General features: G+C 37.0%; 3 protein-coding genes across 9 annotated transcripts; 2 read left to right on the top strand and 1 right to left on the bottom strand.

Annotated features, from left to right (window-relative positions):
- The first annotated feature begins 1,340 nt into the window (after positions 1-1,340).
- CUNH4orf17 (chromosome unknown C4orf17 homolog) lies at positions 1,341-37,358 on the top strand. Of its 2 annotated transcripts, none has more exons than XM_019415665.2 (9): positions 1,341-1,501; positions 8,587-8,805; positions 15,770-15,979; positions 18,522-18,586; positions 24,061-24,204; positions 32,874-32,955; positions 34,356-34,542; positions 35,480-35,523; positions 36,984-37,358. In XM_019415665.2, exons 2-9 carry the CDS (start codon positions 8,679-8,681, stop codon positions 37,184-37,186), a joined length of 1,062 nt encoding a protein of 353 aa, XP_019271210.2. In that variant the 5' UTR covers positions 1,341-1,501; positions 8,587-8,678; the 3' UTR covers positions 37,187-37,358. The 2 variants fall into 2 exon arrangements, with proteins under 2 accessions (XP_019271210.2, XP_019271204.2); XM_019415659.2 differs by lacking the exon at positions 1,341-1,501 and adding an exon at positions 2,368-2,610.
- A 10,646-nt stretch (positions 37,359-48,004) lies between these two features.
- On the bottom strand, positions 48,005-70,507 carry TRMT10A (tRNA methyltransferase 10A). 5 transcript variants are annotated; one of them, XM_019415707.2, is made up of 9 exons: positions 70,374-70,507; positions 67,443-67,504; positions 63,950-64,155; positions 62,944-63,106; positions 61,926-61,997; positions 54,892-54,966; positions 52,817-52,966; positions 50,827-50,932; positions 48,005-49,594 (listed from the first exon to the last, which is right to left on the bottom strand). In XM_019415707.2, exons 3-9 carry the CDS (start codon positions 64,132-64,134, stop codon positions 49,329-49,331), a joined length of 1,017 nt encoding a protein of 338 aa, XP_019271252.1. In that variant the 5' UTR covers positions 64,135-64,155; positions 67,443-67,504; positions 70,374-70,507; the 3' UTR covers positions 48,005-49,328. The 5 variants fall into 5 exon arrangements, with proteins under 5 accessions (XP_019271252.1, XP_019271244.1, XP_019271264.1 ...); XM_019415699.2 differs by lacking the exon at positions 70,374-70,507 and adding an exon at positions 70,062-70,265; XM_019415719.2 differs by lacking the exon at positions 67,443-67,504 and having other exon boundaries at positions 63,950-64,166.
- A 242-nt stretch (positions 70,508-70,749) lies between these two features.
- MTTP (microsomal triglyceride transfer protein) lies at positions 70,750-130,112 on the top strand. 2 transcript variants are annotated; one of them, XM_019415682.2, is made up of 18 exons: positions 70,750-70,884; positions 89,049-89,236; positions 90,543-90,686; positions 96,666-96,773; positions 97,976-98,092; positions 98,421-98,560; positions 100,301-100,451; positions 102,593-102,750; positions 107,335-107,503; positions 108,801-108,908; positions 114,555-114,767; positions 116,252-116,463; positions 118,688-118,785; positions 118,891-119,012; positions 120,652-120,879; positions 124,742-124,866; positions 127,051-127,221; positions 128,730-130,112. In XM_019415682.2, the coding sequence occupies exons 3-18, from the start codon at positions 90,543-90,545 to the stop codon at positions 128,899-128,901; spliced, it is 2,436 nt and encodes an 811-aa protein (XP_019271227.2). In that variant the 5' UTR covers positions 70,750-70,884; positions 89,049-89,236; the 3' UTR covers positions 128,902-130,112. The 2 variants fall into 2 exon arrangements, with proteins under 2 accessions (XP_019271227.2, XP_019271218.2); XM_019415673.2 differs by lacking the exon at positions 70,750-70,884 and adding an exon at positions 82,890-83,052.
- The last annotated feature ends 14,067 nt before the right edge of the window (positions 130,113-144,179 follow it).

Below are 144,179 nucleotides of genomic sequence, written 5' to 3'. Positions count from 1 at the left end.
CCATTCACAGCTCCAAGATGTGGCCACACTGCTTGTCTATGGAGAAAATTCACCTGACGGAGTGTTCTGCATATTCACATGTGTATTAATGTGCTAGGGCTGCCATAACAGAATACCACAGATAGGGTGGCTTACGCAACAGAAGTTCATCTTTTCATAATTCTGGAGGCTGGAATTCCAAGGTCAAGGTTCTGGCAAGGTTGGTTTCAGGTAAAGCCTCTCTTCCTGGCTAGTAGACAGACCCCTCCTTGCTGTGACTTCACATGGCCTTTCTTCCATGTGTGTATGGAGAGAGAGAGAAAGGGAGAGGGAGAGGGAGAGGGAGATGGAGAGGGAGAGGGAGAGGGAAAGGGAGAGGGAGAGAGAGAGAGAGACAGACAGTGTGTGTGTGTGTGTGTGTGTGTGTGTGTGTGTGTGTGTGTGTTCTGGGGTCTCTTTCTCTTCTTAAAAGAACACCTGTCCTGTTAGATTTGGACTCACCCTTAGGACCTCCTTTAGCCTTCATTACCTCCTTAAAGGTCCTATCACCAAATATGGTCACATTGGGGGTTGGGGCTTCAACATATGAATTTAGGGGGACACCATTCAGTCCATAACAATACTCAAAATATCTGTGGACAGTGAACAACCTGGGAGATTTCCTGTTTATGACTACTACAGAAGGTGTTTTTAAATCACTAATCACCATTCAAATATGCACATATTCCAAGAAATCTCTCCATCCATTTTCTGTCTTTGAGTGTCTTGACTAGCAGTTTGTTTCCAAGGCAACAAAGATACATGTGTGCCCTGAGCAAGGGCAGCAGAGCAACCTCTGTCCCTCGGTTCTGACAGAATTACTGCCAACCGTGCCCAAACAAACCAGTTGTATCATTTTTCCCAATAATGAGACAAGGAAGGTCTCATAGGTCTTCCTATAAAGAAAATACAACAGAACCATGGTTACATAGCCAGGGGTATGTCTCCCTCTGATGGACGCTTCACCCTCTCTAATGAAAGGTGCAACTGCGTAGAGTGTCAGAACCTCTTCCACAGGGGTCAGGTATAATGTCAGGATCTGTGGTAGAAACTGTTTATAACCCAATATACCTTATCTCACTCTTCTTTTGGTAACTGAGCCCCTCTTTGAGAAATCAGTGGCAATATGCCCTGTGAAGAAGCTATACTTTCTATCCCCACCTTGCAGCTAGAAGTGATCAAGGCACCTAGATTATTGTCTGGGACTCATGAAAAGGCTTTTATGGAGGGAGCACATAGCCATCATGTCCTTGTCTGTACTCACCCCTCTTTCCTTTTCTTGTCTGCCGGCACTGTGCATTTGATGTCTGTAATATAGTAGCCATTCAGATGACTGGAACTTCAGGAACCATCTTGGATAAGAGTTAGCTTCAAGGAGGGAAGCCACATATCAAGGAAGATGGACCAAAATGTGGAACAAGTCTAGGCTCCAAATGACACCATGGAGCTTCCATACCAACCTTGGACTCTTGGACTCTCTCAAGTGAAGAAGAAATAAGTCTCTACGACTAGCTGTGGAAAGCAAATTCCTGATACAAAATGTAGCATGAACATTTCAAAATGTCAAAATTACATTAGAAAATTGTTTGAATCTTCCATAAAATACAGAAAAATAGTGTGGTACAAGTCCTGAATGGGTTATAGGCAAGAGGAGATATTTAGCCTTTAATTCTTGGGGCCAAACAACAAAAAAAATCCAGACCGAATTAGACTGTATCCTTGCATTGTTTTAAACTAGTATTTGCCCTTTAGAAACTATCTACATTGATTTCAGAGACTGATTTAGAAATTAAAAACCATACGTGGTCTGAAAAGAAAAATATTAGGAAGCACTAGTATGTATAATCCGGAGAGCTGAAGGACACATGTATGTATGTGTATATATGTATGTGCATGTATGGAATTACTATGTATGATTCCACCTTCCTTTTTCACAGGGAACCCTATGACTTTAACTGTATTATTTAATGTTTCTTTATGACTTTTAATTAACATTTCAATTTTTTTTCAATACTATTGAGCAAGTTGTTGCCATGGACATGCTGACTACCAAGCAGAATGACTGGGATATCCTAAAATCACCCACATTTTCTCCCCCTAGTTTTGGGTAGTATGTATTCTTCAAGCAGAATTATGGAGAAAAGTATCAATATCATTAAAATTGCTCTTTCTTTTTTCTCTTTCTCTTTCATTCGATTCAACACTATTATATGTCTGAAACTGAGAAAAGTCACTGCTACCATGTGGTTTTGTCAAGCTGTGGAGCTCTGAGAACATGGGGTGAAGAGGTTCTGGAACTCAGATTTCCCTAAGGAATGTTACCACGTTGCTAAGCTTTGCAGTGTATCTTAACAACCAGGGAGCCTCCTGGGCTCTTTGTAGCAACAGTGGGAGAAACTGGAGGGAGACAGTGATATTCTACTGGATGCATTAGACATTAGGCTGTCTCTGCCAATTAAAAATTCCCAGCTCAAGTGCAAAGATTTAAGGAAATCAGTGACAACTCAGCATAGACCCATTATGAGGCTTGGAGTGTATCAATAGCCTTGAGTTCCCGTGAACAAGATCACCTTCTTTAAAAACTGTCCTCAGGTATAATTTTAAATTCATCATTAAAATAATTTTCAAAAAGTTTAGGTATGATTTAGTTAATGGATCTCAGGTTCATCCTCTTTTCAAGACTATGTGAAGGCCAAATAAATCTGTTTTGTGGTAATGAGGTATTATCTTTTAAAGTAAACCACCTAAAAAAAAAATAAAGTAAACCACCTGTCTTTGAGGAGATCATACAAATAAAATAAGCTAAGTTTGTGGGATAAAGACATTTGTTCTGTGGATAACATTCAACTTCATTTAACAAATACTGAACATATACTATGTGACAGGTATTGGGAATACAGAACTTAGACTAGACCATTGCCTGCTTGATTATGATATCCTATGGAGAGAAGCGGAAAATAAACACAGAAATGAAAAAAAAAAAAAAGCCAGGGAATAACATGCACTTATGGAGATCGCCTAAGTAGAGTTAGGGATAGACAGTGATCCAGGAGGGAAGATGGTGGGAACTACTTTAGAGAAGGGTAAGGAAGCCTTAGCCTTAGGAGAAAGTCTCCTGTAGGCAGAGCAATGAATGCAGTGAAGATCTTAGGGGCATGCCTTTTAGGCGAGGTGACCTGCAAAATGGTTCAGCATTCATCACCTAAATAACAATCTTTACATCTCTAGGAATGCTGTTTGTTGATCAGATGTCGTATCCTCTTGTTTTAAACATACATCTTACATAAGTGTTACTTTGGACTAAGATTATTAATATTTAATACAGATTGGCATATTTTATGTTTGTTAAAATTTTTTTTTAGCATTTATTCATTTTTGAGAGTGAGAGAGACAGAACACAAGCGGAGGAGAGGTAGAGAGAGAGGGAGACACAGAATCCGAAGCAGGCTCCAGGCTCTGAGCTGTCAGCACTGGGCCGGACGCGGGGTTCCAACCCACAGACCGCAAGATCATGACCTAAGCCAAAGTGAATGTTCAACTGACTGAGCTACCCAGGCGCCCCTAGATTTACATATTTTAAAAGTAACGATGACCAGATTTAGAACTACATGATTAATCATACCTCTGAAACTCTAGATTTTGAAGATTTTTTGTCATGTTAGTCTAAATAAAATTCAGTGACTTGCTAATATATAGGTAGATTCAAGAGGCTATAGAAAAGGAAATACTGCTCCCAGAAGTGCTTGCACGATTCCCTGAATGACAAAGGGTAATTTTAATTAGATTTTCCATCAGTTACCACTGTACAGGTTTTTCTCTTCCTCTTCAAGGCAAAAGCAGAATGCTGGCATCACAAGTAGAATAGAATTATAAATGGAACTTGGCTACTTTCACTCAGCACATCTTTTTGGACATAGCCAGGAGGGCTCCACCGAGGTTTTGCAACACAGTGAGGCGAGACCCAATATACTTACTGATAATAACTAAGACGCTCATGTTTAGAAATTGTTTAGCTTTTAAAAGGAATTAATAAAAGAAGGGTAAGTTTTCTAACACACCTGTTGGCGTTTAGTTGCGATGACATGTGCCTACCTGTTTGGAAAGATTGGAGTTAAAACCTGTTTATACAGCTCCTGTGAGCAACAGTTACTGACACACCATAGTTGGGGTGATTGATTTTTTTTTTTTTTTAGTACTTTGCTCTACCACAACTGTGGAATTCATTCTTTAAAATCTGAACATGGGATGGCGATGTCTTTCTTCCGAACATCACCTGTCATGTGCATCAGGTGGGGAAAGAAGGCTGAGAACTGCTGCCCCATATTATACAGCAAATACCTACTAAGCTAAAATAGTGGAAACAGTGTGTGTGTGTGTGTGTGTGTGTGTGTGTGTGTATGTGTGTGTGTGTGTGTGTGTGTGTGTGTGTGTGTGTGTGTTTCTTTGTGGTGTTTTTTGTTTGTTTTGGAGTTAAAAAATACCTATTATTTATCACAAAACTGTAAATAATTCATGGCACATGGCAGAAGTTATTATAACTGATTTCGTCTACAGAGTCCGTCCATGATATGTATTGACCAATTTTGCATTGATGGGATGCTCTAATATTGGTTCAGGAAAATGTTTAGTCACTTCATTATAAAATAAATGAGATTTCTGATTCTCTAACAAAGATTATGCTTGTTTATCAACAAGTAAATTATTTTCTGGTCCTCTATTAATTCCTTATTTTAATAACATGTTCTTTTCATGTTTCTCTTGCCTTTGGGGGGAAAAAATCTAACCTTTTGTAGAAGAATGAATGATTCATTTGTTTAGAGTTTATGTCTTAAAAAAATTATAGCCCCAAATCAATGCTTATAATAAAGAGAAATCTTTAAATAGAGAAATATTATTTTAAGCCAATTCATGAACTTTGGAAAGATATCCACTAAAATCAATGCAAAATGTATTATCAGTCAGTTAAGGAGTGTTAAAATCTATATAGGCAACAAGTGGAAGAGAAAGATGTGGGCCATCATTAATAGCAACTAAAATAGTTTTGCTTTTCTTCAGGCTTGAGTTAGTTTCTTTTTTTGTTTTTTACATTAATAGACTTTATTTTTTACAGTAGTTTTTAAGCTTGCAGAAAAATTAAGCAGAAAGTACAGGGAGTTCCATATATCGCCCCTGCCCAGTCTCCCCTATTATTCACATCTTCACTAGTGTGTTACATTTGTCACAATTTATGAACAAAAACTATACATTATTATTAACTAAAGTCCATAGTTTACATTACCATTCACTCTGTGTTGTACAGTTCTGTAGCTTTCAACAAATGCATGATGTCATATATCCACAACTACAGTATAGAACAGTATACTACAGGCTGGTTTCACTGTGCTAAAAATCCCCTGATCTCCATCTATTCATTATTCCCCCACTGTCCCTCTAGAACTTCTGGCAACCACTGATCTTTTTACTGTCTCCATAGTTTTGCTTCTTCCAGAATGTTATGTAGTGGGAATCACTCAGTGTGTAGGCTTTTCAAACTGGCTTCTAACAACATACATTCTAACAACATACATTCTTCCATGTCTTTTCATGACTTGATAGCTCATTTCTTTTTATTACTGAATAGTATTCCACTGTATGGAGGTACTACAATTTATCCATTCACCTATTGAAGGACACCCTGGTTGCTTCCATTTTTTGACAATTATGAATAAACATTCATGTGTAGGTTTCTCTGTGGACATGAGTTCAAATCCTTTTGGGTAAACACCTAGGAGTACAATTGCTGGATCTATGGTAAGAGTATGTGTAGTTTTGAAAGAAACTTCCAACCTGTCTTCCAAAGTGGCTGTACCATTTTGTGTTCCCACTGGCAATGAGTGAGAGTTCCCGTTGCTCCACATTCCTGCCAGCATTGTCAGTATTTTGGACTTTAGCCATTCTAATAAGTGAGTAGTGCTATGTCATTATTTTAATTTGCAGTTCCCTAATGATAAGTGATGTTGAGTATCTTTTTATATGCGTGCTTATTTTTCATCTGATAATCTTCTTTGATGAGGTGTTTATTCACCTTTTTCACCTAGTTATTAATTTGGCTATTTGTTTTCTTAATGTTGAGTTTTAAGTGTTCTTTGTTACTCTGGATACAAGTCCTTTATCATATATGTGTTTCAGAATATTTTCTCCCAGTCTGTGGGAGACATTGTTTTAAGAACTTTTGCAGGGAAAAATATAGTTTCACTTTTCTTCAGGTTTGAGATAGCTTTATTTTTTCATTATTAGATCACTTGCTAGAACAATTCAAAGTACAACTTTGTCCAGACTTTTCCATTTATCTAATTTCTGAAAACTTAAGTGTAAGTCAGACTTTCAACAGTACATAATGTATATTGGATTTTGTAAAATTTTTAATGATATATGTGGATAAAATATTTACATATTGCCTGAATCCCTTTGACATTATTTCAAAACCTCCAAAAGAAACAATAAAAGCCACAACATCAGGTAATTAAATTTTCTGTAATACAAAAGAAAGCCCTATAGCATATTTTAAAATATAAAAGCAAGATGAATTCCAGACTTCTTGAAGGCACTGTTTTTTTTATAAGAGGAGAAAGAGTTTTCTTCATTGTTTATTGACCTTTAATACCAGAATTTGAAGTATGTCATTACCCTTCAAATTAACCTAAGAAAGGATTAATGAGGGTAAGACACACCCAGTAGAATAGCTGAACATTCTAGCTGATGTCTCAGTCAATCTCATCAGGTTTCAGATGAAAAAATAAAAATCTAGGAAATAAAATAATTGATCCATGGTGACTTAGCTTGTTAATGGAAAAGCTGGGACCATACATCTCATTTTAAAGTTTCAGTTCACTTTAACTTGAAAGTTAACTTGAAAGTTCCACTCTCCAAATTGTCTATTGTACCCTTTTCCTCCAATACAGATAAAAAATGAATTTACTGACTTAATTGTGCAAAAGGTCCCACACAGAAAGAATGAGTAAGGCTAAGTTTGGGTTACACAAAGAGGCTGGAATTAACTCATTATTTATCAGGAACAATAAGAAAATATTTTTTATTGATAGATAATAGTACTTTATGAGTTCAAATATTTTAACATATTTTATTTAGCCTAGAATAGTTTTAGAATTTATGAACGTTAGGTATTTGTGGTAACAGGACTGATAACATATACCATACACTCTGAATGTATACCATGGAAAACTTGAACACAGATTCTTTGGTCTAAAAAGTAGTCAATGAACTAAAAATGTCTGCCCCAACAAAATCTTGAGAGCAATTTCTAGAATATGGACATATTTTGATGCTGAAAATTATTCTGACCAGAAAAACTCCCTGCCATGGTTAGAAATAAAATATGAATTTCCTAGTCCTGCTATCATGAATAAGATAGCTACGTAAGATAGGAAATATACAACAAACACCAGAAAAAAACCCTTCTTTATATTTCAAGATAGCATGCCATTTTTTTAAAGTTTATTTATTTTGAGAGAGAGAGAGAGAGAACATGAGTGGGGAGGGGCAGAGAGAGAGGAAGAGAGAGAATCCCAAGCAGGCTCCAGGTTGTCAGTGCAGAGCCCAATGTAGGGCTCAATCCCACAAACCATGAGATCATGACCTGAGATGAAATCAAGAGTTGGATGCTTAACTGACTGAGACACTCAGGTGCTCTAGTAATATGTTATCTTTAAGAAAGTTTGTTTAACTCTTTCCTATGTTAGTAATCCAGAACTTTCCCCCCACGTAATTGTAAATTCCCTAAGAGCCATAACATTATCTTTGATCCCTTAGGCCTATGACACTTTAGCTATCTAATAAATAATTCCAGAGTGATTGAAAGAAAATCATTAAATAATACTGAAAATTACAAACAACATGTCAAATGTTCTCCAGTTTATCAATTGTAGGTACAATATCATTCTTTTATCAGATTTACCCCCCTTATTTTTAGGTTTTACCATCCTCTCAGAAGATGATACAAATTTAAGAAGGTGGTTTTCTAGGGGTACCTGGGTGGCTCAGTTGGTTAAGCATTGGACTCCTGATCTCAGGGTTGTGAGTTCAAGCTCAGCATTGAGCTCTGTGCTGAGGGTGAAGCCTACTTAAAAAACAAACAAACAAACTGATTTTCTTAAAGTATAATATGAAAGGTCTTCATATGTATATTATATCATAATATGAAAGGTGTATTCATGTAAAGCATATTTGTGGGTATTGTATTTTAAAGCTATCATTTTCATTTACTATATCAAAATTGATAACCTGTTATTTTTATGTTGGTAAGCTAACAAAGTGACCTTAAATGTAACTAAATATAGAGTGTATTTTAAGCTTCTCACAAATGTTTTGAATTTTCCAGGGAAAAATTCTTTGCTTCCACCCATACCCGAATTCATTTCAATGTTTACAAAAATTTAATCTGAAAGTATAATAGCCTCACATTGCTTTGACAAGGGAAACAACTCAGCAGTGCAAGCAATGAAGAAATATTTGATGTGTAAGAAATGTCAAGAACCCCTCATCAGAATGATTGTCATTTTATGATTTCAGGGTCAGAGCACCTCTGGAAGCGAAGTTACCAGGTAGAACCCCAAGACATTTTGTGGCAACAGTGGAGAGGGGCAAACCAACATCCCGAGAACATGAGCCTCAAGTCCCCAATGTCTGCTCCTCAGTTTGAGAGCAAATGCAGCCATATTATGGCTAGAAATGGAGGTTGTTTTCTAGTCCGGCACACCCCTCATCCTAGAAGGGTGTGCCACATCAAAGGTAAGGTGACTCAAGGTCCTAGAATGTTTCCCTTTCTCAACATTTGGGCTACTTGATGATTCTGGTGGGTAAGCACAGGGATACTGTTCAAAATATGTAACCAATAGGGAGGCCCAGGTTTTGAACATTAAGACCAGATGCCAGCATTGGAGTTAGAGCAGAGGCTTACAGGCATCCTCTGTGCCAGGCATTAACCCTTGGTTGGGAAAGGGACTATAAATTTGGTCCCTTCTTGAACTTCCTTCCTCTCCTCTTGCAATACTTCCCTTGATCTCATCACTTTTTTTTCTAAATATTTTGCAAAGTAAGCTACTTCTCCCCATGGCCATGGTTCTAGCTCCATTCTACGCCATTCTTATCCCTTGGTCTGACTACTACTTTTGCAATTTGCAGCCTTCTAACTGCTCTACTTCCACCCCTGCCCTCATCCAATCCACTCTCCTAAGAACAACAAGAAAGATCATATTAAAATGTAAATTTAACTGCTTAAATATCCTACTCAAAATCCTTCAGAGACTTCACATGCACTTAAGATAATGACTATCTTGACATAGACTAAAATGTTTCCTATGATGTATGTGGCCTCTGCCTCTTTTGACTCATTTCCTATCAATACCTACCCACCTGTCTTCACTGTACATAAACCACACTGGACTTGCGTAAGTTCCTTGAACACGTAATAAGACTTTTCCAACCTCTGGATTTTCACTCATACTATTTCCTCTTGCCAAAAATTCCCTTATTACTTGCTGTTTCTCATTTTTCAAGTTTCTTGAAATGTAACTTAAAAGAGACATTCTGGGCTCCATATCCTCAATCTAAATTAAATTTACTTATGTTATATTCTCATAGTATTCTATCACAGCAATTGTCTTAAGTCAGGTTCTCTGGAAATAGACTGTAGTATGGAGAACTGTTTGAAGGAGATTTACTGGGGCTGCTCTCAGGAACAACATGTATAGGAGTCAAGGGAAGCAGGATTTAGCAGAACTTGAGCTGTGATACAGATACAGTAGAGGTCTCAGTCAGCCCCATAAGGAGCCATGGATGGCTTTGTAGAGGTATCTCAACTTGAGGAAAGGGGGTAAGGCCTTTGTAACCCCCACCAAACACTCATTGGTCAAGTTCCCATCGTGCATGAGAACTATCTTCAGCTGGAAGCAATTCCCAGAAGGGACTCAGCATGAGCCATCAGTAGCTGACACATCTGTCAGGTGGACAGATGAGTGTGCACATCCTGAAAGCATGGTTTTGGGTAGATGCCCCTCCACAGTCATTGCAGCTCGTGACTAAATATTTTTATTTGATTATGATCAAATACCTTCCGCTAATTTGTGAGCTCCTTGAAAACAGAAGACATATCTGTTTTACTCACCACTTATTTCAATTTCCCAAAGAGTGGCTGCCACATGGGAGGTGCTGGGTAAATTTTTGTGTAAGGAAAGAAGGGAGCTTAAATTATACCCAGGTAAAATTTAGAGCCTCTCATAGATTTTTAAACAGAGTTCATGTTCTACCTCAGCTATCTAGTTGTGTGTCCTTGAGCAAGTGATTTCATTCTTTAAAAAATCATTCTAGCTGTATTATAGAAAGTGGAAGAGGAGCAGGGGCCTAACGAGGGGTTGGGAGATAAGTTAAAAGATGGACTTAGTCATCAAAGTGAAAGGGATAGAGAATGGGCCAGGGCAGAGTAAGCAGAGAAGTGAAGGCTGAACTTTGGGGCAGAGCAAGAGGAAAAGCTTAGGTGAGCAGCACAGAGGAAAAAAAAAAAAACATCAGAAGGTTATGAGATAAACCAATATTCAATGAGAATGGCTGGGGATGATCATCAAAGACAAATTCCTAGAGAAGATCAGGAAAATGAAAGCCAAGAGAAAGCAAACAGATATTACAATAGAAGTCATAGATGACCTCGAAATCTATTGTTGTGGCAAAATCTGATGAAAGAGTTTTTCAAAATCCACATGAGAAAACCATTGCATTTAATTGGAACTTTTTTTTCTATGAAGGCAAATACTACCAAATTGAGTGTAATATTTTTTCTGACTTTCAGATACTTGATATATAATATATAATTCTTGTATATGTTATTTCACATTCTGCCTTGAATATCTTATACCTATAATTACAGCATAAAACTGTTGGCAGGCAAGGGATGGAGTTTTATGCCTTCAAACACCCTACAATGCCTACCACAAAGCCTTGCTGATAGTAATATATGTTCACATATAAATATATGTTCAATTGAATAGAAAATTTTATTGGAAATCTTTCAAGGATATCCATGCAAATTCTAGAAAGCCTAGTAACTGGAGTTGGATGAGAAAGAGGAGAGCAGCAAACTGCTTTGTTTTGGCCGTTAACAGCCAGTGCTTTGAGCCCATACTGAGTAAAAGGACACTACAACTAGTTTCACTAGTTTGACGCCAAAGATAATTCTTATAGTCCATTTTACCAATATTCAAATGTTCTAGTCTGTTGAGATCTAATGTTATTATCAGTGATAAATCTTTTAAAAATTAAATCATCAGTATGTTTGTTCAGGGACGCCTGGGTGGCTCAGTCGGTTGAGCGACCGACTTTGGCTCAGGTCATGATCTCACGGTTTGTGAGTTCGAGCCCCGTGACGGGCTCTGTGCTGACAGCTTAGAGCCTGGAGCCTGCTTTAGATTCTGTGTCTCCCTTTCTCTCTGCCCCTCCCCCACTCATGCTCTATCTCTGTCTCAGAAATAAATAAACATTTAAAAAATTTTTTTTTAAAAAGTTTGTTCAGTCTAAGAAATGTCAAGTTAAAGTCTCTATTTGTGATACATATAGGCACTCTGCTAACAACACAACACAAGCCAGTTTCTGCTCACAGTGTAGTTTGGAGGAGATATAAATAGAAGGAAATAATTATAATACAGTGTGTTATGTGCAATAATAGAAGTATGGTGAAAGTTGAGGTGTAATACAGAGATAGGAAAATTACTGGAGGAGTATCAAGAATGCATTTCACGGAGATTTGATTGAGAGATACATATGATAAACATTAAGGAGCAACAATTAGTAGGAGTTGGACCTTTATTGGATTTGGGAATGGAATAACAAGTCTAGAATTACTACCAGTTTTTTTAGCTTGGTTGATTGGGTGGATAGTGAACCAACTATTAGTCTTGAGCATAAGGGAGGAAGAACATATATAGGAGGTAAGATTAAAAGCTTCATATCAACCATGTTGTACTCGATGTGCCAATGGAACATTCAGGAGCAAATGACCAAGTAGAGAAACGGATATAAGGACTTGGAGCCTAAGGACTGGATGCGTCTATAAAGTAGATTTGAAAAGCAGGAACATGTAGGTTAAAACTATAATGTTATTGCTCAAGAAAGCAAAGAAATGCCAAAAAACCCTGAAAAACACAGGGATGTATAGACACAGAAAATCCAGAGAAAGAGACTGAAAAGAAAGGGCAGAGATGCTGGGTTGAAAAATGTTGTCTCTGAAAATGGAAAGAAGTGATTTTAAAGAAAGAGGGAACAGTAAATGGGGTCATCCATAGAAAGGTAAATGCATGTAAGAGATGAAAATTTTTCATTTAATTTACAAACTAGTGATCTCTACAACCTCTTCTATCACATAGAATAGAGAAAGTTTGAATTTATAGACCTGAGGATATTAAAATCTTACATTTGCTTGGCAGAGGTTTTTGAGCTGTGTTCTGGAGTCTTAGAAATCTGTGCAGGAGACAAAGATGGAGTAAAATGTGCTTGAACAAAGGACACAACAGCCAAAGAAATTTGAGTGTCACTACTGCATAGAAAAAAAGCATTATATTTAGTCATGGGATTAAATGAGACTTTTCTTGTTTCCAGAACTTTGGCTAAAGCCAAATTTCAAGATCATTTGTGCATGACTTGCTAAGAGGTGATTTAAAAACTGGCTCTACCATGGTAGCTTATCTCCAGGCTCTTTTGCTTTAGAGAAGAGTAAAAGTTCATGAAAAGGAAAGAGAGTGAGGATTTCTTTGACAAGAGTCTTTGGGGTGCTGTGTACTCCCCCTCCCCTCCATGATGAACAGTAGTAGCTGCCTTCACCAGTACCTTCAGGGCTTTCCCAGGGGACCATTTATGGAGAACGGAGGGTCTAGAGAGGAGACTGAGATCTCACTGGCTAGCAAGATCCTTGCCTGTGCTGTTCCTGGTCTGCCCTGTACTGTTTCTGCAGTGGAATATGGGGAGACTATTCTTGGGGTGAACTTGTTCTGTATCTTCTATGCTATGGAAGACAGAGAATGGTGTCTGATTCTCTTCTAAAATCTAAAGACAAGAGCCAACTGGAGCTGCCTGAAGCTAGCTATGTCAGTGGCACAAAGACTGGGATTAAGTTGCTCTCCCACAGAAGACTAGGCAAAGGGCCTTGTTTCCTTTGGGCTAGAGTGGACACTCAGGAGGAAGCTGGTCAAGAACTGTCTTACAGGTACCCAGCCCAAGAGGACTAACCACTATAATAGGACAACTCCAGCCAAAAGAGGCTGGTGACATTTTGCCTGGTGTGAAGGTGGGAAGGAAGAGATGTTAATAATTTTCTGGTAGGTACATTATCCATGACTGAACAGTATCAGAGATTTCCTCAACCAAGGGTCTCCAAAGAACCCACAAAAATGCCTCATGAGAGAAAGAGCCAGCATTTCTTCTCTGTCTCACGGATCCACTTTCATAGATGCCTCAACACTAAATTAAAACCATTCGGCAAGTAAGACTCTGTGTCTCTTTAACCATTCCTTCATCTTCCACCCCAACTCCAGAGGAGCTGGAAGCAGTGAGTGGGGAAGGGAGAGTGGAAGAGCAACGTGGAGGAAAAACAGACCACACCCCCACTCCCCTGCTGGTCTGTGGAGGCTGGGTCATCCTTGGCCTGGAGAGGATGGTGTGAAATGGAATACTAATACTTTTACAACACCAGCTATGCTAATAGTAAATATTTTTGGCATCTTTGGTGGAAAGTTTTGTACACAATAATGATTATTGCAGTTACTTATTATTTTTAAATCAAATTTTAAAATAACAATTCTAAACCTTTTTGTTTTAACATTTAAAATTTAACTTAACCCAATATTAGAGCACACTCATCAACTAAGGAAACAATTACCTTGGACAAAAAGATAAAATGAGAGTATGTTCTCATTAAACTGGGGCTGCATATTAGAAAATTAGATAGGAATGTGATATTTGAATCTTCTGGTGACACTCTCCCACAAGGTGAGTCCCTCATAATTACAAAGGTAACACAAATTTGATGCCCTATAGGGGGAGCTGGTCATTCCTAGGCCCAAAACTCCATAACCTAATTCTCCTGTATATTCAAAGCAGTTAATGAAACTCCCACCAATGTTGTCCTAATCTTCTTCACTGCTGGGTTGAGTTTTACATTTCCCTGACTAGCTTTAAATCATTTAATATTGTCCCATTTGACTCTGAAACCACTTTAGTGCCCTTCCACTTTCTACATTTCTGGGTAGTTCTTTCCCAACTGTTGGATAGATAGAATCTGAATTCTTTCGTATTATGTATCACCATTTTTTAATTAAAGGAGATAGCAGAGAAAATAAGGATTTTCCCCTTGATTTGTCTTCATGTTAATCTTTTATTTATTTCATTTGGTGGGCAGTTTTTCACCATACACCTGGGCCAATCACTATCTCAGGTGTTTAAGATAAAATGGTAAGATGTGATGCTATCTTTAAAAATGTTATTCTCATTTCTATATGGAACCAGTTACTATCAGTAAAGTTCTAAGTATCAGACTAAATAAAAGCTTTATATATGGCTGTGTTATTCATTCATTTGATAAATAATCATAGAGCACCTACTTTGTGCCAGGCACTGTTCTAGACACTGGGAATAGAGTAGCAAACCAAACACACAAAATCCATGCTTTCATGAAGCTTACACTCTAGGACAGCTCAGCCCAGCAATGTGCAAACAGATATGACAAGGGACAAATGCTATGAGAAAAATAAAAAGGCATAACGGAACAGAGTGTGAAGGGGTGCATTTCAGACAGGGGTTTCAGCAAAGATCTTTATGATGTCATTTGAGCAGATAGGTAAGAAGGGGGGACTGATAGTACTAGAAGGAAATTTAGAAGAAAATGGGCACAAAAACCAAAACAAAAAAACAAAAAAACAACACTATCCAGAAGCTTCTTGTGCAACTTCTTGGAAACAAGACAGCTGCCTATTACTATCTCTCATAATTCACGGATTAACATCGAGCAATGTCCTATACACCCTCATTTCCTAAACTGTCCGACACGTCATGACATAGTGTTTATACCGAAAAGAAGATATGTCTATAACTCGATATATGACCCAGAAGCAAATAGCTGTTACAGGAGAGTGAAGGAGCCTAGAAGCCTTGGACATGAGGAAGGAGTTTGCTTTGCACTGCTTTTTCCTTCCTTACCTCGCTCATAATCTACCTCCTCCTGCCTCCTGTTCCTAGCTTATACAGCTGTCTATATCTTTTGCCAGTACGAAAAAAGAGCCAGTGTATGTCTTTTAGGAGGCCTTATTATATTGAGACATTTTGGATGCTTTCAAACATCTAAATGTACTGTTCATGAAAAGGGCTATCATAATCCCGCTTGGTCATTATCAAAACTTGGGAAATGAGGCGTCTGTCTGGGATAGAGGCAGATCTATTCCACTTGACTATCCGACTAAGATCAAAGATGTGAGCCTGGTTCTCAAGGCTAACGAGATGGCAGAACATTTTAAGGAAGCATGTATTGCGAACATAATTTGCTACACTGACTTTCAAAGAATATCCACCTAGCATTCATTCATACGATTTGGAGTCTGACATCTTATATACACTTAATATCGAATTGGGAAATTGCTGATCATTCAGAGAAAACCTGCCAGAAACCTAATCTGGTTTTTTTTTTTTTTTTTTGGTCTTTTTATCCTTACTCAACTAGGTTTGAATAACATTCCCATCTGTACTGTGAATGATGATGAGAACTCACTGGGAACATTGTGGGGTGTTGGCCAGTTCAACCACTTAGAGAAGGATGAGACACCATTTGCCAAATGCGGTTACCCACCCAGCACTGCGACCCTGGAGAGTCCTGTCAGAGAAGTCACACCGGCCCCAAACCATATCAAAATGCCCCCTCGGCCTCATTCTGGTGAGTCCCTTGCGACTAATGAAATCTTTCCTGAGGTCTCCTGCAAACAACCAGAGGTGGTAGGGGGGATAGTCTGTATGATTGCTAATATAACTGCAGCGATTTTAAAATATAGCAGCCAACATAGCTGCAGTGATTTCTCACTGTGAAACAGGTTATTCATTATAAAATTTTTTTATTCTCCTAATCTCATTTCAGTAGCCCAAGACATATTTGGTGTGGTTCTAGTCTCTAATTCCAACAAAAGTAGCTTAAGAGATACTGAAAATGAATGTTTACCCAACATGATAGGGAACCTACTGCGGACAAAAAGTGAGTCAGGGAAATGCAGTAGGGATGGAATTACATGTTTACATTTCTCCCTGCTGGATGGCCAGCTCCTGAAGGTCAGGGACCAGGCTTATTCCCTTCTGTGTTTCTGGTATCCTTGGTATCTCCCCAGGTCCCAGTACAGTGTTTGATCTTCAGTAAAAAAATTTTAATTAAATAATGTTTATTGAATTGAAATGAAAAGGGATTAATCAACAGAATACCATGATGACTACAGTTCACAATACTGTCTTGTATATTTGGAAGTTATGAAAGTAGATGTAAAATTTTTCAGCACAAGAAAAATATTGATAATTTTGCAAGGTGATAGTTAACTACACTTAACTGTGATCATTTTGCAATATATACATATATCAAATCACAGTGTTGTACATCCTGCACTATCATATTTTAAAAAGCACAGCATGGCAAAATCTAAAGGGCTAGGTAAAATAGAAGGAACTCTGGGTATTGGAAATTGCTTCCAGTTCTCCTTCTCTTGTCCTGTACAGTTACCTGCCATTATTAAAAGTTTCAGGGCACCTGAGATTGTTTTGGTATAGTGCGGTAAAATAATATTGTTTTTCAAAAAGCTACAATAAGAGGCATCATTAGTAGAGTACTTCCTATGTGATTCCATTCTAAGGTCTTCGTGCTTGCTAACTCATTTCATCCTTTCAAAGAGTTCCTCTTCCTTTCCACCAGCAGTAGAGGATAAAGCCCACACATTCCACCTACTGTTGGGTGTTCCTTCCTATACCATAAAACCCAGAAACTTAACAGTTAGGTTTGCAAGAGTCCCCTAATGGGAGTTAAGTGTTGCCACCTGATCAGATGTATATTTCAGATGTGGGGCTAAGGTCATCGTTTTGGTTGCTGTCTGCTCTCAAGCATGACTGGAGACATGGGGTTTTCCTGCTACAATATCCCAGTGTTCAGATGCTGGATTTATGGGTGTCAGATGCCAAGTCAGCAAATACGGTGGCTGTCAGATTGCAGCATGTTCCAGTGCCTCATCTTTAGCCTCAGTGATGTGACAGCAACTCAAGTGTCAGTGGCATCCTGACTCCCCTTCCCCCCCGCCCCCCATAAAGGCTGTGCCCCCTGGCGGGCCAGGTGCAAGACGTTCTTGAAGTGATTTGTGAGGGTCAACGCCAGATTTCACTGCTCCAGCCCTTCCAGTGATGTTGCAAATACCGCATTCCCTGTCTTATTTACATTTTTGCTTAAAATAGAGTGGTTTCTGTTTCCCCGAAGTGACCACTACCTTAATAGACCACCACCCATAACTTTGTTCTTCCTACTTCCTGTTCTCTTCTGGAGAGGTAACTTTACAATGGTTTTCTCTCTTCAGCTAGAACTAACGAATTCAGTTACTGTTGGGAATATGCACAAAATCTTTGCATCTTTTAAGAAATTGTTTCTGTTGACTATGTAAAATGATAGCATTATTTACAGAGAATATAGCTTTATTTAAATTAATGCAAAATGAAATTAAGCAAATATTTAAATGGTTTAAAGTGATTTAGTTAGATGATGCTATGAAATGTGTAAGGTTGAGAGACTGATGAAATAAGAAATATAATTAAAAATGTAATTATAACTCAATACACATCCTCTGCTTGTGGCCACAGGGCAAACAGCACACCTATAATCTCTTTAATTAGGAAAAGTGACAGCTATATGGACAGGAAACAGAGAAAAACATGTTTTATATGAAATGTGCACTTTTAAAAATTAGTTTACCCAGATCAAGAAAATTCTTCTAGTCTTTCTTTATATCATCTTCCTGGGCATTGAATTAGTTTTGTAAATATCAATATGCTTTAAAAAAATTTTTATTAGTTTTTTTTTTTTATTTTTGACAGGCAGAGAGAGACAGAGCGCATATGGGGAAGGGGCAGAGAGAGAGGGAGACACAGAATCCAAAGCAGGCTTCAGGTTCTGAGCTGTCATCACAGAGCCTCATGTGGGGCCTGAACTCATGAACCGTGAGATCATGATCTGAGCCGAAGTCGGACACTCAACCGACTGAGCCACCCAGGCGCCCCTTAATATGCTTTTATTATGTTATTCTGGTATAACTCTACCTGCAAGTTTTTCAACAGATCCCTGAGTTGACTTAGTTAAAATCCAGATATACTCTCATTTATTTCAGCAACTGATGTATATGTTATGTGGTAGAATTTTTTTCTGTTTGATCTAAATATATATTTCTGCGTCATCATTTCAGAGCCCTGCAGAAAAATCAGGGAGTGCTTCAAAACTTCCAGTGAGAATCCCTTAGCAATTAAAAAGGTAAAGAAACAACTATTTACAGTTACCTATTTAATTTGACTTCTGTCATTTCCTCTCCTTCTCTTCACATAACTTTCTGAAAAGGCACATTTCATAGTATCTTTAAGCTTTATTTAGGTGTAATTAACACAATATAAAATACACATATTTAGAGTATACAATTTGATGAATTTTGACAAATATATATCCACATCTGGGAAGCCACCACTGAAATCAAGAGAATGAACATACTAACCACTCCCACAAGTTTTCTCAAAACCCCAGCCCTGGCCCTCCCACATGCAAATATTTATCTGCTGTTGCTCAAAATTAGCATGCAATGTTTTAGGCTTTTATATAATGAAATCATATAATGAGTTATTTTTTTAAATATGGTTTCTTCAGACTCTTAACTCTAAAGAAGAAACTGATGGGTGGGGGTTGGTTAAAAAGGAGATGGGGATTAAGGAGTGCATATGTTGTGATAAGTGCCAGGCGATTATGGAAGTGTTGAATCACTATATTGCACACCTGAAACTAATGTTATACCGTATATTAACTAACTGGAATTTAAATAAAGACAAAAAAATGGTTTCTTTAACTCAGCATCAATATTTTAAGATTCATCCATGTTGTTATGTTCATCAGTAATTCATTCCTTTTTATTGCTGAGAAATATTCAACTGTATGGGTATCCCACAATTTGTATACGTGTTCACCCGTTGATGGACATTTAGTTTGTTTCCAATTTTTGCTGAAGCTTGTATGAATATTTGTGTACTCGTCTTTGTATGGATATATATTTTCTTTTCTCTTGGGTAAATACATAGAAGTGGAATGATTGGGTCTTATAGCAGGTGTAGGTTAAAATTTTTAAGAAATTGCCAATGTGTTTTTCCAAAGTGGTTTTACGATTTTACATTCCTGCCAGCAGTGTATGTTTCTTTTCCTCCACATCCTGCCAACACTTAGTATAGTTAGTATTTTATAATTTTAGCCAATCTAGTGGCTAATGGTATCTCATTAGCCAATGGTATCTCATTGTAGTTTTAATTTGCATTTCCCTGATGACTAGTGAGGTTGATATCTTTTCATGTTCTTACTTACCATCCCTATATGGCATTTTTATGAGAAATGTGTGTTCAAATCTTTGCCCACATTGTAAATTGGGTTGCTGGACTTTTTATTATGAAGTTTTAAAGGTTCTTTATATATTTTAGGTAAAAATTCTTTTGTCACATATATATTTTGTAAATGTTTCTTCTAGTCTGATGGTTACTTTTTTTTGTAACAGTGACTTTTGAAGAACCAAAATTTAGAAGTTTGATGAAACCCAAATTTAAAATTTTTCTATCATAGTTTCATTTACTTTTGGGACAGAGAGAGACAGAGCATGAACGGGGGAGGGGCAGAGAGAGAGGGAGACACAGAATCGGAAACAGGCTCCAGGCTCCGAGCCATCAGCCCAGAGCCTGACGCGGGGCTCGAACTCACAGACCGCAAGATCGTGACCTGGCTGAAGTCGGACGCTTAACCGACTGCGCCACCCAGGCGCCCCTATCATAGTTTCAAATCCACATGATGTTTATCTCTCTGTTGTGTCTTATTGCAAAGACTAACCTCTAGCCCAATGTTGAGTAGAAGTGATGAAAGCAGATAACCATGTCTTGCACCTAATCATAGGAGAAAAGCTTATATTTTCACCATTGAATATGATGTCAGTTTACTTTATTTACAGATGCCCTTTATATGGCTGAGGAAGTTCTTTTCCATTTCTAGTGTCCTGAAGCTTTTATCAGAAATAGGAATTGGATTTTGTCAAATGCTTTCTCTGCATCTGTTTGAGATGATCATATTTTTCTTTTTTAATCCGTTAATATGGTGAATTGTTTTGGTTAACTTCCAAATGTTAAACTACCCTGGCATTTCTGGGGGGGGAAAAAACTCAGTTGGCCATGATGTGTTACCTTTTTATATGTTTAATTTCATAAAACATTGTTTAAACATTCTTGTGGCTATGTTCATAAGGAATACAATTTTGTAGTTTACTTGTAATGTCTTTTCTGGTTTTGATAGAGCGTATACTGGCTTCCTAGAATAAGTTGGGAACTTCTCTTTAAAATTCTGGGAGATTTAATGTAGAATTGGTGTTATTTCTTCCTTAGAAGTTTTGTAGAATTCATCAGTGAAGCCATCTGGGCCTGGAGTTTTCTTTGAGTCAAGATTTTTAACTACAAATTCAGTTTCTTATTTTCACAGATTTAGACCATTCAGGTTATCTGTTTCTTTAGTGAGTTTTGGTGGTTTATATTGTTCATAGAATTCGTCCGTTTCATCTAAGTTGTTGAATTTACTGATATGAGGTCATTCATAACATATCCTTTTAATGATTCTATGATCAGTAGAGATGTTTTGTGTCTCATTCCTGACACTGGGAATTTGTGTTTTCTTTTTTTCCTGATGTGTCTAGCTAGATTTGTTAGTTTTATTGATTTTCTTAAAGAAGCTTTTTTACAAAAAGAAAGTTCTTTTCTTAAAGAAGTTTTCTACAAAAAAAAAATTATGAAAAAAAAGGAAGAAACTTTTGGGACACCTAGGTGGCTCAGTCAGTTAGGCGTCTGACTTCAGCTCGGGTTATGATCTCACAGTTTGTGAGTTCGAGCCCCGCGTCGGGCTCTGTGCTGACAGCTCAGAGCCTGGAGCCTGTTTCAGATTCTGTGTCTCCCTCTTTCTCCCCTCCCTCACTCATGCTGTTTCTCTCTCTCAAAAATAAAATAAAACATTTTTAAAAAATTTTTAAAGAGAATAAGCTTTTCATTTTGTTGATGATACTTATTTTGATTTTTTGTTTATTTTATTGATTTTTCATTTGTGTCTTTATATAAGATGAAAGCTTAGGTCATTGATTTCAGACATTTTTCCTTTCTAATATGAGCATGTATTAATATAATTTTTTTTAATAAACAGTGCTTTGGCTGTATACCCCAAATTTTACAATGTTGAGTTTTCATTTTCAATCTGTTTAAAATACTTCCTAATTTCCTTTTTAATTTCTTCCCTATTGGCTACTTAAAATTATGTTATTTAATTTCCAAATATTTGGAGATGTCACAGATATCTTTATGTGATTGATTTCTAATTTAATTCCATTGTGGTGAGAGAGTATACTTTGTATACTTTGAAACTTTTTAAATTTATTGAAACTTGTTATATGGTCAAGAATATGGTCAATCTTGCTCAATTTTCCATGTACCCATAAAAAGAATGCTCACTCTGCTGTTGTTGGGTAGACTGTAATATAAGTATCAGTTATATTGGTTGATACTCTCATTCAGGTCTTCGACAGCCTTGCTGATTTAGCTGTCTGCTTTTCTCTATCACTTATTGAGAAAGAGGTGTTGAAATCCCTGACTATAGTTGTGGATTTCTATATTTCTCTTTTAATGCATATCAGTTTTTTTGGAGTCCCAGTGGCACAATTGGTTAGCACACAGTACTTATATCAGGTTTTAATCCTGTATTTTGAAGCTCTCTTATTAGAAGTATAACTATCTGGGTTTGTTATGTCCTTTTGATCAAATGACACTTTTATCATTATAACATTACTAATTTCAATCCTCATAACATTCTTTGATTTGAAATCTATTTCATTATAGAACTATTCAGGTTTTCTATTTCTTCTTGAAGTGAATTTGGTTATGAAATTATTCATTGCATTGAAACATTCAGATTTATTGATAATGGTATACATAATAACCTTATATTTTAAATATATGCAACATCTGTAAGATGTACCCTTTTACCTTTCAGTTTTGTTAATCTATGTCTTCATTTTTCAACAGAAGTTTATCAATTTTATTAGTATATCAAAGAATTAATTTGGGGGGTTTTGTAGATCCTCTATGTTGTATCTTTCTTTTCCATTTTGTTAATTTATGTTACCTTTTCCTTCTTTCCATACATGTACTTTATTTTATTGTTCTTTATCTGACACCTTTGGTCTTTCTGATATATATATTTTAGCTATAAATTCCTCTCTGAGGACTGCTTTCACTGCTTTTGTAATTTTTGCTATCAGCATTAATTTAAAATTTTTTCTAATTTGCACTATAATTTCTTTTTGCCTCATGACTTAGCTGCTGGATATTATGTATGAAAGTTATTTGTAGGAATCTGAAGCTTATGACAAAAGGACTTTTTTCCAAAGAGAACTTGGTGCTTGCTTCTGTAGGAACCCAGACGCCTTACCACCCTAGACCAACTTAAATGAAGTTCAAAGCTTGATCTCAGGTTGTATTTCTTCAAGGACCATTGCACTTCTAGGTCACCTTTACCTTCAGGGTGTAGTCCTGTGTTGGCCCTTATTTGGGTCCTGAGCTTTGAGTCTTGTCTTTCAGGCTTTCAGGACCTTTTAAGCTGTCACAAGAAAAGTTTTCACTCTTCAGGATCTGACAATGACCTCAGGCCACAAATGGCTACTGTACTCCCTACAGCTCAGGCTTCTCACTTGCCCTTTATGTTGGCCTATTAATTCCTACTTTATTCACTCCTTGACAGCTTTAATTTTTTTTTTATTTTAATCTGCCTTTTTAGTTGTGTCCAGTGGGAGAGTTGAACCAAAAAAAATATATATTGTTATTCCCTAAAACAAGAAGTCTTTTTATATAATAAACTTTAACAGAAGAATGCATCTACATATGGTATAGCTTTACTTTCACTAAAAGTCAATAGTTCAATATTGTTCTATCAATTCCAATCATCACAGTCCCCAGTTGTTGGCATATTCAGCCACTTGCGTCTTTGTGTCTGAAATATCACTCACTTCTGAAGGTTAAAAGCCTTTCTTAGAATAAGCACACAGATCTAAGGCTTCTATAACTCTTCTTGAACTTAAAGCTCTTCTAACCTTTTTAAAAAATTCTAAATTTCAGAGTACATTTACTTCCCAGAACAAGAAAATAGCCTTTCTATTTCCTCTTCCAGTTAATCAAGGGAAGTAATTTAGTTGACCTCTAATTCTCTAGCTCTCAGTTGCTGTTCAGCAGAGCAAGGAGACAGCAGTTCACAACATGTAGTGTCTTCACAGACACTGCATGAAATCTTTTGAGTGTCTTCTTCCTGTCATGAAAGAGAAATCTTCCTAACTTAACGGAAAATCTCATGTGGTATCAGTTTGTTGTTATCTGGAGCAGCTAGATAAATAAAGGTTACACATCAAACATTTAAAAATTATTATCTTGTTGTTTAACCAAGGGTTGAAACCAAGAGTTTAAAATGGCTTCACCAAAAGTAAATAATATCTCACTATGTGTTCTGTATCTAAATGAAAATATTTGATAGTTAGATTTTTAAGGGAAAGTTGAAACTAACCCCTCTTTACTTTTATGTATGCCTCTTATTTAGCTACGATATTTCTCATTCATTTTATATTCAACTTTCATAGAAAATGTGAGTGGATACAAATGCATATTGATTATATTATGCCTTTGATTTAGGAAGAAATTAAGGTAAAAAAGCCACTGTCACCTCCAAAGGCATGCTCTACTGCTGGCTCTTGTTCTTCAGAGGTGATGAGTACCAAGACCGACGTCAAAGAGAACACCATTTGCATACCAAACTATCTGGATCAGGAAATCAAAGTAAGAGGCAGATTTTTTAAATCCATAACTTAGGAACAGCATGAACATACAAAAAGTCACATTACTAACATCCTTAAAACTCTTTAGTGGCTCCCCTTGACAACTGAATTGATTTAAAACCACTTAGCCTGAAATCCAGGGCCTACTTCTATTTTTATTTCCAGTTTTCTCCCTGGAATCCCGTCACTGTTATGGAAACCTAACCTTTGGTTTAGGCATAATGAAGAACTTGGCATTTGCTGAACAAGCTCAGCCCTGTTCTTCCCGTGTTTTTCTTTATCATCTTCCCAATGCTTGAAAGGAACTACTTCTTGCCATTAGCTATATATTTCCTGTATATATTTTAAGGCAGAGATTCCTCCAATCAATATCCATCTCTCTCTTATCTGTGGAAAACTGTTTCCTCAAACCTACTCTGCCTGGGGTTATAAACTTAGTTATATTTATAGTAATATGTCATATCAGACTACTGGAAGGTTCTTTCCAGCCACAATTATCTCTGAGAATGACATATAATCAAGAATAAACCAATCAGCTGGTATCTGTTTTCCTTCTTTAGATCCTTTTGGTAACCTCCACATTGCCTCGCCATAAGACTCACTACAATAAATTAAAGGTGAAAATACTGTAATGATGACTTTGATAGCAGTTATAAATAAGTCTGTAGTAGCAATTACAAATAGCAGAGCATGTTATTAGGGTTATTATTGAATAATCCTGATAAGGAACTATTTTAAAAATAAAGCATAACAGTGGCATTGGGTATAATTATGCTGATGATTAAAATTGGGAAGGAAAATAAAAGGAAGGGAGGAGAAGAGGATAGAGTATCTGAAGACATGCATTGCGGTGATACATGATTTCCTGATGATTCTGGCTAAAGACTTTCTATTTATATAGAGTCTTCAGAATCACTGTCTGTCTACTCACTACCGTCTGGCACCATAGATCCTCTAAAATTCGCTCATTTCCACCCTTAGGGACTTTCCCTCTCCTTGATCCTCTCAGTGGTCACCTTCTACTCATTAAAGTCTCAGTTTAAATATCACTTAAAAATACTTTCCCTGACCATCCAAAGTCACTACCTAGTCACTCTCTATACTATTACTCTTTGTTATTTTTTGCATAATGCATGCCCTATGTGATATGTTTCTATTTATCTGTTTCAGTACTGTCTCTGCTTCCTTGCTCCACTCACACCAAAATTTAAGTCTTATGGATCTCATACTCATCTGTCTTGGTTACTGCTTTATCTTCTGTGCCTAGATAAGTGCTGGGCACCTAGTAATTATTAAGTGAGTATTTATTGAATGTTGAATATAAACATTAAAAAGAAAAGTTCTACCAAGATCAAAGTGGAACTATAGAAAATCAGCTAACTATATAGGTCCTCAACTCAACCAAATGATAAACTGAGTACAGTTTTAGTAAGACTGTCTTCCTTCTTTATGCACATCAAATAATAGACCAGCAACATGATCTTATAGAACTGGGCTTTTGGGCATCTATTTAAAAAGCCTTCCTCTCAAATGCATCTTCTACCTCACAGATTTTGACTTAACTGGACATTAATACAAAATCTACTAAAATGTACTCTTTGAAAGAAGGCATCCTATCTTGTTCACAACTGATTCCTCAGCATTCATCACTTTGCTTGAAAACTATTAACTGGCACACACAGCATGGCATTTTATCTAACAGTTCGTGGCTATTTGTTAAATAAATGAAAAGAGAGGGAGTAAAGTGAGAAAATAGGTCTTACCCAAGTTTTTTGGCTTGTATAAATGAGTCCTAAAAATAAATCTCATCTTGGTGGTATTCCAACCTTCCATGCTTTCAAAAAAAAAAAAAAATCTGAAATATCTTCCAATTTCCTACTATCCAAGCTGGTAACTCTGAATGGCCGTGAAGTCAAGAAATGTTTGTGCAAGCGTGTGTATGAAAGACTGTACGGTTTTACAATTATTACTTTACGGGAAAAGAAAGACAGAACTCTGTGTCTGTTCATATCTTGTTTTTAGATTTCCTTTTCAAAATCTCAAATTTATAGAAATAAGTCTCTTTACTATTGGCACAAAAAGTCTGCCAAACACGTTCATTTACTTTACAAATATCTAATATCAATGACAAAATACTAGAGTTTGGGGATATAGCTCATTCCTTCACTCACATAGGTTATGAGAGAGATTGTGCAGGTGTTGTTAAGAACATATAGGAGGAGATTTTGGAGCTGAGAGAGTCTTCAAGGGGAAAGAAACGTAAAGAATGTTTAAGACATAATTAGAAGATGAATAGAAGTATGGAAGAGATCATTCTCAGATGAGAGACCTTCATATCTAAAGGCTAAGAGGTGAGAGCACTGTTTATTCAAGGAATTAAAAACAATATGGCTGATGCAGAGTGCAGGGAGAAAGCTGCAAGAGATGAGGTTGGAGACTTATGCAGAGACCAGAAATAAAGGCTATTATCAGCCATATTGAAATGTTCAGATTCATCTGAAGTACTATGGGAAGGTAGAGTAAAATTTTAAACACTGAGTTATACTGAAATTACTTTGTAAGTATAAGAATTAAAAGGTCAGATTGTACTTTAGAAAAATCACTCTAGATACAATATGCAGAATTAATTTGGAAGGGGGAGGCAAAATTGCAAGGGAGGTACTGTGCTTCCAAAATGTTAGGTTAATTCCAAGACTTAGCTTCCTGCTGTAAACAACTATATAACTGGGAAAAATACATGAACAAACTATTTTCAAGCATTAGGCAACAGACAGTGTAGATTTATGATGGTTGATAGAAAGAAGGGAAACCATTGAGATGATCTCCACTTTCAACCTAGATTTCAGCCTGGGCTTACTCCTAATCATGGCACAGAGAGGGGGAAGCCTAAACAGAACAATAACAGAAGTAACAGCTTCACTAGGTAGAGAAAAAAGAGTTTAGAGCTTGGGGACTCTGAAGTGGCTGGAATTTACAAATAAGATACTAAAGAGGAGGAATCTGTGGAGAGAATGAGCTCCAGAAATCTGTATACGGTTCCACAAGTCTTTAGTTCAGTATAAGTTACATATGCACAGGATGATATTCTGAGACCTGGAAGAAGAGAGCTAGTGGGAAGTAGGACATTGCTTAGAGACGCTGGCGTTCTGGTCTGCCAGAGTGGAGAGACCTTACTGAACACACCAGGAACTCAACTGAAACCCCAGAAAGTCACACCTGAAAAGAGAGTAGGGTACTCTAGCCCTCAGTAGGGGCTACTCTAGATCTATAACCTCAAATCCTAAAATCAGGATTTAGCAGACCAAATTCACCCACCAATATATTAGGTACCATCGAAAAAAAAACTCAATGAAAAGAAATCAGGAGGATTCCGTAAAGTACATATTCTACTTCCTCTCACTGAAAGCAGAACTATATTCTCTCAAAGTTGACCACTGAGAGATCTATAAATTAGAAGAAGCTGGGAGCAATGTGCAATCACCATATTGATGAAAAACTCATTAGAGGCAGAGTGGCCTAGGGAATACCATAGGGCTTTTTTTCTTTTTTTGCCATGGCCATTGATTTATTGTGAAATTAGGAGCCAATTTATACTCTCTTCTAGTATATTGCATTATTGAGGACAAAAATCTTAATAATATAACAAAGTTCAATATAGGGCAGTGGATTTTTCTGCCCTTTAATTTCAATTCTGTATCTCCAGCATCTAGATCAATAACAAACACAAATATCTGTTGAATTAATAATACTTCAAGAAACATTTCAGTTGATAAACCTTTAGCTAGACTCATCAAGAAAAAAAGAGAAAGGATTCAAATAAGTGAAATCAGAAATGAAAGAGAAGAAATAACAACTGACGCCACAGAAATACAAAAAAATTATATGAGAATACTGTGAAAATTTATACGCCAACAAATTGGATAATGTAGAAGAAATGGATAAATTCCTAGAAACACACAATCTTTCAAAACTGAACCAGGAAGAAAAACAGAAAATTTGAACAGACTGATTACTAGTAACAAAATTGAATCCGTAATAAAAAAATCTCCCCACAAATGAAAAGTCCAAGACCAGATGGCTTCACAGATTAATTCTACCAAACATTTAAAGAAGAGTTAATACCTTTTCTTCTTAAACTATTCCAAAAAATAAAATAGGGAGGAAAATTTCCAAATTCATTTTATGAGGCCAGCATTACCCTGATGCCAAAATCAGACAAAGGCACTACAAAAAAAAAAAAAAAAAAAAAAAAAAAAAATTACAGGCAATATCTTTGGTGAACACATATGTAAAATTCCTCAACAAAATATTAGCAAACAAAATTCAACAACACATCAAAAGGACCATTCACTATGATCAAGTGGGATTTATTCTATAGATGCAAAGGTTGTTCAATATTTGCAAATCAATGCAATATATTACATTAACAAGAGTAAGGATAAAAACCATATGATCATCTCAATAGATTCAGAAAAAGGTTTTGACAAAATACAGCATCAATCTGTGATTAAAAACTCTCAACAAAACTACATTGGGGAACATACCCCAATGTAATTAAGGCCACATATGAAAAACCCACAGCTAACAAAATACTCAATGGTGAAAAACTGAAACTTTTCCTCTAAGATCAAGAATAAGACAAGGATGGCCACTCTCACCGCTTTTACTCAACGTAGTGCTGGAAGTCCTAGTGGCAGCAATCAGCAAGAAGTGAAATAAAACACATCCAGATTGGTAAGGAAAAAGTAAAAGTTCCACTAGTTGCAGATGGCATGATACTATATACCCTTAAACACTCCACCAAAAAACTATTAGAACTAATCATTGAATTCAGTAGAGTCACAGCATACAAAATTGACATACAAAAATCACCCGTGACTCTAATAACAAGGTACAGAAAAAGAAATTAAGAAATCAATCCCATTTATAATTGCACCAAAAATAATAAAATACCTAGGGATAAATTTAACCAAGGAGGTGAAAGAGCTATACTCTGAAACTATAAGACACTGATGAAAGAAATTGACAAAAACAATAGAAAGATATTCTATGCTCATGGATTGGAAGAATTAATATTGCTAAAAATGTCGATAGTACCTAAAGCAATCTACAGATTCATTGCAATCCTTATCAAAATACCAAAAACATTCTTCACAGAACTAGAACAAATAATACTAAAATTTTATGGAACCACAAAAGACCCTGCATAGTCAAAGCAATCTTGGGAAATAACTAATCTGGAGGTATAACACAATCCCAGATTTCAAGACATATCACATAGCTACAGTAATCAAACCAGTATGGTACTGGCACAGAAATAGATACATAGATCAATGGTACAGGATAGAGAGCCAGAAATAAACCCATTCTTATATGGCCAGTTAAGCTATGACCAAGGAGGCAAGAATATACAATGGGAACAAGACAGTCTCTTCAACAAATTGTATTGGGAAAACTGGATAACAACATGAAAAACAGAGAAACGGGGCCACTTTCTTACACCACAGACAAACATATACTCAAAATGGATTAAAAACCAAAATGTGAGACCTGGAATAATAAAACTCCTAAAAGGAAGCATAGGCCGTAATCTCTTGGACATTGGCTTTAGCAATATATTTATGGATATGTCTCCTCACGGAAGGAGGACAAAAGCCAAAGACAAAAGCAAAAATAAGCTATTGGGGCTACACCAAAATAAAAAGCTTTTGCACAGCAATGGAAACCATCCACAAAACAAAAAGGCAACCTAATGAATGGGAAAATATATTTGCAAATGTATATCCAATAAAGGGTTAATATCCAAAATATATAGAGAACATATACAACTCAACATCAAAAAGCCAAACAATGCAATTACAAAACTGACAGAGGAGGGGCACGTGTTAATCATCCAACTCTTGATTTTGGCTCAGGTCAAGATCTCACAGTTGTGAGATCGAGCCCCATGTCAGGCTCCATGTGAAGCCTGCTTGTGATATTCTCTCTCTCTCTCTCTCTCTCTCTGTTTGTGTGTGTGTGTGTCTGTCTCTGTCATTCCCCCACTTTCTCTTTCCCTCTCTCTCAAAAATAAATAAACATTAAAAACAAATGAACAAAAAAACAAAGAGCACATGGCTTAAAAATGTTGGAGAAAAAGTATTATGTAAATGTGTCAGGCACATATTTGGTAACAATATATTATTAAAAAAATGTGCAGAGGGAGGTGCCTGGGTGGCTCAGTTGCTTAAGCATCCGACTTCAGCTCAGGTCATGATCTCACATTCATGAGTTCGAGCCCCCCCATCGGGCTCTGTGCTGACAGCTCAGAGCCTGGAGCCTGCTTCAGATTCTGTCTCCCTCTCTCTCTGCCCCTCCCCTACTCTCTCTCTCTCTCTCTCTCTCTCTCTTTCTCAAAAATAAATAAACATTTAAAAAAATGTCAGAGGATCTGAATTGACATTTTTCCAAAGATGGCCAATAGACACATGGAAATGTGCTCAGTATCACTCATCATCAGTGAAACGCAAATCAAAACCACAATGAGATATCACCTCACACCTGTCAGAATGGCTGGTATCAAAAAGGCAATAATAACAAGTGTTGGTGAGGATGTGGAGAAAAGAGAATGCCTGTACACTGTTAGTGGGAATGCAAATTGGTGCAGCTACTGTGAAGAACAGTATGGAGTTTCCTCAAAAAATTAAAAATTGGAAATACCATATGATCCAGTAATTCCACTACCCAAAGAAAATGAAAACAGTAATTCAAAAAGATGTACGCACCCCTATGTTCATTGCAGCATTATTCACCATAGCAAAGATATGGAAGCCACTCCAGTGTCCATTGATAGATAAATGGATGAAGAAGATACATATATACATACATACACACCATATCTTATACGTACATACATATACATATATACAATGGACTGTTGTTTCATCATAAAAAAGTGTGAGATTGTGCCATTTGTGACAACATGGATGGACCCAGACGGTATTATGCTAAGTGAATAAATCAGACAAAGAAAGAAAATACCATATGATTTCACTTACATATGGAATATGAAAAACAAAACAAATGAACAAACAAAACAGACTCTTTTTTGGTTAAAAATGTTTTAATGTTTATTTACTTTTAAGAGAGAGAGACAGACGGAGTGTGAGTGGGGGAGGGGCAGAGAGAGGGGGAAACACAGAATCTGAATCAGGCTCCAGGCTCTGAGCTGTCAGCACAGAGCCCAACTCGGGGCTCAAATTCAGGAACCGTGAGATCATGACCTGAGCTGAAGTCGGACGCTCAACTGACTGAGCCACCCAGGTGCCCCCAAACAGACTCTGAAATACAGAGAACTAGTAGTTGCCAGGGGGTAAGTGGGTAAGGGGATGGGCAAAATAGGTGACGACGATTAAGAAACACAGACTTCCAGTTATAAAATAAATAAGTCATGGAGATAAAAAGTACAGCATAGGGATTGTAGCCAACAATATTATAATAATGTTGCATAGTGCCTACATTAATTTGGTGAGCATCGAGTAATGTATAGAACTGTCAAATCACTATGTTGTACACCATGTTGTATTGTATGTCAACTATACTTCAATAATAAATTTTAAAAAAAGGAAAGATTTCAGGCACGCTAGGGAAAAGGATGTTGCAGAAGCTCAAGCAAGAATCGATGATAGTTTAGACTGGGCCAAGGGTGTGGAGATAAAAAGAAATGGAGAGATTTGAGAAATATTTAGAAGAAAGAATTTACTGAACTTGTTGTCTGGCAGCATACTGTAGATGCAAGGGAGTCATCCAGGATGAATCTCAGGGTCTGGCTTGGACATATATTCAGTGTATGCCAGAGCTGTCCATCGAGGTAAGGGAACCAGGAGGAACCAAGTGTGGAGCAGGTTTTAGAAAGAAGAAGATGGGTTTAGTTTTAGATAATTTGGGTTCAAAGTATCTATAGTATATCTAGGTGGATACATTTGGTAGGCAGCTGGATACATAGGACTGAATTTCAGATATGTCTAAATTCTAAGAACAGACACAATTTAGAATCAAACTGGAAACATCATTACTTGTGCTTAAAGTTTTGTACTTTAATGCTTATTATAGTCCATTTTTATTAGGATTATTTCATATATTTATCTCCTCTATTTTCCACATTTCAGACCCTAGCTCCAAATTTAAACACACACACACACACACACACACACACACACACACGTCAAGGAAGGATACTGACTGCCAAAAGTGAATTATATTCCTAGCCCATTGGACCAACCACTGTGTTCAGGGAACTGAGGAAAAATGACTCCAGCTAGATTCACCCACTATGGTACAGCAGGGATAGAGTTGTGTGACTGGAAAATCCCAATTAGAACCCCATGGTGCAGTGGGAAAGGATCCATTCCCCAAAAAGAAGGAAAGTGAATTGCCCCTCCAGAAGATGTGGATACTGAGCAGACAAAACAAAAGGAACACTGTATTACCTAACCCAAACTATTACTTGTATTGATTTTTTGTTTGTTTTCTCTTTGAAATCTGGTTCCCAGGCTAAAATCCCAATGGACTTAATTGAGCAGTGGGTACAGAGTGACATTTGGGCGATAAGATTGTGGAGACAGTAAAGGAAATCTTGTAACACTTACACCATTTATTTGCTCACTCTGTAATTCTAATATTCTCTGTCAGATTCTGGCAAAGCTCTGTAACGTTTTACGTACTGATTCCCTGGCGGAAGTTCTACAGTGGCTGGTTCATGCCAGCACAAAAGGTGAGATTAAAATAAGCATTTGCAAACACTGGGCTCAGTTTATTGTCAGAAAGTGTGAATGCGCCAATATGTGAAGTGTTCTACCTGGGATTTGCAAAGATAATGTTGCAATATTATTTCCCTAGTACTTCGGTATCAGAGTCTCTGTAGTCCTCTATAACTCTATAACAGTCCTCTATACTGACTGTATGCAACTGGTCACTCAGTGACCCCAAATTTGGTATGCCCCACATTAAACTGCTTTGGGTGGTGTGAAACACGTGTGTCCAGGGCTGGCTTGTGCTTCTTCTCCTAAGTCCATACACCCAGGTGTCTCCCTGAGTATATTTTTTGGCCTACCGTGAACCGTGAACACAGAGCCTGTTTCCTTTCTCTGGTATGGGTGGCTATTGCACAGCCTTCCAAGTTCTAGATTCTAACAGCTCTGCCAGTTCCCCACCCAAATCATCAACTCAGTCATCTCTCAGCCTCCTTTTGGGCCTGTGTGGCCTGTTCCATGAAAACATATACCAGTCCCATGTGGGCTAGCCATAAATAGCATAGAGTGGCTTCCCTCAAACCTAGCTCGTCATCAGATTGAGGCAAAACTTCTGAGGTGGGCAGAGCCTGAGAATTTGCATTTCTAACAAGTTCCTAGGTGCTGATAATGCTGGTCTGGGGGCTACTTTTTGAGAATCTGCACCAATAAAAGTTAGGAAATATGGATGTGTTAGAGATAGACTAATATCCTTAAATGGGGAGAATTTTGGCAATAGTACTTTACCCAGGAATTCAAGACTACTTGGCAAGCAATTAAGAAGTATTTGGGGGCAAGGAGTCTTTGATTATTATTTTTTCTTTTTAAGAATGTAACTTAAAAATATACACAAGTAATTAAGTACTTATTGTTGAGGGGAAAAACCCAAATGAACCAGAAAAAAAAATATGAGAAAGGAAGAATAATAATCAATAAAATCATCACAGACTACTTTTCAGTGACTACTTTGGTAAATATCTTTATGGACATCTTATAACTATTTACTACTTAACTATTAGTCTGTCATTAATGAAATTATATTGTACTTATTATTTTGTGTAGATATGCTTTCTTTTATTTGGCAGCAGCCTGAAAGGCTGGGTTTTGTACTCAATATTTAAAAAGAATTCCACTGCCATTCAGGGACAAGTGCCTCAGTGAGCTAACAGCTCGGGGCACTCTATAATATCACAGGTCAATAGAAATCAGGTTGATGTGAACCAATTTTTCTGCAGAAACCTTGACTCATGAATAAATGCCTACTTGGAAAACGGATTACCATATCAGCCTTTCACACTAGAGTGCTGGATAAAAGAACCAATCCTGCGTTTCTAGTCAACATGATAATTATAACCTTTATGCCCACCCCTGTTCTTTAAATCAGAAAAAGAGTGGATCTCAGCTTTGATTCATGCTGAAATGGCTGAGATAAATTTGTTGACTCAACGAAGAAACATCTCAGCAGAACTAGCAACAGAGAGTAGGAAGCCACCCAAAGTTAAATCGCCCCCAAATTCACCTGCAAAATCTAAAGTACTGACCAAATCAAGGGAAAGACAGCAACCAACCAGGTAATTAGATATAATGGCTAAGTAGATATGGTACAGAAAGACTTTCAGTTTTCTTTTTGTTACCTTTCAAAACACTAAACATTCTGATGTTTTAAGTCTCCTCTTTATTCAGCAGGGGACCACCATGTGTATTTGTTTTCTTTCATTTTCATAAATGTAATATGAGAATTATTCTAAATCCTATTTTAGCCACCCAGACATCTAAGAAAATGTAGTTTTTTTATTTGCCCTAAAAATGGAAGCAATAAAGAAAACAGAAATTGTATTATTATTGTATATTTTGTTGAATGCATATCACACAAGTATCACTTTTTGTGTGTGTGTGTAGAACAATGCTAGATTAAAATAAATTGCTTCAATTAATTTCTCTGGCACACTCCTGGAGGCTACTAGAGGGAAAAATAACTACTACAGCAACTGTAAATTATTTTAGTAGAAATTTTTCTTAAACCTTATAATTTCAATGACAGAAGAAAATACATATTTATGTGTAATACCATGGTGAAAGAATGTGGTAAGATGTTATTTAAGTCGGGAGAGAAAGTCTTGTTACTTTAAAATTAAAAGTTGGGTAAAACTTAAACTGAGAAAAAATAAATATTCAAAACCCAAGTCACTTTAAAAACGTTTGAGACAGGGGAAAGTTCTGTATTGCAAGTTGTCTCCACTTTAAAGTTTCCATAGAGTTGGAAACTGGGAAATAGGATCAGTCTTTCTAACTTAGTGAATAATATATGATGTACTGTTTAGATATGACTCAAAGTCAGAAGAATTTCTCATTGGAAAGTACCTTTAATACTGTCTCCATTGAAAAACAAAGAATTGGGATAAAATATTTAAGATACATATATACTTAGCTTACTGATCATAGTGCAGTCTATAGAAAATACTTGTTTGTATCTGTGAATTTCATTTTCTATTTCTCCATTTGATTTAGAGTGTCAAGTCAAGGATCTGAAGGAAATAAGGAAGTACCAAAAGGTTAAGTACAGTTTGTGATACTCAGTTGGTATAGAGAAACCAATAAGTATCTATCTATTTAGGGACACAGACAAGGACAGGGACCTATGGTTTTAAAAGCAGTGCAATACCATAATGATTTCCAATTACTCTTAAGGGACAGTGTGTGCTGAATTTCTCATTGAGATAAATTTGACATAAACTTAACTTTGTTTTGAAAGGCAAAGTGCCTCATCAGGGACAGACACTCTAAGAAACAAGACAGCAGGATACATAGGTTTGGTCTGGCCAATCCAGGAGAGGCCCTGCACTGACCTAACAAAAGGACAATGATGTCAGGGTTTTGCTTCTTCATAGGTTAACTGTGAAGCTAAGTGATTTTAACTAGAAACCAAGTCAACCATAGAAAACAGTAAAATGGCAATCAGCCACAAGCAGATGTTTTATGAGACAGCTAAAAAACAATAGAGAGGAGTAGTTCTCTGTCCCAGCCACACCCTACAGTTTGGACCAACAAGAATCAAGAGTTGTAGAATGTCCTACTTCGGTTCAGAATAGCCCAACTGAAACATCCCTGTGGGTTTGGCAGCTCCTAACTTAAAACAAGTGTAGCAACGATGACTATAGAACAAAGACCAGGAGGAGTATGTCTATAAGCCTCGAACAAAAGTCTGTCCTGTTATATCTACAAGTTTCCCTTATACCAAGAATGATATGGTAATCAGAGTTCTTTGAGGTCACTCTAAACCCCAGCAGCTTTTGTTAGGGTTAACACCAAAGAGGGCCAATGTGTTAATAGGCAATAAGAAATAAAACTTAGAAGTTAGAAAATACTCCCTTATACTGACATGCCAAGGATGGTCTATTGTATCTGATTCCTACCAAACTCCTCACCCTAAGACCACAAAGTCATGACAGTGATGGTTTCTATTACTCAGCTTTACGTCTTACCTGTTGGCCCCAAATATATTTTACCCTATCTAGATATTTGGAAAACTTTTGTATAGAAGCCCCAATCATACTTGTCTCCAGGGGTGATAGTCAGCATCTCCCCAAATCCTTATTCTGGCTTGGGTTTGACCATATAGGTCTTGGGAAGCTCTTATGAATACAATTGACTTGTTTTAATCTGCTTATCTATTTTCTTTTTTGTCTTTCAAAACCATAGATCCTTTTCCTTCCTCTCGCTGTTCCCATTCTTACCTATCACCTCTACAGATCACTAATTCTAATTAATTCCTACCAAAATAATGTTTGATTTTAAGAGGATATAACATATCCTGCATGTTACAGAAAATATTACTCATTAAAAATGAGCAGGTAGTAAGAAAGATGAGACTGGGTTCTTTTATGAATGTTGGGTATATTTGATTCGCCTAAATTTCATATAGTTTTTTTTTTTATGTCATTTGCTACTAAAACATGGCAGAAGCTATATTTATGTCTCAATTTTGGCCTTATTTAGACTTTTTCTATTTCAGAGGCTGAACACAGGCCTCCATTTTTTATAAGAAGAAATAAGATGAAAATGCCCATTGCAGAATATTTCAGCAGACCGAAGTCTCCTCCCAGGCCTAAAACTCAGGAAAGCATATCAACAAAACCAATGTCAGCAAGAAGTATACAACAAGGATGCACTCTCTCTCCCCAGAGAGCATTTTATCCTTTAACATTCCAAAGGTAGAAATTCTGGACTGCGCTATTTCTTTCACAAACATGATCTTCACTCCATTACAACATCAAATTATTTTTTTAAAATATTTTGGTATCAAAGCATCAATAACTCCTCTATTTGGTGGCACATGTTCAAAGCACCTGTGTATAATGCTACTAAATAAATATTAATGGAGACAGTATTTCTATTTGTGGTTAATTTTAGCATGATCTGTAAAAGAAGTATGTTTATTTATATACCATATTTCTAGTCTTACACTAACTGCATTAATACATATGCTCAGGGCCCTGATGCTAGAAAAAAGCATCCATAACAGAATTAGGCAGCTTCAATTTGACACATTCTCCGAACTCTTGATAGAGGAAAAACAAAAACAAAACCAGAACTTTAACATCTGAGCTAGTTTTCACAATCTATAGTGTTTCATTGTTGTTGGAGCACTGAATGAATTCCATAGTGATTATGAAAAAATAATGACGTTCTCCCAAAAAAGACATAAAAATTATCACTAATTTATGAGCCAGAAAGGAACTAGTTTCTACTCATTGCTAATTGTGAATGACGTTAACAAATTTACTAATATTTAACTTTTTTACATTTTTAAAATAAACCACTCCTGGGCCATAGCTATTATTCTTTCAGTGTATTACTGGATTCTATCTACCAGTTAGCCAATCTTTTAGAATGCTGCATCGATATTCAAGAGATACTATAAATTTTGTGTATGTGTGCATGTGTTGTGCAATCTTAATGACAACATTTATATCACATTTATTGTGTGTCAGGAATTATTCTAAACACTGTAGATACAGTAACATTTACTTTTCACAATAACTATTTGAGATAGCTACTATTGCTGTTCTCTCTCTTTTTTTACAAGAAAACTGAGGTGCAGAGTTGTACTCATTGGGATAGGGTAAACAGTTGTAATAATTGTCATCTTTAAAATACAGAAGAGGATTATTTCTCACATAAGAGTTCAAAGTGTGTGTTGTTAGGTGACTGCTTTACTTGGTGATTCAAGGGCCCAGGATCCTTCCATCTTGGCTCAACCATCACCCAGGGTTTCACTGCCAAATGCATCCTACTAGCAAAAGAGGAAAAGGAGAGTGGAGGAGAATTTTAATTTCCTACGGCTGCTTTAATAAATTATCACATATGGCATCTGTCTTTCTCTGTAGGTTTTCACTCTTATGTGGATCCTGAGAAACTTAACAGAAGACCATGGGTGAGGGGGAGAAAAAAAGAGAGAGGGAGGGAGCCAAACCATAGGAGACTCTTAAAAACTGAGAACAATCTGAGGGTTGATGGGGGGTGGGAGGCAGGGGAGGGTGGGTGATGGGCATTGAGGAGGGCACCTGTTGGGATGAGCACTGGGTGTTGTATGGAAACCAATTTGACAATAAATTTCATATTAAACTAACTAGCCAACTAAATAAATAAATTACCACAAACTTCGTGGCTTAAATCAATACAAATTTAATCTCTTACAAATCTGGGGGCACAGGTCAGAAATGAATCTCACTGGGCTGAAATCAAGGTGTTGGCAGGGCTATATTCCTTTTGGAGGCTTTAAGGAAGAGTCTGTTTCTTTTTTTCAACTTTTTTAGTGTTTGTTTATTTTTGACAGAGAGAGAGACAGAATGCGAGCAGGGGAGGAGAGAGGGAAGCAGGCTCCAGGTTCTGAGCCGTCAGCACAGAGCCCAATGCGGGGCTCAAACCCACCAGCCATGAGAGGCTGATCTGAGCTGAAGTCAGATGCTCAACCAACTGAGCCACCTAGGCGCCCTGGGGAGAATCTCTTTCTTTGCTTTTTTTCAACTTCTAGAGGTTATCTACATTCCTTGACTCCTGAATCCCTTCTATCTTTAGCACCAGCAATGGCCAGTTGAGTCTTTCTCACAATACATCTCTCTGACACTGATTTTCTGCCCCCTTCTTCTCCTGTTAAGGACCCTGTGATTACATTGGGCCTGCCAGTTATCCAACTTATCCAAGATAATCTTAATTTAAGGTCAAATGATTAGCAATTTAATTTCCCCTTACCGTGTAACTTCGTAGGTTCCAGGGATTAGGATCGTGACGGGACATTATTCTGCCTTGCACAAGGAGAGTACAACTGCTTAAAGTGTTGGCCTTGAAATGGCAAACATCACTTCTAGTCACATCCCATGGTTGGAAAACAGTCTAGCTGAAACAGGGCTGATAAAATTCTTAAGCAGGAATCCTAGTCTAGTTACAACTATATTCTATGGAAAGGAAAGTTGAATTTTGGTGGACAGTTAAATCTCTGACACAAAGGTTTAGTGACTGACTGAGAGTGTGGCTGGAACTTGTATGCTTAACCACTAGGCACTACTGATATGTATCAAAACCATACTCACTTCATAAAATTAATATCAAAGCTTTTTCTCTTTTTCTTGTTATAGAGAGGTTTCAATAGCACTGCACATTCCTTTTCCTTGAAAACGTAGTGAAATTCTCCTATTGGACCTATTAGGTGTTGGGGGATGGTAGCCCTTTAATAATTTTATTCCTTCTATGGTAACTGGTCTGTTTATATTTTCTGTATTTTGGAGGACCAGTTTTGGAAATTTTAATTTTCTTAGAAAATTAAGCATTTCGTCCACATTTCCAAATTTATCTTCATAGAATTGAGGCAGATTTGTCCTAATTCTAAATTCCTTGCTGTGTTTATTCTGAAATCTCATTTTAAAAAAAAAAAAAATTTTTTTAACATTTATTTATTTTTGAGACAGAGAGACAGAGCATGAACAGGGGAGGGGCAGAGAGAGAGGGAGACACAGAATCTGAAACAGGCTCCAGGCTCTGAGCGGTCAGCACAGAGCCTGACGTGGGGCTCGAACTCACGGACCATGAGATCATGACCTGAGCTGAAGTCGGACGCTTAACCGACTGAGCCACCCAGGCGCCCCTGAAATCTCACTTTTATGTATTTGTATTTTTTATTCAGTTAGATAATGACTTTTCACATTTTATTGTCATTTTCAAAAAAAATCAGATGAATTTAGTGCTTTGTTTCACAATGTTCCTATATCTATTTCATTAATATCTCCTTTCATTCTTTTAGTTTCTTTAGGTTAATTACTACTCTAATGTCTTGAGTGGGATGTTATTAATATAGGTGTATTCATTCATTCTCATGTATTAGCATAAGTTTTTAAGATGACAAAACTCAACACCCTTCATGATTAAAATAACAAACCAGGAACAGAAGGAAACTACCTCGACATAAAAAGAGCCATATATTAAAAGCCCACAGCTAACATTGTATTCAATAGGGGAAACACTGAAATATTTTGCTATATGATCAGAAATAAGTCAGGGATGCCCACTCTCACCATACTTCTATTCAAAATAGTATTGGCACTTCTAGTCAGAGCAATCAGATAAGAAAAAGAAATGAAAGGCAAAAAAAAAAAAAAAAAAGAAATGGAAAAGAAGAAAATTAAAATGATCTCTGTTTGCACATGACATGCTATTATTCGTAGAAAACTAAAGATTATACACACACACACACACACACACACACACACACCTATTAGAGCTAATAAACAAATTCAGCAAAGTTGATGATACAAAAATCAATTGCATTCCTGTACACCAATAATGACCAATTCAAAAAGAAAATTTAAAAAACCTATTTACTATCCAATTTCAATCCAATTGAAATTGGATTGAAAAACAATATTGCTAAAAAGTCCACACTATCCAAAAATATCTGCAGATTCAGTGCAATTGCTATCAAAATACCAAAGACAATTCTTGCAGAAATAGAAAAAAAAAATCCTAAAATTCATATGGAATCTCAAGGGACCTTAAATAACCAAAACAATCTTGAAAAAGAAAAAAGTTGTAAGCCTCATATTCCCAGATTTCAAAACATGCTACAAAGCAACAGCAATTAAGATAGGTTCTGAAATAAAGACAGAAATATAGGCCAATGGAACAGAATAGAGAGCTCAGAAATAAACCCTTGCGTTTATGACCAAGTGATTCTCAACACATATGTCAAGACTACACAATTGGGAAAGTACTGTCTTCAACAAAGGGTGTTAGGAAAACTGGATTCCACATACAAAAGAATAAAGTTACTGTATACCATATACAAAATTAACTCAAATTTGATTAAAGACATAAATGTAAGACCTAAAACTATTAAACTCTTAGAAGAAAATACAGGGGGAAAACTTAAGAACATTGGATTGGGCAATGATTTCTTGGATATGATACCAAAAACACAAGCAACAAAATAAAAAAAAAAAAAAAAGATAAATAGGACTTCACTAAACTTTAAAACTTTGTGTCAAAAGAAACAATATAGTGAAAAGGCAACCTCTGGAATTAGGGAAAATATTTGCAAATCATATATTTGATAAGTGGTTAATATCTAAAATATATAAGGAACTTCTATAAATCAATAACAGAAGACAACCCAATTTAAAAATGGGCAAAGGACTTGAATAGACATTTCTCTAATGAAGATATGCAAATTGCCAAGAAGCACATGAAAACATGTTCAACATCATTAGTCATTAAGGAAATGCTATCAAATCCATAATGAGATACCACCTCACATCCATTAGGATGGCTACTATTGAAAGAGAAAATAAATGTTGGCAAGGATGTGGAGAAGTTGGACCCTTAGACATTGTTGATGGGAATGTAAAATAGTACAGCCATTATGGAAAACGCCAGAAACTACTCAAAAACTTTAAAATAGAATTACCGTATGACCCAGCAATCCCACTTCTGTCTATATATCCAAAAGAATGGAAAGCAGAATCTCAAAGAGATATTTGCATACCTGTGTTCATAGCATTATTCAAAATACCCAAGAGGTAGAGGTAATCCAAACGGCAATTGACAGATGACTGGATAAAGAAAATATGGAACATACATACAGTGGAATATTACGCAGTCTTCAAAAAGGGAGATCCTGTCACATGCTACAACATAGATAAGCCTTGAGGACATTATGCTAAGGAAAGTTAGCCAGTCATAAAAGGACAAATACTGTATAATTCCACCATATGAAGTATCTAAAGTAGTCAAAATCACAAAAGTAGAAAGGTATTTACCAAGGGCTGCTGGGAGGATGAAGGTGTAATTGGTTTTTAATGGATATAGAATTTCAGCGCTTCATGATAAATAAGTTCTACAGAGCTGTTGCAAAACAATGAATATACTGAACACTACTAAACTGTACACTTAAAAAGAGTTAAGATGGTAAATGTAATGTTTTATCATAACTAAAAGATATATATATATATATATATATATATATATATATGGAAAATATATGCCTTGAACAGCACAGTTAACAAGCTTCATAAAATGAGCATTCCCTCATTTTTAATTATCTACAAAGAGTCTGTGAGATGTCCAATTTACTGGGAATCCTGGGTGGCTCAGCTGGTTAAGCGTCTGACTCTTGATTTCGGATCAGGTTATGATCTCACCATTTGTGGGATTAAGCCCCATGTTGCTCTCTGTGCTGTTAGCACAGAGCCTGCTTAGGATTCTCTTTCTCGCTCTCTCTATGCCCCTCTCCTGGTCATGCTCTCTCTCTTTTTCAAAATAAATAAACTTAAAAAAAAAGATGACTACTTTGCTTTTGGTATGTCTCACAGATATGCCCATAAAACATTTAGGCCTAGATTTTAAAATACTACACCAGGAGTGCTGATTCATAGGGGCATATGTACCCCAATGTTTATAGCAGCACTATCAACAATAGCCAAATTATAGAAAGAGCACAAATGTCCATGAACTGATAAATGGATAAAGAAGATGTGGTTTATATATACAGTGGAATACTACTTGGTGATGAGAAAGAATGAAATGTTGCCATTTGCAACAGTGTAGATGGAACTGGAGGGTATTATGCTAAGTGAAATAAGTCAGAGAAAGATGACATATGTTTTCACTCATATGGGGAATTTGAGAAACAAAAGAAGACCATGGAGGAAGGGAAGGGGAAAACAATAGTTTCAAACAGAGAGGGAGGCAAACCATAAGACACTCTTAAATACAGAGACCAAACAGGGTTGATGACGGGTTGGGGGGGCAAAAATGGGTGATGAGCATTGAGGAGGGCACTTGTTGGGATGAGCACTGGGTGTCGTATGTAAGCAATGAATCATGGGAATCTACTTCTGAAACCAAGAGCACACTGTATACACTACATGTTAGCTAACTTGACAATAAATTATACTTAGAAGAAAAAAAATTAAAAATAAAATCTTTAAAAAATGAAATACTATGCCAGTTTGAGTTAAAAATTCTTTGGGGTTTTAAAACAGATGTACATAGGGGAAGGGAAAAAGAGAGAGAGAGGGAAGCAAACAATAAGAGACTGAACTGTAGAGAACAGACTGAGGGTTGATGGAGGGAGATGGGCAGGGGATAAGCTAAATGGATGATGGATATTAAGGAGGGCACTTGTAATGAGCACTGGGTGTTGTATGTAAGTGATAAATCACTGAATTCTATACCTGAAACCAATCTTACACTATATGTTAACTAGAATTGAAGTGAAAAACTGAAAACAAAAAAATTCTTTGGAACTTTACTTTTTTTAGGATTATTTTGGTAATTTTAATTTAGAACTTAGTTATTTCATATGAACTTTCAAATGCATTGACATTTAGTATTTTGTAATATCCGTTTCCAATATCCACATTAATTTCTTTATATGTGTCTTCTTGCTCTCCCTCTTAACATTCGGGTTTTTTTGGTTCAATTTTGCCAGAGGTTAACCTTTGCAGGGTTGATTTTTGCCTGGAGCCTCTTTACTGTGTTTATTGCTGCTATCTTTATTTCTTTCAACTTTGAATTTATGCTGCAGTCCTCCTTTAAACTTGTTAAATGCATAGCTCAATAATGCTAGCCTTCCCTTATCTGACTTAAATATTTTAGGCTATAACTTTTCCTCTAAATGTTGCTTTAGTTACATTCCACAAGTTTTAATCCATAGTTTCATTTACTTTTAAATATTTTCTAATTAAATATCTTCTAATTTTCACTTCCTCCTGTAACCAAGTTGTTTATTTTATTTTTTTAATTCTCAAACATACAGTGTTTTTCAAACTTGTTACATATTTAAATGATTTAATTGCATTGTGGTCAGATAATGTGATCTGTAAAAATGACCAGTTGTTTTATTTTTTTTTAAGATGACTTAATCTTTTTGTTTTCTTGGGGGTAGTTTTGAGAGTTAGTACATGGTCAATTCCATAAATATCCCATAAGACTTTAAAAGAATGAGAATTTTAAAATTGTTGAACACAAATGTACAGATATATTCATTAGGACAAACATGTTATTTGTGCTGTTCAAATTTTATATACCCTAATTTTTCTTAGTGTTTCATTTATCAATTATAAAGATGTGTAATAAAATTTTCCAACTATTTTAGAGTATATTTTGTAGTTCTGTTGGTCCTTGTAATTTTTCCATTTTGATTCATATATTTTGAAGTGATGTGTTAACACAGTTTAAAATTTTATAATGAAGTCATGACTATCTCCAACACTAATTTTTACAATAAGAACCATCTAACATTGAAGACAAAGGTACTGGGTGGTAAGGCATTCCTTCTATCTCACAAGTTTATTTCCTACTATAATATATTATGAGAGAAGTTCCTTATTTCTTACATTTGGAACTTATTTTCTTTTGTGCCCTCATATATAAATACTTCTATGAACATTCCATGGGCACTGGAAAACTACCTTCAGCCTGTAGGACTTGATATGTATCAATTATAAGTTTATTAATTATAGCATTTACATCTCCCATATATTTATCTTTTGTCCACTTGAGCTACTGTGGGTTGGAAAACGTGAATTAAAGTCTCCTTATACTAATGTATTTCTCACTATTTCACGTAATTCTCCAAGTCTTTTCTCAATGAATTTTAATACTATGCTACTTAGTGCATATTCATAACCATTAAATCTTCACTAAGGGTTGCATTCTTGAACATTACAACATGACTTTCTGTTCCTTAATTGTAATGTGTTGAACTTAATTCAATGTTAAAATTGTGACTTTTTAAAAAAATTATTAGCCCAATATGCCTTTCTCTATTATTTTCAACACTGCTGAGCAACATTATTTAAATACAACATATATTTAGGTTTGGGGTTTTTTAAAATTCAATTTGGGTGATTTTAGACATTTATACTTGCTGATAGATTTGGTTTTGTGTAGTTACTGTTCTATGTTTGCAGTGTTTTCACTGCTTTTTAAAACATCTCACTAAATGATGTGATATCCATATTTTGTCTAATATGTATACATTCTGATTATTTAGAAAGTTCACATTTAAAAAAATCTTATCTAAGTCTGGGTTCCTTATCAGAGTCTGAAGCAAATACTTACATATTATTGGGGGGGGGGCAGGCAATGACAAAAAGAATGAAAACCAAGGGAAACAAGGCAAGTAATGAAGAAATGTCAATATGAGAAAGATTATGAAATTAACTGCTGCTTGGTTTCAAACCAATTGATTGCTCAACCCTAAGAAACAGGATAAAAGGGATAAAACTCCTGTTTCACAAATGAGGACACAAGGACTATGAAGGCTCGTTAAGTTGCCCAAAGTCACAACAGGTGGCAGTGCCAAAATTTAAGCCTACTCTTCCTACTGATTGCATTATCTCCTCATTCTGACGCTGGTTCTCCCCTTCATGTTTATGAAATGCCTACTCTATGTGTCTGGCTAGGAGGCAGAAAAACAGATAGGGGCGCCGGGGTGGCTCAGTCGGTTGGGCGTCCAACTTCGGCTCAGGTCATGATCTCATGGTCTGTGAGTTCAAGCCCCGTGTCGGGCTCTGTGCTGTCAGTTCAGAGCCCGGAGCCTGCTTCAGATTCTGTGTCTCCCTCTCTCTCTGCCCCTCCCCCGCTCATGCTCTGTTTCTGTCTCAAAAAGAAATTAAAACATTAAGAAAAAAATTGAAAAAAAAAGAAAAACAGATAAACATCTCTAGGTCAACTGAGATCAAAGTTTAATGAGCACCATAGGCTACTGCTGTCATTTAATCTCTGCTTTCTCTTTTGTCTTTTAAATTTTCTTTTTACAACTATTGTCTGTACATGTCCTCAGTGCTCCACGGACAATTCTTGCCTTTTAAACTGTATCATCTATATCCCTATCTATAACATGAAATGATCTTTCACTTTCCTTTGTAATTGGTAGTAATTGATGAGTCTCATCATTGTTCATTCACCTTAACATTTCTTCAGAATTGCTTCCTTTTTTCTTTTCCAATCTCAAGTATTTTCAAATGCTCCAAGATGGCAACACACTGATTTCTGGAGAATCAATCTGAAGAATGCTCCTTCAAGAATGAGCTTGATTTATTAATACTGCAGGGTTTTTAAAGAAGTGAGAGAAAATTTTATTTTAGGAGACGTATCTTCTTTTGATGTGTTTATTTAAGTACTAACTGAATTCCCCACCCTTATTATTTTCCAATACAGGTGACTTCAATATTACTGAAGTTTTAAATAAGGCACCTTCATAAACCAAAACAATGTTGCGAGACAAAAATACATTAAAATAAGAAAAGAGATTACTATTATTTTAAAAAGATTTTTAAATATCTCAGCAATTACTTATTTCTAATTGTAATCTTACCCTTTTTAAATAGAAGGTTTTATCTCCTTCTTGTCATCAACAGCCTGATATGGACTTGTAAGGATAGAATTGTGCGTACATATGAACATATATTGAACGTGTGAACATTGAACATATGTTCAAGTCCTAGTATCTTGTACCTGTGGGTGTGACCTTATTTGGAAATAGGTTCTTTGCAAATGTAATCAATTGACCTCAATATGAGGTCATATTGGATTACAATAAACACTAATCCAATGATTTGTATCCTTATAAGAGGGATACAGACACAGGTAAAGAAGACTGAGGCTAGAAGCCATGTGATGACAAAGCAGATACTGGAGTGATGCAGCTGTAAGAACAGTAAAGATTGCTGGGAACCACTAAAAGCCAAGAGGCTAGGAACAATTCTTCCCTATAGCCTCCAGAGGGAAGCTATGGGGACCCACCTCGATTCTACAGTTTTCGCCTCCATAATTGTAAGAGAAGAGTGTCTGTGTCTTGAGGCACTCGGTTTGTGATAATTTGTTATTGCAGCCCTAGGAAACTAATACAGACCTTTCATAATTACTGAAGATTGTTATATAGTGCCTGCAGGGATTTTTCCCCTTTCAGAATTAACCTGTGCCCCATTCCATATCAAATAATTTAAGTAAAAGGCATAATACAGTTGACCCTTGAACAACATGGGTTTGAACTGCATGGGTCCATTTATATGTGAATTTTTTTTGATATAGGACAGTACTGTAAATGTATTTTCTCTTATGATTTTAACATTTTCTTTTCTCTAGCTCACTATATTGTAAGAATATAGTATAAAATACATATAACATATAAAATATGTGTTAATACACTCTTTGTTATCAGTGAGACTTCTAGTCAACGGTAGGTTATTAAGTTTTGGGGCAAAGTTATACATGGATTTTCAACTGTGTGAGGGGGTTGGTGCCCCTAACCCCCACACTTTTCAAGAGTCAAATGGATTTCATGCTACTAAACCATATTTCCTCAGGAATATGAGCCTTTGAAAAATACAACTTAAGACATAGCTTTGCTCTTCTAGACTAGTAGGGGGTTTTCTTTATTTACATACCTTGCTCGCAGATCTTATTTTAAATGGATGACTACAACAGATTACTAAACTAAAGCAACCAAAAGAGACAGTGAACATCGATACTAAATCCAATGAACTTTCTACCAAATGTGTATATAATTTAAGATGCCAATGGGTGAAAAGAACAGAAACTTAATTTATTCAAATTCAGGGAAGGCTTCCAAAATCTTACTTTAGCTGTGACAAAGAAAAATCACTACTTTGAAAATAACTGCTCTACATTTGCTGGTAGAAAACAAAACATCTCCTTATAGTCCCATCTTCCCTTGCCAATATCCTCATACAAATTTTTAGTTACAGATTTTTGCACTTTCTAAAATTCAAATTCTTAGTGTTGTTCAACACAACCATTCATGCAATTAATATGGATATTTGGCAACTCAGTCCTGTTATCATTAATAACTAAGAATCATACGTGATTGTGGACAGATACATATACATACAATTATATATTTTTTTCATACATGCTTATATGTAGAAACATACAGTTACATTAGATTGCATATTATATGCTAGTAGACAGATGCACATATAAGTTAACTTGTTTCACTTTAAGAACAACAAATATTTTATTTAATAAAAGTACATATAGAAGGGAAGGATAACTAAGAGCTATTTCCTTTTAAATATAAAACAAAATTGAGACTCAACAGCCTTTTAAAATAATCTAGCCTGAAAAATTAAAATTTTCAATTGAAATAATTTACCACCATTATTGAAATTAAGAAAACATATTAAAGAGATTCTTAATTCTTTAGTGATTGCTTTAGAGCCACAAAAAGGCATCACAGAGGAGGAACTCCATAGTACAAAAGAAATAAACTGTTGAGTTTATAAATCTAATAGTTCTTCCTAAATCACTGTATTCCTTTGAAGTAACTGAGTTATTTTTGAAGTACCTTTGAAGTAACTGGATAAAAAAGCTGCAAATAGGAGATAATCTCCCATTTAGAACATTTTGGTAGATTTACAGGAGATTTATAAATATCTATCTCCACAAATAAGTAGACAATAAATCAGAGAGACACTTGATATAAACATAAAAAAAAAAAACTGAAAGGTTTGAAGGCACATTCTAAAGAATATAATCCAGTAAATAAAAGAGAATGAAGGTTTACCAAAAAAGTAAAATTCTCAAGAAACTGTTATTTGAGGCTTAGAAAACTATTTTAAAAATTAAACATTTAAGTTTTATGCAAAAACAAAAAATGCTTTCTTATAAGGGCTTTTTATCATTTAGCTCTAAAGAACGTTTTAAAAATTCACAACAGAAATAAGAGGAAATAAAATTTTCTTCCAATTAGAGTATTCTATGAAGCACCTCATTTTTTCCTAAGTTTTCCTTAAACTAAAAAAACAAAACAAAACAAAACAAAAAACAACAGATGACATTAGTGTGGTATAGAGTTTACTGTAGATTCACTGCTATTTTCTTTATCCTGCTTTTCTTCATATTGTGAATCTAGTTCATTTCTGCTATTTTCCTCGTCACTAGAATCACTGTCTAATCCACCTTCAACACTGGCAGAATTCTTGTCATGCGAAGAACTTGCACAGGCTTTGTCTGTGGGAACAGCTCCTTTCCGTTGGGGTAAGATAGTAAAAAATGCTTCTTGCCAGTCTCTGGTTTCCAGATATTCCAGAATAATCTCAAACACTGCAACAAAGACAAACTCCATACGTTTCTTAGGTGCATCACAATGTTGCATACTGTATTTTAAATACATTGCTTTTGTGTTAAGAGTATTAAAATGTCCTGGTAACTACTTTGTTGGTATCACTTCCTTGCCCCAAGTCTCTCAGGCCTGTTAGCTCTTCTTTAGCTTTTCATTAATTCACTTCATGAACACTCAAAGATTTACCATTATCTTTCATCAATTATAATCAATAGGCAGGAGCCATTTTCATTTCCTTCCTATTCTTCTTAATCCCTTTCACTTCTTTATCCTTTATGTACTAACATAAAAACTAAAACAACAACGAGAAAAGGTCAGCATTAATCTAAATTTCTTCTGTCTTTCCTACAGTCACTCTGGGGAGCACCTTACTTGCTTTCTTTTTTTCTTACCTTTTTTAAAAATTTCACGTTAAAGGTAAAGAATATAAATACTGTCTTCAAGGTACTCTTACTTTAATATATTGCTGAAGGTCTTAATTTGCATTACTTTATGGAAAAGTAATTTCTACTATCTATCAAAGGTCTTAGAAGAAGTTCATTCCTTGAATCAACAAGGCTTGAATCATTTCTAGAATTCCCTAGAGCCTGCTATAGAGAAAGTGTTTAGCACATAAAAAGAGCCTGGTAAGTAGTTGTGTACTAACAAAAATCTCTACTAAACAAAGCTTACAAAGCAAAACTCCAGGCAACGACTCAGGTCCGAGACTACTATAATGTTATTTACAAAAGGAAAAAGGAAAAAAAAAATCAACAATAATAGAATGGTTACATTATTGTATATTCAGATGACAGAATATTACATAGACATGAACAATGATTCAATGACATAGAAAAATATAAATGTGTGTGGGAGGGAACACCCCAAATTTATAGCATTTTATGCAACAGAGTAAAAATCCAATTATGTAATAAATACTATATACGCATAGGAAAAGAACTGGAAGGAAATACACCAAAAAGTTAATACTAAGTATCTCTGGGTAGTGAAATTCTAGCTTATTTTTCTTTCTAGTTTTCTACATTTCCATATGAATGCACATTAATTCAGTTCTATAATATGCATGTATTATTTCTATATTCAAACAAATTATAAATGATTACATTTTACAGTTTTGTCTCTAGCAAAGTGTATATTTTCTACTCATCCAGAGGTAATGTTATTCTTCACATTGTTTACTCAGGTATATTTTCATAATTCCCTTATAGCTTACCATGATTAATTGCCAAAACTTTTCTACTATTCATCTTCACAAAATTTCCAAGGGGGAGCTGTGCATGATCAATTCCATGATCTGATGCTTGTTTATATGTGAGTCCCTAAAACAAAGATACTATAACTTGGACTAGAACATTAGATTATTATAACTTAAAGTCTACAACAAAATAAGTACTTTTTAGAAAAGACTTTAGGTCAGTGAACATTATTTGATGAAGTGTGTGTGTGTGTGTGTGTGTGTTTAGCTTCTAATTTGGAAATGTTCTTTTGACAATAAGTATAATAGGAATGTTTAGGGCATTTGCTTTAACCACTTTACAAATGAGAAAACCAAAGATATTATATTCCCTGCCCATCACAAAGCTCCTCAGTGGCAGAACCATAGGAAGACCTGGCTCATGCTTTCTGACTCAAATAGCTTTTCACTATTCCACACTGCCTTTCTCTCAGTTTAAAATACTGAAATTGAATTCCTAGAGAAGCACCATCACTTTGTGAATGGAAAAGATATAAACATAAAACTTTGTTTCAATTACATAACATTAAGGGGCACAAACGGTGGGGCACCTGGGTGGCTCAGTCGGTTAAGCATCCGACTCTTGATTTCAGCTTACATCATGACCTACAGGTTTGTGAGTTCGAGCCCCAGGTTTGTGGGATTCTCTCTCCTCTCTCTGCCCCTCTGCCACTACGTATCTCTCTCAAAACAAATAAGTAAACTTAAAAAAAGGAAGAGGTACAAATGGTAAAGACAAAGTAAATGAAAACCTGAATGGAAAAAAAATTTTAATTGCCTATAAATTTTATTTTTCCTGTCAATTAAAAAAATGTTGAATATAAATTTTCTCCTCAAAATTAAAATCCTTAAAAGCTTGGTTCTAAACAGAACTCAAGTAGCCAAAAGTACAGGAGAAAGAAGAGCTAAATTTCTTAACCAGTAGTTTGCATATTTTGGGACAAATAAAAGCACCTGAGGTAGGTGTTTTTTAAAACAAAATCATTGTAGTTCAGAGAAACATACAACATCAAAGAAAAAAATATGGTTGTACACAAATAACAAAATGGAATTTTTCCACTAAGAAAAAAATTTAAAAAGCTAAAGATCATTCTGATAAAAACTCCCTGTAATGCTATAGAGCTGCACTGCCCTGCTGTGGCCACAACTGTGACTACTTAAGTTTAAATTGATTAGTTTCTCAATCATTCTACGCACAGGCTCTCTGCTCAACAGCCACATAGCTACCATACTGGACAAGATGATATAAACTATTCCAACGTTGCAGACAGTTCTACCTCAGAGTGATACTATAGAAGAATGATGAATTACTTCATATTATCCTGCTGACAGTATTTCACCTGACACTTGGTGGACATGTCTTTTCTGGAGATGGGCTGAATTTAGCATGCGGCAAAGTAGCTGGCAAAGTACAACATGATGTTTTCTTTTAGAAAGTATATTTCTGATTTTTCATCCAAATGAGGGTAAGGAGGTGGTGGAAGAGACAAAAGTACAAATATAAGAGAAAAGAAAACACAGCCCATTAAAATTATATATTAAAAAACTCGTATTACCATTTTGGTATACATTTTGGTGTAAATTGTTATAAATTTTACCAGTGGCCTAGAAATTGATCAGTAGCAGCATCTACTATCAATACAACATATTGTTTAAGCATGTGGGCTCTGGAACAATCTGTCTGGTTTCAAATATCTGCTTTATCACCTACTATTGATTTTAGACTTAGTTTCTCTGGGCCTCCAGTTCCTTATCTGTAAAATGTAGAGAATAGCACTGACCTCACTGTGTTGTAGGGAGGATTAAACAAACTAGTCATATATGTGAAATGATTTCTTTGCGAAAGACGACTGAAATGTATAGTAGGCAGTCAATAATGATCAGTCATCATCAGTACTATTGTTACTATCAAGAATTGGTGTATCAATTTTAAGTATAAGCAAACACAAAAATAAAAACTTAACAGTACCTTGTGATGGTTGTGATCTACTAACCCTCCAATCACATAGGCCTTTGATTCATCTAATTCCTTCAGTACATTAGGTGAGTCTGATGTAAGATAAATTAGGTCTTCTTTCCTTATAAATTCACTATAATGCTCTGGTTTGATGTGGATATCCTTTAAGATGTAAGGATAAAGATATTAATTAATAGGATTTTGTGAAAATGGGCTAAAAGAGATTATTTTCTTTTCCTTAGACAAAGTCACCCAAAAGCATATGAAGTATAAAACAATATTTTACAATGTATTATTGAAAACCTACCACTTCCATTCCTTACCACCTTACATCTCAATTATTTAAGGTGGCTCCTACTGTTCCCTGTCTCTAGCTTCAGATCCCTCTGATTCACTTCCATAAGTGAGTGATGGCAGACTCACTTCCTAAAAACCCTACTTTCAATGTTTTATCATTACCTATAGGATAAAACTTAAATCCCTTTACCTAGTGATGCTTTCCTGAATATGGCACTAACCTAGCTTTCTCAATTTATTTCTGTTCCAAAAAAACAAATGCATTTTTTTGGTCACATATCTGCTCAACCTGTTCTCCAACCAAAAAATGCCTTTTCCAATTACTTCCTCTCCATCTGCATGAATCATCAAAAGGAAATGGCTAATAGATTTAATAAATTCCATGCATCTGTTTCTACAAAGATACATAGTAGAAATCTTCTTCACCAAAATTATCAGGTCAGAAGTACAAGACTGAACTACAGTTGGCAGTCAAAATTTTGCGAACTACATTCATGGAATAAGGGATGATGCATCACCAAATTCAGATGCAGATGGCATTTTGAAATTTTTAAAGAAAAAATGAAGGAGACTTCTCACCTAAAATTTATATCCTGCTAGGTAATAAATAGCCACTTTTCTGGAAAATGGTATTATAAATTTGATCGCTATGCTTAATAAGGGCCCCTAGAGAGACCTCAGTAGAGACCAGTGATCTCCCAGGTCTCTAGAAAACCGATGGTGTATATAATAATCTTAACAAGCCACAAAATAAGTGAAAGTATGCCTATTTCAATTATCTTATTTCTTAGGAAAATAGGCATGAATATAATAAAACTTGGTAAATATATTGTACTTTAAAACTTAAGAAAGCTTCTGAAAATGTTTTACACTATAGGCTATTATCAAAATAAATAGTCATTATGGGATCAGTGAGTGTGAGAGGGAAAGTTTTTCACAGTAAAAACTGGTTTTGAGAAAGAAAAAAAAATAGGAATAACCTAGTACTTCTCTGAATAGGGCAAGGTTCCTCAAGGATTGGTACTAAAGCCAATCTATTAGTCATCTTTGCAAATGAGAATGGTTTAGTCCAATAGAAAAAACAAATGTGAGCCACATATGTAATTTTAAATCTTCTAGTAGCCACATTAAAAAAAACAAAAATAGGTGAAATTAATTTTAATACATTGCACCTAACATAATATAGCCAATATGTTATTGCTTCGAGATATAAATATATATATACAAATATAATATTTATAAATTATACAAATATAATATACATATATATATTAATTTTGAGCAGGTATTTTAATTCTCTTTTTTGTACTGTCTTTTAAATCCAATGTATATTTCACATTTACAGTACATCTCAATTCAGACCAGTCACATTTCAAGAGCTCAATATCCACATGTGTATGGTGGACACCATATGGGATGGCACAGAGTTAGAAGAAACAGAATACAAGTACATTCCCAAATTTTAAAGTTACTTCACTCATAAATAATGTATAGCCAGTTTGCTAGGTAGAGATTGTACAAAGAACTTTAAAATTCTTCCTGCTTTAAAAATTCGTTTTAAAGTTGGCGGTAAAATAAGTGAGATTTAATGAGAACAGATACGAACAGGCATTTCAGTTTCTTTAGCTTCTCTCATTAGTAACATTAGACTTAGCAACAGTGATATACAGCTTTTGGAGACTTGTTGACTCCTATATTTGCTGAATAATATTTAGAATTTAGAATTTAGGTAAAAATGTAGACCTTTAAGCATAAAAATACTTAGAATTATGTTAATCTATTTTAATCACCTTCCAGTTGACCCATCCTTTGTCATTTTCATCCATGTTCTTTTTCAACTGGCCTCCATGGCTTGTCAAGTAAAACTGATAGATTGGTAGACACAGAAAGAAAGAGCAAATGACTATTGAAGTCCAATATTTTATTTCTCTTCTATACCCATCTGATCATCGATGAAACATAAAATATATTCATTCTAGAAAAAAAATTAGCTCGTGACATGCTTTTAAACATATAAGAATAAATGTCTGCTACAAGTGACATGTTTTATGTTTCTCATAACCCACTACTTTAAGTATTCCACCTACATTTTTATCCCATTTTCCAACCACTATCTTTGGACTCTCCCTTAATGATCACCTTTCTGCAAACTCCCTGTTTCCATGTCAAGTTTTCATTCACTTTCTTTTGCCACCACTGTTTTTTTCATGAGTCCAAAGTCTTCATAGTTTCCCTTTGATTCTAAACCCTGACACCTATTTCAAGTCTAATCAAGGGTGTGAAAAATATAAAATGTAAAAATATAAAAACACTATCATTTGATAGAAAGAAAATATCTAACCAAAAATAGATTAAGAGTTTCTGGTTCTTAATATCAGTGAGCCAGTGTTAATATTTAGGTCACCTGGAGTTCAAATCAAGAGTAGATAGGGTAAGAAAAAGACCCTATCTACTCTTAACAGCAGCCAATTAGCCTAAGGAAGTACCTTTCAAAACAATCACTGACTCAAAATCCTTCAGGTAGAAGCAACTTCCCCAACAGGTACCATGGTACACATCAACCCGGACAGTTCCCTCACTTCCTGAGAGGGAAGGAATTGAGAGTGGAGAAACAGGTATGAAAAAAATATATATATCCTTTAATGAAGATGTTCAACTACATAGGAATGAGGTCAATGTGTAGAAAACACCATCACTGTGCGTCGTGTGACTAAGACTGACATGTGGAAAAATGTTTAAACTATTTTAGTTTTGTAGAAAATTAAAACATTTTTCAAATAGGCATTTTGTTCTCTAATGAAAAGTATCTGTAAGATTTTTTGAAAAGGCAATTGGGATTATCTATGCCTTTTCCCAAGACGTTATAAAAGGAAACTGGAGGGATCCTGGGAAGATGGCGGTGTAGGAGGACGCTGGGCTCACTGCGTGTCCTGCTGATCACTTAGATTCCACCTACACCTGCCTAAATAACCCAGAAAACCACCAGAAGACTAGCAGAACGGAGTCTCTGGAGCCAAGTGCATACGAGAGGCCCACAGAAGAGGGTAGGAAGGGCGGAGAGGCGGTGCGTGGTACACAGACTGGCGCACGGAGCCAGGGCGGAGGGGCAGCCTGCCAGCAAAACAGAGCCCCCGAGTCTGGCTTGCAAAAGCGGAGGGGCCGGACGGAGTGTGTTCCGACAGCAAGCGGGACTTGACATCTGGAAGGTTATAAGCTAACAGCTCTGCTCAGAGAACAGGAGGGCTGGAGGACAACGGGAGGGAGAGCTGTTGAGCCCCGGATGACAGAGCGCAGCTTGGCGGGGAACAAAGGTGCTCGCCAGCGCCATCTCCCCCGCCCATCCCCCAGCCAAAATCCCAAAGGGAGCCAGTTCCTGCCAGGGAACTTGCTTGCTCCGCACAAACACCCAATGCTGTGATTCTGAGGATCCATCCCTCCGGCGGGTCTGACTCCCTCCCGGTGCCACAGGGCCCCTCCAGAAGCGGATCTCCAAAGGAAAAGCAAGCTGAGCCTGCCCCTCCAACCCCTGTGCACCTTGTCTATCCACCCCAGCTAATACACCAGATCCCCAGCACCACAAGCCCGGCAGTGTGCAAGTAGCCCAGACGGGCCACACCACCCCACAGTGAATCCCGCCCCTAGCAGAGGGGAAGAGAAGGCACACACCAGTCTGACTATGGCCCCAGCGGTGGGCTGGGGGCAGACATCAGGTCTGACTTCGGCCCCGTCCACCAACGCAAGTTATTCAAGACACCACAGGGGAAGTGCCCAGCAGTCCCACACCACTCCAGGGACTATCCAAAATGACGAAACGGAAGAATTCCCCTCAGAAAAACGTCCAGGAAATAACAACAGCTAACGAACTGATCAAATATGATTTAAACAATATAACAGAAAGTGAATTTAGAATAATAGTCATAAAATTAATCGCTGGGCTTGAAAACAGTATAAAGGACAGCAGAGAATCTATTGCTACAGAGATCAAGGGACTAAGAACAGCCAGGAGGAGCTAAAAAATGCTATCAATGAGCTGCAAAATAAAATGGACACAACCACGGCTCAGGTTAAAGAGGCAGAGGAGAGAATAGGCGAACTAGAAGATAAAATTATGGAAAAGGAAGAAGCTGAGAAAAAGAGAGATAAAAAAATGTGAGAGTATGAGGGGAAAATTAGAGAACTAAGTGATGCACTAAAGAGAAATAATCTACGCATAATTGGTATTCCAGAGGAGGAAGAGAGAGGGAAAGGTGCTGAAGGGTACTTGAAGAAATCATAGCTGAGAACTTCCCTGATCTGGGGAAGGAAAAAGGCATTGAAATCCAAGAGGCACAGAGAACTCCCTTCAGACGTAACTTGAATCGATCTTCTGCATGACATATCAAGGTGAAACTGGCAAAATACAAGGATAAAGAGAAAATTCTGAAAGCAGCTAGAGATAAACGTGCTCTAACATATAAAGGGAGACCTATAAGACTCGTGAGCGATCTCTCTACTGAAACTTGGCAGGCCAGAAAGGAAAGGCAGGAGATCTTCAATGTGATGAACAGAAAAAATATGCAGCCAAGAATCCTTTATCCAGCAAGTCTGTCATTTAGAATAGGAGAGATAAAGGTCTTCCCAAAAAACAAAAACTGAAGGAATTCGTCACCACTAAACCAGCCCTACAAGAGATCCTAAGGGGGATCCTGTGAGACAAAGTACCAGAGACATCGCTATAAGCATGAAACCTATGGACATCACAGTGACTCTAAACCCATATCTTTCTATAATAACACTGAATGTAAATGGACTAAATGCTCCAACCAAAAGACATAGGGTATCAGAATGGATAAACACAAGACCCATCTATTTGCTGTGTACAAGAGACTCATTTTAGACCTGAGGACACCTTCAGATTGAGAGTGAGGGGATGGAGAACTATTTATCATGCCACTGGAAGTCAAAAGAAAGCTGGAGTAGCCACACTTATATCAGACAAACTAGACTTTAAATTAAAGGCTGTAACAAGACATGAAGAAGGGCATTATATAATAATCACAGGGTCTATCCATCAGGAAGAGCTAACAATTATAAATGTCTATGCACTGAATACAGGAGCCCCCAAATATATAAAACAATTACACACAGAAGCAACCTTATTGATAAGAATATGGTAATTTCCAGGGACTTTAACACTCCACTTACAGAAATGGATAGATCATCTAGACACACGGTCAATAAAGAAACAAGGGCCCTGAATTGATACATTGGATCAGATGGACTTGACAGATATATTTAGAACTCTGCATCCCAAAGCAACAGAATATACTTTCTTCTCGAGTGCACATGGAACATTCTCCAGGATAGATCATATACTGGGTCACAAAACAGCCCTTCATAAGTATACAAGAATTGAAATCATACCATGCATACTTTCAGACCACAATGCTATGAAGCTTGAAATCAACCACAGGAAAAAGTCTGGAAAACCTCCAAAAGCATGGAGGTTAAAGAACACCCTACTAAAGAATGAACGGGTCAACCAGGTAATTAGAGAAGAAACTAAAAAATTTATGGAAACAAACGAAAATGAAAATACAACAATCCAAACGCTTTGGGATGCAGCGAAGGCAGTCCTGAGAGGAAAATACATTGCAATCCAGGCCTATCTCAAGAAACAAGAAAAATCCCAAATACCTAAAAAATTAGAACACACCTAAAAGGAAATAGAAGCAGAACAGCAAAGACAGCCTAAACCCAGCAGAAGAAGAGAAATAATAAAGAGCAGAGCAGAAATAAACAATATAGAATGTAAAAAAAAAACTGTAGAGCAGATCAACGAAACCAAGAGTTGGTTTTTTCAAAAAATAAACAAAATTGATAAACCTCTAGCCAGGCTTCTCAAAAAGAAAAGGGAGATGACCCAAATAGATAAAATCATGAATGAAAATGAATTATTACAACCAATCCCTCAGAGATACAAACAATTATCAGGGAATACTATGAAAAATTACATGCCAACAAACTGGACAACCTGGAAGAAATGACAAATTCCTAAACACCCACACGCTTCCAAAACTCAATCAGCAGGAAATAGAAAGCTGGAACAGACCCATAACCAGAAAAGAAATTGAATCAGTCATCAAAAATCTCCCAACAAATAAGAGTCCAGGACCAGATGGCTTCCCAGGGGAGTTCTACCAGACGTTTAAAGCAGAGATAATACCTATCCTTCTCAAGCTATTCCAAAAAATAGAAAGGGAAGGAAAACTTCCAGCCTCATTCTATGAAGCCAGCATTACTTTGATTCCTAAACCAGACAGAGACCCAGTAAAAAAAGAGAACTACAGGCCAATATCCCTGATGAATATGGATGCAAAAATTCTCAATAAGATAACTAGCAAATCGAATTCAACAGCATATAAAAAGAATTATTCACCATGATCAAGTGGGATTCATTCCTGGGATGCAGGGCTGGTTCAACATTCACAAATCAATCAACGTGATACATCACATTAATAAAAGAAAAGATAAGAACCATATGATCCTGTCAATCGATGCAAAAAAAGGCATTTGACAAAATTCAGCAACCTTTCTTAATAGAAACCCTCAAGAAAGTCGGGATAGAAGGAACATACTTAAAGATCATAAAAGCCATTTATGAAAAGCCCACAGCTAACATCATCCTCCATGGGGAAAAACTGAGAGCTTTCTCCCTGAGATCAGGAACACGACAGGGATGTCCACTCTCACCGCTGTTGTTTAACATAGTGTTGGAAGTGCTAGCATCAGCCATCAGACAACAAAAGGAAATCAAAGGCATCAAAGTTGGCAAAGATGAAGTTAAGCTTTCACTCTTTGCAGATGACATGATATTATACATGGAAAATCCAATAGACTCCACCAAAAGTCTGCTAGAACTGATACATGAATTTAGCAAAGTTGCAGGATACAAAATCAATGTACAGAAATCAGTTGCATTCTTATACACTAATAATGAAGCAACAGAAAGACAAAGAAACTGATCCCATTCACAATTGCACCAAGAAGCATAAAATACCTAGGAATAAATCTAACCAAAGATGTAAAAATCTGTATGCTAAAAACTATAGAAAGCTTATGAAGGAAATTGAAGAAGATATAAAGAAATGGAAAACCATTCCATGCTCATGGATTGGAAGAATAAATATTGTCAAAATGTCAATACTACCCAAAGCTATCTACACATTCAATGTAATCCCAATCAAAATTGCACCAGCATTCTTCTCGAAACTAGAACAAGCAATCCTAAAATTCATATGGAACCACAAAAGGCCCCGAATAGCCAAAGTAATTTTGAAGAAGAAGACCAAAGCAGGAGGCATCACAATCCCAGACTTTAGCCTCTACTACAAAGCTGTCATCATCAAGACAGCATGGTATTGGCACAAAAACAGACACATAGACCAATGGAATAGAATAGAAACCCCAGAATTAGACCCACAAACATATGGCCAACTAATCTTTGACAAAGCAGGAAAGAACATCCAATGGAAAAAAGACAGTCTCTTTAACAAATGGTGCTGGGAGAACTGGACAGCAACATGCAGAAGATTGAAACTAGACCACTTTCTCACACCGTTCACAATAATAAACTCAAAATGGATAAAGGACCTGAATATGAGACAGGAAACCATCAAAACCCTCGAGGAGAAAGCAGGAAAAGACCTCTCTGACCTCAGCCGTAGCAATTTCTTACTTGACACATCTCCAAAGGCAAGAGAATTAAAAGCAAAAATGAACTACTGGGACCTTATAAAGATAAAAAGCTTCTGCACAGCAAAGGAAACAACCAACAAAACTAAAAGGCAACCAACGGAATGGGAAAAGATATTTGCAAATGACATATCGGACAAAGGGCTAGTATCCAAAATCTATAAAGAGCTCACCGAACTCCACACCCGAAAAACAAATAACCCAGTGAAGAAATGGGCAGAAAACATGAATAGACACTTCTCAATAGAAGACATCCGGATGGCCAAGAGGCACATGAAAAGATGCTCAACGTCACTCCTCATCAGGGAAATACAAATCAAAACCACACTCAGATATCACCTCACGCCAGTCAGAGTGGCCAAAATGAACAAGTCAGGAGACTATAGATGCTGGCGAGGATGTGGAGAAACGGGAACCCTCTTGCACTGTTGGTGGGAATGCAAATTGGTCCAGCCGCTCTGGAAAACAGTGTGGAGGTTCCTCAAAAAATTAAAAATAGACCTACCCTATGACCCAGCAATAGCACTGCTAGGAATTTACCCAAGGGATACAGGAGTGCTGATGCATAGGGGCACTTGTACCCCAATGTTTATAGCAGCACTCTCAACAATAGCCAAATTATGGAAAGAGCCTAAAGGTCCATCAACTGATGAATGGATAAAGAAATTGTGGTTTATATACACAATGGAGTACTACGTGGCAATGAGAAAGAATGAAATATGGCCTTTTGTAGCAACATGGATGGAACTAGAGAGTGTTATGCTAAGTGAAATAAGCCATACAGAGAAAGACAGATACCATATGTTTTCACTCTTATGTGGATCCTGAGAAACTTAACAGAAACCCATGGGGGAGGGGAAGGAAAAAATTAAAAAAATGAGGTTAGAGTGGGAGAGAGCCAAAGCATAAGAGACTCTTAAAAACTGAGAACAAACTGAGGGTTGATGGGGGGTGGGTGATGGGTTTTGAGGAGGGCACCTTTTGGGATGAGCACTGGGTGTTGTATGGAAACCAATTTGACAATAAACTTCATATATTGAAAAAAAAAAAAAAAGGAAACTGGAATCTGTTTTAAATTCTTCAAACATACCTGCACAGGATGCAGTGCTCGTCGATTTTCTGCATAACACCGTTGAATCTGCTTATGAAGTTTCTTAATGTCCTATAAGAAAGTGCCATTTTTAAAGCAGCATTTTGAAAATCATCTATGGCCACACCACAATCTTAGTGGAATAGAATAAGCCGAAGAGATGACTCGATAGGTACGTTTTTTTTCTCTTGAAATACAGGTCCTTTCTGATCTTTTCTACTCAATTTCTGTATATACTAACAAAATAATTACTATGAAGTAAATACCCTATAAGTGACCAATAATTTCAATTCTGTATCCACTTAAAATGCTAATTCATGATGACATTTACTCTTCTTAAGAGACAACAAAAGGAAAAAAAAACTGGTAGAGCAATACTACTGCTATTTGCATAACTTACTAATGGTTTGGAAAGTAAGTAAAGCATTCACTAGCATTGTTCAGACAACCAGTTTTCTCAAACTATTATATAAGAAATAATTCTATTTACCAATCACATTTCTTACTTTCTTCTTCTGATTACAAGTAACAAAAACACTCCTGGATCTATGATTTATATGCAGTTAGTGAGTCTTGTAATCTAATGATGGTGTCTCTGTTCTATACATATAAATGAGAATAATTTTATTAGCTTAGTTTAACTTAGGGAGGCACGATCTTGAAAAACTTTATTTAAGATGCATTTTAACGGGTGCCTGGGTAGCTCAGTCAGTTAAGCATCCGGCTCTTGATTTCAGCTCAGGTCATGATCTTGCAGTTGAGGGACCGGGCCCCATGTCAGGCTCTAAGCTGATAGTGCAAAGCCTGCCTGGGATTCTCTCTCTCTCTCTTCCCTCCTCTGCTCACGCTCTCTCTCTCTCTCTCTCTCAAAATAAAGTTAAAAAAAAAGAAAAAAAATTAAAAAGAAAAAAGATGCATTTTAATATATAAATTTATAGCCAAGTGATATGCCCTATTAAAACAAGAATTATTCAGCCTACTTTACCTACAAGATTTTTCTGACAATGATTCATGATACCTTTAATACCATCAAGCTGTCAAAACTGCAGTCAATGATAAGGCGGAGTGTGCTGTGAACAACATCTCTTCGAATACGTTTTCTGTCGTTTCCATCTGAGTTTGATTCCAGTTGACATTGTCGCTCTAATTGTTTTCTCTTGCGTTTTTCCTTCCGTTTTTGTCTAAAATTAGGAATTGAAACTTTTTGTTGTTATTCGTATATTCAGACATTTACAAGACTCTTCTAACTGACAAAGAAACAACTATTTTTTAAATTAGCAGGTTGAACCACATGAAACAGCCATTTCTGTGGATCAAATATCCGCAATTTTACATAGTCCATCTAAAAGCTTTAGATAGAAAATGAATTTGCGAAGACAATGTAATATTTTCTACACAAACTCTTACTACTAATAATTCACTTATTATTGTGACTTTTATGTAAGACTTTATAAAATACTGAACTTTAGGCCTATAATGAATTTTTACTTTTATCATTCTTCTCCTACATAATTTTCAAGGAACATTAACAGAATATAGAGAAAAAAGCAAAGTAAAATTGTTTAAAAAAAAAAATTTACAAAGCTTTTTCTATAATCTATATCAACTATAGTTTATTCTCTCTCAATAAATTTTGGCATTCTACAATAACAGCTTCAGTTCAACTGCTCTTACCCAAACCTACAATGGCTTTTCTAGCAAAATCAATGTTAGGCCCAAATTTGATCTTTCTGAGGTGGCTATTTTTGTTCTATATCTAGGACATGGATGCTAACTATATCCCTCATCTAAGTCAGTTATTTCAGAAACTGTGCTGCTACTCACAATAGGTTCTGGGTGAGAAAAATTATAGTGTAAATTCATCAAGACTGAAACACATACAGTTTTAACAGCCAGTGGACAGTGCTGGGTAACAACATGCACAGCCCCAATGTTAATTAACACAATTACTTTTGATGTGTCACAGGACTGTGCAAAGTCCAACATTCCTGAATGGGGTTGCATATGTGCATTTTGAAACATACTTGCGGAGTTCTCGTTGCTCTTCCCATTGTTTCTGTTTAATTAGCTTCTTCATTTGTCGTTTAGATATTGGTTCAAATCCTTCACCTAATCTTGGCTTCTGGCTCTTCTCTTGTTCTTCACTTAAGCTTTGCTTTCTTTCAACATTAGAAGACTCAATAAATGCTGGCAATGTTTCAGAGGACATTATGTGATGCCTCTGAAAAAACTGAAAAGCAACTTTTGACATGAATAGGTGATTTACACACACACACACACACACACACACACACACACACACACACAAAGTAAAAAAAAAAAAAATGACCAATAGATGTGATTAAAATTAAGTCATATCAACAATGAATAAAAATATAAATTTAGACAATTGAATGTCATTTACTGGCAAAGATCATTTGATGAAATGGGGTGTTTGCATTTACTATTTGTGGTCACAGCACAATTTTTCCAGAAGGTACACAGATCTGACTTTAAAATGCCATGATACCCTTTGACCTGGTAATTTATTTCCTTAGAATAAATCTCTGTAAATAGATCAGAAATATACACAAAATTAATGCAAAAGGGTATGTAATTTTTAACAATGAAATACTAGAAATTACTTCAATGTTAGCAAAAGGTGGCTGTAAATAAATTACAGTTCATCTATAACATGGGCTGGGAATACTAAGCATGTTTCCCAAAATTATTTAGTGATAAAAGGAAATGGCTAAGTAAAAAAATAGAAACAATATGTACATTATGTCCAACTTTGTTTTAAAGAGAATACACACAAATATGTTTAATTCTTACCAATGGTTTTTTGCATTTTCTGTATTTTATATAATAAAAATATATTGTTTTATAAAAGAAAAAATGTTTTTAAAAAAGAGATTGGAAGCACTCCTTTTAGTTGTCATTAATGCTACAGTGCAAGGGACATGTTACTTTCATTATCTGGGTGTACACTCACATGATTTTTGACAAAAGATATGCTATAGATTTATATACTTTGGACAGTGCAGAAAACAAATTTGGTTGCCTCTCAGTATATTTCATTGTAAATATGTAATTATAGATATCCATATTAGTTATGGCTAAAACAATATGTAAGATGATCCTATAATCAGTCATGGAATACTTAGAACCATCTCAAACATTTTTAATTGGATTAACAACCCACATCTTTATATTTATGTCTAGAAATGAACTTACCTTTAGATTAGGAAAGGGCTAAAAGTACTGAGATTTCTTTTCTTTAATAGATTACGAACGCCACAGCTTAAAAGTTTATTTACTTGTCCCTACCAAAGACTAAGCATGAGGCTTGCAAATGTTCTCTTGGCCTTAAAGAAAATTCTATGATTATTCTTTCTTAAAGAGACAGCTAACAAGTCTGTGCAGAAAAGCTAGTATCTAAGAGAAAAATCCTGACAATTCAGAAAATGGAAAGGACTAAACCTTTGCAGAACATAATATGAATAGTAGCTTTATTATATGGTTCTTGCTTTCTTTAAAAGTACAATGTTGTAACAGGATACCTGGGGATAATTAAGCAAACACAAAGTTTACCAACTTTTGACTGAAAGATGAATTTTAAGATGTGTGCTTTAGGGGCTACAGCAAAAGCCCTAACATTTTGCTAGGTCACAAATCACTAAAGGTAAAGAATCATCTGGTAATCCAAGTGAGAGTTCACAAGTTTTCCTTATACCACGAACCAAACAGTATCCTTAGTTTGGGGGAAGTATCTCCTAGAAATGACAACCCAAATTCGATTTTACACTGGAAACTGCCTATGGGCATGGATGATGTCTGCTTTTACCTAACATTACATTGCCACATTAATTACATTACTAACACAGTGCCTGGCACTTAGTAGATGCTTATTATAAATTTGTGGAATAAATAAATGAGTGACTATATCACAAAGGATTTTAAAAATTAATGAAAGTGGTTATGATGAACATTTATTAATTAAATACTGTGCTAAGTAAAGAATGTATTATCTAATTTAATCCTTAAACCAGTGAAGTAGATAGTATCATGCCTACTTTACAAAGAAAGAATTACAAATTACAAAGAAAGAATGCCCCAAATTACAAAACTACTAAATAATTCCCAAGAAATAAGGCACCTAGAACAAATCTAGGACAAAGCATGTTCTCAAAATACTTGCTGAATGAATAGACAATGAATAGACAAATGAAATGATGGAGATAAGATCCAAACCCACATCCAACTCTACTCTCCCAGAAATCCAAAATCTTATTTAGAAAATGAGGGTTTCCGAGGAATGTAAAAGAGCTGTGTTGTTTCAACCCTGCTGTGGGAGGGCTCTGAGAACACTGTGTCACTGAAAGAAGACAAAAAATAGCTCTAGTTCTATTCCTATGCCACTGAATATAAAAATGGGACAGACTTCCTAGAGATAGTTGCCAGAAGTTCATGTTTTAAGATACCCCGTCTCTCAATCTTGAAATACATGACAATATTAGATAAAATATAAAAAGGGGAGACAAAAAAGGTATAGCCTCTCTCAAAACCAAAAACAAGAACTAGAACAGATACTGTTCCTGCTGGGTCTGCTGTGTAAAGGCAACTGGGAGTTTTCCTAGATTTAAAGAAGATGGGAGAAAGACAGGAGCTAGTTGAAGATGAACCCTTAAACTAGTGTCGGGGGTGGGGTTCCTCTTTCCATGAAAAAGTCTGAAAACAGGTGAAATTTAGACTATTAATGGCTTATACCACACTGAATACTTGGCGGAAATCTGACGGAAGTAGACACGGCTTCTTGGCTACAACAAGGGCCAAACCATGCGATGACATATAAACTCAGAACCCTACAGGATTAGGGGGTGCCTGGGTGGCTCAGTTGGTTAAGCATCTGACTTTGGTTCAGGTTATGATCTCACGGCTCATGAGTTCGAGCCCGCATCAGGCTCCACACTGACAGTGTGGAGCCTGCTTGGGATTCTCTCTCTCCTTCTCTCTCTGCCCCTTCCCAGTGCACACTTAATCTCTCTCTCTCAAAATCAATAAATTAAATAAATAAATAAAAAAAACAGAACACTACAGGATCGGAATTCTAACCCACCTATGTAAGCTGTGCTGTGGAATGAAGCACTGAACAGGGCCATGGGTAGAAGCAACCACAGAATCACCAGTAGATAGAGAGATGGTTGGGAGAGAAGTGATAATTCCATTCAAGAGAACTATGCAAAGTTAGAAAAAGAGAGAAATGATGAGGAAAAAAAACAATAAAATCAACATCAGGAGACAAATTCACTCTTCACAAATTGAAAATAATAGCACAATATGAAAATGACTTTAAAATAAGTCTGGTTGGAATCTTTCAGAGGTCAGATGAATAAGAATCATAAAAACAATACAGGAAATTGGGACACAAAAGCAGGCATAAAAAAATCAAAACCAAAATCCATGAAAAAGAACCTATTTGGAAACTAGGAAATGAAGATATAAAAATTTCAACAGATGAGATAAACTCCAGATTACCTGGAATCCAAGAGGTAATGGATGAATTAGAAGACATCATGACAATCTCAGAATTCAGAGAACTAGAATGACAAAATATGTCAGAACAGTTAAAAGACTTGAATAACAGGATGAGAGAAATACAAGCAAAAAGTTAACTGAAAATAAATGTATAACCTTGAGTGCGTTCATTGAAGTGTTTTTAAAAAGCTGTAAAATAAGCATTCAGCTTAAGAAACAGGAGACAGGGGAAACTCGGTAAGCTCAAAAAAATTAGAAGAAAATTTTAGAATATATATTGTGATTCCCAGAATCATTTTTACTTCCTTTCCATACACAGTGCATTAAATAAAAGCCAGCAATGCATATATGCAAAACAATACATGGTAGAGAAAACGTAAGCTAGACCTGCCCAGTAAGCTAAACCTGTAAACTTAAAAGCACAATTAAAATCCACAGGAGACAAATTGCTTTCTTCATGAAACAATGATTAATATTACAAAGGAGGGGACACATGGGTGGCTCGGTTGGTTAAGCATCTAACTTCAGCTCAGGTCAGGATCTTGCAGTTCATGAGTTTGAGCCCCGCATCAGGCTCTGTGCTGACAGCTCAGAGCCTGGAGCCTGCTTCAGATTCTGTGTCCTTCTCTCTCTCTGCCCCTCCCCCACCCACACTCCATGTCTCTCTCTCTCTCTCTCTCTCTCTCTCTCTCTCTCGCGCGCGCGCGCGCGCGCGCGCGCTCGCTCTCAAAAATAAGTAAACATTAACATTTAAAAAAAAATATTCCAAAGGAGAACATTTCTGTTCATAGTGGCATTGTGTTTTGTGCTAGTTCTTTATTCTGTTAAAAAGCTGCAAGTGGGGGCGCCTGGGTGGCTCAGTCGGTTAAGCGTCGACTTTGGCTCAGGTCATGATCTCACGGTCCCTGAGTTCGAGCCCCGCGTCGGGCTCTGTGCTGACAGCTCAGAGCCTGGAGCCTGTTTCGGATTCTGTGTCTCCCTCTCTCTGACCCTCCCCCGTTCATGCTTTGTCTCTCTCTGTCTCAAAAATAAAAACGTTAAAAAAAAAGAAAAAAAAAAAAAGCTGCAAGTGTAGATTGGCTCTATAATGTGAAAATTTTTAAAAATCAATATATAGATAACAATGTTTTACAGCTCGCACGTACACCAGGGGGAGCTTTTGCCCTTTCTATCTAAGAAGTCTAAGTTAATTTTAACTTGGCCTATCATTGCATACTAATCTTTTTAAACAGGCTATCATATGCAAAGAAAGGTCATGAACTGGTCGACTTTATCATCATTATTTTTAAAGCTATTCGCAATTAAGAAAATGCACTGCAGCAAGTGAATTTTTTTAAGCTTTGATAAGCTACATATAGAGAGGCACAAAATAAAAAAATAATGATGCTAGCTTAAGGTCCAATATATTACTGCTTACATCACACTTTACATACAAAGATGTGTACCAACTCCCACTTCCCATACAATAAGCATTTCACTATGTACTAGCTTGTTCAGGTTAGCTGATAAAATATGGCATTTTACTACGTATACCCGCTTTTTAAAGTTTTTTTGCTCGTTTAGAAGCCTCACACCAGTTTTGTGTTCTTCCCTCCAGAGAAGTGACACTCACAGCACATTTTCGTTTATTCGTTCAACAAATATGTAAGAACAATATATTGTAGCCATTATAGAAATATTTGTGTGAACGTTAGTTTAACACAGAAGTTGTAAAAGGTTGGTTCATTTAGTCACAGAAATAGGTTACCAGGTGATCTGATAAAACTAAGAACTGGATAAAGATGACTAAGCCCATTTGGTGTGAAACAAAGAAGCAAAAAAAAAAAAAAAAAAAAAAAAAAGAAAGAAAGAAAGAAAAAGAAAAACGTCTCAATCTTCCTTGTATTTCCACTTCTTAGCACGGCTTCCAGCAGGGAACACAGATATCACACATCAGTGAATTGCCAAAATAAAAAATAAAAATAAAAAATAAAAAACCCCACCAACTTTCATGGATTGGGCTAAATACAATCTTCATAGTTTATGACACTGCCTCCCTTCCTGAAAGATATGGAAGAACTGCAAAATGAAATTAACTGACCTGACAGTGACAGGGAAAGAAAGAATACCCTTTTTAAAATGCGCCAGCCTGATGGGCAGTATCGAAAGCGCTTGGTTCAGCTCTCAGGCCCCTTGGGAGGATTTGGCTGGGATAGGGACTGGGGAAGAAATTACAAAACAACCCAAACAAAAAGTGAGAAAGTCATCTGATGCTATCCTCTTTATATCTCCAGAAAAATTCCCGCATTTTAACACTGAAAATATTTCACTGAAATCAAGTTAACACAGTCTTCTTAAAAACCATCCTCGGCCCACCACCATGGGCTTAAGAGCACTTGCAGCAACTCTGTCCTGGGCTCTCAACATTTCAGAGCGCTCCGCCACGTCAGCCCCTCGCTGGAGAAATGAGGTAAGGCCGATTTAAACAGGTAAAGCGACGGCTCACGGTCTCTAGCCACCAAGTGGCAGAAGCACAACTCGTTTTCCAGCCCTTCAGAGTCCAGATTTCCCTCTCCCTTCATTCTTTGGGAGCTCACACTCTTCCCGTACTAAGGACCCGATCTCGACCCCCAAACAAACCTCGGCCGTAGGTGGCCCTACTGGGGGTGGGCAGAACCTCACCCCACTCTCCCTCTCTAGACCACCCGCCTTCGGCCGCACTCGAGGAGGGATTAAACTGCAACCAGCGAATCAGGGAGCTGCTTGGCGCCGGGGACGCGCTCTGACATCACTTCCTTCGGGAATTGGGTCCAGGCGCGGCTTCCACAGCCCCACTCCCCTCTCTGCCGGAAGCTCTGATGCTAGTCGAGGATGGCACTTACCAGAGCCCCTTTTGCGCCCAAAGGAGACCAGAGGGGAGGCAAGGGCCAGCCGCAGTACCAGGAGACTTACCGAGCTCAGGAGTTGTCAGGGAACCGGGAACACCAACACAAAGCCTTCTCTTAATGATCTTGATACAGCTCGCGAGTCTTCCCCGGGAAACTTCAACTCCCAGAGGCAGGGACGGTCGCTACGCGTAGGAGGCTGCGCGCTTACGTTTTAGCGTCATCGAACTGCGCCAATTTTGGACCCGCAGTGGACGACAGGGGGAGGGAGTTTTATGTTGGGCGGGGTCTAGAGTTAGGGTTTTTGGAGAGGGACATGCTTATAGTGGTGTCTGTTTTTCCACCTCAAGGCAAATGTGTACTTGGCGGGCATGTATCCATTTATGTATTCCTATGGGGATGGAGGGGTGTTAAGGCATACCTAGTGTTACAAATTTTAAATGCGAAAACACTGATGGAGGGCTCTTAATTCTCTGCTGGAGATGAAAGGAAAGCGTAGCTCGCCTCAGCCATAATTTGTACGGAAGAAGGTTGCATCACATAATTTCACACAACTCATGGAAAATCACATTTAAAGAGTGAGTCAAATTCCCAGTAAGATGCGTTTAATCTAGAATGTTTAAACTTTTTTTCATCATTGTAGCCATAAATCTTAGGCTCCATTCATTCCTTGAGCTATTTTTCCTACGCTATTTTGCAAAACATCATGTGGCATTTCATTGTTTATAATACGTGACCTTATATGATCTTCTTTGCTATAAATAGACCCAGTCAACAGAGGGAGAACTGAAACATAATCTAATAGACTCATTTTCTATTTAGTTTTGCTTTTGGCCTACTTCTCATAGGTGATAATTGCAGAATTTGAAGATAAGAATGAAGTTTGAATTGATGAATAGAAGACTGCCAAATTGGTATGGAAAGAATTGTGAAGTGAATAATTTTTGATATTTGAAAGCATATTTGAACATGTTTAAAGGTTTTAATGACCAGAAAATTAAATTCAGAATTTGAGTTTTCTAGTCACAAAACTGAAGTCATACTTGCTTTCAACCTTCAAATTTTACTTGAAAAACTATGTCAGCTGCAACACTGTTGTGGGTCATTCCTTGTTTGTTCCTCATCTTAAATCGAAAAGATCTTTTAACTGAACATTGACAACAAAGTCTGGATCCATTTCTGATGTTAGTAGGGCATCTTTTTTCAGCTGCCTCTGTATCAGGGCAAAGAGTAGCTGAGGAAGGATTAGTAATCGGATATGTAGCCCTTCACATGTAGGTCATTAAACTCAGGCTGGCATAGTGATGTGCCAAATTTTTCAACAGCTGTTCAGTGCCCCTCAGGATTCTGTTTATGAGTAATTATATATTTTTTTCAGTGTTAATACCTGGCATCCTTAGCTATTTAAAGCATAACTTTTAAGTTACCTTAAAATCCCTTATATTGTCATGGTGGAGTCAATAAGTTTTCTTTTGATACAGCCATTTAACGTTACAATCATATGGTGCACAGTTTTAAATGATTCTGTTAATCCAAAGCAAGCCCCCAAAAAAGTACCAGCAAGAAAAAGGGGGGAGGGGGCAATTTAACCAAAGATTGAAACATAATATAGAAAGTACAGGAAGGTAAATTCATGACATGGAATAATCTCATTTTCATTGATTTGTAAGATTCATGTATTTGTTTTTTGACACATTTATTGAGTTCCATGTTTTTGTCTTAGTACTGTTGATACAGAGATAACTAAATCATAATCGCTGCCCTGGTAAGGACTCCATAGACTACTGGGAGAGTAAATAAATACCATACAACATATAATGTACTTGAGATGGCTATACATGGAAAAGAGCAACTAGATGCTCCTGGACACAGGGGATGCAGTTTTAGAAATTGGATAATTTTGCTTCGTCTTGGAAAGTAAGTGGTTTTCCCAGATATAAAGAAGGGAAAGGTATTTAAAATATTGGGAGCTATAAAAGCAAAGATATGTCATAATTTGGCATATGATTGAGAAGCTGTGGGTAGGATGAGGAAAAAGGATGAAAGAATAACCCTAAGGGTTTTTTAATTTGGACAACTGTAGGAATATAATTATGTTAACTGGGTCATTTAAAGAATAGTGGAAGGAAATTACATTTTGAAAAAAAATAGTTTGATATTGAATATGTGGGTTCTGGGGAGTATACAGGATGTCTAAGTAGAAACAGATTTAGAAATCATCAGCACATATCTGGTGGCTTAAGCCAAAATAAGAGTTTGAAATCAAAGAGACGCTAGTTTATGTGTTGCAAATCTATAATGTCTATGAGAACTGGATGGTAGCAAATGAGAGAAACTATCTGGGAGAAAAGTGTCACAAACTGGAGACAATATTCTCTGTTTAGTCAGGGCACAAGTTCTAAGTAGGAATATGGGCTTAATTACACCAGATCTCAATTTTTAAAGAGCAGCCAGGAAACTGGATTTTTATGTGAAATCTGGTTTTTAAGTGTTGGCAACTCTTTTGTTTGTTCATTTTTTAAATAGTGAGCAGGCTAAACAGAACATGTGGACCACAATCAGATAATTGGCAGTTTGTTAAATTGGATTGTATACCATAGAGTGAGAGAGGGGCTACAGATAGAATTTTGTAACAACAATAACAAAATGGTAATAAATACAGCTATGAGCTCCTCCAAATGTTTGGCCTGAAAACATTGGGCAGTCATCACAAATTCCATTATTTTAAGCCTAGTTCTGGTATTTCATTAAGTCTGAGTATTCTTCAGCAAGCTGGAAGTGGGAAGGTATGGGAATAGAGTAACACTCTGGAGTATGTTAATTTCAGGCTAAGAAAGCAAAACAAATTAATTTTTAAATTACTTGAAAGCTATCTAAAAATCAGAATCAACCTATTATAATAATTTCAACTTGTATTTTGATTGATTTTGAAAATATAGAAAAAATTTAAAACAACAACAACAACAAAACAAACAAACGAAAAAAACTTATCCCCTCTCCCCAAGTAATACATGAATAGTGAAACTCTAGGAAGATGACTATGGAGGCATTGTAGTCTGAATTTACTCATAAAAACAGATAGAATGTCTTGGATAGCAAAACAACAACAAATTCAGGTCATGGCAATAACATAACTAAGCGAAAAAGAATCCTTATAAAGCTCAAAATGTGAGCAGGTGGGAACAAACCATCAACTTAGTATCAGCATCTGTGTAGGAGGAAACAGTGGGAAGACCACAGAGCATCTGAAGGCCATGAGAGTGGGAGGACCCCCAAACTACCAACAGCTATTTACTGAAAAGCAAGGGAGACTAGTATGAGATCAGAAGCAAAACTGGTTGACTGTAATTTCAGGATGAGTAACAAAGGGAGGAGCAGGAAAGTCTGAGAATGCTGGAGGGGTATAGAGCTTATGAACTCATCAAACTTAATAAAGCTGAGGTCCATTCTTGGACAAAACCCAACAGTAAGAAATTTCTGGGAGTAAAATCCAAATTGAACAGGACAGGGACAATAGAGGAAAAGAAAAATGCAGGTCAAAATAAAAGTAGAGGGAAGAGACAGAGCTCAGAAATGACAATGATATATAAGTGTCATTTTATGAAAACATGAGAAAAGGAAGCTTTAGAACTATGAGGCTAGAAAAGCTATTATACCTGCCCCTCTTTCTTAAAGGTGAAGAATAATTCACTTAGCTTAAAAACATATGACAAAAGGATTATTATTGAATCCTTTTAAAATTATTATCATAGAATATGAAGTAGAGAAAAGCATATGAAAAATATAACCCAATATTTCAAAACAGGAAAAAAAATTTTAGAGATAAAAAGTAAAACAACATAAAACAAAACAAAAAAACCCTGAGAAATAAAGTGATTGGAGAAGAGATGTGAAGAGTGACAGAACTCAGAAAAGAATACAGAACATTAAAAGTACACATATATATTCAACCATCTTACTGGAAGTCCTAGTTAGTGCAATAAGAAAAAAACTTTTCTTAGAGACTACTAGAACAATTATACCAACAAATTGGAGAACCTAGAAGAAATTGATAGATTCACAGAAATATAGAACCTTGTAAAACTGAATCATGAAGAAATAGAAAAATCTGAATAGACCAATTACAAGTAATGAAATTGAATCAGTAATTTAAAAAATCTTTAAAAAACAAGGACCAGGCAGCTTCACAGTTGAATTCTACCAAACATTTAAAAAAGAGTTAGTATCAATCCTTCTCAAGTTATTCCAAAAAAATTGAAGAGGGAGGAATACTTTCAAACTCATTTTATGATGCCAGCATTACCTTGATACCAAAACCGAAGACACTGTCAAAAAGAATAATAATAATAATAGTAATAATAGTAATACAGGTCAACATTTCTGATCAAAACAGATGCAAAAATTCTCAACAAAGTATTAGTAAACCAAATTCAATAATACATTAAAAGGATCATAATTCATGATCAAGTGGAATTTATTCTAGAGATGCAAGGATAATTTAACATCTACAAACAAATCAATGGAACATACTAGATTAATAAAACAAAAGATAAAATCCTATCATCCCAGTAAATGCAGAAATTAACAAAATTCAATATCAATTTATGATAAAAATGTTTAACAAAGTGGATATAGAAGGAACATGCCTCAATATAATAAAGGCCACATATGACAGACTCACAGCTAACATCATACTTAGTGTGAAAAACTAAAAGTTTTCCCTCTAAGATCAAGAACAAGATAAGGAAGGCCACTCTCACCACTTTTATTCAACATAATATTGGAAGTCCTAGCCACAGCAATTAGACAAGAAAAAGAAAGAAAAGGCATCCAAATTGGTAAGGAAGAAGTAAAACTGTCACAACCTACAGATGTCATGTTACTATATATAGAAAATGCTAGCACTCTCAACAATAGCCAAATTGTGGAAAAAGCCTAAATGTCCATCAACTGATGAATGGATAAGGAAATTGTGGTTTATATACACAATGGAGTACTACGTGGCAATGAGAAAGAATGAAATATGGCCCTTTGTAGCAACAGGGATGGAACTGGAGAGTGTTATGCTAAGTGAAATAAGCCATACAGAGAAAGACAGATACCATATGTTTTAACTCTTATATGGATCCTGAGAAACTTAACAGAAACCCATGGGGGAGGGGGAAGGAAAAAAAAATGAGGTTAGAGTGGGAGAGAGCCAAAGCATAAGAGACTCTTAAAAACTGAGAACAAACTGAGGGTTGATGGGGGGTGGGAGGGAGGGAAGGGTAGGTGATGGGCATTGAAGAGGGCATCTTTTGGGATGAGCACTGGGTGTTGTATGGAAACCAATTTGACAATAAATTTAGTATATTAAAAAAATGCTAAAAGTTTTTTTGAGCAAAAAAAACTTTTAAAACTAATAAATTCAGTAAAGTTACAGGATACAAAATTAATATACAGAAACCTGTTGCATTTTGTACATTAATAACTATGAGAGGAATTAAGAAAATCTCATTATAATTGCATCCAAAAAAAAAAGATACCTAGGCATAAATTTAACCAAGGAGGTGAAAGACCTATACTCTGAACCCTATAAGACATTGATGAAAGAAATTGAAGACGACATGGATAAATGGAGTGATATGCCATGCTCATGGTATGGAAGAATTAATATTGTTAAAATGTTCATACTACCCAAAACAGTCCACAGATTCAATGCAGTCCCCACTGAAATATCAATGGCATTTTTCACAGAACTAGAACAAATAATTCTAAAATTTTTATGGAACCACAAATGATCCTGAATAGCCAAAGCAATCTTGAAAAGGAGAACAAAGGCAGAAGTATCACACTACCTGATACTACAGTACAAAGCTACAATATTCAAAACAGTATGGTATTGACATGGAAACAGATGTATAGATCAATGGAATTTAATATACAGCCTAGAGATAAACCCACACATACATGGTCAATTAATTTATAACAAAGGGGGCAAAAATATTCACTGGGGAAGAGATAGTCTCTTCCATCAATGGTGTTGGGAAAACTGGACCACTATCTTACACTGTATACAAGATAAATTAATAATAGATTAAAAGCTTGAATATAAGCCCTGAAACCATAGAACTCCTAAAAGAAAACATAGGCAAGAAGCTTGTAAACATAAATCTTACCAATACTTTTTTGGGACCATCTCCTGGTCCAAGGACAACAAAAGCTTTAAAAAAAGGGGGGGGGGATTACATTGAACTAAAAACTTTGTAACAGTGAAGGAAACCATCAACACAATGAAATGGCAACCTACTGAGTGGGAGAAGATATTTGCAAGTCAAACATCCAATAAGAGGTTAATACCCAAAATATATAAAGAACACACACAAATTAATATCAAAAAAAAAAAAAAAACAGCCTGTTTAAAAATGAGCAGAAGACTTGAGTAGACATTTTTTTTTTTCCATGAAAACATACAGATGGCCAACAGACACATGAGAAGACCTTTTTCATCACTAATCATCAGGGAGAGGTAAATCCAAACTGGAATGAGATATTGCCTTACAGCTCATGCACAACAAATGCTGTTTGATAGCATTTTACCCACAATAGCACTTCTTTCAAAATTGGAGTCAATCCTCTCAAACCCTGCTGCTTTGTTAACTAAGTTTATGTAATATTCTAAATTTTTTATTGTCATTTCAACAATCTTTACCAGGAGTAGATTCCATTTCAGGAAACCACTTTCTTTGCTCACCCATAAAATGCAACTTTTCACCTGTTATGGTTTTATCATGACATTGCAACAATCCAGTCACAAATCCAGTTATATCTTCAGGCTCCACTTCTAGTTCTCTTGCTGTTTCTACCATATCTGTATTTACTTCCTTCACTGAAGTCTTAAACACTTCAAAGTACTCCCTGAGGATTGGAGTCAACTTCTTCCAAACTCCTTTTGATGTTGATATTTTGACCTCTTCCCATGAATCACAGATGTTCTTAATGCCATCTAGATTGGTGAATACTTTCCAAAAGGTTTTTAATTGGCTTTGTTCAGATCCATCAGAGCTATGGCAGCTATAGCCTTATGAAATGTATTTCTTTTTTTTTTAATGTTTATTTTTGAGAGAGAGAAAGAGAGTGGGGGAGGGGGAGAAAGAGAGGGAGACATAGAACCTGAAGCAGGCTCCAGGCTCTGAGCTGTCAACACAGAGCCTGACGTGGGGTTTGAACCCATGAATCATGAGCTGAGCCAAAGCTGGACGCTCAACTGACTGAGCCACCCAAGTGTCCCTTATGAAATGCATTTCTTAAATAATAAGACTTGAAAGTTGAAATTACTCCTTGATCCATAGGCTGTGGAATAGATATTGTGTTAGTGGTCATTAAAACAACATGAATCTCATTGTACAGCTCCATCAGAGCTCTTGGGTGACCAGGTGCATTGTCAGTGAGCCATAATATTTTGAAAGGAAGTCTTCTGAGCAGTAAGTCACAATAGTGGGCTTAAAGTATTTAGTATACCATGTTTTAAACAGATGTGCTATTATCCAGACTTTGTTGTTTCATTGATAGAGCACAGGCAGAGGAGATTTAGCATGATTCTTTATTTTTTATTTTTATTTTATTTTTTTAGCATGATTCTTAAGGGCCCCAGGATCTTTTGAATGGTAAATGAGCACTGGCTTCAACCTAAAGTCACAAGCTGCATTAGCCCTTAAGAAGACAGTCAGCCTGTCCTTTGAACATTTGAGATGATGATTAATATGGCATATTCTGTTTTTTCTACATTGAGAATCTATTATTTAGTGTAGCCACCTTCATGAATTATCTTAGCTACATCTTCTGGAGAACTTTCTGTAGCTCTACATGAGCACTTGCTGCTTCACCTTGCACTAATGTTATGGAGGTGACTCCTTTCTTTAAACCTCATGAACCAACCTCTGCTAGCTTCAAACTTTTCTTCATATTTTTCTGTTTTAGCTTCAAATTCTGCAGCTTCCTCACCTTTCTCACCCTTCAGAGAATTAAAAAGAGGGCCTTGCCCTGGATTAAGCTTTAGCATGAGGGAATGTTGTGGCTGATTTGATCTTCTATCTAGAACACTCAACCTTTCTTCATATCTGCAAGAAGGCTGTTTCACTTTCTTACCATTCATGTGTTCAGTGAAATAATTTTAATATTAATTTCCTTCAAGAACTTTGCCTTTGCATTCACAAGTTGGCTAATTGTTTGGCACCAGAGTCCTCGCTTTTGGCCTATCTTGACTTTCAACATGCGTTTCTCACTACGCTTAATCATTTTCAGCTTTTTATTTAACATGAGAGACTTGTGATCCTTCCTTTCACTTGAACATTTAGAGGCTATTGTAGGGCTATCATCTGACCTAATTTCAATATTGTGACTCAAGGAATAAGGAGGCCAAAGGAGATGGAAAAGATGGAGGAATGGCCAGTGGAGCATTCAGAACACACACACATATTTATTAAATTCTCCATCTTATATGGATGTGGTTTGTGGTGCCCTAAAACAATTACAAGAGTAACATCAAAGATCACTGGCCACAGATCTCCATAACAAATATAATAATGAAAAAGTTTGAAATATTGCAAGAATTACCAAAATGTGACACAAAGTCACAGAGTGAGCAAATGCTATTGGAAAAATGGCACCAGTTTGATCTTCAAAGCACAGTAAGGTGAAGTGCAATAGAACGAGGTATGCCTGTATGTATTTTAGTTAATAATAATGTATCAATATTGTTTTATTAATTAACAAATCTACCACAATAATGTAAGATAATAATAGGGATGCCTTGGTATAGGCTATATGGGAAATCTCTGGACTGTCTTGGTAATTAAAATCAGTCATCATGATCCAAATTTAAATTTTGTTGTCTTTTGGGGTGCCTGGCTGGCTCAGTCGGTTAAGCGTCCGACTTTGGCTCAGGTCATGATCTCACAGTTTGTAAGTTCGAGCCCCATGTCGGGTTTTGGGCTGACAGCTCAGAGCCTGGAGCCTGCTTCGGGTTCTGTGTCTCCTTCTCTCTCTTCCTTCCTCACTTGTGCTCTGTCTCTCTCTGTCTTTCAAAAATAAATAAAAACGTTAAAAATAATAATAAATTTTGTTGTCTTTATAGTAGTCTACTGAAAGAGAGTCATCAATTCTCTCCTTTAAATGCTAGAAATTCAGGGGTTTTGTGGCTAAAGATAATGTAAAGTTAGATTCCCCTCAGGGTGACTGTTATTGACACTTAAAGATTTTGTTTTTGTTGTCAAATATGTGTGTGTCTGGAGGTGGGGGTGAAGGTAAAGTTTGTTTAATAACTTCATTTTGGAAAAATTGCTATCCTTTTTGGAGATTTCAAATGTTTCAAACCTAAGACTCAAGTTTATTCTTGTTAAAGAAAGGCATTTAGTATTAGGCACTTAGGTTTTTATTTTTTCAAAGAATTCTTAAAGTATACCTTTTAAAATAGTTTATATACTCTCCTATAATTTTGCATTGGTATAAAAGAGATCATCACATCATGAGAGTATTCTCAATCTAACAAAATTATTTTATGCAGGATCTTGAAAATTCTAACTCCCTCACTGAATTGAAAATGCTGTTAGACTTTATTGTGACCACTTTGGGGTATTTGAAGTGTCCTTTTATGTTTTTTTCCCATTAATGCCATGGTTTTTTTCTAAGAACAGAGTAAAGTGTTATAATGTTATAAAGACTTTCCCCCCCTCTAACAGCTTTCATATAGCCTGCCTTACTGTATCTATATCTGGTAGGGTAATACATTTCCTTCCAACCTCTAGCCTGTGAAGTTCATTTATCTTCCAATCTATGAAAATGAGTTAACTCCTAACAACCTCTGATACTCAACAGAAACACAACTGCACTTTGGAATTAGTAATTCATCTTTATGCCATAGTTTCTTATTTATCACTGCAAAATAGGTGTATAGCAGATATTCCAGTGTCAAGCACTACCAATAGAATTTCATTGCAAGAGAATTGTTTTAAAATCTATTGTTTGATTTTTGACCTTGTTAGCACAGATCAGTTTTTTCCCCTGTATGTTCAGCCTGGAACATTTAAACACAACAATCAAGTGCCCTGTTAGCCTCTGTACAAAATTGTGGTGGATTTACCAAAGTTAGTGACAGTCCCAATTAATAATTCTCTGTCATTCTTAAGAAATCAAGTTTTCTACATCCTACCTTTAATATTTTTAAAGTAAAGGAGAATAATGATTAGGTTTTAGGGTTTGTTTTTCCATATTTATTAAGTCATTTTTACCAAATTAATCCAAGCCTCATTTTTCTAATATGTAAATTGATTGTTAGGATGTACAATAAAAAATCTAAAGTGCTCAGCAGAGTTTATTATACATAGTAATTGTTTCATAGATGATAGCTCTTGTTATTTTTATACTGTGCTATGCTCTGGTCCTGCTTCACATGCATGTAAAATAAGAGATGAGTTTGGGGAGATATCTTCCACATATATTATACTATGTTTGCTTTACTTGATCAACCGAGCCATAGAGGAGTGTGCCTCTTCTTCGGTATACAGAATTCACCAAATATGGAAAGAGTTTGGCATTCTTACTTTATTTTTGGTGAAACAACCTTAAGTCTTTCAAATGTCTTTGTACAAAGTAAAAGTTCTAAGCAAAATATAGAACGATGATATTATTTATTACCGACAGAAACAGGCTTCTTTGAACATTCTATGCTGAAATGACTATTTAATAGTGTGATTCATAGAAGCGTTCTAGTCCAAAGCAAAGGCTTAAATGAAACAGCATTTATTTTATTAGGCAATAGTGATGTGTCTTTTATTGGTTGGACTCTGGTAAACATTTGACAACAAATGGTACTTTACCCAAAGAGACACGTATCATGCATCACATAGTCTAACCACGAACATTAAAGGTCTATGTAACTGTGAGCCTCAAATGGAAATACAAAAGACAGTTATCATAGAATCACATATGATTTAAACCAGTCTTTTATTTAAATAAATAAGCATAGCAAGTTTAGGTGAGTCTAAAGGCTGCATATCACTATGTATGTAATGCAGAAATTGTGGAGCACATAGAAATCTATTTAAATGTAAAGCAACAAAGCATTTCCACATTACCTTGTGTTTAGAATTCCTGTCATTCATAAAAACTTTTATTTTTTCAACAAATATTTTTCTAAGAATGGCCTTTTCTGTTTACCCCAGGAAAACTCAATATTTATAATTTTAAGGTGATAGTCACAGCCAAATATTTTATTTTTGAAATGTTTATTTTAAACATTTAGCCATTATTTATATATGAAACTTATGGTAGCAAATAAAATTCTAATCGCAATATATGATAAAGACAAACAATTTTCATCTTTCAGTTCTTTATACAAAAATAGATTTCAAGAGGTAATATGCTTAACTTCAGAGATGTTTAAAGTTTATATTTCATTTTGTGACTCTATTAAGTTGGCTGTCTCTTATCTGAGTTGTCTAAAAGATGTAAGCTTAAGGTTAGAATTCTAGAAAAGGGTTTTGAGAAAGAGGATAGAAACTTTAAGAACCTGTTTTATACTTAAACATGGCTGTATTTTCATATACTTAACAATATTTACTTATTTATAATATTTTCATTCAAATAGCCCTTCACAAGTATTTGATTCCCTGCCAAAACATCCCCACAATGCCTCCCCAAACCACCTCATTTTAGTAGATTTTATTCATAGCAGGTTTCTCACAGGAGTTTTCAAGGACAAGAGATAGTTCAGTTAGTATGGTCATAGCCATACTAGAATATTCACTTTAATTCTAGAAAACTTTCCTAATTAATTTTCTGTAGCAAAAGTGCTAAGGGCTGGAATTCCCCCTCTGAATTTCTTCCTAGAAATGAGATTCAGAAAGCATAGGGGACTCCAGCCAGCCAGTCTGAGGACTTAGACAAGTGTTTCTTGTCACAGAAATAGCTAGATGTCTACTGTAATATCCTCATTTGATAGGCTCGCATGTTAATGATAGACAATGCTGATTTGCTACAACCCCATTAGTTTCACATATAAAAAGAACCATCTAGTTTTCAAAACTGAAAGTTCTATGTACTGTAACATGATTTTTGAAGTGATTGGTGGTGGTACAACCTAAAAATGTTTAAATAAATTATAAAATCCAAAGTGATTTTTAAATAACAGCGTACAAATAGTATAAAAAAATTCCAAGATGACCATGAAAGACATAATAAAATTCAATTAAGTTTAGCTTGGTTTGAGAATCCTTGTCCCCCTCCCACACAATGTGGCCAAATGTACAGATAAGCACTTAATATAGGCATGATGATTATTGTGTATTGAGCCAAAAAGCATCACTACCAGTTGTTCTCAAATGTCCTTAAGCACTTCTGAATTTATAGGAAGGCAGACTGGTTTAGCTCTCAAAAGTGAACATTTTCTTGATTTTCCTTCTTGAGTAAAAAAAAGTAAAAAGAGTGAGAGACTGAAAACTGCAGCCCACCTAAGTTTAATCATTAATAGTGAGTTCTTTGGTGAACTTAGGTCCTCATTTTGGAGTTTGGAATCTGACCTTTCCCCAAAGATAAACACGCTTGTTGCAGGTTCTGAGGAGGGTCACTCCCTCATCGCCACCAGAAGAGTCCACTTCTCAGTGACTCCTGGCTGGGAACTGGATGCATTAGAGGGTAGCTAGTCAATATGATTCTTCTTGCTGTGCTTTTTCTCTGCTTCATTTCCTCATATTCAGCCTCTGTTAAAGGTAAGTTTGTGTCACCTTTTGCTTAACTTTAATTTTAATCACTGAGAGGAAAAAGTGTGTGTGTGTGTGTGTGTGTGTGTGTGTGTATGTGTGTGTGTGTGTGTGTGTGTGTGTGTGTGTGTGTGTGTGAACAGTGAAAGAGTTTCTAACTAAATCGTCTTCAAAACTACAAAACTTTGGAATACTTGTGAAGGCATGACTGGATTGGAATGAAAATCAAATTCAAATTCCTACATACATTAAGGAAACAGAGGTCCCTTTTAGTTTCAGTCCCTTAGACTAATGTGCTCCTTGCTTCAATGTCTCATTCATGGTCTATTTTTAAAAGGGAGAAAAGAAATGCCAGCTATTGTTACCTGCTGCTGTTGGTCACTCACTGAATGCAGCTCCTTCATTTGAATTGTAAAAGAGGATTTTAAAAAATCAGTTTTTAAATTTTCTTCTAGTTGCTTAGCAATGTGACATCAAGAAGCATTAGGCTCAATGAAACAGGCACTTGATTTGCCAAAGAATTATGAATGAAATAGTAAAGTATGTATTTAATTGCATTGCCATTCAAAAGTGAGGATTATCATAAGTGGTGAATTAAAGAAAATAAAACTACATGGTATTGATGTAAGAAATAAGACTTATTGTCTTTGGATTAATAGTGTTGCTAGTTGTAGTTTCTACTTTAAGATAAAGTTGATTTTTAAAAATACATATGAATCGTATACCTTTCAGAACAAACATATTTTATAATGGTTTATCGGATGGTTTATGATGGTTTATGGGATGATTTCTAAAAACTGAATGAAATGTATTATTATGGAATCTTCTTTTAAATCAACCAGAATGTAAACAAACTCCTTGGATTTCTAAATGTTGCACCTGTAAAATAAACACTTTTAGAGTCTCTTACTAGGCTACACTGTCAAAACCAGTTGATCTAACACATCACTTAGCATGCATGCTAGGGTCCAGTTTTAATAACTATGTATCCTAAGTGATACAAAACAATTCACATTAAACTTCTAAAACCCTTTTGGGATAATTAGATTTTCATAAGTGAAATTTGTCTCAAGATTTCTCGTGTGGAAAATTTCCACATGAGGAAAGAAGACAATCTTTGTTATTGAAGCAGAAAAATGCAGGGCTAAATTTAAATTATTTTACCTAAGCAAATAACACTTTAGTTTCTTGAACTAAAGATTTCTTTAGTTTCTTAAAACACCACTTTCTAAAGTGTTTAGTATTTAAAAATACAGTCCTTACTTGCTATTATCTGCCAAATGAATTGTAGAGTGTTTGAAATATGAGGGATTTATACACCATAATATCAAGCCTAATACCCTTATTATTTTGAGAAAAATAATTGAACTATGGTAGTTATTATATACTTCTATTTTTTTCTACTCTATAAAGGAAGAAAATTGGATAACTTGGTGTTTTCAAATGCATGCGGTTATAATGACTGAAACACACACACACACACACACACATACACAACAATGACATACAGGAAATATGGTTTAAAATATGACAGATAGCTACCATGTGTTGTGTACAAACTCAGTGGTGAATCCAGAGTTTTAGAACCTGAAGCTTGTGCAATTTAGGGGGCATCTTGAGAAAAAATTGCAAAAATACCTTACTTTTGCAAATGTTACTGAAAGAAAAGATATGGCATGTGTGCCCATTGCTAGGGTCCCCTTCCAAGATCTTGGAAGGAGCTTGGGCAAGTAGGGCCCCAAAGCTTAAGCATCATTAGCTTCACGGTACAAGCTACCTATACCAAATATCATAAATAAAAAGTATAGAACTTGACAGCTCTCTCTCTACCTGAATGTGATAACTTTTTGTATTACAGTACCATGATTTTATTATAGATTCCTTGCCTTCTGTAATGATTGACATTTAAGAAACAAACTCCTTGTGAAAGTCTATTTTAAAATCAGGCCATGATAAATTTGGGGATCTCATGTATCACCTCAACACCCATGTTATATTTAATTATAAATGCAACTGTTTGGCAAATCCCCAGATCTGGGCAGATATTGAGCAGAGGTTGGACTGAGAGAAGGTGGGTGAGATTCGTACAGATGAGGGTCTATTTAGAAGAGATAGGCTGAGTATGAGTGTCCTAAAGACTCAAGTTTCCCCTACTTTTTCTCAATCATCTTTTGTAATGGTTTATCTATTTTCAGTGCATTCTTCGGGTGTGCTTTTACTTTTGCTAACCTAGGCATGAGCGTTCTGTTTATTAATCTTGTTATCTCCGAACACGACCGATTCCTTTACTTCCAGTCTTGCTCTCAAGTCCCTGGCCTGACCCACGCTTTTCAGTCCATTCACATCAATCACATCTTCCAATCTTTTTCCCTTGTCCTTCATCCTACTCTTTTACATTTTGTCTTAGAGTTTTCTGTTGGAATCCTCAATTCCATTGCCTACCCTTACCACTGTTGCATGCGCCTTTAAGTCTCACCTTGAATTTACCTGTTTCAAAATACATATTTTAAGATATTTCTTTACAGGTTCAAAACCAAGAGTTTTGGTGCTTTTAAGTCACTTAAAATTTTTAAATGCATTTGAAGGGACATGTTGAAGAGGTTTTGTCTAAATTCGGTTTCAAAAAATGCCATCCCGTATACTCTATAGAGTAACATCCTAAGAAAGAAGTAAGTCAGCAGTATAAACAGAACATGCTCCCATTGCCAGTGTTGCCAGATCTCTGAATAACATGAACAGAGGAACACTAATCAAAGAGGAAAGGATAACAGGGACAATATTACAGCATGATCCACTTATTTGAATCATTTGAGGTTTTATCTCTTGTTTCAAGAGGTAGGAAAAAGATCTAGAACAAGGCCTATTCTTTCCTATGCTTTATCATTTCCACATCATAGTCAAGTTCTGATCTGTTATATATTGTCTGCTTTCACATTCTTTTGACTGGTAAAGTAAGAGCAAGGAAAAAATGATCAACATAATACTTTGGAAATCTTTAAAATTTAAGAGAGGCTACCTTCCTACAAACTTTTCATAGTTATTTTAACCAGAAGATATCTTTATGTAGCCCACAAAACTTGGATCTTAGTAAATTTAAACATCAAGTTCTGCATTCTATCTGCTATGTTGGGTTGAGAGCAGAGTCAGCTTTTCTCAGCTGTCTATAATGCTTACCTTTCAGAATTGCTGTGAGGATTAGATAAGACATGTTATTTCCTTTATGCCCTCTGTGGAATTCGATAGGCATGATAAAAAGAAGGCTCTCTGGCCAAAATGTCTTTCCTGATCAGAAAATCAATGTTTGAACCTGTAGCAGTGTCCCCAGTTAAAATGTGGAAGAGGTTGAGGTAGGGGAGGCAAGAGGTAGTCATAGACTTTATCTCCTCCAGGGTTTTTCCTGACGTTTTTTTTCTTATTATCATGAGAGAGAGACAGAGAGAGAGAGAGAGAGAGAGAGAGAGAGAGAGAGAGAGAGAGAGAACATGTGAGCAGGGGAGAGGGACAAAGGGAGAGAGAGGGAGAATTTCTCTTCACAACATGGGCCTTGATCCCACAACCCCAGGATCATGACCTGAGCTGAAATCAAGAGCCAGACACTCAGCCAACTGAGCCACCCAGGTGCTCCTTTCCTGACTTTTTTTTGTCTTCTGTATCTTATACCTGAGGTTCTGCCTGATTTGCTGCTTGGACACAGTGTATGTTTGTATGTATACTCTTGGATACTCCCCTCCCACACTTCCTTCTAGCTTTTCTAGATCCCTGTTCCTTGTCTCTGTATCCCCTTTCTTTGAAGGTTTGTCAAAATATATAACTTCACCACCCAAAACTTTCCTTTTTGACCTCATCTTCTGTAGTGTCTTTCACTGAATTCTGGCCTCTTTGGCCTCCCTGCTGTTCCTCCATTACACCTGCACTGCCCTCTCCTTAGGGCCTTTAAACTTGCTATTCTGTCTATGTGTGTGGAGGACTGGGGCAGGTGTAAGCATGGAGATAGAAGGGATGCCCTTCCCACAGATATCCATGTGGCCTAAAACCTTTGTCCAGACTATTACCTTCTCACAAAGCTCTTTTCCTCAGCATTCCCATTCCCTTTCCTGTTTCATTTTTCTTCATTAGCACTTCTAACATTTCTAATATGCTTATATACTTTTTTATTGCTCATCTCCTCATTTAAATGTAAGCTCCACAAAGGCAGACATTTTGTCTGCTTGTTAATTAGTACAGCCCCAGAGCCTAGAAAAGTGCCTACCACCCAGGTGCTCAGTTCATCCTTGTTGGATGTATGAGTGAATTCCTAGCTCCCTCCCTAGGAATGGAGAAGAGTTCAACCTAAAGGTTTAGTTGTGTGTAGCACAGGCAAGAGCATGGTCTCTAGAGCCAGACAGCCTGGGTTCAAATCCCGACTCTACCACTAACTGTCTGGGTCACCTTGGGGAAAATGTATAATCTCTATGCCCTTCAGTTTCCTTATCTATAAAAGGAGACTAATAATGGTACCTACCCCACTGGGTTTTGTGAGAATTAAAGAAGTTAATGTACATAAAGCACATTGAACAGTTTATTAGAGACAATGTGTTTTTTTAATTAAATTTTTTTGAAATGTTCATTTATCTGAAAGAGAGAGAGGGAGGGAGTGGGGGAGGGGCAGAGAGAGAGGGAGACACAGAATCCAAAGCAGGCTCCAGGCTCTGAGCTGTCAGCACAGAGCCTGACACGGGGCTTGAACTCACTGACTGAGAGATCATGACCTGAGCCCGAAGTCGGACGTTTATCTGACTGAGCCACCCAGATGCCCTGAGACGATGTGTTTTGACCATTTTTTTTCCTCTCAACAGGAGGCACTATAGTAGATGATGGAGACAGTAGACTTCAGAAGTTTTCTTAATTTTTGGCTTTGCAAAGTAACTTTGTTTTCTTTCTCAGCTGCCTCTCTTCTGGCCTACTCATTTGAACTTCCTTTCCTCGCCCTCCCTCCATACGCATATTTCCTGAGGGAAGAAAAACTTATGGTTGCTTATTATAGTTCACTAGGCAATGCAACCCCATTAGCGCTGAGGAAAAATGTATACTGAAATCTTTTTTGACTATGTCCTGTGAGCCATAGATAGAAAATACACAGAGGGTTTGCATGACCATAAACTTCAAATCATCTCTGGTAAAGATTTGATCCTCCTGTGTCACATTTCTTTGGGTTAAGGTAAGCTGAATTAGACAATGTGTAAACTGCTTCATATATCAATTATTTTGGCTCACTATACTATTTGACATTAAGCTGCCGATGCTAAATTAAAACTGGTACTAAAATCTTGTGTAGTAAAACATTATTTTCTTCAGGAATAGCTAATTTAAAATTACATAAGTATAACCTTGAAATGTACCTTTGTACTAAAAGTTTACTATAATTAAATAAACTATAATATTTTTACTGTAATTAGTAGAGTTAATTGCATTGGGGGGGATAGTCTTTAAATATTCAAAATATCCAATTTAAGGAACTGCCTTCTAACCCCTAAAATTACCTTGGCATTGATCTGTTGCATTGAAATGATATATTACTTACAAATAGTTTTTATTAATTTTGTAAAGCAATTCCTGGCTAAACCTCTACCTGGAATCATATTCATTTTACCTCAATAAAGCTGGAGAGAGAAGAGAAATCACATTCATATAATTAAAAGCAATGCAATGACATTTCCTTAAAAAAACTGTTCTATAGTTCAACCAGAGCGATATTTAGATTATCTGATTATTGATAAAGGATACAAATTAATGTCTGTTCTGAAATGGAAGTTTATTTGTTTGTTAGTTGTTCTTTCTGTTGTTGTTCAAGTCAGTGATTTCAGCAAATGGAGAATAGAACCATCTTTCATTTAGCAAATATTACTAAGGTCCCACTAGGCAGCACTATGCTGGACAAGGAATGCATTGATGGCAAGATAGCACACTCCATGGCATGACAAGTACCTTACAACTGAGACTTGACTTGTGTCACAATCTTTATGCAGGTCACACAACCGGTCTCTCATTAAATAATGACCGTCTGTACAAACTCACATATTCCACTGAAGTTCTTCTTGATCGGGGCAAAGGAAAACTCCAAGACAGTGTAGGCTACCGAATTTCATCTAATGTGGACGTCGTCTTACTGTGGAGGAATCCTGATGGCGATGATGACCAACTGATCCAAATCACAGTAGGTATTTTCTACCAGGGATGCAAAGATTAGATGTCAGCAAAGTCTTTGAGAAATGTTATCATTTGAGAGCAATTGTTTTGTGCTCTTGGTTATATATCCCTTTACTTTGTTATCTATCACTAAAATAAATAGATCTACAGTTTTGGAGTTTTTGCCAATAAAAAGTAATCTGGTCTTTCTAAGTTGTTGAAGCAAGCAAAAGAAGGCATATGCTAGTGAGTAACTATGGTATGATGTCCAGGTCTATATTTCTCACTAATAGGCACATTAAACTATAACCCAGTTGAAAAGTTCTAGGAGTGAGGGGTCTAGAATCCATGTCATGTGAAAAACAATTAAGACTACTTTCACTGAAGGAGGAGATAATACTGGAACCTCTCAATTTTCCTGAGTGCCTCCATATAACAGAAGTACCAATGAGGAAGTGAACCCATTCTGTGTTCTTCCTGAGGAAAGAGCCAGGTGCTCTCCTGCATGGCCATATTTGGTCAATTATGACAGTTTAGATTTATGTGTTGAGAAAGGAGGTCAAATCATATGGTCTCTGGGACCTCTTTCAGTTTTAATATATGGTTATTCCATATTTGCTTTCAAAGGCCTAAAGGCAATAGATTTCTCTAGTAAAGTCTGTTATTCTTCTATGTGTTGGTGTGAAGCAGGTACACGGGACCAAGATTTGTTCCATTATAACTGATAAGTAGTTGTTGATAAACTTTATAATGAGGTGTCATTGCAATACATGTATCAAGTGATCTTTGCTTCTTTGGATGTCTCTAATAGCTGTTGTGACTTCCAGGTTGGCTCAAAACTTCATCATCCACCTCTCTAAACCATTTCTCAATAGAACAGTAAACTATTCTGCAGAAAACATTATGTACCTCCTTGTTCAGTAATCAGACTGTTCATCTTTAATTTTGTATATACAAGTGAAATACAATGGGATAGGATTCCTTTCCAAAAAATGGTAAAGAAAGTGAGGAGACCAGGCAGACAGCAATAGTCAAAATGAATAAGGAGAGTGACAGTGACAAAAAAGAGCTACCTTTCAGTCATGATTATTACAAACCTGAATTCACAGATTTATTAAAGTATCAGTATTTTTACCTAATTCAAAAACCTAATTTTCATGTGACTTCTCCATTATTTTAAAGTTAATGGCTAAGTCCTATGAATCATGAATTGAAAAGCAACAGAATAAGTTATGGCCAACCCTGTTTATTGCTTTAGCATTTTATTTTCTAAAAGATTATGATGGAAATAGAGATAGCAAGTTTTTCTAACATGTTTCTTTCCATGCTTCCAGATGAAAGACGTAAATGTTGAAAATGTGAATCAGCAGAGAGGAGAGAAGAGCATTTTCAAAGGAAAAAATCCACCCAAAATCATAAGAAAGGAAAACTTGGAAGCTTTACAAAGACCTGTGCTCCTTCATCTAATCCATGGAAAGGTAAAAATGATTTTGGGGATCCCACATCTTTTTTCTCCTACTTCAAATTTGTCCTTCCTTCTGTAGTTATTACATTGAAATGATCATGATATCACTACTTTTATAGTAAATGGAATTTTTTCAAGAACTAATAAGTAGAGGTTGCAAACTAAATGCTTCAGAAGTCAATCAAGGCGTTGAATTCACTTATATTTTCTAGCCATTTGTTTCTTATTTTTATGAAAATCTTTACAATAGAATCAAGTATTTGTTTATTGAGAGGCACTATTAAAAGGTATATTCCTTATTAGGAAGGATTAGAAAGATATTGTAACACATTAGGTCATCACAGATGATTGTGTACATCATTCAGGAAAGCAGACAAATTGTGAGAATGGAATGATTTAGCTTCATTCGATAAATGATATTAACTCATGAGACTATCAGTATCTGGCTAATGCACAAAATTGAAGCTTTTGAAAGGGCATGTCATTCCTAAGGTAGATTTGGTGTTTTAAAAAAGTACTTAGAGGTTATTTAAAAACGATGACTTTGAAAAGTATTTTTTTATATATTAAAGAATGAATACTATAACATCCATTTGTAAATTTGCTCAGAAAATTCTGTAAGTGTGCATTACTTATGGTTTGATTGTGATTTATTACAATGGTCTTAATATGTTTGTAACTGAGAAGAAACTGTGATCAGTGAAATACTAGGCATGACATATGTGGGTTTATGAAAAGTAGAGATATTATATTGACGTACATAAAAATGTATCTGTAAAGATGTACACTCAGTTTTAGTTACCAAAGTAGAAAAACAGAGGGACCATTATAGTTAAAACTCTACACATCTGCAAAATATCTCTAGATTCAAAAATTTTAAAGGTGAAAACAAATACTTTAAAATAATATAAATTTCAGACATGTGATATATTGCTAATCATGATCTGCATTTTTATATAAAGCAGTTAAAGGAATTCTTATGTTGTCACCTCTCCTACAACCAAATGTGAATCCCCATCTCAAGGATGCTTCTCTTCTCCACTTGTCAAAATACTTGCCATGGCCCAGGCATTGCTCACAGGCCCTTTCTTTTATAAAGTTCATATCTTTCCAGTCAACTGGAAGTAATCACCTCTCTTTAGAACCCTCTTAGCACTTTGTAACTCACTCATGGCCCTTATCACTGTCCTTTTGGTCATTTGTGTCCATTATTAGATTTTGGGTTTTGGTAGAGAAAATTCCCATTCCTCTTTGTATTCTAGCCCCTCATGCTCCCCTTCATGCCCTTCCACTCCCTTCCTCTGCAAAACACCCAGAACCATGCCTTGTACTGACTGACCTGGTATTCTAAGAGACTTTCCCAACATTCTCCCAAACCCCATACTCCTTTAGGCTTATTTCTATTCAAGTGTTTATCATAGATGTTTAAGTCCTCTCTTTGTCTGCAGTCAGCATTCAGAGTAAGCTCATAGGCAGCAATTGTGTCTTTCACTCTGTATTTTCAGTGTCCTGCTCATAGTGGGGTCTCAATGAATGTAAATTAAAGGAATGAACACATATAGTTATATGGGGCTAAAATGAGTTGAACTTTGAGAAAGTCTTGGGCTATTGTTTGCTGAATATTAGCTAAATCATATTGAGCACTTAATGTGCACCAGAGGCCGAAGGCATTACATTAGTGATCTCTTTTATCCTCATGACAGCTCTGGGAAGCAGGTGCTGCTTTATCGTCCTCTTGTAATAGATGAGGAAACCAAAGTTAAGAGCAGTAAAGAAATTTGCCTAGGGTCACACAACTGGCAAGTGGTGGAGCTGGGATTCAAACAGGTCTAATCTCAGAGGCTAGGCTGGAAACCTCCACATTATACTGTTTTCTAATTGTAAAGTATTTGGGGAAGTACCACCTCTTTGGTTGACTTGCAATATTCCTACTTTATCCTTCAGTATATCTATTAACTCATTTGATTTTCATATGGCACAACAACATGAAATACTATTTTCTTCCTCTCTGACCTTCTAATGTGGAAAGACACTTGAGCCCATAAAATATAAGTTGCATTTATAATCTTAATGACAACCTGCCATTTATAGCCCCTTGGGTAGCAGTTGAGTACAAAGTCTTTTGTTACACACACAAAAGAACTCAGTGCCCTCACTGTTCAAAGGCTGGGATGGAGCTGCCACATCATTATTTCAATGACTCCAACCTGCCAATTCTACAGGAGCTGTGATTGTGATGGTTTACGATAGCCTCAGGTTAAAGTGCACTGTGGTATCTATCAATGATATGATAAAGTACCTGTTGGGGGAAAAAAAATGACCCTGGAGACTAAGAAGCCATGTGGAGTTTTCAGCCACATCACTGTCAGAGAGATCATTATTTAAATGATCACCTCAGCCTACCATGAGAGGAATTAGGGAAGCAAGGGCTGAGCTCCTGATTGGCAGTTTTATTGAAAAATATTTTCCACTCCAGGCTCAAATTAAGTTTTACTCCCTGAAATTTCTGTGATTTCAGGGATGCTCAACAGCATGTATTTTTTGTCCTTCCAGAGCCCCCTGTTTTAAGCTCCCATATTTACATGGTAAAGGAGAGCCCATTAAAACACTCAGATGCATATTTATTGCACATCATCCTTTTTCCATGCCCACTCATCTTCCCTATATAAGTGTTTGGGCATGACTCTGGTTTTGTCTACAGATCATAAGTGAAGTTGGACATATGACAGTTTTCTGGTTACGTTGATTAACACTGACAAGCAAAAGATGCCTGAAGTTACAGCATGGATCCTTTTTTGGCCTGAAATGCTAATCCAATTAACTGGATAATTACCAGATTTCCATTTCTGGTTTTTTCTGTCAGTATTGATTAAATGAACCTCATGGCTGCCGAGTTGGCCCTTTATTTTGTGTTGTTTCTGGGCATTGATTTGTTCTCTGAATCTGGCAGTATGGCTCCTTCACACACACTGAACCTCCGAAAGAAATATGACACCTTGAAAACCTTCAATTCCTCAAGTATATCTTCACTTGTCTGTTTTCCATTGTGTCATTCCCTAGCTATACTCTCTGTTAGATATATATCAAAGATATATTTAAAGACATAAATCAGCTAAATAGACTAAACAAAATGATAGTCTGTTTGCTAGGATTCTTTTTGTTTATTTTTGCTGTTTGGCCAGTTAATGGAATTTTGCTTTCTCTTATTATTCAAGAATACATACATTAAGGGGATGGATGGAAGCTTTTTTTTTTCCCTAAGGAAAAAATACAGTGAATCTCGACAGATTCCACGGTGAAATTAGCCCTCAAAATTTAGCAGGAGACTTTCTATTCTATTCTAGAATAGAATCCTTTTCTCCTTTTCTGCAACTCACCTATCTTCTCCTATGTTTGGTTTCCTTGAGTTAAAGACTTAGTTTGTAACTAGGTGGTGTCACTGTTGCTCTCCGGAAGCTATGGGGACTGTGAGTTTAGATAAGAGTCCTGTGCTTGCAGATGTTCAGAGCTCATTTCAGAACTGGATGAAGTAAATCAGCTTTATGGCATGAATATAATAAAACTTACTTGGTTCCTGTTGTGAAATAATGAATTTAAGATTATTGCTGTGACAGCCACACGGATTGAACTGCAAAGTTCTGACTTACTGTTTTGTCAATTATTGAGAGCCTGCTCAATTCTAATAGTTGACATTTAGCTAATATGGATACCAGAGCTGTTTTCACTTTGGCTCACAATGGTCTGCACTTAACAGAATTTAGGCCTCAAAGATAGCTGTCATACAAGTGAGGAAAAACAGATGTGTCCACTTTTCTAATTTTAGGGAAATGATAGAAATTAATGGAAAACTGAAAAATAATCTCTTTTTGTTTTCTGGCTTATTTTGTTCAGCCTATTAGGGAAAAAAAGTTGTGAACACCATTTTCTTAGAGACCTGGTGGTCGAGATCAAAACTTGATCTGTACACATGGGCCATTGATAGATGAGTACTTAATCTTTTGTGTAGTTCAAAGATTAAATTGGAGAACTAGGTTTCCTGAAATTTTAGGTGAAACTTTATAAATAGTTCAGGTACATTTTATAGCATGGAAGGAAAGTGAGGATACTAATGATAATCATACAAGTATTTTTACCACTTAATGAATCCTTTTTGCTTTCTAAAGTACTAAAGCCTTGCCAAAAAGTCACAGACCATAGACATATGTGTATTGCCACTAAATGAGTCCTTCTGACTGTATCTGGGTTCAAGAGACCCACTTATGAACTTTTAAAAGTCATGATATCTAGAGATATACTCCCAAATATTTGAAAAGGAGGTTATGCTGTAATTCCTAAAAGGAAAGAAGACCCAGTTTACAAAATAGAACATCAGAAACTCAGCCTTGGATCTGAGAAATTGCCAGTGATTTGTTTGAGAATATGATACCATGGATTTTCAGACGCTGAGGTCACTATTCCAGTTCCTTTTTAACCTGGACAAATACAATTCCAACATTTATAGGTTCATTTAGTGTAATGACTAAAATTGATTGCTGGATAAAATACCTAGTAAATTTGTCACTAGGCAGAGTATATGCAGAAAATAAAAATAGAGATTTGAGACACTTGTTTGGCTAATCCAGACAAAATAGTCCCTGCTGAGGTATAAACGTTTCCATATAGATCGAACTGTGTTCAGATTGGCATTAATTGAATTCATTGCCAAATTACTGAGCATTCTGTTTTACTTGAGAAATCATGGTTGGTTTTAAAGAGAATAGTAAGACATTCAGGATATTTCCAGTAGGAATGCTCGGCTATAATTAGCATAGACCTTGGGAATTTTGACAGGGAAGCTATATCCATCCTCTAGTTCTATCTTTTTAAAAAATTTTTAGAGAGAGTATGCACACATGTGTGCATGCATGCAAGAGCGTCAGCAGGAGAAGGGCAGAGAGAGAGGGAGAGAGAGAATCTTAAGCAGCCTCCACAGTTAGCACAGAACCGGACGTGGGGCTCGAGCTCAACTGTGAGATCATGACCTGAGCTGAAATTAAGAGTTGGACGCTTAACCGACTGAGCCACCCAGGTGCCCCCAGCCTCTATTTCTCAATTGTGTGATGTGTTTGGAGTTAATACTTGGTGAAAAGTGACACAGGCCTTCCAGGAAATTCCCTTTGCATTTATATTCTTGTTTCTTAAACATGACCTAAATTATCAAAATGGTATGAGACATTGTTATCACCCTTGTGCCTATAAATATCAAGGATAAAACAAAGCTAAGATAAGATGTTTGCTATTTCAGCCAAATCACAGTCATCCCCTCATTTCAACCTCTCTTCCTGCCTTCTAAAGGGACTCAAAGCAGCGCCTGCATCAGGCCATGCCGTGTTAGCAATCTCAACCTCAAATCCTCCAACCTTCTTTATCTCCTTATACCCAATGCCAACATGGATGCTCTGGAGAGCCAGAGAAAGTCACCCCTGTGGAATTTTGTCCATGGGCATTATGGTCATGTCTAGGCCCTTGTCCAGCCCTTAGAGGCTGTGCTAACTCATGACTGTCAAGTATAATTGCCATTCTCTTTTAAGCACCAGTCTCTTTGTCATTTTAAACATTGGTTAATTTTTGTTTCAGGCAGAGTTATAGGTAGAGAACATGTTGATGTGTTCAAAGAGAATATTCCTGATTTCTCTTCCTTGGGCAATCCTTCTTGTTTTCATAGAAATCCCAGTCTAAATCCATGCACTCTTTCCTTCCCTATACTATTCCCATCATGTTCAGAGCCTTAATTATCAGTCTCCCCAAATTTCATGTTCTCATGGTCTAGCTTCTTAGACATTTAAATAGCCTCTTTTCACACACAAAAAAGAAATCCCAGCTTTGGAGAAAACAGATCTCTATTTCCCAGATTGATAAGGGTGAAAATCTGAACTTTCATGCCACTTGTTTAACCAAATCTAATAAATGATGCATTTTTGCTTCATTTATGTTTGTCTTTCTTTCTCCCTAGGTCAAAGAGTTCTACTCATATGCAAATGAGCCGGTGGCCATAGAAAATCTCAAAAGAGGCCTGGCTAGCCTATTTCAGATGCAGTTAAGCTCTGGAACCACCAAAGAGGTACTTACTAATGTTATTAAGGATCCAGAATATTATTTATCAATAGTTAACAAAATTGCTTATATGGATTTCTATTTGTAGAAATTCAGTAAAAAAGTTGCTACTATGGTAATGCTCAGAAAAGGTGAGTAGGGTGGTTAAGTCTCATTTACATGTGAAACAGATTGCTGTTTACCCCAATTTGTACCCAAATACAGGGTAAAGGAAATTAGAATCCATTATACTAAGGGGACATATAGAATGATTGAATGACAGAGATGCAGAAAACCTTGGGGAGCATGTCAGTGGCATCACTGTGCATCACTATCTCATGGGGAGCTTATTTAAGATATAGATTCCCTGGATTCACTGTGAAGATTCTGATTCAATAGATTAGAGAGGACCTGAGCATCTGTATTATAACAGTTTTCTCAGATAATTTGGATACATTATCCGTTTGGAGAACCAGTGGTCTATACCAACAACCCCCTTCATTTTACAAATGAAGAAACTGAGGTTAAAACTAGAGAAGTTAAGTGGTCCTCCCAGTATCATACTTTGAGTCAAAAGCAGAACTGAGTCTAAGTTTCCTGTTCTGAATTCAGCCAACCCACGAATGGGCAAGAAAATCTAATCACAGGGCGGGGCTGAGGGAATATCCGTCAGTTTGCTAGAATAAAAGCTGGGTGTGGTGCTGGCAGAGACTTGGAAGGAAGGCTCAGAGAAGCTAAACAGTCTGTACTGGCATACATTTGCCCACACTCAAATTGTTAATGTGACTTATGAGCTGAATTAATCCCACAGGTTTTTAAGGATTTCTAGTTATATTCATCTAATCAAAGAACACATGTACACACACATTCACATCTAGATACGGCATTAAAAGTCAAATCCCCTTCCCACACAATTACCCCTTTTCCAGAGGTTTTGATTATGACCAGGTCATTTGTCCAATTCTCATTAAACTTTAGAGAAATATAGGAAATCCTTTATTATTCCTGGGGCAATAAGAAGGTGCTAGTAAGACTCAGCAAAAGAGGATGGAAAAGAATCCACATGTTATGGGAAGCATTGAGTTCTTCCTGTCTTACCATCTTGTCAGCTTGGACAAAAGGTAGTCCCCCATGGCATCTCAGGAACCCCAGTTTTCAGGCTACTTCCCACTGGAATTCAAATGGTTCGTGGGAAAATCCCAAACATTGTATTTTTACTTTTCTTTTTAGGTGGATATTTCTGGGGATTGTAAGGTGACATACCAGGCTCATCAAGACAAAGTGATCAAAATTAAGGCCTTGGATTCATGCAAAATAGAGAGGTCTGGATTTACAACCTCAAATCAGGTATGATTGATATCACTCTCTTTAAGGCATTCAAATAATTACATTTTTAGAGATTAATTTAAAATAGTAGAAGAATAAGGTAACAATATAATTTTGGAATATTTATGATTTTTAGTTTAGGGTATTGTTTCATACAATGTCAAATGAAAAGGTTTGTTTTCATATGTTGTAAGTTTGGGCAGTGAAGGGAAGATATTAAGGGGAAGCTCTTTTGAACATCAAAAGACAGTTTGCTACTTGACTTGATTCAAAGATAAAAAGCTTATTTTTACAACTACAAATATGTATGTATGTATCTATCTATCTATCATCTATCTATCTTATTTAGGTCTTGGGTGTCACTTCAAAAGCCACGTCTGTCACTACCTATAAGATAGAAGACAGCTTTGTTATAGCTGTGCTTGCAGAAGAGACACATGCTTTTCGGATGAATTCTCTACAAACCATTGCAGGCAAAATAATATCAAAGTAAGATAATGCTGGAATATAAATTTTCTTTCCTATTCTTTTATATATTATCATATTTGGTTTTTACATATATATGTTAGACATGTTAAATATATATATGTTTTATGTATATTTAGTGCTTCCTCATTTTGACTGTTAGCTTCTTGAAAACTGTGATTACATCTTGTTCATCTTTATTTTTTCACATCATCTATAATAATGGGATATATTAAATACTTACTGTTTATTTAATAGAATTTCATTTAAAAATTGTATCAATTGTTTATTGAATAGAATTTACATTTAAAAAAGGCAAACTACTTGATAAGTTCTGGTTTATTTTCTAATTTCTCTGTCAGAAGTTTACAATGATAAGGTTAAAAAGTGGTGACGTTTGCATGTTCTCTCCTTGAGATTTTTTTTGTTACTGTTGTTAAAAAACACATAAAAAATTCCATAGTAAAGTGATATGACAGAATTTTTGTAGTCTTGATTTATAGTACTTACAAATTCAAGCCTGTTATTTCAATTTAAGAAGATTTCTCTGATCAGAAGTTCTCACAGGCTTAAGAACTAAAATTTTCAGATCTAAGAGTATGTGTTCCTTTAAGATTTTAATTTAGAAAAAGATTTTTCTAGCATTAAATGTATTATATCTTATACCATTGCTTGTCAAATGTTTTCTCTGAAATAGCTCCAATATCAGAGATCAGTGGATGCAAAATCTTGGGAGAAGTGCCTCAAACCATAAACGCTTGAAGTATTTTTGAAGTCTCATCTGGATAGAATTTTGCATTTTACTTTGTACCATATTACTTTCATCTATTCTCGTACAAAATAAATATTTTAAATTACGTACCAGGTCTATCAGATTTCCATTGCTTTATAGCAAACCACTCCAAAGTCAGTGGTGTAAGAAGCAACAATCATTTTATCATTCTGTCATAATTCTGAGTCTTGTGTTGGTTCGACTAAACATGCCTTGTTTGGCATCTATTCTGCGGTTGCAGACAGGCACTGACCAGAGCTGGTTCAAAGGTTGCTCCCTTGCCTATTTGGTACCTGGGCTGGGAAGACAAACTACTGAGGCTCCCCAAGCATTTCTCTTTTATCAATATGTGGCCTCTCAAAATGGTAGCTTTGGGTAGCCAGACTTTGTACATGGCGGCTCAAGTCTCCGAAGGTACAGGCGCTGCTAGCATTCCAGATGAAGGCTGAATTTCCTTTTAAGATTTATCCTTAGAAGTCACACAGTGTCACTTCTACTGTCCCTCTCTTAGTTGGGGAAGTCACAGAGTCCTGCCCAGGCTCAAGGATAAGGATGCAGACTCTACCACTTGACGGGAGAGAGACACGGTTCTGAAAGAGCATGTATCAGGCAAAAATATCTGTGAAACCATTTTTAGTAAAAAAGATTTCTTAACTGTCTTAGTTAATAAGTGGTGTGTGGTTGTACTGATGGTATTATTTGCAGAAAATAGGGCTAAATTCAAAAGAGGTGACATCACATATCTTGTTCAGCATCCAGGCAAGTTTTTTTCCCTGTATTCTCTTAAATCCAGACTTAAATGTTCAAATCTTTGAATAAAATTTTTGCTCCAAAAAGACTTCATAATTAGCTTGAAGTCTGTTACTGAGATATTGCAGTTTGAAAGATATGGACTTCCATAGTGTGAATAAATTGCCAAGAGAATGGTAATTAGTAGCTTGTTCACTCAAAGGAAAACTGCTTATGTGGTATTTCTCTTCCTTGTTGTACAGGCAGAAATTGGAGCTGAAGACCACTGAAGCAGGCCCAAGACTGATGTCTGGAAAGCAGGTTGCAGCCATAATTAAAGCAGTTGATTCAGAGTACAAGGCCCTTCCCATTGTGGGACAGGACTTCCAGAGCAAGTGTAAAAGATGCCCTTCTGTAAGTGTGACAACTGCATTGAGTGGTCGGATAGGGGAATACTCAAGGCTTAAAATTCCGTTTTCTTTTTGTTTCCAATGGAAGCTTCAGTTAATTCTTTGAAGAAAGTTCATAAAGAGCTACCAGCCACCACTGAATTATAATGGCACTATCTTAACAATATGCACCTGAAATGATGTGTAATCCAATGATATTTAACAAATAATTATCATCCACTCATCTCAAGTTAAAAATGTATGACTTAAGTAAGGGCAGCTTCTGAATAGTAGTACCTAGAATACCTGGGGGGATAAAGGCCCTAATGAAGTTAGGGGAAAACATATAGTGTCAAGAGCATGGACAGGATCTGAATCCTGAAAGTTTTCACCACTTAATAGCAATAAGTCCTTAGGTGAAATATTGTGCTGAGCTCAGTGTTCTGAGTATTGCTTTGAGAACTAAAAAAGGATGCCAAGCTCTCTTCTAAATTAGGAAACATTTTTCTACCATGCCCCAAACTCCTCTACAATTATAGGTAAAACGAGATCTCACATCTCCCAGGCAAAGGATAGGTCATCTTATAACATTTTAAAATCAGCAAAGAGAAATTTCATTTATTACACGAGTCAGTTGTGATGATGGCTACAGATGTGACCTTAGGATCTAGCATTTCCTAATACTTAACCTCTTGTCAGGAGAGCAAACCCTGAACATGAACAACAGAGCAACATGCTCCATTGGTAGCTACCAGAAGATTCTGTTCCCTTGGGTTTTATTGGTATTCAGAGAAGTAGAATTATCAAGAACGAATACCATAATTTGCTTAAAGTTCAAGACACTATCCCTTGCTAATTTCAAATTTATCAAAATTGAACTAAAGAAAAAACAGAAAAAATAATTCTCAAATTTTGTTTTTCCTTTTACTTGTTTTTCTTCCATATATCATTTAATATTCTACTGTGATTTTCTAATGTGTCATATGGAGGTGGAAATTATATAGGAAAGTGACTAATGAAACCAATCATCTTTTTTAATACTGCGAATTATTAATTTGTCTCCCCCATGGTTATTAAAAAGAATAAGCTGTTTTAGATTTTTGATAATTACTTCTTCATTATCATAGGAAGCGTTGATGTCTTTGAGCAATTGCTTTTCCAATTTCCATATATTGTCACCATTGCAACCCTTCAAAGAAAAAAACTCTGAATTCACACTAGTGTTCTTTCTGCCCTCAGAAATGACCCAGTAAATACTTAGCTAAGAATAGCTAGAATTTTGCTTTGGAATATCCTCTTAAGATTAGATAACCAAGAGGAGTTTGAAAAAGAGAAAATATGTGTCTATTGCTTATTAGAAGGACTGAATAATTTAAAAAATTGGTAGCATGCTGATTACCTCAGAATTAGAGAGCTGGAGGTGACTAATGGGATTAAACACATTATACAAGTAGGGGAAAAGTGGCAAACTATGAAAAATCAGTTATTTAGCTTATTTCAAAGCCAGAATATGTCACTAGTTAGAATTATTTACTATTTTTAAAACCATAGTAGAATAACAATAGTAGGAGAATTACTTTTATCTAAATAATACTCTACTTAACATTTTAAGTAATGAGCAGTTCAGACCTCAGTGTAGTTAAACATTGCATTTCATAAAAACAATAAAAGAAAGAGTTAGAATGGGGAGCTCACGTTATTACAAATACTGATTTTCAGTGAGTTCCCTGTAAATAATAAACCTGACACAATTATTCAGCAGTTTTGATTTATTCCCCCTCCAACATATCCTGCTGTTAACGAAAATTCTGCATAGTTCTAGTATGGTAGTCAAAGCCCGGCCTCACACAGAATTTCCTTAGGGTAACCATGGAATGACCTTCTAGGCCCAGAAGCCTGATTTCTTTCGAGCTAAAGAGTAATAGATGAAAATGGTGCTCCTGAGAAAGAATCATACACAGGGTCGACAGGCCTCAATATTTGTCTCCGTGAATCCCAGGAATGTGATACTGGCAGGTAGCAATCTGGCATATTGAGGCGATACAAAAAGCTTCTTTTGCTTGTCAGATACAAGGAAAAATTTGTTTCTGGGGAGAACATCCCTTGTCAATGTGGATGTTCAGAATTATGAACGGGGTGCGAGCCTGCAGCCATGTTTTCTTGCAGCTCTCGGAGCACTGGCAGTCTACCAGAAAACACCTGCAGCCTGACAACCTCTCTAAAGCTGAGGCTGTCAGAAGCTTCCTGGCCTTCATTCAGCACCTCAGGACTGCGACTAGAGAAGAGATCCTCCAGATCTTAAAGGCTGAAAACAAGGAAGTATTGTAAGTTCCCGAATACTGTGTGGCATTGTCTGTAGAAAAGCATTTCTTGGTTATTAGCTTTAATTAAGCAAGAAAGATTCCTTTTATTTATTTATTTATTTATTTATTTTTATATTTATTTTAATGCTTTTATTTATTTTTGAGATTGAAAGCCTGAATAGGGGAGGGGCAGAGAGAGAGAGAGAGAGGGGGACAGAGGATCCAAAGCGGTGGCTCTACCTGACAGCACAGAGGGGCTTGAACTCACCAACTGCGAGATCATGACCTGAGCCGAAGTCGGCGCTCGACTGAGCTCCCCAGGCGCCACAAAGAAAGACTCCTTTTTAACTAAGTGCCCAACCTGCAAATCAATTATTGCGTTGTTTTGCATTTTCATCAAACAGTTATGCTTCAATATGGTAATTTAACAGTTACTTGACCAGAAATGTAGTAACAAGGTTTTAACAGTGACTCAGAATGAACATATTTTGAGTGTTTATGAGTTTAAATCAGGTCTAAATTGGTACATACATAAGGGAGGGGAGGGCTTCATCTTGATATGTGCTGCCTCCTGTTTTTGGACCTATTAATTTACATTTGAAGAGATTGCAGAGTTGATTATAAAAACAAAAAAAGAATATGACTTTTTCGATTGGAAAATGAAACATTTTATTAGAGATCCAATGATCATCCCCATCAAAGCCATGTTTTATATAGAAAATTGAAAATGCAGGTAAATAGTCAAAAAATATAGAAAAAGACATCTGTATGCTACTTGAATGTTTGGTGAAAGTATGATTCATTGCACACACATAGTGAAAAGTTGACTTAATTCTCAAATTTATTTTGTAGATGTAAATGTTTTATTATTTTTTTAATTTTTTTAACGTTTTATTTATTTTTGAGACAGGGAGAGACAGAGCATGAACAGGGGAGGGTCAGAGAGAGGGAGACACAGAATCTGAAACAGGCTCCAGGCTCTGAGCTGTCAGCACAGAGCCCGACGCGGGGCTTGAACTCACGGACGGTGAGATCATGACCTGAGCCGAAGTCGGCCGCTTAACTGACTGAGCCACCCAGGCGCCCCGATGTAAATGTTTTTTGTCTGTAATATAGAATTTGTAAATACAAGTTCAACTATATGATACTAATTACCCTCATGATACAGAAAATAGCTTAATTAATTTGACTGTCAAAACTAGCCATTAACATAATCAAAAGTGGAAATTGGCCAACTTACACACACACACACACACACACACACAGCAACAGCAGCAGCAATAGCGGCAACAGTAGTCACTGAGTACAAAGGACTCAACTCAATTCTCTAAGAAGATAATTTAGCTTTTTTTTTTTTTTTTTTTAAAGAATTCTGTTTATTCTTGAGGCACCTGGGTGGCTCAGTTGGTTAAGCGCCCGACTTTAGCTCAGGTCATGATCTTGCGGTTTGTGGGTTTGAGCCTGGCATCAGGCTCTGCACTGGCATTGTGGAGCCTGCTTTGGGATTCTTTCTCTCTCCTCTCTCTGCTCCTTCCTGACTTGTGTGCACCTATGCATGCATGCTCTCTCTCTCTCTCAAAAATAAATAAATAAATAACTTAAAAGTAACAGAGAAGTCTGTTTATTCTTGATTGTATTTATTTACTTGCCTTGAGGACATTTAAAAAAATTGATAGGAACTCCATATGACTAAACAGAGTTGGTTGCTCTCTTCAAAAATAAATATTTAAACCAGAAATTGAAAAATACACGAAATAATAAATTCTCAGACTCATGTTTTAATCATAGAACTTTAAAATATATTTGTAGGGTGATTTTTCTTTATAGGAAAGGCAAAGATACTGACCATAAAAGTTTAAAAATTAGCTATTAATTTAGAATGGAGATTGTATGACACTTTAACCTTATGTGAGTCCTAGAAACCTTCAGGTGGCAACAATTTGGATGATTTCATGATGTATTTTCTAAATCAGATTACAGGTTTCTCCTGCTATCCAAAAGTGGAGACTTCTATGAAACCTTTTGTAACCCGCAATTGTGCAAAGCAACGAATTACCATTAATTTACATGACAAATCTTTTGACCATTTCCAGACCCCCAAAATAACTTTTGAGGTTTTTCTGATACCTTAGGCCATTATCTTGCTAATGGATGTACACAATACATTGAGAGAAAGCACAGATGCTCACAGATACAGTTCTAGGCTATCGTGACTTGATTGTAAGATGCTGAGTGTGCTTCCCAGGGAAGGGGCTTGGTGGGGCTACCCTCACTGCTCAGGGTCCACACTGCCTCTATAACAGGCTTGCTGCAAAACACGTTGAATGCTATTTTGCTTTTCACCTTTTTTTGGTAAAAGCAAAATTCCTCTTCAGGATTTCTTTTGGTTAGCAAAAACAAGTACTAATGTAGGTCTTTTGTAAAAGCAAAGTAGCCTAACACAAACTTTGGAAAAGCAGGAGATACTTGTATTTACATAATATTGTGCCATATCATATGTAGACCACATGTAGCATAGTGTAATGGAAAGGATACTAGGATGAACTAAAATCAGAAAACCTCGTTTCTAATTTTGACTTCCAACAGCATATAACCTTTGAGCAAATTGTTTACATTTAGCTTCTCCAAGTTTCACTTTCAACATCTGTAAAATACAGAGAATAATTCTTTTTGTTTACGGTAGGATAGTGCAAGTCAGGGTGGTAGAATATAACATTTCCCAAAGAGTCCATTGTGTGTATCCTGTAATTTGCAGAATACTAGCAAGTATGGCAAGAGGAAAGGATTCTGTGAGCAACTGAGTTAGAAAAGCGTGGGGTGAAATCAAATCAAGTAGTTTTCTTGGCTGTAGAAATTTTCAGCATATTTAATCATATAATATTAGGTGTAAGTTTCCTTAAACATTTTCTAAACTTAAACAGCCTTGAAGATCCCTTTGCTTACAGCATGTTGTAGGACTAGAACCACATGGACAACACTTTGGGAAACACCAATGTATTTAAAAGATAATGGGGGTACCTGGGTGGCTCAGTCAGTTGAGCATCCGAGTTTGGCTTAGGTCATGATCTCATGGTTTGTGAATTTGAGGCCTGCGTTGGGCTCATTCCTGTCAGTGCAGAGACTGCTTTGGATCCTCTGTCTCCTTTTCTTTCTGCCCCAACAGCCCCCCTCAAAAATAAATAAGCATTTTTTTAAAAAAATTACAAAATAGGGGCGCCTGGGTGGCTCAGTCGGTTGAGCGGCCGACTTCGGCTCAGGTCATGATCTCGCGGTCCGTGAGTTCGAGCCCTGCGTCGGGCTCTGTGCTGACTGCTCAGAGCCTGGAGCCTGTTTCAGATTCTGTGTCTCCCTCTCTCTGACCCTCCCCCGTTCATGCTCTGTCTCTCTCTGTCTCAAAAATAAATAAACGTTAAAAAAAAATTTTAAAAAATTACAAAATAAAAGATCATGGACACCTGAGACACCTCAGGTCAGAAAAACCTTGAGTTCCAACTCCAGCTATACGCTTAACACCTATTAGGGCCTTGAAGTCTGTTTCTTCATATGTAAGGGGGATATTAGTATTAAACTGACAGAGATGTTTAGTCTATTAAATGAAGTAATTGTTAATAGCAGTGTATTTTTATTGAGTATTTACCACATGTCAAACACTATTCTAAGTGCTCTGCATAGATTATGCAGTCCAGTTCTCCCAAAAATTTGAAAGTAACCACTATTTTTAACCCCATCTTACAGACGAAGAAGTGAAAGCAAAAATTGCATATTTAAAATTTATAGTGCAATACTTACATACTAGGCACCTAATAAGTGTTATCTCTCAGTGTCTGCTTCATTCACTAGATTTTTTGTTAGGAACAAAATGATACAGTGCAAGTATATCATTTTTTTTTATAGTATAAAGCACTAAACACATGTACGGTGTGTGTATACAATGTGGAATATACTTACATACATGATATATTCATTAGCATGACAAGTAGTTTCAGAAATTTTACCATCCCAGACTCAACTAACCAAAGATTCTTGATGACTGGTATATCTAATGAGAACTTGCCTATAGGAGTTCCATTCTGCACACACATAATCATTATGGTTGAACATTGGAATATACCATGGTACTTTTTATTTTTAGAAACAATGGGCAAAATCTTCTCCCTTGGATATAAATTAAAGTTAAAAGAATTTCCTAATAGCACCTGAGTTAAATTAGGCATTTAAGAAATGTATATATTTGTCAAGATAATTAGAGAAAGAGAATCAATATTTGAGACTATAACTCTGATGTATTACTCGTAGAGAAAAGAATTTGAACCTAGTGTATAATTTTTTGACATACAAATTTCCAAATTATGTTTGACTTAGGCTATTATGTGAAGTTAGTTTATATATTCTGAGTATACATTGAGCTAGAGAGCGAGGAATTAAATGGGAGGTTTAAAACAAAATTAGGGGGTCTTTTTGAGGGAATTATTCATTTTTTTGTTTATATAAAAATTTCACTTCTTTATGAAACTTAGATCAATGGAGAATCTGTGAATGGTAGAGATTTAAATAATTCCTTAAGCATGCTAAAAATTGATATCAATGACTCCCCCTTTTTTGTAGACCTCAACTGGTGGATGCTGTCACCTCCGCTCAGACTTCAGACTCATTAGACGCCATTTTGGACTTTTTGGATTTCAAAAGTGACAGTAGCATTATCCTCCAGGAGAGGTTTCTCTATGCCTGTGGATTTGCCTCCCATCCCAATGAAGAACTCCTGAGAGGCCTCATTGTAAGTCAAATGAACACTGTGAAAATAAAGTTTGTCAGCTGCTAAAAAGTTCATAAGACTCTAAACAGGAATTGGGCTATCTTCCATCCATTAATCATTAACTATAGTACACTATTTCACATAATGTCTTCTTTGCAATTCCTCTAAAAAACATAAACTATACCATATAGAAATATAAAGATTGTATTCACCCATCATATAATGTGACATGGGATAAAATTTCAGAGGAGATGAGTCTTGGTTATGCTTCAAAATTTTATTTTATTTTATTTGTTTTTTAAGTTTATTTATTTATTTTTGAGAGAAGAAAAAGAAAGCATGAATTGGAGAGGGGCAGAAAGAGAAGGAAAGAGAGAGAATCCCAAGCAGGCTCCACGCTGTCGGGGCAGAGCCCGATGGGGGTTCAAATCGAAGAACTGTGAGATCATGACCTGAGCTGAAGTTGAGTGCTAAACTGACTGAGCCACCCAGGCACCCCCCAAAATTGATTTTAAAAGATTTATTTTGAGTTCAAAAGTCTTCACAGCATTTAATATACAATACATTGAAGAGGTACAATTCTTCCAATATTAAAAAATTTATATTGGAAATAAAACTAGACTTCTCTTGGGTCCAAGATTTAAAAACAAAATGTGCACTTATCTGCTTATGATCTAGTGGAATAACTCATAATCTTTTCGGAAAGTGAGATCGTTTAAGAACCTGATAAAAGCAATGAAACCCCGGGGCACCTGGGTGGCTCAGTTGGTTGAGCATCCAACTCTTGATCTCGGCTCAGGTCATGATCTCACGGTTTGTGGGTGCAAGCCCTGCATTGGGCTCTATGCTGGCAGCAAGGAGCCTGCTTGGGATTCTGTCTCTCCCTCTCTCTGCCCCTCCCCCTCTTGTGGTCTCTCCTTCTCTTTCTCTCTCAAAATAAATAAATAAACTTTAGAAGAAGAAGAAAAAAGCAATGAATCCCCTCTTCACCCATACACAAAATTTTACAGATCTCTTTTCCTTTTTTGTTCACTAACCCAGTGAGCCCAATCCATAAACCTCTCAGGAGTTCATAGACTTCCTGAGTTCATAGTTCATATGTTAATAAGACTTGCATAGGAGAGATTCCATAAACTCTTCCATTCAAAGTTAGGTAGTGAATTTGCAAGTATCCCCAAATCAAAATTTTGAATTTGCTATCTAGGAACATAAAACAGTTCTCTTAGACATTGGTTACTTTGTGTCTTCATTTCTAAAAATGTCCCTCAGAAATGTTTAAATATTTTGATAACCTATTTTATCTCTGTTTGGCTAATAGAGTAAGTTCAAAGGTTCCTTTGCGAGCAATGACATCAGAGAAACTGTTATGATCATCATTGGGGCCCTCGTCAAGAAGTTGTGTCAGAATGAAGGCTGCAAACTCAAAGTAAGTGTGAATCCAATCTTGTGTGTTATATAGTTCCAGACCATTCTATGTCTTACTGAGCTGCCCACCACTGGCCCTCCTATTTCCCCTTACCTTACGCCACTTTCTTTATTTCACAGCAATTATTGTTATCTAACATACCTGATATAATTCCGTTATTCATTACATTTATTGCTTATTTTTGTCTTCTACTGAAATCATAAGCTCCATGCATAAATGGATCTTTGTCTTGTTAACGCCAATTGCTTAAAATATGTGATGCATAATGTTCAACAAATGCTTGCTAAAGAGTAAATAGTCTATTAATCCCTCACCAATTGTATTTATTAAGTGCCCACTATGTATGCAGCCTTCAATGGCATGTATGGTATAGTTCTTATTCTTAGAAAAAATATTAGACTCTAGGGCTATCTCCTAGAGAAGAACTTTATAAGTGTGGTTTGCAGTTTTGAGTTTTGATGGTGTGAATTTAGTTATTTCTAATTACCGAAAACTTTACATTTTATTTTTAATTTCATTTGCTCAAAGTTTATCCATTTGCCAGAGTGGACTATCAACTTTGACACCTTTCTCATAAAAAACCAAAAACTCACTTTGTAAGCTTAACTAGATGTAGAAGATCCAAATAGATTAGTATCCAATGTAGCCTATCTTTCTATAATGCAAATAGATTGAAAATGTTAAATATATAAAAAGTCTTTTTCTGTCCACATTTATTATATAGCCAGCTTATAGTCAGCATTTTTCTTCTATCTCAAAAAAGATGTCACTGTATTATTTTGCTTACAGAATGCTTGCTCTTAAAAATAATATAGAAAACATTCTTGAAACCAAATAGTTCCAAAAGAGGCAACCCATAACTAGAATGTAAGCTAAGTGTGAAAAAGATTACTAAAAAAGAAATGGCATTGAAAATGTTTGAGTATCAGCTTAGTAAGCTCAGGCAGAGATCAAATTTGTACTATTTCTATGACATCAAAGAACTATAACTTCTTATATTTTCCAATTTCCATGATTATTTGAGTAGCCAATTTACCTCAGTAATCCTGTATCAAATATCTTGGCTAAAGACAAAGCTCATACCTGAAAACACCCATTCACATAATTTAATGAACATCTACTCTGTGCTAGATGTGATGTTAATCCCTTAATATAAAAATGCATAAAATATTCTACCATCCTCAAAGATCTTCCACTCCATTTCTCAAATACAAACAAAAAATAATATTGAAATATAAACGAAGTGCTCTGAGAATACGGAATATGTAGCAAACTATTCTGTTTGGGGGTGCTAGGGAAAGTTTCACCAAAATAGTGATATTTGAACTTCATACAGAAAAGCTCTTTAGGTGAAGAGATGGTAGTATGGAATGAAGGACATTCTAGGAGAAATACAACAATGCATGAAAAGGCCCAATGTCAAAATTGGTCTGGTATGCCTGAGAACATGAGAAATTCTGTGGGGCTGGAAAACAAAGTATTCATATTTATGGGGCAGATAGATGAGAGTGGAAATACAGAAAAGAGAAAAGAGGTTGGATGTTTATTAATGAGAAGCTAACAAGTCTGACCTTCATTCCATAGAGAGAAGGGAGAATAGTGCGTTTTTAGGCAGGTGAATGATATGCTCAGATATTTTTTTATTTAGAAAGAAGCAGAGTATATGGACCAGCTGTGGACTGGATTAGAGTCAACAAGATTTGATTGGAAATATTTGCAACAACTGGGCAAGAATAAGTAAAGGTCTGAATTAACATAGAGGCAGCAGGTAGAGAGAAGGGACAGCTTCAAGAGCCATTTAGGAGGTAGAGTTAATAGTACCCAGTGACTGACGGGATGTGGGTGGGTAGTGTGAAAGAGGTAAGAAGATGGGTGACTATTAAGCTTCCAGGGTAGGGTACTAGGTGTGGTGATGTCAACCACTTAAGCACAATTTATAGAACCCGGTTTGGGGGTTGGGAGGAGGGTAGAGCTATGAATTTGTTTTGGTCATGTTAAATTTGAAGTCCTTTGGGCCACCAAGTTGAGTTGTCCAAAAGGCAGATGGCCATATCCACCTGCAGCCCAGAAGAGGAGTTAGGGCCAGGAACAGAGAGTGGCTGCAACCTTGAGAGAGAATAGAATAGCACAAGAAGGAAACTGAACAAAGGATTAAATGTAAAGTTTTGCTGATAACAGGAGAGCCAAGTTCTACTCACATCTTTAGATTTACCTTGTAGGTAGCTCAAAACTATCCACTATCACTGTCATTCAATTCTGTTAATGTTTTTGAGCAACTTTTAAAACAATGCATCTTTGAAGAAAATTAGTCACCAGATAGATTGTTGTAAATGCTCACATTTTCTTTTCAACGTTCTGCTATGGAATATTCATCTATCTCCAGCCCAAATCACAGACATATGAATAGGAAGAAAATGATGTACTCTAAGCAAAAATTTAAGGTATCTCCTTACAAGGCATACAATACTTCTACTGCCCAAATGGTACCTGCCATCTGATAGACTACTAAAGATTTTCCAGCATTTGCTAGCATGAAAGCTCCCACCTGCCCTGTGACAGTCCGAGTGGCAGCTGGTCAAGTTTACTCATTGAGTACAAAGCCCCCTATTTCTTTTTTCTATTAGTTTTTGGCGTATATTTCAACCTCCTTGCCTCCTAATTTTGTTTTTCCTCAAATTTGCACTTGAAAAAATTCAAACCTATAGAAAAGTTGTAAGAATAGCACAATTCCACAAACATCTGTGTGCCCTTCATCTAGATTTGCCAATTTTCAACATCTTGCATGTTTCCATTATGTCATTCTGTTTTATTTCATTTTATTTGTACTTATATTGAACCATTTGAGATTGAGTTGCAGATATCTGGCATTTTACCCCTAAATTCTTTACTTCTAATTACTTGAGTGCTATTGCATCTTGGCCCTTAAGATGGACAAAATACGTATATTTGTATTTATATTTATCATATGGTGAGTGCATACTGCTGTCTTTAATTCCCAGTACAACAAGCTTCTTTCTCTCCTTCCATGCCATAAATTTATCTTCCTTCTCCTATAGTGAGAACCTTGGTGTTCTAGAACATCAACCTGTTGATTCATTTGCTCAGTTCTAAAATGCACACAAAATAGTTTGGGAATTGCTACACCGATACTGCTACAAAAATCAGGCTAAATAAAGGTTAAGACTTCATCACAGTTCTTTTCTTTTGGAATATACTAAAGATAGACAGCCAGATGGGGCACCTGAGTGCCTCAGTTGGTTAAGCGTCCGACTTTGGCTCAGGTCATGATCTCATGGTTTGTGGGTTTGAGCCCCTTGTTGGGCCCTGTGCTGATAGCTCGGAGCCTGGAGCCTGCTTTGGATTCTGTGTCTCCCTCTCTGTCTGCCCCGCCCCTGCTCATGCTCTCTCTCTCTCTTTCTCTCTGTGTCTTTCAAAAATAAATAAATGTAAAAAAAAAAAAAGATAGACAGCCAGGGGTCCATATTCAGAAGTCTCTGTTATTCTTTTTTGTTTAGTTATGTTAGCAGTTTGATACACATATACATTCCCTGCTGTTTGAATTCACTTTTAGCAATCTTCCATCCTTGCTGATTGAGTTGTATTTCTTGAATATGTGAAATATTGACATGTTCAAAAGTCAAAACTGCATTTTAAAAGCATTCTCAAAGGGGTCCTGTTCCCTTTCTTACCCCTTCCACCCATTCTCACCAGCCTCCTCCATGTAACCAGTGTCAGTTTTTGGTGTCTCCTTCCTGTGCTTCCTAAGCAAATGTACACACACATTTTTACTTATTTTTTCTTTCACAAAATATACACTCTTTTGTGTCTTATTTTGTCCTCCTAACAACATACCCGGGAAGTCATCCCATACTGTTCTCAGAGATCTTCCTTGTTCCTTTTAGCAGTGCTTAGAACTGCATGTGTCGGCATACCAGTGTCCTCAGCATCTCCCGCCTGTGTTCAGTAGGTGGTTTCTACCATTTTGCTGTTACAAATAATGCTGAGATGAATAATCGTAGGCACATTTTTTTCTCGTTTTTGGAGGCATAGCCTCAGGGCTAGGGTTGCTGGAACAAAATGCAGATATGTTAGCTTTTGCCAGTTACCTTCCTTACGAATTGTATCATTTTATGCGTCCCCCAGTAATGCACGAGAACGCCTATTTCCCCATAGCCTCAATAGGAAAGTGTCTTATCAAACTTTTGAATCTTTTAATCAATCTGATAGTTGAGAAATGGCATTTCTCTTATTACCTGTGAAATTTAGTGCCTTTCCTTCCATTTAGAGACCTTTTATATCTTCCCCCACTCCTATCCCTCTCTCTCTGTCTCTCCTCTGGTGCGTGTGTGTGTGTGTGTGTGTGTGTGTGTGCGTGCGTGTGCACGTCCCTGTAGCTTAATTTCATAATTTCCAAATCCTACAGATGGATTAGATTTTAGGACTCTTTAAGATGAAACTGAAGCCCCTAAAACATAGATAGTGACAAAAACCAGAATCTAGGTGTCCCTATTTTTACTTTGCTTTTCCATTGACTTACTAACTTATACTCAATCATTTTTTTTCCCTAGGCCAGGAAAAGGGGCCTTTTTGATTAAAGAACATATGTGAAAAGTACCTAGCAAAGTATCTGCCATATAGAAGACATTTTTCTGAAATATTTTTTGAACTGTATGGCAGCATTAATCAAATTTTGATTCAAGTGGAAACAAGCCCTTTTTAAACATTGAGAACAAGACCTTATGGTCAAGTTCTAAGTATTTTCACCAAATTATTACTTAAGAAGAAGTACGTGGCATCATTTAGGTGCCATTTAATTGTTGCTTTAGAAATTCAGTGAGTGGATAGTTTTACGAATAATCGATCACAAAGGAATTTTAAAAATGACTTTATACATTCAGAATGTGTTCAAAAGTAAATATACCTATTTTTTTAAGTGTTTACTTATTTACTTTGAGAGAGAGCAAGTGCACATGTGCACACAAGTAAGGGGCAGAGGGAGAAAGAGAGAATCCCAAGCAGTCTCTGTGCTGTCAGCATAGAGCCTGATGCCAGGCTCAATTCCACAAGCCATGAGATCATGACCTGAGCTGAAATCAAGAGTCGAATGCTTAACTGACTGAACCACCCAGGTGCCCTATATATCTATTATTAGTCGTATAAATTGCTTCTTACGAATATGTTAATTTTTGCATTTCTTAAAAAAAAGAACACCTTTATAAAGTATACTTATTCATTTTTATTGTGTGTCTGAGTCAGGCAACTAGTGCAAAACTTTCTAAAACTTTAGGCTGTTTTTGGAGCGCCTGGGTGGCTCATTCGGTTGGGCATCTGACTTCAGCTCAGGTCATGAGCTCACAGTTTGTGGGTTCAAGCCCCACGTCGGGCTCTGTGCTGACAGCTCAGAGCTTGGCGCCTGGTTCAGATTCTGTGTCTCCCTTCCTCTTTCTGTGCCTCCCCTGCTCATGCTCTGTCTGTCTCTCTCTTTCTCTCTCTCTCTCAAATAAACATAAAAAATAAAATAAAAATTAAAAAAAATAAATAAAACTTTAGGTTGTTTTCTTAGGTCCAAGAGTGAAGCCAGTATTGTCCAAGCCTTGTGTAATTTGTGGTCGTATGTATGTTTGAGGTAGTATGTGATTTTTTTAGGCAGTGGTAGAAGCCAAGAAATTAATCCTAGGAGGACTTGAAAGAGCAGAGAAAAAAGAGGACACCATGATGTACCTATTGGCTCTGAAGAATGCTCTGCTGCCGGAAGGCATCCCACTCCTTCTGAAGTTTGCAGAGGCTGGAGAAGGGCCCGTCAGCCACCTCGCTACCACCGCTCTCCAGAGATACGATGTCTCTTTCATAACTGATGAGGTAAAAGAATATTTGTAACATAAACAAAAGAAAAGAAGCATGCCTAAACTTGAGTCAAATGCAAAGTTCTCTGAAGTCATCCTATTTTTTTTTTTTCCAAACTGAGGATCTCTCTTTCCTGTTTAGAAATAACTCTTAAATTGAATTTAAGGCTATTTTGAAGCAGCCTCACATTTTGAATATATAATGTCCCGTATCCTGAAGCATAAATATTGAAGCACATTCTCTTATTTTAAGAAACAAACTCTTTCCAGAAATATCTTTACTTCCATAAGTTTTAAGATGCTGTTAAATTTTCAACACTGAAATATCCTGGCTTAAGGATTACTGCGGTGGTTCCTATAGCTACATTTTCAGGAAGCCATCTAAATTAAACTTTTCTAAGAGCGGAAAAGTCTATAAGCCTCAAGATAAGCTGTCTGCTGAGAATGATATTTCCGGTTTGCAGCTGAGAACCCTCCCACTGGTTTTGTGTCAAAGTCGGTAGGCTGCAGAGCATGATGGCTAGGGCTACAAGTGTTTGAGACAGACAGACCCACAAATAAATTGACTGTTCCTTCCCAGTTGTTTTGCTCAGGTGAGTCATTTAACTCCTATATACCTGAGAACAAGGCCAAGATTTAGGGGAAATAAAAAAAAGCAGAGGGAAGTGGGAATTGAAAGAACTGTTCAGAAATGCCTAGTACAGAGCACCCCCACCTCACTCCATACCACATAATGCTAGTAACCAATGAAATTATTCGTTGCCACAGAATGCCATTATTTTGGCAAGTTTTCTTTGGTGTTAATATTTTGTTTTAAAAAAAAAGTCCCTAATGTAGCCTGTGGACTCCGGGTGACAACGATGTGGCAGTATGGGTTTTATCAAATGTAGGATGCAGGATGTTGATAGAGGTGAGGTTGTATGTGCTGGGCAGGGAGGAGCCTGGAAGCAAGGGGTATATAGGAATTCTCAGTTTTGCTGTGAACCGAAAATTGCTCTAAAAAATGAAAGTTTTATTAATTTTAAAAAAGGATAAAGGGAAGATCCTGAGAGACTCCACTGTAAGGAAATATCAGCTAATATAGCCATTGCTCCCCAGAGATCTATTGCTATGTCACAGTAGTCTTTAAAAGTCAATATTAGTTGGGTAACACCATGATAAGCTGCAATAACAAATGAGCTACAAAATCTCAGCTTATCAAAAGTTTATTTCTCATTCATGCTATGCCTAGTGTAGGTAAGGAAAATGTGGCTCTAAGCCTACTAAAGTAGTAATAAAAACAGAGGGAGAAGGCACAGCAGCTCTTAACTGTCTCAGTCTAGAAGTTTCCCATGGCCGTTTTCTTCATAGTCCATTAGCTACAATTACGGCCCCAACCTAACTACAAAGAACCTTGGGAAATGTAAGAACACACGTATGTTTTAAGAGCACTAACTGTTCCTGCTACAATATCAATTTAAAAAATCTAGATGTGCACTAAGTTTGAACATCTTTGAACAGGTCAAGAAGACTTTGAACAGGATATACCACCAGAATCGTAAAGTTCATGAAAAGACTGTGCGCACTACTGCAGCTGCTATCATTTTAAATAACAATCCATCCTACATAGAAGTAAAAAACATTCTTCTCTCTATTGGGGAGCTTCCCAAAGAAATGAATAAATACATGCTCACTCTTGTTCAAGACATCCTACGTTTTGAAATGCCTGCAAGGTATGATAGAGTGCACCTGTCTCTCCGTTTATTTAAGCAAGCTTATTTTATTTGTTCAAGCTTATTTGTATATTGGTGTGGTACACATGTGGCTGGTAATAATGGTGTGGTCATTATGCTAGTTTATGTTGCATAAAACCAAAGTTTGCCAAATTTCCCATGAGAACTATTTAGCGGGCCAGATAAAACAACTTCACTCTGGCACTATGATTTGAAACCCGGTGTATGATTGTTACTCTGGGTCTCCTGTTCAGTCTGTAAATATATATTGCCAAATGTTTATAATGTTTTACAACCCAACTACATTTTTAATAGGATTATTTTTATAAACAGCATAACAAAGCGATGTAAATTCTCACCTAATGGTCTTCCATGTTAACTTTCCAAACGTTAGTGACCTAACATTGAAACCTCATCTATCACAGATCAAATGAATTTGCCATTTAAGTTAAATACCTTAAGCATGGCTCATGTTTGGGGACTCCTCAAGGTATGAAGAGTGGGATCAGCAGACTTCATCAGGCTCAGTAACTCTTACTGGATTCATCTTCCTTCCAGTTCCTGGGTCTCTTCCTCTTCATTCACTGATGTCTCCCTTCAAAGTGGGAGTTCCCCAGGGCTCTCTGCACTTCCTTACTGAAACGAGAGGGCTGAAAAAGAAATTTCCATTTCCCCTGAGTTATTTGCACAGCAGTATCCCCAGGAAAGATCAAATTTGAGTATTTTAAGTTGAAAAGGAAAACAGATATGGGGGGGGAGTGGGTGTTGGAAAATGGATAAAGAGAAAGGAAAAAAAAATAAGGCAGTAAAAGAAAAAAGGTGTGAGAGGAGTGAGTAGACAGGAGAAAAGAGCAGGGACAGATAAGGAAGAAGAAGGAGCAGATGAGTGAGGGAGGAAGAAGCAAAGTCTGTCTACAACCATGTGTTCCTAGTAGAATGGATTTGACTTCTATTTCTTTGTTTATTTTTATGAGACTCTGACAAGGAGATCCTGAGTGGGTTTTCTGTCCTTGTCTTGTGAACCTAGTGATGCAGGGGATGGTAAAAGAGGAGGCTGTGGGGTAGAGAGCAGCAGGGAAAGGCGAGGAGACCATTGGAAACACTGAAGTTCAGATTCTCACGATCGGAATGGTTCGAGTTGGAAAGGACATCACAGGCCACTTTGCTTGGCATCTCTCCAGTGTGCGGGTCTAGTCTCCTAGCAGGGGCATCCAGTCTTTGCTTGCACCTGGCCAGTGGCAGGGGGCTCACCTCCCCTGAGGGAACTTGTGTCATTATTCACAGTGTCACTAGGACTTCTTTGTGTAACTGAAAGCTTCCCATTGGCCCTATTTGCCCCAATCCTTGGAGCAAAGCAGAGCAGGTCTAATCATTTCATCCACCCGCAGGCCCTTTGAATATTACAGAACAGATATCATGGTGTCCTCAGCCCTTCTCCAGGCTAAATCTTATCACCTAGTGATATTGGGTGGTGGGGGGCACCTATAGGGTCACCATTCCCACCTCTCAATAAGTTTCTACCTCAGGTCCAGATCCTAATTTCTTGAGTGGATTATTTTGATATTTTTTGTGGTGGTGTCATAAATTTATTATTCCTAATATGATTAGTGTTAAGTAGTCAAGATTGGAAAGATCTCAACAGTCCTTAGATAGTAGACAAGATAGAGGCATAGGGCAAGGTTTAAGACTTACTTTAGAGGAGATGATCATTTATATATGGGTTTTACTGAGATGTCTCTTTAATTGAAAACTACAGAAATAGAAAAAATTCCTGGAAATTAACTGTGATATGTCATCAGCCACTGGTATCATTAGAGAATGTAGGAAAATATTTAAAGAAATATTGGGCAACTGCTCCACCATCCCCTGTCTGGTACAGCTTTCCTTGAAAGTATATACTATTTAATAATACAACCATAATGATTCATGGAATATGTGTTTTCCACTCCTGAGGTGTGTCCATCAGTTAGTTTAAGCCATTCATAGCTGGGCATCCTCATCTTGCTGTCATTTTGATACCAAACCAAATTTCAAATATCTGAGGAATGAAGGGGAAAGCCCTAACCTTGATGCTGGCCCTCCAGCTGGCACCTCCCCAGTCTTGGAGCAGCATGGAGAAAATTTGGCCCCTCTTTTTTCCACTGAGGATTTGGTTTTTTTTTCCAAATCTGACTTGGGAAGCAGCCATTACAATGAATGTGCTTTTTCCTTTTACGTGTTGCAGCAAAATGGTCCGTAGAGTTCTGAAGGAAATGGTTGCTCATAATTATGACCGCTTCTCCAAGAGTGGATCCTCTTCTGCCTATACTGGCTACATAGAACGTACGTAACCCAGAAAGGGGTTCTCCCTCTCTGCCCTTCCGCAAGTTGGTATCGTGGGAACTGTTACTAAACTACAAGAGTTGTTTTGTTTTGTTTTGTCATTAGGTACTCCCCATTCAGCATCTACTTACAGCCTTGACATTCTTTACTCTGGTTCTGGCATTCTAAGGAGAAGTAACCTGAACATCTTTCAGTACGTTGGGAAGGCTCATCTTCACAGTAGCCAGGTAACTCATTTTCCATTAATTTTGCTTCATAAATATATAAGAAATTAGTCTGAAGTAAAATAAAAAAAACATACTGATGGTAACACCACAAAATGCATAAGTTAATGGTGGCTTCTGTTTTAAGTTGCTCACAATTCCATCATTTGCAGGAAGCTATATGGTTTATGATGCCAGAGAAAGTTTCAAGCATGAACTTGAAACCTAAGTAATTTGATTTACTAGACTCGTTAAACATCCATTCGTCATTTCAAAGGCAAACATATTCACAAAGTTGAAACTGTGCTAATATTTTTCAGATATGTTTAAAAAATATTTTATTTTTATTCATAGATATATCCGTTAAAGCTCCACTTATCTAACTCTGGAATATATTTTCCTTCTCCGGTTGTTTCTTAATTTTTTTTAACGTTTATTTATTTTTGGGAGAGAGAGAGAGAAAGAGAGAGAGAGAGACATAGAGCACAAGTGGGGGAGGGGCAGAGAGAGAGAGAGAGAGAGAGAGGGAGACAGAGTCTGAAGCAGGCCGCAGGCCCTGAGCTGTCAGCGCAAAGCCCGGCGCGGGGCTTGGACTCACTAGCTGTGAGATCTTGACCTGAGCCACCCAGGCGCCTCCCTTCTCTTCCCTTCTCTGGTTGTGTCTAAGAACAGATTGATTCCCCATAAGAACTTTGACTCTCTAAAGAGCCCATCTATATTTTTCAGTACCATTAGGAGAGAAAAGAATAAAGTATAGGCATGTGATGACTGACTGAATTCCATCTCTTTAGTCTTATACAAAATTTGGTTATAATCTATAAAGTCTTCCTAATTATGAAATATACTTCTTTTTATGCATATCAAATTATAGCCTTCTAAATAAGCTCATTTAAGTTTTAAAAATGGTCCAGTCCTACACAAACTTGAGTTCTTATCAATATTATATTATACACCCTTTGGTAGGACGCTAGTCAGAATACCTCTATCCTGAGGAATGTCCTTCTATCCTGAGGAATTGCCATCTGTTTTCTGATATGCGTTCTGAAATGCCAAGCACCCACTGGGTATGGGGCTGGTACAGAGGACGGAGAATATGTAAGATTCCTATGCATGGTGGAGATCTTGATGTGAGCCTCCATCATCTTTTCTTTCAGCTAGAGAGAAAAGTTTGATAGGAAGGGTGTGAGTCATGCCTTGGAGTGTTCCATATCCTCTTATAGCAATAGCCTCAAGGCAATTGTCCCAGCATTTCTCCATCTCCTTCTTGGGGCTCTGCCAGACAGCTGATCCATTATGTATGACAGTCCTGGAGAGATTAAGAGTCTCAAGGATGACACCAAAAAAAGGAAAGTTCATGGCATTGGCAGTCACACAGAAAGGGTTTGAGTTCTGCCTCTGCCATTTGAATTTTTTGTTTTTAGTTTTTGCCTCTACAAAATGGATCAATGGGTGTGGGAACTAAAGGAAGAAAATGAATTCACCTTATGTTCAGGCACAGAGGTGTGGTTTGTTTTGTTTGTTTTGTTTTGTTTTGTTTTTGTTTGCCTAGCTGCTGCAGATACCTCAGGTTTTGGAAAGTTCTAGCAATAGCCCAGGAGCCTCACCGTCACTTACGGAATAGGCAAGGAGCTTACGTCATGAATGTGATCTGCATTTCCCCTAGGTAGTCATTGAAGCCCAAGGCCTGGAGGCCTTGATTGCGGCCACTCCCGACGAGGGGGAGGAGAACCTCGACTCCTACGCAGGCATGTCAGCCATCCTCTTTGATGTTCAGCTCAGACCTGTCACTTTTTTCAACGGATACAGTGATTTGATGTCCAAAATGTTGTCGGCATCTGGTGACCCTATCAGTGTGGTGAAGGGACTTATTCTGTTGATAGATCATTCCCAGGTAATCCATTCATTCTGCAAATATTTATTGAATCCCTAGCGTGTTCTAGGCACATTTTAAATGTGCTCAATGCTTGGAGAACACAAGACAAAGTTGCACCCATCTAGGAATTCACATTCTAAGCACCCACCCTAGTGGTATTGCCGCCCGCCCTTCATCCTTTTCCCCTTTGTTACAGGTAAGCAGGGTTTTCTCTCAACTTCATTAGCCCATGAAGACATCTCACTGTTGAGGCAAAAGAGGATATAGTCAATATAATATGAGTATAATAATGCCACATATATCTCAATAAAACTGAAAGAAAAAAAAGACAATACTGATGCTGACAGAAACAAAGAAATTAATGGAGAAAATAACCAAGGCTCTTTTTGTTGTTAATCAAAACTGTGTCATATGGCTATCTCTAGCTTCAAGGAAAACTGGTAAATGTAGTTTTTCAATGGGTGCATTGTCACTCGGAACAAATGAAGAGAAGGACAGTGAACAGGATCTGTCATATCCCTTAATCCTCAAGGTCACATATGAAAAAACAAGTCTCAAATTATATCACAAGTTTACATTGCGCATACCCATTGTAGTATTGATTCTGGCGAGATGAATTCTTAATGAATCTATGAAGAAGGCGTAAGAGTGCTGAGTAAGTGGTCCACATTTTAAGACACAGGAATAATTACGGTTCAACACCATCTGTGTGTATTCAACTACCTTTCAACAGTCTGATGGTCAGAATTGGGGTGTGAAACCTGATAAAAACAGTAATCTAGATCAGGCTCAGCAGACAGTTTATGTAAGAGGCAGAAAGCAAATATTTTAGGCTTTGTGGGACATATGGTCTCTGTTGCAACTACTCAACTCTGCCACTAGAGTGGAAACAGCCATCAGCAATATATTAACAAGTGAATGTGCTCCAACAAAATTTTATTTACAAAAACAGCAAGTGGGCCAGATTTGCCTGCAGGCCATAGTTTGCCAACTCCTGGTCTAGATTATCTTTTAAAGTTCTTCTGTTCATTAAGAGAGGGCACCTAAGGCGTATTCTAAGGCAAGATCATCCTGTAGCTATTAAACGTAACCCAATGTCTGAATTTCAGATTGGAGTATTTGGCAGATCAAGGGTAACCATACAAATAGGCTCTTTGAGGCTCCCTGGCTCTGCAGAGCACTCCAGTAATGCCATCCCAGCTTCAGAGGCACATACCACTCTAGGTCAAGTGCTGACATTGAAGGAAATTTTGGCAGTGGATAGCCTGTCACAGCCACCAGGGCAGATGGAATTACTCTGTGCTTACTCTTGCTCTCTCTTTTCGTCTAATTGGATTACTCTTCAGAGAAGGCTGTCTGATAAAGTCAGCTTAATAGAGAGATCCTCTTTAGCCAGCAAAGACCATATTTTCCTGAATGGATGCAATGGTACATGTTGTCAAAATATTAGTGTTTGAACCGTAAGAAACACCTTTGGGGCCAAAGGTGCAAGATCAAAGGAGTCACACTAGCTACAAATGCAAAGCTTTAGTATCTTGTTCCTATAGTTCATAGACAATAATTTAAATAAATATGCATCCTGGGTCAAATAAGGACATAAACCTATGATCTTTTTTCACAATATTTCTCAGAAGATGCTTTCTTGCACACCAGGAGACAAAAGAGAGATGATTTTGTGATAACCATGTGTGGTAATAGAAAAGTATCCTCCCTAGAGACAGTCTGGGTTTTATTCTGTCTCCACATGTGCCACCAAGCCTGAATCTCCTTTTTAATCTTCAAGATATAATGCCTACCATGGAAGATCAGTATGGGAATTAAGTGAGATACCAAATGTAGACCCTTGGGGACACGGTAGGTGCTCAAAACTGTTAGTTTCTCTTATTTTATACCCTCAAAAATTAGAACCACTGCACTATGTGGTTCAGTCCCTTTCCCAAAGAGAGAGTGGTTTGCTCTTCTATAGGGGTTAGTGCTCTGTCCTTCCACGGGGGCTCAGGAAAATTCCTCTGTGACTACAAATAAGAGTTCTTCCATGATCCCTTTGCATGAGAGAAATTGAATCTTCCAAGAAAACCAAGGTACTCCCTAAAACCCAGACCACAATGGAAATGCTCTCTCCGCATAAAAGGCACATTGTCTAAAAGCTGTGAAATGTTCTTTTCCATGGCACTTGGTGTGCTTTGATATCTACTTAATGTATGGCCAGTGGGAAAGCTAAAGCCCACATCAAAGACCTTTTTTTGATTGAGTGGACTAACAAGATTATAGCTTTCAAATTGGGAAGAGATCAAAAGATCCAAAGAAATACTTTTAAGACAGGGCACACAGTAGGATTCATTTGGGAATAATCACAACCACTGTGCAACTGCAGAACTCTGATATCTGATATTCTGTAGTTCATAGGCATAGGTTAAAATTTGGGCATAATTTTCTGGCTTTCCTAGGATAATTTGTGTTCCTTCATATTAGTTATGATATACGAGACAACCTCGTATCATACTACAACCACATTTTATTCTAGACTAAATGTAGCTGTTAAGTATTCTTAGGGCTCTCCTAATGTGTCCTGAGCTCTGTGTCAAGAATCTCATGCTTTCATCCAAGTGTGTTTTAGACTGAAAGTAGCTTCATGCCACAGTGAGACTTTTTTGATATACCTGGTTGTAAATGAAGGCCTTTGACTGAGATTTCTTGCCATGTTTTTCGGAAAGGGGGAAGAATTCAAGGAGATCAATATGATCCTTTCTAGAAAGCGAAATCACGGCATTTATAGTTGGTGAAAGCATGGCTTCTTTGGTCTGAGTAGGGCAGTTACATAAGGAAGTTAGTCATGCTGGCAGTTACCGTGAATCTAAGATCTTTGGAGGGATATCAAAATTAAGGATATGGAGCCTTTTTTTCCAGAGCCATTATCATTTCCAACACTGTCTCCAGTCAATCTGATTGCAATCCAGCTGAAGAACTTTTAAGCCAACATCACTTCATTAATGTACTCAGAAAATGCAAGACTTAAATGTTGACAAACAACACAAAACAGTGGGCTTCAGACAACTGCAAAATTACTTAGGATGGACTACGTTTGTAAATGAGAAGTGTCCCTCTGGAATATGCTCTTAAGTTCATGTTGGACTTGTTTGTTAATTTGATGTCATTTCAAATGTCAAACAACAAGGTGTTAAGGCTTAGTTAGATTGCCTTGCCTTCCTTTCCCAGCTTTATCTAGGCAATTCCTGGAACTTGTATATTGCACCAGCAGTTTTTATTCTGCATTTACTTTGCCAGCATGACGCTGCAGCTGCCTATATTTGACACAGCACATAGCTAGAGAGGTGCTGAAGGACCACAAGAGATCATCCAGCCCAACTTCTTACCCCCACCCCAAAGCCACAGCTGGATTTCGGGTGACGATGCTTTCATTTTCCCCATTCTGGTAGTTCTCAAATTTATGTGCATCAGAATCACGAGAGCTTATTAAAACCCACATTGCTTGGCCCCATCCTCAGAGTTTCTAATTCAGTAGGTATGGCACTTGCATTTCTAACAAGTTCCCAGATGTTGTTCCTAAGGGGAGCACACTTAGAGAACCTTTGCCTCTCCCAAAGTGAGGCAACGATTGAAAAACATCACCCATCTCAATTGGCACTGCACTTCTCTAGTATTTTAATAGACTAAATACTTGAGCAAATCAACAGTCTACTTCTAGTGATCAAGATTAGAATAATGTGTTTCCAAGCCTAGAGAAAGACTCCAACATTAGCATAGCCCAAATGGTATTATGTATAGCAGGAGGTTGAACATGCCTTTGGAAAGGGGTAGGCTCAATTTGCTTATGATGATGACGATGATGATGATGATGATGATATATTTTTGCTTCTAGGAGCTTCAGTTGCAATCTGGACTAAAGGCCAATATGGATGTCCAGGGTGGCCTAGCTATTGACATTTCAGGTGCAATGGAGTTTAGCCTGTGGTATCGTGAGTCTAAAACCCGAGTGAAAACTCGGTAAGCATATGTATAATATTCTATGTAATGAACTGCAGAGATATGCTTTTGGAATTGTTTAGCTCTCTGATTTTTCAAAAATCTGTATTTTCTATTTGTAATGACTAAACCATAGAGCAGGAAGAAACCATGGGAACTCATTCTTTCTATAGCTTCTTATGAGCCAGTTAGTTATCTAATCAACTCAGCCAACAATTGTCACACTTTTAAAGACGTCCACATACAGCATGCCCCATGGATGGGAAGTTCATTTTCTCTTAGTATTCCACGTTAGTAGTTGACAATGCTCTCAGGAAATACTGTCTTGAAGCAAACATTTTAGTTTATCCCTCTCGTTAGGATTTTAAATGTTCCCTCCTTTGCTGTCTTCAGTGGAGAAAAATTAAAAAGATGATCACTTGTGTGCAGAATCTATGTCTTAAATGGTAGGAGTCCTTAAGTTTTTCATTAGCGTTCATTTTTCTAAACAAAATGTCCTCAGCTCCTTTTGTTTTTCTAATATAGGTGTCAAATCAAATGAAAGTATTGTATTTTGAGTAAAAGATGATAAATCTGAACCAGTGTGGTAATCAAAAGAATGATTCTGTTTGTTGTAAAATCAAAGTAAAGAATATGGAAGTGCAATTGATTTTTACCTTTTTTGATATTTATTTATATTTTTAAGTTTATTTATTTTGAGAGAGACAGAGACAGCACAAGTGGGGAGAGAGGCAGAGAGAGAGGGAGACAGAGAATCCCAAGCAGGCTCCACGCTGCCAACACAGAGCCCAGCGCAGGGCTTGAACTCATGAAACTGCAAGATCGTGGCATAAGCTGAAACCTAGAGTCGAACACTTAACCTACTGAGCCACCCCGGTGCCCCCCTTTTTGATATTTATGAATATGGTGGTGCAGAAGTGAGATAGGAGTGATAAAATTAAATTTTTGATTTATGTTAAACTATGGCTAAAGGAATTGAGAAAAATCAAAAGGCAGCACATTTAATGTGAAAGGTGACCCACAGTGTTACTAAAAGGAACAGAAGAATGAGAAATAGAACGGGCCATCAGAGGGATCAGCAGTATAATTTAGGGCTTCCCAGTGAATTGGTCTTCTTTCTCCTTTTTCTGAAGTATTTTCTAGATAGAAGTTTCCCCAAATTTGACTGAATTGAATTCTTTGCAGAAACAAATCAACAACAGCAACACCAAAAATTATCTGGATTTTTAAAAAGAACACAGTATCCCTAAGAATTTACCAGTATCCACATTGTATTTTCAATTTTTCATTTGTTCATTTAAAAAATATCTGTTAAGCCTCTGTTGAGTGTAAGATATTAGAAGGTATGATAAGGGATTCAGGGATTTAAATGATACCACCTCTGACCTACTTTTACACTGACAACAACAGCAGCAGGGACTTTAATTTGCACAGCAAACCTTGATAGTATCCTTCTATCAAAATAGCAGGAGCATAAACTCAGATTTAATTGTGGAGTAATTTCCACAATTTCATTTAAAGTCTACAATTAAATTAGAGTGATCCTAGAGGTAAGCCTTCTGCTTCTTCATCATCATCCAAGCCATGTTCCCCAGTCAACCCAATCTGCCTACTCAGTTCTTAAAGCGATTACTGGAGCACCCACCATATTTGTCCTTCCTAAGGCACGCCTGTACGTGCCCCACTCTAGGAATCGTTTTTTGTGACACAATATTTTTTTCAAATATCTTGGCAACCATAGATATAGAGACCCTTTGGAGACAGTAAACAAATGGAATTGAAATAGCTACACAGAAGCCCACAGAGAGATAGTTACCAAGAGCATTGTTACGAATGTCAACTGTCTTTGTGAGTTTAGACTGCTTTAAGCTAGCTCAGGTGTTTCTGACTTCCTGAGAGAATCACATTCCAAGCATGTTTTCACTCTGGCTCTTGGTATGCCCATAGCAAACAGTAGTACCTGATAGACACTTCATCCACAGATCTAGAACTGAAGTCTGTGGGAGGGCTCAGGGGAAGGGCAGAACTTCACTGCCTAATCCCTGAAACTAGCCAGGCCCTGATTACCAGCAGAACTCTGACCACATTTAGGTCACACGTTAGTGAGTTCAGACCCTATGAAATTATAGCTGTTGGTCCAAATCAGTTAAATGTGATATTAATGGTGTTTGTTTGTTTGTTTGTTTGTTTTACCTAAATCTTTAGGGTGGCTCTGGCAATAACTGGCAGCATCACTGTAGACTCCTCTTTTGTGAAAACTGGCCTGGAGATCAGCACAGAAACAGAAACAGGCCTGGAATTTATCTCCACGGTGCAGTTTTCTCAGTACCCGTTCTTAGTTTGCATGCAGATGGACAAGGATGGAGCTCCACTTAGGTAAGAGGCAGCGCTCGTGGAATGTTCTCGGGCAGTCCCCATTTGGCCAGGAACTTAACAGCCAGTTTTGAGCATTTAGTTTCAGAAATTACAAGTAAATGATAAAAATACAGTGAAACATAAATTTCCTTTACATACGTAAGAGAATAATTGATAAAGTTTTTAAAAAAAAAAAAAGTCTGTTTCTAGGATACCAAGAAACTATAAGGACCAGTTCATTTGATTCTGGAGATAATATCGTATTCTAGTCCAGAAATAATTTATCAAGGTAACAAAAGGATTTGATTCACCATAAGAGTTGCCACGTAGTTTCAGCAAAAATAGTGGATGTGTATTTACTGTCAGTTAACTTCACAACTGTTTCCTGGACAGAAAGTGCAAAACACAACAGCTGGCAATCATTTACCATGGGTTAAGAGCCCAAATTAATTCATAATTTTTAGGGAATTGTACAATAGCAACTTGACCTTGTTTAAGTTTTGGCTCAAGCTTGAGAGTTTGGGATTTTGAATTAAAAAAAAAATGCTTTCAGTAGAATTCTTAGTGTCTCAAATACTAAATATATGATTGTTCATGTAAGTTTCCTAGCACCTCTTCTACCCTATAGCATCTCATTTATACTGTGCCCTTTGACTCTTCTAATGGTCATTTGTAACAGTACTGCCACATGGAAGTAGAATGCTTTGGGTCTAGTTAGCGCTGACTCCTCTGTTAGTTGTAGAGGTCACCCTGACACATGTTATTAACCATGAAGGCACTTTGTATATTTAAAACAGCAAGCCACATCTTCTATCATCTCCTTCAGTAAGCAGGCCAGAGTTGAGCACCTTCTTTATTTTACTGAAATTTCATGACCCATATAAGGAATACATAAATGATGTCAGTACAAAGATGAGTGGGTTGTATTTTTACAGATAAAAGATAGTAGATTATAATCAGAATATTAAGCTATTGTTAACCCACACTAACTTATTTTTAGAATAAATCTCCACCAATGAATTTAAAAAAAAAAAAAAAAAACAACCTTCCTGTGGTTGAAATGCAGTGACCACCAACCCAGGCTCACGGCTAACTGGTTTGGTTCCACATTCCACTTGGCCCAGAGCTCAAGGAATGTTATGCCTGTCAGCATTCTCAGCCTAAATCCAGTTGGACTAGCTCCCAAGGTGGGGCTCCTGGAATGATGGGTGGGAGACATAGCAAGGTCTGCAGAGCTTAACGGCATCTCCAGAAAGCTGAGAAGAATTTGGACCTTCATTCTAGAAAAATGTGTGGCAGGGCTCCTATATTCCAGGAATCTACAGTTTGTCTATTGGTATAGAAAGACATGGGAAGAAAAAAATCACCCCATTCATGGGAACGGAAACTGGTAGTCTTTGGCACTCCCATCCTTTCTCAAATTGCCTTGAAACAGAAGCTTCAAGTCTACACTCAATAATTTGCCTCTGAGGAGTGTGGGGTAACTTGAATATGTGTATAATTTTGTTATTGTTGCTGTCGTCATGCAGGCAATTTGAGACCAAGTATGAAAGACTGTCCACAGGCAGAGGTTACGTCTCTCGGAGAAGAAAAGAAAGCCTCATAGCAGGATCTGAATTCCCTCTCCACCAAGAGAACTCGGAGATGTGCAAGGTGGTGTTTGCTCCTGAGCCAGCAAGTACTTCTAGCGGTTGGTTCTGAAACTGATTGGTGATGTTTCACTTGAATCTGTCTTCCCAGAAGGGATACCATGTGACATGCCTGTGTACTTGCTCTCTGAGAGCACAGTGTTTACATGTTTACCTGTATTTAACATTTTTGTAAAAAGCTATGAAAAGCCTCCAATGATTAAATGTGGGCCTATTCGGTATGCTCCCTATAGTGTCATTCTGAGCCAACATTCGTGACACTTCCGGTAACATTCCCAGTTTTCTTGTCCCTCCATCAAATCCCGTTTGGTGCGGTGGGAAGAGGCTGTCCTGAGAAGAAACGATTGTTTATAAAACACATGACAAAGCACGCATATCCTCGGGAGAACCCAATTTTGTTTTAACAATTTTTAATCAGTGTGTATAAAAACCTTGACAGGACCTTAAGCATGGCTCATTTCTACCAAATGTGTTGCCCAATCAGAAAGCTAAAACAAAAACAAACAAAACACCAGACCTTTTTCTTTTTTTCTTTTTTGAGGGAAAGTGGCAGGGAGGGGATATGACTTTCTAAAGACTTTTGTCACAGCTTCGAGAGTGAATATTTATCTCTTTTGTTGTTAGTTTTACTAAGTATTGAGGTAGAAGGCACACAGATTTAAAACATACATTATCTTTCTGCTGACCATAAAGTCAGACTGCTAGAAGAAAGCCATTTAGTTCTCTGACTTCTGCCCTGTAAAAATACTGGACTTAGCACATAAGAGTTGGAAATACTAATTTCAGAAACCCCATTTGATTTTACTTGTGCTGTCTCTTTGAGACTGTCATGTGGTACAGTGTCCTTTATAAGGGACATCTTAATCTAGTCATTATTTTATCTTTCATTCAACTGTTTTGTGGTGAAAGTTCTAGTCTGTTTGAATACAATCTGTACAAAAACCAGAATGGCCAAAAGACTTTAACACTGCTTTTAGAAACTGATGGATTTGGACTTCTAAAATATGAGATCAAGAAAATATTGTCTTTATCTGTACAAATTGAAAGAGCCATGTTAAACATCTTTAAATATCTGTTAATAAAAACAGATATATGTGTTGATAGTGATGAACTCAAAACAGATAATAGTGCTCGTTTGCCCATTAAACACACACACACACACACACACACACACACACACACAATGGACGTTTAGCTAGCCCATCACTGGTTGTAAATTTTAAATGACGTGTGATGAAATAAACATATGGAAATCCTATTGAACTGTTTTTGTCTTCCATTACTTTGGACACCATATTTCTCTGTTTCTGCCACTTTCTGAGCGCAGACACATATGCAACTAAGCCTCTGCCACTCTATAGAGCAGAGCCCTTTGGAAAATGAGCCACTGAGAATAGTCACAGTCAGAACCTGTTGAAAACAAGCTCTAATTGCAGTTTTCATAAGGCTCAGGGCCAGCACTTTCATTGTTATGTTACTGAGAAGAGAAACAGGAATCAAAACCTGGAGCGGGGGGGGGGGGGGCAGTGTATCACTGGTGGTGGCATTGGTCTTGGAAGGAGTACTCTGTAAAGATACTCATGCTACAGCAAAAGCAAATTGATCTAGAGCACTAAGTTAGAGAAAGATGTCACAGACATCTCAGGAAGGAACCTCAGCCATGTGATGCTTAATGAACTACAATTGCTTCTGTAAAATGTAAAATAATAATTTACTCAAGAGTGATGACTGTGGTGTTCTGGACATTAGAGTTATAGGACTTCCCAACTGCTTATTTGCCGGGCCAAGTCAAACGCTGCAGCCCATTTGGAGAATGGATAGTACTTAGCAACTCTAACTTGCTCCAAAGAAACAAGAAACCTGAAGCATAGAACAAACACTACCTCCTATCTGGATGAAAAGGTAGAAATTTAAGAGGGATGGAGTGATAGTCCACATTTTGGAATGATGTATTGGAGCCAGAAATGTAACCATAAGCCTCACTCATAGTCTCTGACTTCACTGCTTCAAACACCAGTGTCCGTAGCTCTGTCCCCTGCAAAGATGTCTTCCTGGGAAGGTGCCATAGCTTCTTCCTGTATACCTTAGAGATTTAAGCTGACGGCTTTGCTTCCGTGAAGTGCTGCCATTCCGTATCTCATTAGAGTATTGCCCTCGACAGGTTGCTCCCTGCCTCTCTGAACCTGACCATCGTGAAAAATAATTTTAAAGCTAACACTTCTTCAGTGCTTAGCAGGTTATGTAGCAGGTATTGTAAGCATTGTATATATGTTAAATTATTTAATTGTCACAATAGCTATATTTAATAGGGAGCATTATTATTTCCATATTACAGATCAGCACTGTCCAATAGAAACAGAATGCGGGAGCGCCTGGGTGGCTCAGTTGGTTGAGCATCCTACTCTTGCTTTCAGCTCAGGTCATGATCCCGGGATGGTGGGATCCAGTCCCGCGTCGAGCTCCACACTGAGTGTGGAACCTGCTTAAGATTCTCCCCCTCTTTATCTCTCTCCCCCTCTATCCCTCTCCTCCCACCTAAAATAAAATTTAAAAAAAGAAACATAATGTAAACCACATAAACAATTTTAAATTTCTAGTAGTGACTTAAAAAAAATAAACAGAAACGAGTGAAATGAATTTTAATAATATATTTTAACCCAATATATGCAAAGTATTATATCAACATGTAAGAAATATAAAAAATATTAATGGGATGTTTTGGGGGAGGAGGATTAGATCTTTGAAACGTGATATATAATTAGCATACACTGCACAGCACATCTCAGTTTGGATTAGCCACATTTCAAATGCTTAATAGCCGCATGTGGCTAGTTGTCACTGAATTGGAGAGTACAATTATAGATGGAGAAACTGGGACACAGAAGACATTTAACTTCTGCCACAGAAGACATTTTCTTGGCCAGAAGATGGTAAAACCAGGATTCAAATACAAGTGGTCTTTCCCAGAATCCGCTCTCTGAATTCACTATATTTTCCAGATCATTTTGGTTTTTAAAATTTGCTGCTTAAAGAAGACAGACAGCAGTTATGAAAATGACAAACATGGAACAGCAGCTACAAGGCTTTAAGCTGTATTACAAAGTTTTGAGTCTCAGTGCCCTTCTCTATGATTCTTGCGTCTTTTTCTCTGATATTACCAGAAGTTCTTGTCCACTCGTAGACCTCTATTTGTTTCTTTGCAAGTATGCCTTTCTCCATGAAGAGTATTACAGTTTTAGCTCTAAATTTAGGTATTTGATCCATTTTGAGCTTATTTGTGTATATTGTGGGCAGTAGGGGGTCCAAATTTATTCCTTTGTATATGGATATCCAATTATCCCAGCAGCATTTGTTGGAAGATGATTCTTTCCCATTGAGTTGTTTTAGCACTCTTGCTTAAATTTGATTGACTATATATAATGGGTCATTTCTGGATTGTCAGTTTTATTCCATTAATCTACATACCTACCTTTCTGCCAGTACCACACTTGATTACTGTTGCTTTGTAGTATGCTATGAAATTGGGAAATGTGAGTTCATCTACTTTGTTCTTTTTCAACATTGTTTTGGCTATAGTGAGTTCCTTGCATTTCCATATGGATTTTAGGATCAATTTGTCAATTTCTACAGAGCTAGCTAGGAATCTGATAGGGATTGTGTTGAACCTATGTATCAGTTTTAGGAATATTGTCATTTTAATGTTAAATCTCCTGATGCATAAACATGGGGCATCTTTCTACTTACTTCAATCTTTAATTTCTTTCAACAATGTTTCATAATTTTCAGGGTATAAGTTTTGCACTTTTGTTAAATTTATTCCACATGTTTTATTATTTTTATGCTATTGTAAATGAAATTGTTTTCTTTCATTTTTGGATTGTTCATTGCAGGTGTACATAAATACAGTTGATTTTTGTACACTGATCATGAATCCTGCAACCTTGCTGAACTTACTAGTTCTTTTTTTAAAATTTTTTAATGTTTATTTAATTTTGAGAGAGAGTGAGAGAGAGAGAGCCCACGCAAGCAGGAGAGGGGCAGAGAGAGAGGGAGACACAGAATCCGAAGTAGGCTCCAGGCTCTGAGCTGTCAGCACAGAGCCCACACGGGGCTCGAACTCAGGAACCACAAGATCATGCATGACCTGAGCATGCATGAGTTGGACACTTAACTGACTGGGCCACCCAGGCACCGCTGAACTAACCCGTTCTAATATTTTTTGGTAGTTACTTAGGATTTTCTATGTAAAACATCATGCCATCTGTAAATAGAGATTGATTTACTTCTTCCTTTCCAATCTGAATTTCTTTAATTTCATTTTCTTGCCAGATCGTCCTGGCTAGAACCTCCAGGACAGTGCTGAATAGGAGTGGTGAGAGTGGTCATAGCCAAGATGACAGTGCTGGTGAAGATGATGTTGGGGAGTAATAGCAGTAACTCCCCTTCATGACCACAGAACATAAAAAGAAGGCTCAAATTAATTGGGAATGGCTCTAGTTCTAAGTAGTTATAGTTGAGAATTCATAAAGTCTTATTTGCAAGCTTAAACACTTAAATAATCCAAATGCCCTCCCTAATGAAATACAGGGATGGGGAAAGCAGAACGTGAAGTGTCTCTCCTGGCATTAAGAATCTTAGAGATTTGGAAGCTTCACTTCTCTTTAATTGAAGCTTCACTGCTCTTCATCATTTTGGTGGTTAACTGAAAGGCAGTGGGGGTGGCAGAGAGGGAGACAGGGAGGCCTGGTTTGGAATTCTAATTCCACTGCCTACTGCTTGAATGACATTGGGTATGTGACTCAATTGTCATCTCTAATATGGGTATGATAATCTACGTTTCACTGGGTTATTTTAAGTTGAGACAGGACATGTTAAAGTACAGTGCCAAGTATACAGAGCATTTGATAAATGTTTTTTTTTTACTATCATTAATGTTGTTTTTAATATTAGAGCTGTAGTGAACAAGTTCTTATTTATCAACAATCAGCTTTGATCTTATTTAATAGCAAAGAAGTTGGTTTGTTCTACCTTGCAACTAGTTGGAGAGCACAGTGGTTCTCTGTCAGGGCTTAGTGCAATGTGGTTTGGGTAGCTAAACCTCTTGTATGCAGCATCTGGGAAGTGGGAAGCAGGGCAGTATAGCAGTGAAGGCGATTTGGAGTAAGATACTCCAGCACATCTGAAATCTCACCTTGTCCACACACTTCTGTTTTATAAACCTCCAAGCTTCTCAGTTTCCTCATCTGTAAAATGAGCAGCCCCTCATAGGTCATTGTGAGGTTGAAATAAGGTAATGGGCCAGTGCCTGGCACATAGCATGCACTAAGTATTTGCTAATATTAACTTTTAATATGTGGTCCTATAGAACTCCTGAATTAAGCAACATTTTATATTCTGACTCATGGAGTGAATCTGTTTTCTGCATTTTCACTCGTGGGCATCATGGATTTTAGGAAGATCACCAGGTTTGCTTATTTGCTTATCGTGAAAACACTAGTTTCACATTATAAAAATCGTTTGCATATTTTGTAACAACATGACTTTCACCCATTTCTCCACATTCCAGATTTCATTGATCCTTTCTTTACCAAATTGGTTTGCTTTTGGTCTCTGGGACTGTGATAATTACCGAGAGGAAAGAGTAAGTATTTTCATGAGGAAGCAAGGAATGAACCTAAAATCTAGACATAAAATAAGCGAGTTCCAGTAGAGTTTTGGGGTACAATAGTAAGGGGACTCCACATCATAAGTGAAATGGATAGCATTTTGAGAGGGAAGAAAACACCAGAAGAAGACCGCATCCCACCTCAGTTCTCATCCTTCTTCAGGACTGGAACAGAATGTCCTGCGTCTAATCTTCAACCAATTCTTACTCACCATCCCCCTCATTGTCAGATTCTCTTTCTTTGTCAGGGACCCTGTAGAAAGAGGGTCACTGTGTGAAACAGATGGCACATTCAAACTGGGTAAGTTCAGAAGAGCTCAGTAAATGTCATAAAGATATGAGCAGGTTAGAGGAAGCCAACAAGAGATGGTGCATCCCAAGGCTCACAACCACAGGAAGCCTGAAAGGTCAAGGGAGAGAGTACTCATTGGAATCTAGAGAACATAAACTATGTGGAGCTATGATGTTGAATTAAAAAGCACAAGCAGCCCTCACCACATCTTCTGGAGGGAGCCAGGGAAACAAACACCATACCTTGTTTTCTTTTCTCCCTCCAATCTCCTGTCTGTGGTACCCACTGGCTGATACCAACCAGAATCCAGAGGCAAGAATGCCTATTGATCCAGACTATCTATAAAGGTGGGAAGGGTAGATAGAGGTTTGGAAGGGAAAATGGAAAGCCCAAGCTTATATGAGTCTTTCCAATTTATCAACTGATTTAATCAGTCATCTTATACAACATGGTGTGTCTATTAGGAATAAGAAATGTACTAGGTTAAAAAAATTAAAATAAAATAGATTCCTTCACCTCAAGAAAAATCAGTGAAATGAGGTAAATCATACAGCTAAAAATAATTTTAGCACAATGGTATAAATGTTGTAAAAAAAAAATGGGCTCAAAATCCTAAGAGAGCATAAAAGAAAGAAAGATAAAGAAAACATCAAGGAGGTAAAATTCGAGCTAGTTCACCTGACTTCTTTACCTCTATCCCAGCTGCTGTCAACCAAAATTGGCCTCTTCCTTTGGCCTTGTATCAGATTCCTTTACAATCCATGATAACTACAACCCCAAAGTGAAGTATGTTCTGTGTACCTTCAGCTTGAGTGCACAGAAAACAATTCTCACTTTCAGAGAACTTACTATACAATTGCATTTTCTACTTTATGAGAGTATAAAAGAATATAAAAATTTAGATCAATAAAAAGCCCATCATTGGTGGTACATTAGTTCACCATTTACCTACCATCATGGGATTACAGTTAATCTAGAATGAATTTGTAATCATTTGCTACCCTCCTATTAATAAAAGTTTAATTTATTCACAGTTGACTTGGAACATCACATAAACCTGTAAGCTATTTTTATCCTTCTATTTTTACTAGAAAGATTCCTGCCATAATCTTCTAGGATTACATGTAAAAGTTTGTTCTCTGTTGACCATGTGTTTGTCTTCTTTGGAAAAATGTCTACTCAGGTCCTCTGTCCATTTTTAAATTGGATAATTTGGGGTTCTTTTAGTGTTGAGTTGTATAAGCTCTTTATATATTTTGGATATTAACTCCTTAGTGGATATGTCATTTCCAAATATCTTCTCCCATTCAGTAGGTTACCTTGTCATTTTGTTGACTGTTTCCTTCACTGCTCAAATGAATAGATGCTTAACAACCCTAATCATCAGGGAAATACAAGTCAAATCCACAATGAGATATCACTTTACACCTGTCAGAATGGCTTGAATAAAAAAGACAAGACATAACAAGTGTTGGTGAGGATGTGGAGAAAAAAGAACCCTGTGCACTGTTGGTGAGAATGCAAATTGGCACAGCCACTGGGGAAAACAGTATGGAAGTTCCTCAAAAATTAAAAATAGAATTACCATATGATCCAGTAATTCCACTACTGAGAATCTCCCCAAAGAAAATGAAAACACTAATGTGAAAAGATACACGCACCTCTATGTTTATTGTGGCATTAGTTACAATAGCCAAGCTATGGAAGTAACCCAAGTATCCATGGATAGATGAATGGATAAAGGAGATGTGGTATATACATACAATGGACTATTACTGAGGCATAAAAAAGAATGAGATCTTGCCATTTGCAACCACATGGATGGACCTAGAGAGTATAATGCTAAACAAAATAAGTCAGAGAAAGACAAATACCATGTGATTTCACTCATATGTGGAATTTAAGAAACCAAATAAATGAACAAATAAAGAAAAAAAGAGACAAACGAAAAAACAGACTTTAAATACAGAGAACAAACTGGTGGTTACCAGAGGGGTGGTGAGTGTGGAGGATGGATGAAATTGGCAAAGGGGATTAGGAGTTCACTTATCGTAATGAGCATTGAGTAATGTGTAGAATTGTTAAATCAATATATTGTACACCTGAAGCTAATATGACACTGTATGTTATCTATACTGCAATAAAAAATCTTGGACATATTCTCTCCAGAATAGGTTTTAGGTTTAAATACCTGATTCCTGGCAGTAACTCTTTGGCATTGGCCATAGCAACTTCTTTCTAGATATGTCTCCTGAGGCAAGGGAAACAAAAACAAAAATAAATATTGAGACTACTCAAAAGAAAAAGCTTCTGCACAGCAAAGGAAACAATCAACAAAACTAAAAGGCAACCTATGGAATGGGAGAAGATATTTTCAAATGACACATCTGATAAAGGGTTAGTATCCAAAATATATTTAAAAAAATTAATAAAACTCAATACCCAAAAAATGAATAATCCAATGAAAAATAGGCAAAAGACATGAATGGACATTTTTCCAAAGAAGACACACAGATGGACAACAGACACATCAAAAGATGCTCAACATCACTTATTATCATGGATATGCAAATCAAAACTACAATGATATATATATATATATATATCCTTATATATATATCCCTATATATATATCCCTATGTATATATATATCCCTATATATATGTATATATATGTATATGTATATATATGTATATATATATATATATATAGGGATATATATATATATATATATATATATATATATATATAGGGATATATATATATATCACCTCACACCTGTCAGAATGGCTAAAATCAACAACACAAGAAATAACAGGTGTTGGTGAGGAGGTGTAGTAGGGGGAACCCTCTTGCACTGTTAGTGGGAATGCAGACTGGTGCAGCCACTCTGGAAAAGAGTGTGGAGTTTTCTCAAAAAGTTAGAAATAGAACTACCCTATGATCCAGCAATCACACTACTACTTATTTACCCAAAGAACACAAAAATATTAATTCAAAGGGATAGATGCACCCTGATGCTTATAGCAGTATTATCTACAATAACCAAATTATGGAAACAGCCCAAGTGTCTATTGATTGATGAATGGATAAAGAAGTGGTATGTATCTATATAATGGAATATTACTCAGCCATAAAAAAGAATAAAATCTTGCCATTTGCAATGACATGTATGGAGCTAGAGAGTATTATGCTAAGCAAAATAAGTCGGAAAGGAAAATATCATATGATTTCAGTCATATGGAATTTAAGAAAGAAAACAAATGAAAGGGGGGAAAGAGAAAGAGAGAGAACCAAACCAAGAAACAGATTCTTAACTATAAAGAACAAAATGATGATTACCAGAAAGGAATGGAGGTGGGGGGAAGGAGTTAAATAAGTGATGAGGATTAAGGAGTGCACTTGTACTACACTCGCACTTGTGATGAGCACCAGGTGTTGTATAAAAGTGTTGAATTACTGTATTGTACACCTGAAATTAACAGTACACTGTATGTTAACCACCGGGAATTTAAATAAAAACTTAAAAAAATCACCTGATTCCTTTTGTTACCAAAAGTGAGTCACTTCCATTCTGTTTTAGGTTTCCTATCCTCACTTTTTAAAAATGTTTTTATTTAATTTTCACAGAGAGAGAGAGAGAGAGAGAGAGACAGAGAGACAGAGAGAGAGAGAGAGCAGGGGAAGGGCAGAGAGAGAGGGGGAGACACAGAATGTGAAGCAGGCTCCAGGCTCTGAGCTGTCAGCACAGAGCCTGACGTGGGGCTCCAACTCATGAACCATGAGATCACGACCTGAGCCAAAGTTGGACACTCAACTGACTGAGCTACCCAGGCGCCCCTCCCCACTTTTTTTTGTTTTTAAATATGTCTTCCACTCAGTTTTCCTGAAGATAAACCATGTAACCACAGTCATGGAGTAAGATGTGCGAGATGAATCTTTCAAATTATTGAGCTATAAAGAGATGCTTAGCAGTGATGTTCTAAAGTATTTCTCAGGAAAGAAGACATTAGCTCTTTAATGAAATCCCAGAGGGCCATGCTGAATACAAAGCATTTATTGGGAGTAGACAATTTCTAAAAATTAACCAATTTAAGCCTAACCAAAGTCTCCCTTTCTCCCTTTATTACTTATCAAACATTTTAGGTTAGGTGAACTTGTTAGGTGTTATACACGGTTCTAGGCACTTCACAGGTATCCAATTATTTCATTCTTATACCAACCCTATAAGGTAGGAACTATTATTATATACCTTTGGTATATGGAGCACGGAGAGATACAGCGACTTGTCCAAGATCTTCACAGATGGTGAAGAGCAGAGCCAGGATTTAGCCTAGGGAAGCCTCCTTCTAGAGTTCAAGCATGTACCTACTGTACTCTGCTACCTAACCAGGGTCCAGTCTGAGTCCCTAAGCCTGGAAATCCATTCACTCTCCACACTTAGGTTCAACATTTCATTGGGGCCTCATAGGCACTGCTCTTCTTGAACAACACACTTCCTTTTCCTGCAGCATGCATGCCCTGAGCACCTCAACATTCAACTGTTTCAGTTCCTCTGCTCTCATCTGTCCCCCTGCTTTCTGCCCAAAGGGATCTTAGCAAGCCCAGCTCCCATCACATTTCCTGGGCATGGCAGCTTCCAGCTGCCAAGACACCTGCTTCCCAGGTATGCTTATTACACTTTGCACCTACTTGGGAATTAATCGTACCAACTTGGGGACTGCCTTTCTGCATTGTGTCGTGTTATTAACAAATTACTTTCGTTATGTAAATATCTTATTTTCCCAAATACGGTAAGAACTTCTCAAGCTCAGGACTACGTACACCGTCCTTAGAATCCTCCATGCAGTGCATGATGTTCAGTAACTACTGAGCTGTTCCCTATGGATGCCACTGCACTTGTACCTTTCAGGATGGCCAAAGAGCCATTTGAAGCAGACAGATTTCAGTCAGATCCTCTGAAACAAATCATTTTACTCCCCTTTAATGACCCAGTATTCTTACACTCCCCTCAAAATAAAATAAAATAAAAATGCAAAAAAAAGACTAAATTAATTTTGCCAAAAAGTAAAGAAAGCAATATTTCTTAAGCACTGTTTTAAATGCTCACAAAGACCCTGATGCAGACATCTGTTATCTCTGTTAGAAAAAAAAATCATTGAGAAAAATGAGGATCCGAAAAGCAGTATTTACTGGGGGCTAGTATGCTAACATGATGGTTCAAGAGCAGGGTTCTCTACTCAGGGACAGCAACCTTCTTGCTTCCTTCCAAGGGGTCAGCCTGTGGTCATCAGTCAACTGTGGTTCAGAGCAGTGGTTCCCAAAACTGTGTGTATGAGAGTCATCTGGAGGGCTTCTTAAAACACAGATGCTGTCTGCCACCAACCCTCTCCCCGCCCCCACTCCCATTGCAGATTCAACTATTGGCCTGAGGTAGGCCGAGGATTTGCATTGAAAACAGATAATGTTTCCTAGGTGGCATTTCCTAGTTGAAGCCCCTGCTGTTGGTATGGGGACTGCACTTTTAGATTCTTGCTCCTAGAGAAGGAGGAAGACACTTCATATCATAGTAAGACCATTGATCTCTCCTAACATTTGTAAATTGGGGTGGGGGGGTAGGAGCTGGGAGGGAGGGTGAGAAAGTAAGTCTGTGGTTTCAGCAAATCATTAGGAGCCTCTCACCCTTCCGTCTTTAGGATAATTAAAAAAAATTTTTTTTAACGTTTATTTATTATTGAGAGACAGAGCATTAGCATGGGAGGGGCAGAGAGAGAGGGAAACAGAATCTGAAGCAGGCTCCAGGCTCTGAGCTGTCAGCACAGAGACCGATGCAGGGCTGAAACTCACAAACTGTGAGATCATGACCTGAGCCAAAATTGGGCGCTTAACCAACTGAGCCACCCAGGCGCCCCTAGGATAATTTTATTTATTTATTTATTTATTTATTTATTTACTTATTTATTTATTTATTATTTATTAATTTAACATTTATTTATTTATGAGAGAGAGAGAGAGATTGCGAGCAGGGGAGGGGCAGAGAGGGAGACACAGAATCCGAAGCAGGCTCCAGGCTCTGAGCTGTCAGCACAGAGCCTGACTCAGGGCTCCAACTCACAAACCTGTGAGATCATGACCTGAGCTGAAGTCAGACACTTAACCGACTGAGCCACCCAGGCGCCCCTAGAATAATTTTAAACAAGTACTCAAATATGAAGTTTGTAGATGGTGAGTTTGCATGTTAGGGGGTGGGTGTGCAGAACTGGGATAAAGGAGGTAGGGAGACATCTCAAAATCCCATGTGTCTCAAGTTTTAAGAATGTTCATGTCCTTTTCATTCAGTAATTCCACTTAGAGGCCTTTTCTCAAGGAAATAATCAGAGATGCTTGAAAAGATTTGTGTTCAAACATGTTCACTGAAGTATCATTTTCACAGCCCAAAGCTATAAAAACCAAGTACTTAAAATATGAGATTGATTAAACAAATTATAATGCCATCTGAGGAAATAAGATACAGCTGTTAAAAATTATTCCTCTAAGGATATGGGAAGATAAGGAGGTTGGTTTCGAGGTGCCTGGGTGGCTCAGTCAGTCAAGCAACTGACTGTTGATTTCGGCTCAGGTCATGATCTCATGGTTCATGAATTTGAGCCCTGCATTGGAGTCTGCACTGATGGTGTGGAGCCTCCTTGGGATTCTCTGTCTCCCTCTCTCTCCCTTTCTCCCACTCATGCTCTCTCTCTCTCACTCTCTCTCTCTCAAAAATAAACATTTTTTTTAAAAAGGAGGTAGGTTTATAATTTTATGAAGCAAAAAAATAGACTATAAAAAAGCATATAAAGTATCAAATATACTTACAAGTATTTATTCCTAGAAAGCAGTTTATGTAGTGGGTACCTCTGGGTGATGACAAATTTTCTCAACTCTTCAGTTTCTAGAATATCCTAACATTCTCTCAATTTCCTTCAAAGAACATGCATTATTATGCTAAGTAGAACATGTCCAAATAAACAGCTTGAGTATTTTTAAGCAACCTCTACAGCAGTGAATTTGAATTTTTCAGAAGCAGAAGTGCTGTAATGGAGAGGCGTAGCATAGTAGTTAATATTTCTTGAATGCTAACCTCAGGCTAGAGGTAATATAGAGTATCTCTGTATAATTCTCACTTTATAATAATAGGTACAACATAATGTTATTTCACAATATTGTATTTCTAGTGTGTGTCCATACACATATGTATATAATAAAACCTGTTCTTATTCTGTATCCAGTGTACTGAAGTACATTAGCATTCAGAGAAGATTACAGTTGATGACAATCTGTTGATGAAGGTTGTAACTTCAAGGGGCAAAAGAAATCGTAGTTTTGGCTCTGTCTTTGACTGTCTTTTCACACCACTTCTGTGGGATAAACTTCCTGTCAAAGGGCTCTGGGTGTGTTGCTTCTCCTCGTATATACCCTTTTTAGTACCGGTCTACAATTGCCCTTCAGTAGCTCCCTGCTCCCTGCACAACTACATAGCTCTTCATTTTTGTTCTCTTGCTGTTGCTCTGGTTTTCCTGGTTCTCTTCTCACTTCCCCCTCTGTTCCCCGCCTGCCCCATGCTGGGTCGTTGGCTTGGATATCTTCTTTGTGGCTCTTAGCCAGGTTCCTCTTTCATTCTCCATGCCTTTGACAAGGCTTAGACCAGATAGCTTCACCAGCATATCAGGCATTCTCACCATATTTAAGGGCTTCCTGAAATCTGAACCTCTTCATGAATTAGAGCACCTGGCATATAGTAGGCATTCATTCATTCCCAAAGGATATTGAGTCCCTCCACACTGGAAACTCAACAGAGATTTCTGCTCTGTGAGACTCCAACATATACCCAACACACACACACAAAGCGTGCCCACTAAACCTTGTACAGGCTGCTGTCATTCTAAATATTTTCTAGAATAATTCTAGAATCTAGAATTTTCTAGAATCTGAGCCTACACTAACCTGAAAACTGACTTTAGAATTCCTTTTTTTTTAAAAAAAAATACCTGTTTAAAAACACACCTTAATCAGCATACTGGCTTTAAAACATGTCCCCAAATTATTTGATACTCTTCCTGTTGAGAGATGGGATCTGTGTTCTAGCCTATTGAATCAGGATTCTGTGTTTGCTTGTCAAATAGAGTGTGATGAAAGTGGATGCTATGTCACTGCATGAATTGAGGCCTTGGGAACTGGTAGTATCTGCTACTGTCTGTTGGGATACTCATTGTTGGAAGTCAGCCACCATGTTTTGAGGAAGCCCAAGCAGCCCATGGAGAAGCCCAGGTGAAGAGAAACTGAGGCCCTGCTGAATGCCTGGCCAATAACATCAGCTTCCCAGTCATATCAGTAAACCATTATGGAAGTAGATTCTCTGGTCCCTAGTTGAGCGGCTGTGTAAAACACAGCCAAGCCTCCCATGCTGAACCCTGCCCAAATTACAGATTCACGAGCTAAGCAAATGGTTTTTGTGGTTTTTAAGCCCCTGTTTGATGGTGGATTGTCACTTAGCAATACAAAGCTAGAGCAATGCATGTACTTGGTTATGAAGATGGGTCTTCTGCAGATATTATAGTGGGTCTGCATTAGTGGGGCTTCATTAGGTGGCCGAATTGCTCTGTGTAAGAAATAATAGGATGTTAGAGGATTCTAAGCCAGAAAATAAGGAGCAGAGGAAGCAGAGGATGAAGGAGGGAGAGGGATGTCATAATAGGGAGAGTGGCTGAAGTAAAAGTGAACTCAACAACCAGTGAAATCATCTAACACCAGAGACACCAGAGAATGGTGATATCATTCTCCATGGGAATGGGGATATCATTGGTTCGGATTTAAGGTGTTTGCTGATGCAGCTGGCTGCCATGCAATGGGAGCACCTACTAATCTCCAACCCATGCTCCCTAAACCTTCCTCCAAATCCTGCCTTACATATAGTTTTGAGTCTGGAATGCCCAGGATTTGATGGGTGTACTGCCTTAAACTCCATGGGGGCAATGCAGTGTTGAGTAACACCGTGAACACTTGACGCAAAATGGAGAATGGAATTTGAGAATTCACTGGAAACAAGAGCTGGAATCTACAGGTGCCTCAGGAAAACATAAGGCTTGTAACTGTCCTCAACTCTTTCTTGCCCCATTACCCCCAACCCCTGGACATATGTGAGGGATCCTGGGCATCTCTCTTTGTGGAATGTGGGCTCAAATATTTTGGGGGCTTTGATCAACTCCAGTTGACTAGTGGTTGCCTTAAAGAACTTGTTACAGCATTGATCCTCACTGTGAGCTGAGTCTCAAAATGTGTGCCTCTAATATTTATGCTTTGAAGGGGACAAGCACAATTTCCTGGGCCTCCATGT

This window comes from Panthera pardus, unplaced genomic scaffold (assembly GCF_024362965.1).
Source record: "Panthera pardus isolate Hobbes unplaced genomic scaffold, ASM2436296v1 HiC_scaffold_13, whole genome shotgun sequence".
NCBI classification, from domain to species: Eukaryota; Metazoa; Chordata; class Mammalia; order Carnivora; family Felidae; genus Panthera; species Panthera pardus.
The sequence above is the reverse complement of the archived record's forward strand: the minus strand, read 5'-3'. Positions and strand labels throughout refer to the sequence as shown.

Excerpts from the sequence above, each read along its gene's own strand:
- CUNH4orf17 (XM_019415665.2), top strand. The coding sequence starts at position 8,679 with ATGAGCCTCAAGTCCCCAATGTCTGCTCCTCAGTTTGAGAGCAAATGC. Across the intron at positions 18,587-24,060 it reads ATCCCTTAGCAATTAAAAAG|GAAGAAATTAAGGTAAAAAA; the intron begins GTAAAGAAACAA and ends CCTTTGATTTAG. Across the intron at positions 24,205-32,873 it reads ATCTGGATCAGGAAATCAAA|ATTCTGGCAAAGCTCTGTAA; the intron begins GTAAGAGGCAGA and ends ATTCTCTGTCAG.
- TRMT10A (XM_019415707.2), bottom strand. The coding sequence starts at position 64,134 with ATGTCCTCTGAAACATTGCCAGCATTTATTGAGTCTTCTAATGTTGAA. Across the intron at positions 61,998-62,943 it reads ACAGCTTGATGGTATTAAAG|GACATTAAGAAACTTCATAA; the intron begins GTATCATGAATC and ends ACTTTCTTATAG. Across the intron at positions 54,967-61,925 it reads GAGCACTGCATCCTGTGCAG|TTTTACTTGACAAGCCATGG; the intron begins GTATGTTTGAAG and ends CCAATCTATCAG.
- MTTP (XM_019415673.2), top strand. The coding sequence starts at position 82,992 with ATGATTCTTCTTGCTGTGCTTTTTCTCTGCTTCATTTCCTCATATTCA. Across the intron at positions 96,774-97,975 it reads GCTCTGGAACCACCAAAGAG|GTGGATATTTCTGGGGATTG; the intron begins GTACTTACTAAT and ends TTTTCTTTTTAG. Across the intron at positions 114,768-116,251 it reads TCTCTTTCATAACTGATGAG|GTCAAGAAGACTTTGAACAG; the intron begins GTAAAAGAATAT and ends ATCTTTGAACAG.